Source organism: Pituophis catenifer, unplaced genomic scaffold, assembly GCF_029215685.1.
Source record: "Pituophis catenifer annectens isolate HBS135680 unplaced genomic scaffold, rPitCat1.0.hap2 SCAF_2, whole genome shotgun sequence".
In the NCBI taxonomy this organism is placed as follows: domain Eukaryota; kingdom Metazoa; phylum Chordata; class Lepidosauria; order Squamata; family Colubridae; genus Pituophis; species Pituophis catenifer.
The window spans coordinates 250422141-250566319 of NW_027256882.1; the positions used below are offsets into that span (position 1 = coordinate 250422141).

The 144179-nt window shown below is 35.6% G+C and overlaps 1 protein-coding gene across 3 annotated transcripts; it reads right to left on the reverse strand.

Moving 5' to 3' along the window:
- Nucleotides 1–3506: 3506 nt before the first annotated feature.
- On the reverse strand, nt 3507–111405 carry PAM (peptidylglycine alpha-amidating monooxygenase). Of its 3 annotated transcripts, XM_070938757.1 has the most exons (25): nt 111141–111405; nt 109741–109861; nt 99379–99436; nt 88889–88976; nt 79306–79391; nt 78524–78607; nt 67306–67354; nt 65683–65750; nt 64405–64485; nt 62203–62279; nt 59037–59140; nt 51053–51240; nt 47671–47742; nt 33669–33986; nt 30119–30248; nt 26276–26392; nt 23964–24036; nt 23384–23594; nt 22090–22290; nt 13937–14055; nt 11952–12051; nt 10631–10684; nt 8268–8468; nt 6180–6236; nt 3507–4347 (listed from the first exon to the last, which is right to left on the reverse strand). In XM_070938757.1, the coding sequence occupies exons 1-25, from the start codon at nt 111248–111250 to the stop codon at nt 4166–4168; spliced, it is 2949 nt and encodes a 982-aa protein (XP_070794858.1). In that variant the 5' UTR covers nt 111251–111405; the 3' UTR covers nt 3507–4165. The 3 variants fall into 3 exon arrangements, with proteins under 3 accessions (XP_070794858.1, XP_070794860.1, XP_070794859.1); XM_070938759.1 differs by lacking the exon at nt 33669–33986; XM_070938758.1 differs by lacking the exon at nt 10631–10684.
- Between the last annotated feature and the right edge of the window lie 32774 nt (nt 111406–144179).

Genomic DNA, 144179 nt, shown 5'->3' on the forward strand with positions numbered 1-144179 from the left:
TTTTAATGCAACAAACCAAGAGGAGCAGGGGGTGTGGTGAGTAACATGAAGGTAGTTCTAGGCACATGTAGTGCCAAATTCTAGCTGTAGATTGATTTCAAGGCCTGAAATAATTTCAAGAATTACCTTAATACTGTTGCTGTTTTGTTTCTTACCCAACCTTTTAAATCTGCTATTATTTTTGGCTACAAAAATTTCCCATTTGTAATCTACTTGCTTATGGATCAGTTTTTGAAGGATAAAATCTACATGGATTGCATAATCTTCCAATGGCCACTGTAACTTCTCAGATGGGGAGAGGCTGGGACTATTGATCTGATGAAAAACTGTATTAGACCCTCAAACATAATACAGTATATACTGTATTTTATTGAATTCCTATTTCATTAAATTATCTTTAATCACAACAGAAATAGAGGCTCACTCTCTCCTCCTTCAAATGCTGCTGCTATAATCAGTCAAAAACTACAGTTATAGTAAGAAAGAGGAAACCTGGTTTAATCTTGATGTTGCATTATGAATAGCATCAAACTTGCCCAAGCAATCCTGGATTCAGATGTAAAGTAAAACTTTCATTTGTCTTGCACCTTTTATAAATAGCATGTTTGTCATCCTGATTTGGGGTTACAGGAATTAGTATCAGAAGTGTTAGTTAGACATTATGAATTGAAGGAATACTCATAAATCAAACTAGGAGAGGTAGGATAAGGATAGGGGAACAATATAGACACTATACCATGCTACTCCAATATACCACATTGATCTATAAATTCTGATTAACTACTTTAGTGCTTTGCTTAATTGGAAAACACTACTTAATCAAGATGCCTCCCAGGGAACCAATTTCCACCTAATGATATTTGATGGCAAGGACAGCTGTTTAATTGGGATGGTAATTCCACATAATTAGAACACCTTCAGGTAACTGCATGATGCTTAGGTTGGCATGCGTGTCTGTGGTGCCTTGGGCCTTATCTACTCTTGTGGATAAAGGGTGGGATCCTAGTTAATTTCAAACTCTATTGTATCTATCAGCCTATCAGTAGAATCTGATCAGGTTTCATAACTCCAATATTAGAGAGGATGAAAAGTGTTATACTTCAGCAGTGTGTAAACAATGCATTATTGGTTTACTGCAGCTATAACTCCCTTTCTATAGCAATCTCCACTGCTGACAAGGCTCTTCCTCTTGTTCTGGCCTGATGACTCTACTTTTCCTATTTGTCACTAAAATTCTAGTTAAAGGTGCTTTGTTGTACATAATTTGACATTTATTTTCTTTTTTGGGGATGTGTATGTGTGAAGAGTTAAAATACTATTGCAATATCTTGCACAGCATTACTCATGTGGGGACAAAATAAATGACATTTATTTGGCTTTTGCTAAAAGTATGCAGAATGGCCAAATAAGCTAAACATTTGTGAAAGTAGTATAGACTTTTAAGATTCAGAAAAAAAGAGGTAGGAGAATGGCTGAGACAATTCTAATATTCTGCATATTTTCTCCTCCACTTCAAAGAATTTATTTACTCTCTCTTTCCAATTTTTCTCTTTGCATAATGTTGGTTTTACAAAGATACAAAATAACAATCAACAAATCTCTTTTGTTACAATTTTGTTTTATCAATAAATTTTGATTCCACCTTTGTTTGAATGGCTTCAAGAAACTTATTTTCAAACATCACGAACAATAGATCTGGACGTATGCACACAATTGTTATCCTTTTCTATGACAAATCATCATTTTTCAAACAATATATTTTTAAGCTTTATATGGCTGCTCTTAAAAGTAAATTGATAGTAATACAACCCTCAGTAAAAATAGAAAGGTTTCAGAATTAGGCCTTTTGATCTCCACTCTCTTTGTGAACGATATGAAGAATTTTGCATGGGACCCCTTGTTAAAACAGATGTGGCCAGAATTTCTTGAAAAAGAAGAGGATTTTTAAATATTTAACTTTATTTCTTAAGATTGTGAAATACAAAAGAAGAGTCTACCAGTGTCTCTCAGAGAAACCTGGTGTGGAATATGCAATGGAGCTTGTCCTATAAGATGGATGTAGGACAGTGGCCCCCAACCTTTTGGGTACCAGGGACCAGTTCTGTGGAGAATGGTTTTTCCATGGATCCGAGGGTGTGTGGTTTTGCCTGCTGCCTGCTTCCCATGGATAGGCCTTCGCTTGTTTGCACGGACCAGTTTCTGACATGCCACGGACTGGTGCCAGTGCACGGACCGAGGGTTAGGACCACTGATGTAGAACTATCACTGGAGATTAGATGAAACCACCACCATAGAAAGGGGCCTTGGGGTTCCTAAGCCAAAGAAGCTAAAAGGAAGCATATTGAAGAATAGGGAAGTAGGTTGGAAGTACACCCATTCCAAACTGTTTCCTTGATTTAATTTGCTCTTTTTCAACACGATTGTAACCTCAGGAATATTTTTCTTTTCTTTTTTTTTTTTGAAGATAAATATACCTTTTTAATGTTTGCTATGCTTTTCCTTCTTTTTTAGGTTAGTATTACTACTATTGAAATATCTTTCCATGCAAGCATTTATGTGACTTGGCAAACACAACACTACTTTATAATCACATTGTCACAACACTGATGGAAATCTTTGAATATCTTCAGATGCAGGCTTAATATGGGCTTTCTTCTTTGATCATATCACTGTTCTAGTTCTCAAACTCTGTTATGTAGAAGCATATAGCCTATGTATGATACTCATACATAGCCTATGTATGATGGGTATATAGCATATAGCCTATGTATGATGGGTATATTAATCATGTATCAATGCACCCATATTTTTTTCAGTAGTGAAGAAAACTGGGACTGTTTGAAAAAAATATTATTTCCACACACAGTGAGACTTGCTTCCAAATAGACCTGCCTAAACTTTAATGACCAAATCAGGAAGCCCTACTTCAAATAGTATATTTGCCACAAATTCCCTTTTTGATATTTAATCCATATGCAAATGAACAATATTGGTTGCTGTGTGAACTATTAGAATATATATCAATTAAATATTTTGAGCATTCTAAAGTGCTTTAAAATGCCAAATTTAAAAACAAGCTGACACGATAATCATATGTGATCTCTATGGTATAACTGAAGAACAATACGGGAACAAAAACAGTTCTTATGCAAGTTGACACACATTTCCTGTTCCAGCAATGTTTTATTTTGGCATCTGCCCTGGAGGAAGGATATACAGGCCAGATTTTTTTTTAAAAAAAAAACCACCTCCCTACAACATGAATTTATACAGGTAATGGACTTTTAACTTTTTAATTTGTTTTTTTTTCTCTTTTTTAAAAAACCACTCCTTAACAAAATATCTTCTTTCATACAAAATAACATTTGAGTCATCTTTTCAGTTGCTGTGTTTTTTAAAAAACTGTTTTGCACCTTCTTTGGGGATTGATGGTTTTTTTTAACTGGGCTGTCTCCAAAGGCATTTCCCCTTCACCCCAAATTCAAAAATTCCACTTTGACAGCTGATGCTCTGCGAACACTTTATTACACAAGTTACATTCAGCTTCTGAAAATAGTGTTCTAACAGTATAGCCATCTAAAAATAAGACATCCTGGAAACACACAAAGTCTGAGCAAGAAGAAGGAGGAGGAAAAAAAAGATCCAATTATAAATAGAGACTTTTTAAAATCTTTCCCTTAAAGTAATAGAATACTTGTGATATTTCTTTAAAAAATAGGAGATTTAGTGGCTCTGTTTCATTGTGGCACTGTATTCTCTCTTTTCTGTGATAGATTAAGGGCATCAAAAGTGAAAAGGCACCAAAGAAAAACTGAAAACCAAAGGTATTCTTAAAGCTGAGACTGGGACTTATTTACAAATATAGAGACGGTCCCTAATTGAAATGAGTAAATATTACTATTTTAAAGCATTACTGCAATTAAAATGGGATTGCCCTGCTTTATTAAAAGGTTCACATAAAACAATGGCACTGATAGGAAATGTTCACACTCCAAAACTGAACTGAAGCAAAAGGGGAGGGAACGGAAGAACAAAAACAAAATTAAATCTGTGTACAGCCTCACAAAGGACTAGTACAGTTTACAATTAAATACGTAAAATCTTAAAACGTGCTAAATCTGGCAATCTTTGTAGACTCAGACCATGTAGCAATTAAAGGCCAGTTTCAGGAAGAAGATGAAGGTATCGCTGGAGGCTGAGGGACAGGTTCTTCCTCTTCTGAATCTGTGGCATCCTCTTCTTTTTCCTGGTCACTCCCTTCGGTACTAAGTCTGTCAAACCCTTTTCGACTGTAACCTGCCCGGCTTGCGAAGAAATTCCCCAGATTGAGGCCTCCGCTGCCTTTTCCTGCAATGGAAATCAAGTTTAAGATATGGTTCATGTTATCTTTCAGACATTTTTTATTTATTACTGAACATATTGGCTGCCCATCTTACCACAGGGTAATTCTGGGCGCAAATACTTTGGCCATCTAATGAGAAGGAAGGACTCACTGGATAAGAGCCTAATGGGCGTCCTCCTGGATGCACGGCTGTCTTTAGAAGAGCATATGATGGCCGTGGCCAGGGGGGCTTTTTATCAGGTCCGCCTGATTTGCCAGTTGCGTCCCTTTCTGGATCGGGATTCCTTACGCACAGTCACTCAGGCACTCGTCACTTCCCGCCTGGACTACTGTAATGCTCTCTACATGGGGCTCCCCTTGAGGAGTACCCGGAGGCTCCAACTGGTGCAGAATGCGGCCGCGCGGGGGATTATGGCAGCGAGGGGTCGCTCCCATGTGACACCTCTCCTGCATGAGCTGCATTGGCTTCCAGTGGTCTTCTGGGTGCGCTTCAAGGTGTTGGTTACCACCTTTAAAGCACTCCATGGCATAGGACCTGGGTACTTGCGGGACCGCCTTCTGCCGCCGATAGCCTCCCACCGTCCAGTACGCTCCCACAGAGAGGGACTCCTCAGGGTGCCGTCGGCCAGGCAATGTCGGCTGGCGACTCCCAGGGGGAGGGCCTTCTCTGTGGCAGCTCCCGCCCTCTGGAACGATTTGCCCCCGGAGATAAGAAGGATATCGGATCTTCGGGTCTTTCGCCGAGCCCTGAAAACTCTTCTTTTCCAGCAAGCAGGGCTGGCGTGAACCCCGCCCCCCTTTTTTAGTTTTTAATGGTTATTAATTGTTTAGTTTTAATTTGTTAATGGGTTTTAATTCGCACTGTTTTAATTCGGGCCAAAGTATATAATTCTTTTAATTAATTTTAAATTTTGTATTGTTATGTATTTTAGTTTTGGCTGTGCACCGCCCTGAGTCCACTAGGAGAAGGGCGGTATATAAATTGAATAAATAAATAAATAAATAAATAATGCTGGGAAAGATTGAAGGCAAAAGAAGTATGGGACGACAGAGAATGAGGTGGCTGGATGGAGTCACTGAAGCAGTAGGTGTGAGCTTAAATGGACTCAAGAGGATGGTAGAGGACAGGAAGTCCTAGAGGAACATTGTCCATGGGGTCGCAATGGGCTGGACATGACTTTGCAACTAACATCAACAACAACATAATCTGGACGTCTTACAAAAAGACATATTAGTTACTATACATTATTATTCTGATTTTTCAGGTTTCAACTTTGTTAGCTTATCAGCTCCTTCTGGTCAACATCAAGGAACACCTTAAAAGACATACAGTAGAACTGTCCTCTGATCTTTCAACCAAAGGCAATATGTACCTTTTTCTATTTCCTTTCAAGTGAGACATGACACAGGCACAAAGCAGAGTTTGGACTTCGAGGTGTCAAGCAAAACCTATTGGTTTTGCTTTCTACCCACTACCCCAAAAACCTTTTGCCCCTCCTTGCTTAAAATTAGCTCAGAGATATTTAGAATTTAGGTTGACAGAAACTACTACAGCCAATATTTTTCTTCATTTTAGATAAAGGGCAAGTCTGGGGGGAAAAAAATCAATTTCTTGGTCCTATTATTTGCTTTGCCTGTGTTCCTCTAAGAAATCATCAGTTCCCAAAGGCTTTGTCTGGTATATAAGTAGATGACTCACCAACATCATTACAGCTTTCTCATCATGAGTAACTGCTGGATTCATTATCAGAGGAAAGACAACGCATACAAGGGAACATGCAAGGAAAATATCATTTAACTTTTAGAAAGGCAACGCTAATTCTTTTATTGCACTTACCTCTAAATCTGCCCAGAATTCTACCTGAGCTTGAATCAAGTTTATGATCAGCATCAGCTATAAAATTGAGAGACATATGTAAATTAGAAGCAAGAATTATAAATTGAAATTACATGAAGCAAAACATGGAAGAGAAAGAAAACTAGAGTATTACCATTAAGGCTGTGATTTACAAATGATTTTAGACTGTCACTGATTCCTTGAACTATATTTTACTTCTCAAGCTAAACATAAAACCACCTTGTCTGACTGATACTTTTTCTGATGTCCCTGAAAAATGTCAAAGTCAAATTAAGAAGTTGAAACAATATAAATTGTTTTAATTTCTTTTTATAATAAAGGTAAAAGTTCCCCTTGCACATATGTGCTAGTCGTCCCTGACTCTAGGGGACGGTGCTCATCTCTGTTTCAAAGCCGAAGAGCCAGCGCTGTCTCTGTGGTCATGTGGCCAGCATGACTAAATGCCAAAGGTGCATGGAACGCTGTTACCTTCCCACCAAAGGTGGTGCCTATTTTTCTACTTGCATTTTTTACGTGTTTTCGAACTGCTAGTTTGGATAAGTAACGGGAGCTCACCCCGTTACACAGCACTAGGGATTCGAACCGCTGAGCTACCGACCATTCGATTGACAAGCTCAGCATCTTAGCCACTGAGCCACCACTCAGTGTAATATAAAATAATTATTTAATAATTATTTATTTATTTAATAACATAAAATTATTATTTTATAATAGACACCAGTTAATCGTTAATTGATAATTGATATTTGTCTTTTCTTTCTCTCTCACACACAAACACATAGCCTTTTAAATGTAGCAAAACTAAGTTGGTTTTTGTAATACAGTATTCAAACTCTCTTAAAAATTTAATAACCTTTCATATGACTTCAGATACTTAAAAATATTTTTTTCCTGAAAAATCTTATACTTGGCGAGAAAACTGCATGTAGAATTTGTGAATCCAAGCTCGTAAGGTCTCTCTTAGTTACAAAATGTTTCTTGCATAAAGTATGGCTTTCCTCATAAAAATTACACTTATAGTAATACTCAAAAGATTTTGTATGTTCAATTGGGGGCAATCATTTTCAGTCCAAGGGTAACATATATATACATTATATAGTGTTTTGGAGTAGAAATACACACAAAAAATTGAGCATTAAAAAGTGTGTGTTTCTGGTACTAATCACCCATCCAAATCTGAAATTCAAAGCTTCAAAAATAACATCTCAGGTTAAATTTGGAGATAAACTCTGATGGTGAATTTTGACAACAATGAATGGGGTTTGGTGGCCTACAGGAGAACACAGGAAGAAAAGGCATTTGTGGCCTAATAAAGGTGATGAGAGGAGAGGATTAGACATCTTATGTGCTTTCATCCCTGAAGCTGTCTTTGCTTAACGAACTAGTATGGAGTTTAAAGAGGCATTTGTCCACAAATGCAATTATTTTCTGAAAATAATGCTTAATAATTGGATCGGCACATTTATAGAGTTGGCTAGGGAACAGATTTTAACAGTTTGCCTTTACCTTTGATGCTGCTGTGTGTATTTTTAGAGCACACTGCTCCAAGTTAACTGCTGCTATAATTTTGGAGCATTGCAAGCACTGTTTTACGAGAGGTTAAAATGAAAAGTAGCTGTCTTTGGCTGGCTCAGAGAGAATCAATGCCAGAATAGATTCTAAAGAATACAGGAGAAACATCCGAAGGAATGGGTGTTTCCACTCTGTCTTATTCAGGAAAAGCTAAACAAAGCAGCAAGACCATTTCAACAATCCTTTTTATTCAGTAGACTTATAATTTCCCTTTCCTAATAAGCAATGCTATAAACTCAAAGTATTATCTCATCCCAGAAACCACAAGAACATTCATCCTAATTGAAAACTGAACTGAATGAAACAAGAACATTACAATACATCCTAATTTCTCAGGACAAAGATCCCATGATGTATGTTTTTTGAAGCCGGTTAACATGATCAGAAATTGATTATGCTGCGGCAGTGGAAAATAAACACTTCTGAAGTTCTTCTGTGTTATAAAGGCTTTGATATCAAAAGTACTTGTTACCAGGTTAAACACAGATTAATTACCTCCATAGATTCTTGTCTTTCTCCACCAAATAAACATGGCAATTGCCAAGAGGACAACTACTGGAATAATTAGAAGTGTTGTAATAAGAACAAAAGAAACAGAACTGCTAGCCTGCTGGACAACTTGATGCCTTTCTTCTTTCCTTAAAAATTCTTTTGATGTGGGTTTCTTTGTCAGTATGCCTTCTATAATTGCCTCTGCTTTTTTTGGAGAGAAGAAAAGATTAAACACAGATTAACTCTTTTGATCCAGGCAGAATCTGCTACAATATAACAGTTCATTTCAGAACACATATTGCCACTTTTAAATACCAGTTTTTAGATACTTGAAGAAGGCAAGTATGATAACTTCCTAACAAAAAGACAAAATTATTGACAGTGCAATCAATTGTTTGCAATTCCTCTTACGTGCCTTATGTAATTACTGGAAATTTCTATAATTGTCTTTGGTAAGATACATGATGGATTTGTAATCAAGGCTCGCTAAACAGGAAGAACTTTACTTGTTAAAATCCATTCTTTGTGAATAACATGAAGCACTGCTTATTTATCCTCACAAGCAATTTATAAAGCGTGTTCTTCAACAATCTGTATATATGGTGAGTTCTACAGTTCTATAGGCAGCAATTCGTGATTTTGAATCCTATATGTTTGTGGCCCAAAACAGATGGAAGAGAAAGAGGATGAATATTTACCCACACAATTCTGTACAAATTTTGTTTTTAAGGCTACCTAACAGTATAAAATACTGTTGTTACTTTATACTAGATTTTTTCCAGTGGCCAAATCATATTTTTGCAGCTATTTTTCAAAGAACTATAAATAATACAATATTAAAACAAACTTTATAAGGATTTTAGAAATAAAAGTATTATTCTCTTAATGTTCTTCCTCCTTATAATTCATCACATTCCATTCTGCTACTGTCACAATTTTTGGACCAAGGACACTTAGTTCCTATCAGTGGTTGTAAGTCATTGCCTAAAGAAGCTGATCATACAATTTAATATTTAACAAAACTTGTGCATGTCAAGCTATATCCCTTTATTTCATATGCACAAGTATTTTCCAGACAAGCATCTATATAATCAAAGAATGTCATTTTGCAAGGATAATTCTAGTCTAATCCTCAGCAATATATAGGAAACCAATTAGACTACCAATGAGAGATAGCTGTACAGACTCTTTAATATCTCCCAAAATAGAGAATCTACAATCTCTACAGTTATACTCTTCCATTTTATATAGGTCTAACCATCAGGAAGTTGTTTTTCTTATACTTAAATGAAATGTAAGTAACTGCTATTAATTCTAGCCCTAATTTCTGTAGTTTTAGAAAATAATTATTGATGATCCTTCCTGTAACTTCCTTTAATCTACCTGAACATTATTCTTCCATTTGGTCATTTTTTTCCTCCAGGAGGAACTTTATAAATTCCTTCAATCTGTTCTTCAGTGCAGGACCCTAAGTTCCTGTTTTATTTTCCTTGACCTCATTTAATCTCTCTCTATTTAGTCAATATCCTTCTGGAAATGTGGCACCCAGAATCAACACAGAATACTCTTGCTTTAGTCTCAGTAAAACTGAGAATGGCAGAATAATAACGTCAAACATCTTAGACATGGCGTTTCTTCTAGACGTTTCTTCCTCTTCTAGCCCAGAACTGCACTCACCCTTCATGCAGCTGTCTCCTACTGCTGGCTCGGTTCAATTTGTTGTCAATTAATACACCATTGTCTTCTCAGCTATAGTGTTTCCAAGCCAAACTTCTCTCTTCCAAATTCAGTAGAGATTGCATAATTGCATATTTTAGAAGGGAATTCCTGTGTTGTGTGTTGAGGCTTTTGCTGGCTCTGAGTTTTGCAAGCCAATCCCAAGAATTGTGTAGGCTGTAAGATCAAACCCAATCCACCCTGATTGTTGGAAAATAACAATGGAAAGGCTGGGACAACCAGTCTTCAAACTACACAGCCACACGCGAACTGTTTCTATTGCTCTAAGCTCTACTTCAGGGCGATATGGACCACTTAGGGCGCTGCTCGCAAACTAGAAAGTACAAAACATTCTTGATGCTTTGGGGATGGATATCTTCAAAGAGCATTCATGCATAAGTTAGAAAACAATTGTTGACCACAGTGCTCAGAACAATTGCAACACTCAAAGCAATTCCTCTCGTAACAAATAAGTTCCATTTCATGCTTGGGTTTTGTTCCAATCTTGAAACTAAACTCTCAAAACACAAAATCATGGAAATCAGAGCAGCTTCTTTGTGGTCAGAATGTTTTAAGCTGAAGCACTTTGCACATTCCAACACAGAATCAGCACGTTCCCCTGAGCCTAAATGGCAGAAAAAAAGACCAACCTTTTATTTCCTGTATTTCAATCCCAGCTTTTTTAACAGACCGATGCTCCATTTCTGAAACACAGAAATTGCTTTTGACACACTGTGATGTCTATGATTCATTGAACCAGTAATGGTCACCAGTTGTGATACATAATTGATGTTGCAAGTATAAGAATGCAAGCAGCTCTAGAATAGCAGGGGTTATACTATAAGTAGTATATAGTAAGTAGTACATTTCTTTCAGAATAAATAATGAAAGGTTTTCTACCGAGGAAATCAGAAACATAAACCAAAATGTCAGCACAAAACATTTATTCTTGGCGTGTAATAGGTTGGCAGATGATTTATAACAATCACAAAAATTGTGATCTGGGAATCCTTACAGTTCTTTCATTCTTACCTATTTCTACTTTCAAATTTCTTCACCTTGTTGTTTTATTATGCTTTTTAAAAATATAAAATGAAAAAAAAATATCTACAGTAGAATTATTCCTTGATGACTTTAAGCAGAAAGATACTGATAGAGACACTTTCAGCCAAGAACAAGTGCCAACTTCAATGACCAAATGACAGCAAAATATTCCAGTGGGTACAACTTATTTAGGTTAACAAGATGTGAAAATGGCACAGGAAAATGAAAATCAAACCATTTGCACAGCAGAGTGACTACGATTCTCAGCTGGCCTGTCAATGGACATTGCATGCCAGATGCTAAGGAACAACCTGGGATGAAGAGCTCTCTTTAACAAGATCATAAAGCCACACATGGCAACACAGCATTTAATATTGCAAATCATCTTGGTGAATCTCTAAAAGAGCAAAAGTAACAATCCCCATTGGTCTTGTTTGGATTTCATTACAAGTTTAGACTCTCAGTTAGTCTAGCTCTGATGGTTCAGAGCATTACTTTTCCTTACCAACATTTCTTACTAACAGTTACTGAAAAAAATAGCCGTGTATCAACCACATTTTAATTCACAGTAGTTTTAAAGAGGCTTCTGAGAAATACAGGAAACAAACATTTATTAGCTAAAAAACTGGTCAGTTTAAAACATTATGAATACATAATTTAAAAACATAGTTAAAACATGACTGCATATATAGAACAACAATGATAACTTTTTAAAAATCATCTGAAAAAATCAGTTCACAAACACCTTAACAAAATAGAGCTTTAGGAGCACAGAAATCTTTGGTTAATCCATCAAATAGCATTACAACCTTTTTACAAAAATCTTGCCCCACATACATTGAGACATAATGCACAGTAGCTTTAAGAATATCATCTTTTTATATGGGAATATTAATGCATTGATGATCTAAGGCAACAATATCTTACTTTCTGTGGATGTGAATTTCCACACCGTGTTGGCATGAGCATCGCCAATATACACCAGTCTGTCTTCTGAAGCAACAATGTCATGTGGCATCTCAAAATTCTGTGAAGGTAAATAGCCAACGTATTAAAATAAGGAAGACATTGGAAATTATTCAGTAATTCAAGAGGACGAATTATGAATGCAGAGGCATTTGACAGTGTTTGAACTTTTAATCATAATTTGTATAAATTGTGAAAGATTCTTAGCAGGGATGTGATTGAGGAAACAATAAAATATACTTTGTAACTATAAATGAAAGACTGCAGGGAGTCTTCATTCTCCAAAACTTCCTAGATTACTTCTAAACCATCATTCTTTTAATAAGATACATGTTTGTGGGGTTTGCTTTTTTTTTTTTTTTAACTAAACAATGTTTTTTGTTTCCTATTCTCAATAATCAGAAAAACTCATAGGTGGAAAAATTTGAATTTATTCAAGTGCACTTGACATTTGTTTTAAGTTTTCAAGGCAGACAAAAACCTAGAATACTGATTAATTTTAATCTGATGGCAGGCTGATTCTACATGCATAGTGGCAGCTACAGACAAGCTGAAAATAACAGAAAATACTATTACAATTTACTGTATTGCCCTCAGTGAAATATCTCTTCTCTCCCTACATTAACAAATCAAATTTATTTCTTGGCCTGTACTCTATCTCTTTGTGGCTGTAGCCTAATTAAATAAAAGCCTTTCCATATGAGGCAATAAGCCACTGTGTGCTGCATAAGCTCTGAGCCAGATATTGCATGTAGTATAGTTAAAGCTAAGTAGAAAATGGAGAGAGTTCACTGAAATATATTGGGAGACCATTTCCTCTTTCTTTCTTGAATTATTTTGCAGATTAAAAAAAAAAAAAATCCAAAGAGGACCAATGCATGCCTTTGAACTGTTACAAAGCATCAAGGTGAGGCTATTAATTTCTATTCTTTATTTTCATATTTCTAATTCTGTATTTCATGTAAATCATACCTATAAAACTCAAATCAACAATAAGGCAATCAAGTCAAGTCCAGTAACAGAATATAAAACCCTAATTTCCAAATGTATTCATGCATGCCCTGTTAGGTTTACAATATACTATTAGGATCCAGAAATCAGAATTCCATATAGATAGCTTTTCTCTCTTGGGAAATATTTTTCTCTCAGCTGGCATTCTTGCTTTAAAGTTTTTCTAATAGTGTTTCTTCATTCTTTGGCCACAGGAATTTGCTGATCATCGGTAGATACAGATTAATGAAGCTGTTCCATTAATTAATTTAAATTTACCATCCTTTTGTTCTAATTTTGGAAAATTCAATTACAAAATAAAAAGGGCAATCCAAAAACTGCAAAACCATCTGCTTCCTGTCCAGCAACTAAGCATGCTTTCAGAATTTGAAAAATAAAGTTATTGAATTCACTATTCTCCCCCCCGCCCACATCGAGGAACATCCAAAGTCCTTAGAACTCTAGATGTAATCCAGTCTTCAGTGCATTACATTTAAGGAAGCATCTTATGCAACAATTGATGCAGTCCAATGGACCACTTAGTGCTCATGTAAATCTTTAAAGAGGAAACATATGCTGATTTCTTATTGTCTATTGCCACTTTATTATTAAAATAGTATTGCAGTAGTTTGACTTGCATATTAATTTTTTTGGCTGAACTCTTTTAATAAATAATTCAAAACAGTTTTTCTGAAATATCAAAACCCATGCATTGTTAGGTTAAACATTTTAGGATTAAGTATCAGGTTGCACTGAAATATTATTCAATGATATTGTCTAATATGAGAATTCCATTACATGAATTAGAGGAATAATTCCATAAAACATTATTTTAAAAAGTACCTAGGTGAGATTTTTCATAATGAAATTTGAAATGTGCACAAGATGTAGAAAAGAAAAAAAGAGAGCATTCATGCATTTTTAATAATACCAAGTCAAGTTTCACAATGTGTTACCTTTCTAAGTGGAATGAAAGTGTCAATGATTTCTCCAGTTGAAAAGTTCATCACAAACGCTTGCACTGGCTCCCTGTCTCCAGGGTAAGGCTTTCCATTAACTGCATACAGGAGGCCACCTATAAACACACATTCATATTTTAATACTATGCATATAATGAAAGGTTTATTATTTCTTACAATCCAGTCTAAGCACAACAATACACAAACGAGGAAAGTTACACATCTATATTATTACTATTTTCATTTCTCCAATGCTCAATTGCATGTTGAAAGCCATCTGTGATTGTTTTTAACTATTGCTCACTTGAAATTCTAAGAACAAGGAGAATCCACCCTGACCCACCCTGCAGATTTTGCAGGAACTAAAATCCCATTTTTTAACTACTCCATTTAAGAAAAAGTACAAGACAACAAAAAGACCATGCTTTGCATTTTGGCTGATCTACTATACAGAAGGGGCAAACTGACAAATTTCATATTCATTTTGTTTGGAATGCTGATAAAAATGCTAGGATTTCCCCTTATAGGGACCTGAATATCAGGAGGAATAATGAAACAAGTGTTCTCTCGGTTGGAAAAATCGAACCACAATGCTTCTAAAATCAGTAAGCCAAGTACTGCAGAATGCTTCACTGTTCTTCAACCAAGTTTGGGATTTCAGAACTGCAGAACTCTGAAGTTGTTTCTGTCTGACAGAATCTATTTTGAGGATGTACTCTTAAAAGCAACAAAACTACCAATATATATGAGATTGCTTTTGCAACAGTGAATTAATAGCAACAATCTTGTACCATCACACAAATATTAATCCTTTAAGCTATGACTATTAGGCAATAATTAACACACCTCATGGAGTACAAGTAGTATAATCTTTAAGGAGAAAAATAAACTGGAAAAAGATTAATTGCTGCAACAGGATATTTATTATTAAAAATGTACACATCACACATCTATCACATTGTCTGGGGTCTAACTAGTATGAATAGAGATAAAGGGTAGACGTTCCCACCCTTTTTTGCCTTTCCAGGGGGTTGAAGAGCCTCTTGAATATTAATGAAAAATAGGAATGGAATCTTTTACATTGTCCCAAGAAATGTTACAATTCCATTAGGTTCCCTTTACTTCTTCTCTTTAGGATTCAGGGTATCATTTACATCTTGTAAATGGATAATGTTTGGTTCAGGGATGCTGATAAGACAATGTTGTAATGGCTTTACAGAAACATTTAGTTCTAAAACAGTAGAAGCAAGCACTTTACAAACAATATGCTCCAGTATCAAGGATGAACTGGAACCCAGACTGAGGTAAAACTCATACCCTTCCAAGTCCCCCCTCCCCAACTTTTGAATTTTTAACAGAGTTTATTTTTTCATTAAATTGACTGAAAATTGTAAACAAAACAAAACAGGTTTCCAGTAAAGCACTATCACAAAGAACCTGGTTAGAACCTTAATCAAGATAAGCCCACTGAACATAAGAGGGCAGCCTTGTCACAATGTGTTTTTACAGTAGAGTGAGTGACTGATAAAATTTGTGGCAAGATATTTTCTACAAATAAATACTGTATAATGGCCTAAAATTCTTTGTGGGATTCAATTATTATTCTAAGTTCTCACCACTGCATCCTTTTAAAACTCTTTTAATATCACTTAACAACCTATTAGTCTTAAAGGGATGGTAGGTAGGTAAGGACATAGCTAACAAAATATAATAAATCCAGCCATGTCAGTAAAATATACTTAGGTAAGTAAAATAATGCTTCACTGCATATATTAACACTAAGGTAAGGAATCAAAATTAATATTTAAAATTAGATAAGAAAAACAAACATTAATTTTAAGTGAATTTTAAAATTTTATCCTCAGTGTATTAACCCGCAATATAGTAACAGTGTAAAAATAAATTGTACTGTGCAATCTAATGATCTAAAATATGTTAAATGTATAAATGATATAATTGCTAATTTATTCATATGGGACTAAAGATTGATAGAACAAATATGAAGGCACTTACTTATGTAGATCAGAAGTTGTTTGCACACATTTATAACTTTCTGTGACTTATTAAACACAAGGTCTTTCTTATTTTATATAAGTAAATTAATCCTCAGACTGACTTGGAATATGCAACAACAAAGGAAAACTGAATTTTCTTCAAGTATCGTTATAGAAAGCAAAGTGTAATAGTACATGGAGGATAGGTTGATTCAACTGAAACATCAACACAAGGCCAGGTTCAACCAGGTATGGAAACCAGCTATCAAATCTCTTATTTAAAAATAGAAAGGAAGCTATTCAATCCCAAGAAAAAAATCTTTGTTGAAATGGGGATAATTGATGTCATCAACTGGTTTCTACCGGGAGTTGTTAGATTGTAGTTGCATAAATGCTAGGAGAAGGTTTCTTTCATCTGATATTCAATATCTAGGAGCCTAGATATCTATTCTCTGATAACTCTCTTTAGCCTAAATAAATTTGAGAATGGAGACATATTACATGTTTATAGTATGTCTCACTTGAAAAAATAGCATTCTTGACCTTTGGAGAGAAATCTGTATTTATAGATGATTCTTGCTTCTTTGTCAGATAACTATTAAGACCTATTAAGGAAAGATCTCAAATGAAGAGATAAAATTATCTCTGTCTTTACAGAAAAAAAATCTCCCTAAACTTTAGTTCATAAAACGGTTAAATAATCAGTAAAAGGTAAGGTAAACGAGTCCTTGTGGATTTTACTCTGCTAGTCATAGCTGACTTTACGGAGTGGTACCCATCTCCAGTTAAAGGCCATTTAGGCAGCGCTGTCCAAAAAAAGTTCCATGATCATGTGACCAGCATGACAACACACTGCAGAGTGGAAACATGGACTGCTGTTACCTCCCCATCAAAGTGGTGCCTTTTTATTTATTCACATTTGTATGCTTTTGAACTGATAGGCTGGCAGGAGCAGGGGCAAGTAACCTCATCGTGCAGCACTTGAATCTTGAACCTGAGCTGTCTGCTATCCCACCAGCAAGCCCAGTGTCTTAACCGCTGAGCCATCGCACCACCTAATCAGTAGCTGCATCTTTATGCTTTGTTTTTCATGCAATAGCAATGTGGTATGAATCCTATATATTGATGTTTAAGAATTGGAAAGAAAAAGTATATATCTCTCATTACTATTTTTCTTACAGGCAAACATGACCTACAATTTGCAATTTAGCTTTCTAATATAAAATTAGGAATTAATGAAATGTCTCATTTAGATTAAGTTCCTCCATGGCCCAAGTCCCATTGTCCTACGTTCCACTAGTCAGACCTGCAATTTACATTAGAAAAATAACAGATAGTCCTTGATTTACAGCAGATTGTTTAGTGACCGATTAAAGTTACAATGGCACTAAAAATAGTGACATATGACTGTTTTTCATAGTTACAACCTTTGCAGCATCCCCATGATCAAAATTCAGATGCTTGGCAACTGGTTCACACTTATGACGATTGCTGTATCCCAAGGTCATATGATCCCTTTCTGTGACCCTCTGACAAGCAAAGTCAATGGGGAAGCCAGATTCACTTAACAACCAAATTACTAATTTATCAACTGCAGTGATTCACTTAACAAATGTGGCAAAAAATATCCTAAAATGGGGCAAAACTCACTTACCAAATGTCTCACTTAACAACAGAAATTTTGGGCTCAAGTGTGATTGTAAGTAAAGAACTACCTGTACAAGAATTCCAACCGTCTTGTGCAATTTAGTCTTTCTATCCTGACACATTTCCACAGCAGTATATTTCTACTAAACCAGGGCAACAAAAGATAAGGACGAGGCTAAAAAACTAAATAAATTTGATTTATTTAGGATGAGTTAAAACAGATTACTTGATATATATTTAGTAATTTTCCACTTCTGTCACATTACAATTTATAATTCAGCAGGAGCTTTTGAGGGGCCTCTGAGGGCCACACCTTAGACTGGGGAAGAGAGGCATAGATTATGCGCTTCTACCCAAGTAAGTTTCTCTTTTGGGAAATGCAACATTTAGTATACCTCAAACTAAACTAGAATTATTTTCCAAACATATTGAAGCACTATGTGATTTTGATCAGGAATTTTAAGATACATCTTTATTACTTGTTTGAATTAATATATTTAGCTTTATTTGAAACTCAACATTAAGAAAACTAAGATCATGGCATCCGGCCTTTTCGATTCCTGGCAAATAGATGGGGAAGAAATGGAGGTAGTGTCAGATTTTATTTTCCTGGGCTCCAAGATCACCGCAGATGGGAACTGCAGTCAAGAAATTAAAAAACACCTGATCATGGGGAGGAAAACTATGGCAAATCTAGACAGCATACTAAAAAGCAGAGACATCACCCTGCCAACAAAAGTGTGTATAATCAAGGCTATGGTTTTCCCAGTTGCAATGTATGGTTGTGAAAGTTGGACCATAAGAAAGGCTGAGTGCCAAAGAATTGAGGCCTTTGAACTATGGTGCTGGAGAAGACTCCTGCGAGTCCCTTGGACTGCAAGACGATCAAACCAGTCAGTCCTAGAGGAGATCAATCCTGACTGCTCTTTAGAAGGCCAGGTCCTGAAGATGAAACTCAAATATTTTGGCCACCTAATGTGAAGGAAGGACTCACTGGAGAAGAGCCTTATGCTGGGAAAGATTGAGGGCAAAAGAAGAAGGGGACGACAGAGAATGAGGTGGCTGGATGGAGTCACGGAAGCAGTAGGTGTGAGCTTAAATGGACTCCAGAGAATGGTAGAGGACAGGAAGGCCTGGAGGAACCTTGTCCATGGGGCCATGATGGGTCGGTCACAACTTCGCAACTAACAACAATTTAGCTTTATACTGTTCATCTGTGTACCTGCAAGTATTTTAAGTACTGAATTTAATTAAGGCTGAGTTTGGGAAGAACTGGTCTGGATTTTGTATTAGGAGCAGCATTTTATTCATTAAAACAATCCAACTTTTATAGGTTTCTACATGTTTGAAAAAAAAAATGGGTTGTGGCTTTAAGAAGTTGAAGGAAGGATTCTGCTGAAAGGACAGAATACAACTTTTAAAAAATGAGCTCTCTCCTAGTATATTCTTAGACAAATCCTGTCATTTCTCTTACCAGAGATATTGTCTATTTCTTAATCTTATTCTTTGAAACAAATCATGCATCATAGAGATAATTCAAATCAGGTCAATATCCTGAAATGTGTCTCAGAGAAATGTGTCTACACAAATAATGAAGATAACATGGTATGATCTGAATATGACAAAGATCAAGCAAGCTAAATGACTCTTGCAAGTATTTGTAAAAACCTCAATAGGTGAAGCATATATTCATCTTATTAGAGGCAATAATTAATAGCCAACTGTCTTCAAAAGGGAAACAGCAAGTCAGGGTAGTTAAGATAACATTCTGTGAATGGTGCAGAAGAATAAAGTTTGCTGAAGGAAACATTCTAATTATAATATAATAAAGATATCCTCAAGCAGACTTGACTCCTGGGGACTGCTTCCATGCAGTTTTCTTGGTAACATTACAAAAAAGGGTTGTTTTGTATTTATTTTTTATTTTATTTTTTTTATTCAGCAGTCTACCCTACAGCACTGGAATCTCTAGTGGTCTCCCACGAAGTACTTAGGGCCTTATAGAATCTCTTTTAAGTCTCCCAGAACTCTATGATTACCTCTATTAAAGCAACTCAGGGCACCAGCTCTGAATGCATTGTAGCTTGAAACAATGTGAGAATCAAGCTTCTATCTCCCTTATCTCCATGGTCTTACAGATAACTCCAAATTCCATCATTAGTTAAGTGAAACCAGCATGCTAACTATCACACATCTAGGACAAAACTCAGCCAGACTGCATTCTGCTAGCTAGGAAAATGTAAAGTCAAAGCAGTGACCTGCGTGGATGATGATTAATGTCAGAAACTATGAGAAAAATGACAGCTTTTCATGCTATGACAGAAAAATGAAAATGCTACTCAAATGGTAACTTTAAAAAAAAGACGACAAGCTAGAACTAAAGAACTAAAGGAATGCAATAAATGATGCAAACATACATTCTGTGAAGCACAGCTTTAAAGATATTGAAAATAACAATGACTTCACAAATGAGAAAAGAGAGGAGTGTTTAGACTACTGAATAACAAAGGAAGAATGAGTTTGCAAATAGATTGTTAAAAATATTTGATATGGATTGAGAAAGATCTGCTTAACTTCCTATTTTAGTGTGAACCAAGCAGTCTCTCTTTCAGTTCAAACCTCACATGGCTAGGTTTTTTTAGGGAGAGATAAATAGGAGAGACATTCTGTTTTGCCTTGAGTTAGTAGTGAAAAGGTGGTATATAAAAGCAGAAATGAATACATATCTTTGCAGGTTCATTATACAAGATATGGGACTGATACTGAAAATAGCAGCTCGTTTTCAAATAAAAATATGCGAGGAATTAAGGCTGGTAGTGGTAAAAACCAATTCAGCAATGGTACAACTTTCCATCTTAAAAAAAAAAGGAAAACTGAAGCAAAGTTATACTGTGTGTGTGTGTGTGTGTGTCCAACCCCCAGCTAAAACAAGAGACTCTATACCATTTCAGACAAATGGCTATCCAGTTTTTTTCTTTAAAACCTCCAGTGATGAAGTATCTACAACTTCTAAAGCAAGATGTTCCACTGGTTAATTGTCTTCACTGTTAGGAAGTTTCTCCTTAATTCCAGGTTGCTTCTCTCCTTGATTAGTTTCCACCCATTGTTTTATTGTCTTGCCTTCTGGTGCTTTGGAAAATAAGTTGGCCCCTCAAATAATGGAATATTGCTATCATGTCACCCCTACTCCATCTTTTCTCTAGACTGGCCATACCCAATTCCTGCAACCATTCTTCATATGTTTTTGTCTCCAAGCTCTTAGTCATCTTAGTTGCTCTTCTTTGCATTTTCTCCAAAATCTCAACATTTTTTTTGTAATATGGTGACAAAACTGGTTGCAGTATTCCAGGGTGGTCTCACTAAGGATGTACTAATACTATACTCACTAAGGATGTAGTAATAATGTACTAATTCACATGATTTTGATTCTACGCCTCTGTTTATACAACCAAGGATTGTATTAGCCTTTTTGGCTGTTGCTGCACACTGCTGGCTCATATTTATATAATATACATTATAAATGTAAACATTATTGTGCATTTAATAGAGAAAGTAGTGTTGTGAGAGCAGTTTTTCTTTCTCTAAGATATAATACAGCCAGATGTCAGTAAATGAAGCTTGAAGGAATAAGCAGTTCTCCACTCGGAATTTATTTTAGCGTAGCAGTATATAGTAGTTATGGTAAGCCACTAACTTGGGTGTTAGTAGACAAATTCTTGGAATTTAAGACTTAGCTCACTTAAAATAATTCCCAAAAAGTAGTATCAAGAGGTATAATACCTCTCAATATCAGATGCTAGAATATATAAGTGGAGGATGCTGTAACTGTGACTTTCCGTTGGCATCTATTTAGCCATAAAATGCTGGAAGATTTTATACATTGTATGGTTCTTAAATTTTAAAGTTCCCTAGCTAGAATTGTTCAATCTTTGGGTAGTTCATTGTAAAGAAAAGTCCTCCATCTGGAAAATAATACATAGAAGCAGCAAGCTGGATGGAATGAAAACTGCTATGTTCCTTAGAACTATATAAAAAAAAATAAATCAAAAGGTTTAGGAGAAAAGGTGCAAATTAGGAATGGTATCAAACAGAACATATGACTACAATACTATGAAGCCTTATATACTGTAGCTTAGGAAGAAACATCATCTTAGGAAAAAAGAGTTTGGTTGAAAAGATACAAGCCTTTCCTCTCTGCCCTTTCTCTATGTCTTATTCATAGTCTATTATGTATACATTTAGACTCTGTTTTTCTCTCTAATAAAAGTTCTGGTTTGGAATTCAATTTCTCTCCTTAACAAATGGCTAACATAGTTTTGTTCATATATACAATGAAAGCACCCCCTGCCCACTACAGTTTTCATGAAACTCAAGCACTGAAAAGGAAAGTCTGATTGTGTTGACAATAATTAAAAAAATATTTTTTAAAAAAACTGTAAAGGAAAAAATATTAAAGAGTCACAGAGACCAAGAGAAGAGATGATCAGTGCAACACTTTTTTATATTTACCTGGAGCGTAAGCAACTGCAAAAACTTCTCTTCCAAATGATGGATGTCTGATCTCTCTTACAAATTTGCCTGTATCTGGCTTAAAACACTGAATCCGACCATTCTCTCTGTCTGCTGCACATAGCTGACCAAAGTCAGATGCAAGAGTTAAACTGTGAGGGATGCTGAACTGGCCCGGTTTAGCATGACCTACCGAAGTCTCTGAAAGAAGAGATATTCATTTTAAATATGACAAAACTAAAGTCACTCTTAATGGTTACATTTGAAGAAAAGCAAAGTAAAGAAAAAATGTGAATCTTTTCAACTACTGCAACTTTAAGTCTCTGAACAGATATAATTAAGCATCCTTTCCCCTTGTTCTTGGGTTAGTGACTGAATTTAACAAAAAGCTGTATGTAAAAAAATAAAATATCTGTTATCTTGAAAAAATCCAGATATGTAAATGATTAAAATATGGTTTAATACTTTTCCACCATACACTCAGTTTTTACTGATAAATCCTATTTCTAGAGTTGCATATACTCAGAATGTAGGTGGTATCTCAACAATGGAACTTCTTACCCATTTAAATTACCAATGGTAATTTAAGTTCCTTATAAAATAATAATGTCTTAATATTAGAAATATATTATAAAATACATAACGGTCTACCCTCTGAAAACCTTAAACCAGTATTTATCAGCCTCAGCAACAGTGGTGGGATTCAAATTTTTTTACTATCAGTTCTGTGGGCGTGGTTTGGTGGGCGTGGCATGGCATGGCTTGGTGGGTATGGCTTGGTGGGCATGGTAGGGGAAGGATACTGTAAAATCACCAGTCCCACCCCACTTCCAGGGGAAGGATACTGTAAAATCTCCATTCCCTCCCCACTCCAAGGGAAGGTTACTGCAAAATCCCCATTTCCTCCCGATCAGCTCAGGAGGAAATGGGGTCAGGAAGCAGATAATAGGTGGGGGTGGGGCCAGTCAGAGGTGTTATTTACCGGTTCTCTGAATTACTCAAAATTTCCGCTACTGGTTCTCCAGAACTGGTCAGAACCTGCTGAATACCACCTCTGCTTAGCAACTTTAAGATGTGTGGACTTCAACTCTTCAAATAGGCTAGGAATTTGGGGAGTTGAAGTCTGCATATCTTAAAGTTGCTATAGTTGAGAAACACTGCCTTATACCCACAGATCTTTAATTTCAATCAGACTTAGAGGGAGAGGGGGTGGCAAAATCTGAATTTTATTTTGTATATACATTGTTGTAGCCATTCTCCAAGGGAAAAAAAGAATTAACTTTCTATCCTATACCTTCTCCCCACTGCATGACAAATATTCCATTTGGAGAGAACTGAACAATACGACTATTGCAGTAGCCGTCGGACACATAAATATTCCCAGTTGCTGGATCCACTGCCACATCAGTGGGTTGGCAGAAGTGATAGTTGTCGCTTCCAGGTTGCAAAGCCCTTCCTAAAGTCAGCAAAGGAGATTCTGCACCATTTGATGCCAGTTTGAACACCTAACAACGTAAAAGAATAAAGAGCTTCAGTTAAGTGAGACTAATACAAAAATGCTATAGCTTACAGGAAGATCAAACATTTGACCTGGAGAATATATCTTTCTTTAGAGAACAGCTGTATAGACATTAATATTCATGAGATCATTACACAGATCCATTGTAAGAGCTGGATTCACAGTTTTGGTTTTTGTTTTGTATAAAAGTCAACCCATGGGTTGACTGTGTTTTACCCAAACAGTAAAAAAAATGACAAATATTTTCCTCAAACCACACTAGATTAAAACAAATATTATACCCAAAGTGTTAGTTAGAGGCAGAAAGACAGTAGATTTAGGTTTTCTTGCTAATATAGAAACTATTTCTACATACCTGGTGAAGAGCTACATCTGTCACCCAGTAGTTACCATTATTATCTATACTCAAGCCATGAGGTAAATAAAACCTGAGAATAAACGAAAGTAATGTTAATGAGGAAGAAAGCAGTATTAAAAACAATTGGTTTTGTTTAGTTGTTTAGCTGTTCCAAGAGGTGGAACTAATGTTATCTTATTTTGAGAGAAATGTTATAGCTGCCAAAATTTGCAGCCCTTTTCTTTTTTTTCACTTAGTTCACCTGTCTTTAGTATTGTACCTGTGACAGATGCGAAAGGTCAGGTCCACACATCAAAGTCCAATTAAACCGATCAATTAAACCTATTTATTGTTAATCGTGCCTATGCACAGGAATCCTTTCAAATAACAGTTAGCACCTGCTTAGATTTAAATAAGGGTCAGCAAAATTCAAGTGGGGTTGAATTTAATTTGCTTGTAGCTACATAGAGTTTCTAGTCTGATCTCACTTTTAACTCCGCCCCCAGGTTCTGCCTCTCCTTCTCCTATGACTTGTCATTTGTTCAGAATGGCATAGGGTCTCCTGCTTCAGCAGGGAGTTAATCTAGATGATCTCCAAAGCCTCTTCCATCTCTGTTATTCTGTATTCTGTAATTTGCAAGTAATTGATTTTATTTAGTGTCAACATGATGCTATAATTACTATACTTCAAAACTGATAGTCAGATAAAGATCACTAGGAAAGGAAACATTCCATCCAGGTTACGTTAGAGGAAAGCAGAGATACTTTCTTTCCATACAATTGATGTGTAAAAAGGAACAGCCAAAATTTCAGGGAATTGTATAATCCACAAACACGTTACTGAAACCAACCTAGTAAACTCCCAACTGGAATTGACCAGTCATGCCTCCTGCTCCTAAACCCTGCAGCTGATCTTGAAGCATATTGCATTTGACAATATTGAACTGCTGAATTATGTCAAGAACATTAATTTATAGACAAAAAATATCACTCCGTTTATCTGAAAAGTTTTCTTTCCCTAATCCTGCCAATATATTAGATTAACTAAGAATATGTAAAAGAAGCAGGAAATTTTTCTATGTAAACTAACTGATGGAAGTCATCTTCCCCTTGAATAAACTTGGTATTTGAACCTTTTAATTTGGGTTATTAGAGATACAGTAAACAAATGATTTAAGAAAGTATAATCTTCTGCAGATATTCAACTTGCAAAAGCATTGGTTTAATTATTTTATGAAAATATGCAAAGAGTATGCAAAGAAATCCCAGCCTCAACAATTTCCCAAGACATCTGTATTCCTTCACGTGTTAACAATCAATGTTCCCTGGATAATAAAAGCATGTTCAGTGAAACATGTTTATGGATTTCATTGAAACTGAAAGCCCTGGTAAAATAGGATTCTTGATCATGGGGAAATCTTGTAAATGTATTCAGCTTAAAATTCCCTAATGAATCTTAACTGACAGTGGAGAAAGCTTTGCAAAAATGATGGGCATGCAATAACATTCAGGGTAATTTGCAGGAATAATTTCACTAAAATCTACTTTGAACCCTGATGCATGCAGACTGAAAAGTTATCAAAAGCTAGGAGAGTACATTGCATGTAAAGAAAAGTCAATCTTGTCACAATCTTTATCTCAAAAATTCTATTAGATTTGATGCTGTGACTCAAGTATAAGAATGTTTTGGAATTGCACACTGTTTACAGGATGCATGCAAACAAATACATATCTAGAGGGAATACAGAATACAGAAGAGAAACAATGCCTACTTTGCTTATTAGAGTGATCTAGGATAAAGGATCACACCTATTTCATGCCTAGGAACATGTGAGATATGGTAGAAAAGCGATTTTTGCACCACATTGAAGCAATAAAATAGAATATAGGATGACTTTCAACCCATCCCACAGTACTCAATTGAATGATAGAAGTACATCCACCTCACATAATATTTATAGCCAGGTCAAGTGTAAGCAGACATTTAGCAAGACTTCTGTGTCCCGGCTTTTTTCTCCAAGATAGATATAGCTAGAGATAGATAGCTAGATAAACAGAGAGATAGGCAGGCAGACAAACAGGCAGGCAAGCAGGCAGGCAGACAGATAGTATATTTTTATTTTTGATTGGAGTTGTATTTATATGGATCAGTAAACAGTCAGTGGAGGCAAAAATAAGAATTGTTTCCAAAGACAGTAGCCAAATTGAAGAAATTTCAGCACAAAAATAATTAGTATACACAAAATAAAGCAGAATTAATCAGTTCAAACCAATCAAACATAAAGAATATATCAAAGTTGTGTGTTTTTCTTTTTAAAAAAAGAGCTTACATATTTCTTCCTGTGGAACGAAGAATTGTTGAACTACTAGCTTCTACTACAAGAATGGTATTTTCTTTAATTGGTCCAAGTCCTTTTTGTTGATAAACATAGCTACTGTTGAATGAACTAAAGTTAAAAAAATAAAAGAAATATATATTAGTATACAACTGTCTTCTCAAACATATATTTGTTGGACCACATTTTAGTTAACATGAATTAGAATTCTGGCCTGGAATATTAATTTCTGGCCATTCGCTACCGTGTCTGCAGTAACAAGGTATTTTGTGCCTGGCTATGTTCAAGCATTTTAGAACTATCTAAGTAAATACGGCAGTAAATCTGTGAGCATATTGTAGTACATTGCAATAATTTAAAGTATGCCTATCAGTTCCAATGACCAAAGACTCCCATAAGATCTCAAATTGACCTCACAATCCCTCAGGGTTTTAATGTTTTTCTCTATCTGCTTCTTTTAAACCATGAACTTTCTTTTAAGTACTTTAGATTCTATTAAAACTTTTTTTCCTAGCTCAGACTCTTTCTTTAATAACTATTTCTCACTCAGACAGAGTTTTTTTAAAAGTCTTTGGCTGATTGCTTGCAGACATTTCATTACCCAACTAGGTAACACCATTGGTGCCTGACAATAGCTAGAAAGGTAGGAAGATAGCGAAGGTTGACATCCAGTGTCTGCTTTTTTCAGGAACTCTCCATGTTTCACCCTGCAAGTCTTTCTATTAAAAGCATAATTTCTTCCTGCATTAAAGATCTATACCATCCCCTTCTCACTGATGTGACTCAGAGCTTACATTTTAACAAACGTACACACTTGAACTTTGTATTACAATACTGTCAGCAGAACCTTCACCTTTATGGAAACAGCTGTCTAGTAACAACTTTCTTTGAAGGCTTTTTTCGTGACTTTTCAAATATTATATCAGATATAACAAAAAGTCATGAAAAAGCCTTCAGAGGAGGTTCTTACTAGACACTATATGCATACATAAACACACTTACAGAAAGCAAATATAAATCTTAAAACTGTATGTTCTTTCTTCCTCCTCCTCTAATTTCTACATCAAAGTAATATTTGATTTTAAATGCACTGTAGACACAGTAAGATAACCTTTAAGTATTTCAATCTATTTTAAACTAAAGTATTTTGAAAATTCTACTAGGATCTTTTATGAGTTATAATCTTGATATAACGCACTCATGCCATTATCCTCAGAGAAATTATTAACTATATGTAGCTATATTTCCCTATAATTTCAAATAGTGTTTTGATATAAGCATTAGGCATTGACTGAAGTTCACTATTCTGGGCACTGTATTATTCTTTCTCATATATTTATAATGCTAGAATGCAACACAAAATACAAACAATTAAAATTACATGTAAAGTAATATTGTAAGAATAAAAAACGTATTTTTTACTTTCTCCTTACAGAAACAATCCACAACATAGTAATTAAGAAAAATCCACAGGAGCTGAACAATTACAGTTATTTTACATAAATTAATTGACTTTTAAGTATATTTTTATTATTACATTAATTAGGTCAACGTTCTTATTTATAGAAACCCTTCTGAAGAAATGCTTAAAAGTGACATTAATAAACCCAGGGCACAAATTCCACATAAATTCAAGAGCACCAGATTGACTTAGTTCACTATGAAGTTGTGCGACTAAATAATTTCAGTTTTATTTTTAAACAATGAATGTTTTCTGGAAAGCCACGAAAGGGAGCTGGGAGAGAAGAGCAAAGCAATGTAATGTAAACTGTTAACATAGTGAGAGATAAAAGAAACATATTAATTTAAGTAGCATCAGATGCTATTCCAAGTAAGACTAAGTTTAGATTTAATAACAGCATATTAAATATATTTTATTTATATACAAAAAGTCTTATTATGGGGGAAAACCCAGTATTTTTGAGATATACTATTAATATCAAGATGGATAACGAGGTTACAAACAGAATTTTCAGACTTGAGGCATGTTCCAAAAACATTTGTTTATCTGTTATTTGGCAGGATTCTCTTGAAGTTGCTATCTCATCAGAATAAAGGAAAATGATCAAGAAAAAGAGCATGCAACCCCAAAGGCAGCAATTTAAAGAACAGATTGCTTTGTAAATTTGACAGTGGCTTAACTTGTTTGGGGCAGAACACTGATATAGACACACAGCACCGGATCCTGATCATAGAACTCTATGGATAATACTAAATGAAGTTGCCTAATATTTTCAAGCAGCTGCTACATTTACTTGTAGGGATGCTCAGCTTTTTATGTTCATGTATTATTAATATATTGCTGCCATTTTGTACTTTCCCTGAAGCACTGATAATCTGTTTGCATCTTTCTTGTTGTATGATGGGGAAGCAATCAACCACAAAGAATGAACTGAATTCCTTAGGCTAATAATTGAGTACCTCTATGACTGATAAAGAACAATTAATAACTGTGCATTAATTTTCTGATTATGTGCATATTTTTAGTCAAGGCTGTTAATGAAGGCCAACTCTCAAGGGGGGAAAAGGAAACTATTCCATATGATAATAAACATTATTTCTTCTATGTTATTGCCTTCCTCTTATTAGTAATACGCTCTTATTAAAAATTTTATTTACAAATCTCTGAGGGATTCTCACTGCAGAAATGTGCAAGACTCTTTTATTTTCACTTACTACTATTTTATGCTATGTTGAAAAGGTAACTGAGTTATTTCTAATCTCTTGATCTACCTGAAATAAAAATGCCATCCTTGACAAATATTGACATGCTCATGCCACTGAAGAGTCACATGATCATACTACAAGTCAGGCAAATATAAATCAAAATATTTTGCTTATTTATTTTGGGCTTTGAGATGTTTGAGAGCTACAATAAGGATATTTTAGAATAAAAATAATAAACAGTCAATGAATTACAGGGGTTAAAACGTAAACTAGGAAGAATCAGAATTAAGATATGCTCAGTCCTGAAGCTCACTTAGTAATTTTGAGCCAGTTACACTTTTCTGAACCAATCAAGCAAACTTATTATTGGGGACAATATTCAGCGGAACTTTTTGAGTTTTAAGAGGAGCATAAATGGAAACCAGAAAAAAAGTAAGTACATTGGTAATGAGCATCCATCTATTCTCTTACAACTTATAAATCATTCATTAAAATGATCTATCATGCTTTTTCTACATTTAAGCAGCATTTTGAAATACTGCAAAATCCTGTTTAGTGCCTGTTACTACATGGTTTTACTACATGGATGTAGTCCTTGGTTTAGTATCTTTTCTATATGGTAACTTTTGCATTATTTGCGTAACTTTACTTATTTTTCAAAATGTTATAAAGGATTTGGAATATGTATTCTCAAGAATGTTCGAACTCTGAGGTGCCTTTTATCTGTTGTCACTATCAATCGCTATCATTACTTCCACAGGAACTTGCAACATCTCTCAAATTATGAAAAACCAAAATCCCATTAAAGAAATTAAGAAATAAGAGATGAACATCATGCCTTTTTTTCTAGATGTATTCAAATTAAGAGCCATTGAATTATGAAACCTGATTATGAAAAAATCTTGTTCTTTTATGTATTTCAAATAAAATCACCTGCTTAAGCAGCTGATATAATTTGATCTCACACACAAAGCGCCAAAAGAGTGAGATTTAAGGGTAAACATGAAAGCATAAAGATATGTATATGTATATGTATATGTATATGTATATGTATATATATAGGGAGGGAGGGAGGGAGGGAGGGAGGGAGAGAGAGAGAGAGAGAGAGAGAGAGAGAGAGAGAGAGAGAGAGAGAGAGAGAGAAGGAGAGACTGACTTAGGTTTGCTTACTTTGCATCCCACACATGGTCACCTCTGTGAAAGATGACTAAATTGTTATTAGGATCCAGGGCCAACCCAGAGACTTGGCCTAGTTTGAGGGTTATGCCTGGCCAGTCAGCTACTTCTTCTATCTTTAAACCTGAAAAAAATCAGCAAGGAATATATTTATTCTATACATCATGATAATGTGTGTGCTTCATACAACACTTGTACAGGTAGTCCTTGATTTACAATCACACATTTAACAATGGATCAGGGTTACAAAGGCCTTGAAAAACATAACTTACAATCCATCCTCAAGTTACAATTGCTGCACCAGTCCCAAAGTCACCTGATCATAATTCAGGCTCTTGTCAACTGGCTTGCATTTACAACAGTTGCAGTGGCTTCTGGTCATGTGATAGCAACCAGATTCCAGCTGGCTTCTGACAAACAAAGTCAATGGGGGAAGCTGGATTTGCTTAACTACTGTGTGATTCCCTTACCGATCTTTGATTCACTAAAAAAAAATTGGTAAAAATGGACATAAATCGGGCCCAGTGACATGATGACTTGCTTTATGACCACAGCAACATATGACAGAAATTCAAGTCTCAACTATGATCATTAAGTTGAGGACTACCTGTACTTTTGCATGCAATGTTATAATGCATATAGAGTAATAATTACAACATAGGTAACCTCAAATTTTAAATGATTTTCTGGACAACCATAATGGCCTAATACTCAGACTGGTGACTGGCCAAAACTCTGCAAACCATAATGTTGTTATATAACTGCAATGAATGAACCTGGCCAGTGTTTTTTTATTCTTTAAAAAAAAAACCCCAGTCTCAGCATAGATCCCTCAGGAATGTTCCCCAGCAGTTTCCAAAAGCATGAAAACCATATCTTCTTTTATAAGCGTAATGTAAAATGAACTCATCTCAACCTTCTTACTATATCATCTATGCTGTAAATGCCAATATTTCAATATTCCAATAAGTGAGCTGTCAGTAGCAATATGCCTGCCTACGACAGAGGGAGACAGCAATTGCTCATTCCATCAATTTGGCAGGAATAGCAGCAGCCACAATTTGATGACTCCCCCTCAGACTCATTTCCAAACAAACTGTCTATAACAACTGTATAAAAATTATGCTGAATTTTATTCATGTATCCATTCTCTTCCGACACCCACTCTCAAACAAGAGTTTTTTGTTTGAAACCTTGCATACACAGAATAAAAACAATTCCAAATATGTTTGTGCAAAAAAATGATTTCAGTAGAATACTTCCAAATATGCATGCTTCAATTAGTATTCCCTTGATTAACCTTGTTTGGTTAATGCCGTGTATTTCAGGATTCTGGATTTTTTTTAAGTTACTGAACTTACTATTAGAAAAAGCAGCTTAGCTACAAAAGTAAGAATACAATTTGTTTCCTACTTACAAACCAAAAGAAAAAATAAACTTTCAATAAAAATAAAGCACCAAACAGATAATTTATTTATACTAATTTGAAAATAAGTTCCAAACATTTGAAGGAAATATATCCAAGTAAATCAGCCCATGAATGCAATGAAATTTATTATATTTACAAGTAATTTATTTACAGTATTTCTTAACCAATACAATCAAGTGCAACATAATCATATGATTATGTTATGCTTGATTGCATTGGTTAACAAATGTATATATCAGGGTAGGGTTCCACTTACCTTTACTACCGGTTCGCATGCACAGATCGTCAGTGATGACTTTGGGGCGGGTGGGTGGAGCCTCCCGCTGCCATTACTACCGGTTCACAAGAACCGGACCAAACCAGGAGCAATCCACAGTGGTATATATGTATGTATGTATATGAGCAAACATACATACATACATACAAACAAACAAACACACAGTATATTCATTCCATAAATGAATGTACTAGATATTGGATGTCTGTTAAGTGCAGACAACATGGTAGGTATATCTCAAAAGTTAATAAATTCTTGCAATAATTAAAATTAGTTTAAGTGATAGAAATAATAAGACTAGATTTTTTTTTCATTAGTCATCATGCCATAACAAGGATAGAAGGTTGTGAATATTTATATAACATAAGATATAATATAAGAGTTTCAGGTATTGTATGTAATTTGTGATCTTATTCTTGATAACAGCAAAAAGAAAAAAAAAAAAACCCACAAATTACCATACATACTCCCAATACATGAAACTCTTATGTCATATAAACATTCACAACATTATTTTCCCCAAATAATTACAATTGCTTTTCAATAGAACAGAGATGCCCATCCATTTCTTTTGGGGAAAATTCTTTGAGGTAACAAAAGGCAGTGCTGTTTTAAATCAAGAGTACAAAACACATGGCCTCTGAATTAGATACATCTAAAACAGGAGGCAGGCTATGGCTGCAGGAATTGTAAATAACAGAATAACAGAGTTGGAGGGGACCTTGGAGGTCTTCTAGTCTAACTCCCTGCTCAAGCAGGAGACCCTATATCATTTCAGGCAAATGGCTGTGCAGTCTCTTTTTTAAAGCCTCCAGTAATGGAGCCATCACAATTTTTGAAAGTAAGTTGCTCCACTGGTTTATTGTTCTCAATATCAGGAAATTTCTTCAAAGTTCTAGGTTGATTCTCTCCTTGAGAAACTAAGTAAACTAAGTAAATAAAGCAGAATTTTTTCCTCTCTTTATTTTTGCATTTTTGGTTCAACTGTAGTTCTTAGTCTTCTCCTGGGAAATGGAAGCAAAATCAATACTACTTTTCTAATCAGGAAAAAGAGTTGCTGTTTCGTACATTTCTTTTCTCTGATTTATGCTATTCAGCATCTTGACTTATTTCCATAGATAAGCTGGCACCAGCAACTTATGCACTAGCTCTAGGCTTCTGGGGAAAACAATATTATATACAGAACAATAATGCTTACACTTTTGGAAAAGTAACATATAAATAGAAATGCAGAAAGTACAATCACATATTTCATGTAAGTGTGAAATAAATATCTGTAAGGAAAAAAACAGCATTTGTCAGATATAGCTAGCTTTCTCACTTTTTACCCTTTTTCCTTTTTGTATCCCATTCTTTCCCTTTTTTGTTATTTTGTATTTTATTTTCTCTTGCTCTTTAATTAAATTGTTTTAAAAACAAGCTTCAGCTTGCTTTCATTTAAAAAATATTTTTCTTTCAGTTTGGTTTGCCACTGATATCTCAAAATAGTAAACAATATAGTATTTCTCAATTAGCTGCCCAAGTTATAAAGAAATTATCTAATGATGATTAAATAACTAAATAAAATTGTGACAAGACTATACAGTTTAGATGTCTAGAAAAAAAACATACTAGTCCTCTGGGAAAGAGAAATACAATATGAACATCATTTTAATAATTCCTGATGACAATACTGAACGGAATGCATTTTTCATTTAAACGTTTGGTACAAGGAGTGTCAAACAATATATTTTTAAAACTCAGTCCCAAACACATCAGTTCACATTTCCTCCTCACATTGCACAGAATGGAGCACAGTACTCGATAGTGAAAGATAAAAAATACTCCAAACCACCTACCTCCTGTCTGTTCTTTTTCCCAGCTCCCTACACTGGGTTTATTTTGCTGCAAAACAACATGCCTGTTTTCCGGTGGCCTCAGAGTTGATTCTAATCTGTGAAATTTATGGATTCTGTCTCTGACAAGAATGGTATTAGCCCTTTTGTCATTCTTGGGAAATGCTCTGGCATCAGGCCAGCCAAGATCCTTCTTCTGGACTACATTAGCAATCTCGGCTACAAAATCTGATTCAGCATTTTCTGCAGGGTTATATTTGTGCAGGTGAACCACATCTTCCCTTTCTCCTAGCAGTCTGGAAATGAGGGAATAGAAATCACCTGTGTAGAGAAAGAGAAAGAAAAGGGAGACGGGGAAAGAATGGCAGGCAAGTCAGGCAGGGTGCAAGACGCTGTAGCAAAGCTGACAAAGAACAGATGGAAAAGCAGCAAGAAATGTTTTCTCTAAGTTCAGCAAAGTTCCTCAAAGCTTACTTGGATTACAATTGTTATAACTTTATAAATTTTTGGCATGAACCAGAGATAGATACAATATTTACATTGTCAAAATAAGGCCATGTCATAATCCAGACATGGAAAGACTGTCTGGAAATATTGTCAGTAGAGTGAACGAACCTAGTTACGTTAAACAAGAAATTTTATAAGGAATATTTGGTGTACAGCTACACTTACCTTTGAAACTTGTTTAAACTGAATTAGACCCTGAAATGCAATGACCATTTTTCCCCCATTCTCCAAAAATTAAGTGAAAACAGTTCAAGAGAAACTGTATTTGCTTTCTACTAAATACTGGGGAGAAGTCATGTACAGGTAACTCAGGGGTATCAAACTGGCAGCCTGCGGGCCAGATGTATCACATGCAGGCCACACCTATTCCGGCTCTGATAAGGCAAAAAACATCGCAATATGTCGCAATATGTCACGTGACATGATCAAGTTTGACACCCGTGATGTAACTGATCATATCTTTGTGTATCTCAATTTTGTGGCACTGTGTTTAGCAGATGGTTATTGTTACTATTACTTTACTAATTTGATCTTTCCAACTAATATAAATTCTTTTCTATGTAGTAAAGGTTAAATTTAAATTTAAATTTAAAAGGTTAAATCAGTTAAATTCTTAGTGATTACTAATAGTATTTTGTACTAATTTGTAGATATGGGGTACCTGCAGACTCCCAAATCCATTTTCACATTTTCCTCAATGTTTTTTGGTGGAAAACAAAAAATAAATAAACCTTGGAACACATATATAGTAGAGTATTGCTATTTTTGAACTTTGGTGTTGGAGAGACTCCTGAAAATACCCATTGACAGCAAAGAAATCAAACAAAACGGATCATCAAATATATCAATCCAGAGTTCTAATTTGAAGGATAAATGATGAGGCTCAAATTATCTTATTTCAGACACATTATGCGAGGACCTGTCCCTCTGGAAAAAGCTCTAATGCTGGGAAAAATGCAAGGAAAGAGAAGAGAACGACCAGCAGCAAGGTGGATAGATTGTTATAGTAGCGATGAATGCACCTGAAAGACCAGGTTAAGGATAGATAGTTGTGAGAAAATTGGGGGTTGCTGGGAATCAACAGTGACTTGATGGTGCATAATTTATCTCACGTTATTTACTGAAACTTGGGGGGGGGCAATCTTTCTTGGGGGAAAAAAAATCTGACTATGCCTATTTATTTGTCATAGCCTACTTAATTCATATCACCATCCCTTTCTTATTGTGGACCTCAGTAAAAAAAACAAGTATGATTCCTAGTCTATGAAAGAGTGAGTCCAATTCTGTACATAATATTCTATTTAATTTTGAACAAAACAATTTTGAACAAAAAACCCTTCAAAGGGTTTCTGAAGCCCATTTCAAAAACAGTGTTGTTAGATAGCTTCTCTTTCCTAACCATTATGTTGAGCTTAAGAATTGCAGAAAAAGACATTGCCCATTCTTATCAACCCTGCTTTTACTCAAACTAGTTTCCAATAAACTAATAATAGAAATATTAGCAATAACAGTAATTTAGTCTAAACAGCTTTTTCAATTTATTGCCTTCTCTGCAATAGAAGAGAACTCACTGAAACTTGTAAAATTCAAGCATTGTATGTACTGTATGTATGTGTATATATGTATATAAATGTGTGTGTGTGTGTGTGTGTGTGTGTGTGTCTGTGTGTGTATATATATATATATAATTTCATGATTTATATGTCATTTGAACAGTATCAAATCTGAACAAGGTACCTTTCCCTTGACCAATCTGTACTGTAGTAAAATCTTTCTTATATCAGTAACTATTTGCAAATAAATCACTGTTATTTTACTACCCCAGGAGGAGCATCTGCAGGGATAGATGTAAAAAATAAAAGTTGATCATAGCCATGTAAGCAAAGCTCTGCTACTTTTATGTGTATTACCCCTCCACTCCCACATGTACAATCCTGCAGCATAATGCAGCTCTGGATTTTTTTATCTTTTCATGGAGGATCTAAAACAGTGTTTCTCAACCTTGGTAGCTTGAAGATGGGTGGACTTCAACTCCCAAAAACCCCCAGCCAGCAGCGCTGGATAGGGGATTCTGGGAGTTGAAGTCCACCCATTTTCAAACTTCCAAGGTTGAGAAACACTGATCTAAAAGAAGATAATAAAATGCACTGGAAATAATAAAAATTTAAAAAGAAAATGCTTAAGCACAAACATCAGTTATATTTTGTCCCCTTTAACAGCAAAATTCAAGGCATGTGCATGTCTAGATTTGTCCTAAACTTATTTCTAAGTTTCCTATGTATGAACTAGAATGATCATTATTATCAATGAGCATATGTTTTATTTCTGCTTTGAACCCTAAATCTGAGTAGCGAGGAGGAATACCAACTTCACCATAGCTTCACAAATATGCTGGTTCAAAGGCACTTCCGTAAAATTTAAAGGATAATAAAGGGAAATTTTGAATATTTCTAATAGCCTTTTTTAAAAAACTGTGTTCATGGAATTATGTCATAAAATATGTTAAAAGTTTTGTGCAAAAACAATAAATGCAAATAATAATGAGCTAAGCTCAAGTGTTTTGTAGGAAATCTATTATTAAGAACCAGCAAAGAGGAAAATTAAGTCTTTTTAGAAACAACCCTAAGGAGGGCTTGTCATGTTTATAAACAGTCTTGTCTCAATGCTTTCTACCGAATTTGCAGCTTTACTCTTTTGACAGGGAATATCCCAAGTGAAATCTCCTGTCAAGAAATAATTATCAGTTAATATGGCCAATTTTGATGAAATTAAACAAAGCAAATTGGAACTGAACAAAATGTGTTAAGCCAACCTTGATAATACATTTGATAAAGAAGTCAGTGTTAGCCTGCTTCCCTTCATTAGCTCCTCTTGGAGCTCTGATTTAAAGCATTTCTCACATGGTATTTGGTATTCTATCACACACACACCAGCGGTGGGTTTCAGCAGGTTCTGACAAGTTCTGGAGAAATGGTAGTGGAAATTTTGAGTCGTTCGGAGAACCGGTAGTAAAAATTCTAACTGGCCCCGCCTCCATCTATTCTCTGCCTCCCATGTCCCAGCTGATTGGGAGGAAATGGAGATTTTATAGTATCCTTCCCCTGGAGTGGGGTGGGAATGGAGATTTTACAGTATCCTTCCCCTGCCACACCCACCAAGCCACGCCCACCAAGCCATGCCATGCCCACCAAGCCACTCCTACAGAACCGGTAGTAAACAAATTTGAAACCCACCACTGACACACACACACACACGCAAACAAACACTGAAGTTCTTTTCTTCTTTCCTGTTTCCTACTCTAACTGCAATCAATCTGCTCTGGAATAGCTTAAAATACGTAGTAATCAGGATAAAATAATTAACTGCTTATTCAGCATGTCAGGCCTGAAAATTAGATTGGCTGAAGTCAAGAATATAGGAACATGGTTTCTGATATCAAGCAACGCATGATAGGTGTCATTATTATCTCCCCAACATGGGCAAATTATTTAAGAAAAATAGGATAGTGGCATAAAGCCAGGACTATCAATCTCTTCCCAAACCCTTCTTGTTTCTTTAGAGCAGATCAAATAAGAAATAAATCTAAGTGACAAAGGAAGAAAAATTAAGATCATATTCATCAGAAAATTATATATCCCACAGAGAAAATAGACTTCCCAAGTCTTACTGAATGGAATATGGAACTATTTTCAGTATTTTAATTGCAAGTACTTAGTGTCCTCTAATGCTTCCTGTGTAGAAGCCAAGAAAGTCGGGAAGCTCTCCTGACAAGTGAGATGACTATTTTTGGGTGTAGAGACTCATGTCTGAAATCCTCTGCTTAAATCATTAAGCAAGTCCTCCGATGACTTTAAGAAAAATAGAAATGCTTCCCCTCCCAGTTTTTGCCTTTTTGCTATGTCTTGTACAACTTACTTGCACTTTGTGATATTAGCTACATTTAATTAAAAGATGCAATGCATTTACTTTTAAGTAAAATATTAATTTGACAGTATCATAGAAACCCTATTTGCTTTCCGTATCTTTCTGGCATTATTGCAGTATTTCCTCAGTTACATCCAGGATTTTATATCCATAATGAGCAGTGGTGGTGCAGTGGTTAGAATGCAGTATTGTAGGCAAACTCTGCCCATCGCCTGTAGTTTGATCCTGATGGGGTTCAAAGCTGACTCATCCTTCGAAGATTGGTAAAATAAGGACCCAGATTGCTAGGGGCAATAAACTGACATTGTAAACAATTCAGAGAATGCTATAAAGCACTATGGAATGGCATATAAGTCTAAGTACTATTGCTACATCAATGATTTTGTTTAGGCATAGAACTAGTGTGGGGTGTGTTTTTAATTTTAGTTTTGTCTCATCTCAATAGGCAAATGCATGTTTTGTATAGAGATCACTCTAGTTTTGTATAAGTATTTAATATAGCTGATTCTGCATTGCTTCAAGCCTTAAACAAACTGCCACTGCAGCAAACTCTGTTTCTCGTTGAGCACTATATTTATACACCTCATCTCCTGCACTGAAAGGACAGAATATGAAATCTGACTTAGGAATAATGAAGCAGATGGCTGGAAGATTTCAAAAAAATGTTACAAGGCTTATGTATCAAAAGCTAGAAATTTAACTTTACTGATGGTTTTGTAGGTTTTCATAACCTACAATCCCAAGCCTACTGCATAAATTCATTTCAGTATTTTTCAGATACTGCATACAACAAGGCATGGTGTCACTGGTGTTTTATCTGAAACTGGAAGTGGGTTACATATGTACTAAGGGTACAGTTTACATTCAATCACAGACAGAATTCTGAGAGTGGAATAATTCAGAACACACAGGACAGAACAGATGGATCTGAACTAAATCCATTTTAGATACAAGATTTTTCCAAAGTTCTGGTCTTGACCTGTTTCATTAGCTATATAAAATAATTAATTTTTTTTAATAGTATTTTGTTCATGTATAGGTTTGTGCAGTTTTATCCTTTTAACATCGTAAGCTACCCAGAGTTATTCCGAGGTAAGATAGGCAGCCAATAAATGTAATAAGTAACACATAATAATAATAAAAATAAAGGTGGAAAAAGTGAGGAAAAGTATTGGATTCAGGGACTAAATTATCTGTCCTCAAAAGAGAATGAGGCTTAAAATCAGACTTTACTTTGTGAACAGATCCTCAAAAAGATATTTTTAGTTTTTAATATTCATGGATGCACAATCTCTGTCCTAAACAATTGTGTGATAAAGCTGTGTAAACTGTGATAATTAGTTGACTAGCTTAATGGCTGCTTTATTTCATGAAAAAGAACAGGGAGTTAATCTCTTATTGTTTGTCTCAAACAGCTCTACCATACTGAGAAAGAGCATAATGATTTTATGAGCTATCTTTCCCTCTGAGTAAACCATAAATCTGTCATACTAAATGTAACACAGGTATACCTCACAATCTTACTATATTTTATTCTACGTTTTTTTTAAAGTGCTTTAAAAAGTTTCTTCTGGTGCTTTAACTAGTACATCAAACTGGTTCTCAGTTCCATGTTGGTGTCATACAAAATAGTTACAACCATGTGTATTTCTAAATGCTATTTAGGAACTCTGGAAAAAGATATCTGTCACTTTCCTGTCAATTTACTGCTTGGGAAAGATGTTGCCGGATTATAAAAAAACTGGAAAGAGGGACTGACCAATTTATGGTTCACTTGTGCCATAATTGTTATCCTATAGACAACAAATTATCTGGAGAAATATATCTTTCACTAGAAAAAAAAACTGCAACTCCCTGAATTAGACAATATATTGCCAATAAAACATTCAAAATCAATCCATTAGCTAACGGGGCCTTATCCATGGATATGAATTCTTGAGAGAATTATATTAATTTAATACCTTTGTAATTAGCATTCTAAGTGAATATTGGCTTTATATATTTTTTCTTATATATAAAACTAAAACTATTGCAATAAAATTCCATGGGAAAAGATATTTTATATCAATTATTTAAAAAATTATAGGAACTCATACACAGTCTTAAGAATTTTGAATTCTTTCTTAGCCAATTACAAAGAATGTGTTGCCATATAAGCATGTATACATCTAAAAAGCAGAGATTTTTATTGAATAAAATAATAATGTAGCATCTTCTTAAAATAATGTTTTACAAGAAAAATCCCAGAAGAAACTTTCTAGTGTTTTTTTAATGCAAAATTTTCTATTAATATCAATACCATACTGAGAGTCCATTAACTGCTATATTAAGCAAGAATTCCCAAGCAAGAAAACGCTTTAGAATATCACATTAAAATCTGCAGGATTTACTTCAGAGGAAACCTTGCAAACAAAGGCCTATTGGGTGATACTAAGCCACTTGAGAATAAGAACACACAAGTGTTCAATGCTTATGCATGGTGTCCGTTCTAGTTCAGTGCTAAGTTATAATATAATTTATAGAAACATCTGACTATTTACTCTCCCAGCTTTGAAGCCATATTGTAAAATTTCATTCTATTGCATATTACAAATTGCTGTCTTTCAACAGGTATAAAAAAAGGTCAAGAAGGACTGTCCCAGCGATGAAATCCCTCTGGTTCTATCCGGCTCGCCGAACCGATAGTGCTGGAAGCGGGAGGCTCCGCCTACCCACCAGGACATCATTACGTCCCTTTTTTACCATCTGTGCACGCACAAAAGAGGTGCATGCATGCATAGCACGTTTGTGCTCCCATTCTCAAACCGGTAGCGAAGGTAAGTGGATTTCACTGCTGGACTGTCCCCAAAATTGTTGTGATTTGGAGTGGGGTTGGTGTTTTGCTGAGCATACAGCACAAAGAATATTTTTATATGAATGAGAACAAAGAAATGGGTAGGCAACACAAATAATGAACAACATGCTTGAAAGAGCTGTCAGAGGAGAAAAGAAGCTGCTGCCATTCCTTCAAAGAAGAAAAGTGTGCACATTATCTTTCTCTCACTGGCATGTATATGTATAGCAGTATTTCTAGAGATCATGATCATAACTGAGAATTCTGGCTGTCGATTCATATCTGGAGATTGTCCAGGATGGGAAATTCTAGTAAGGAAAGTGTTTATCTCAGAAAGCCTCCCTAAAGGCTGTCCGAGCTAATAGAGATTCATGAAAATTAGGATCATTAATTACTAGAGACCTTAAAACTGAAAGAAGTGTCTTCCCTCTGGATATGATGGAAAAAAAGGAGGAAAATAAGCCTTAGCCTCCTATAAATATGTTCCTGGAAGGAAGAGCCATTGAACTCCACCTCTCTTTCCCTATGGGAATTACTGTGTTCTTCTATTTACTTATGCAGATGAGTGGACCTGTGGACTTGTATGTACTTATGTGTGTGAAAAGTGATTGTGGGTATATGCAAATAAGTGATTAGATAATTTTACAAATACTTAATTTTCATTAGTAGGCATATAATCAATTAATATAAAATTTTCCTCTTGGCTCTGCTCTATGGGAGGGGGGGTTGACGAACACATATGTAAACATACCCATGTTTTCCTGAAAATATGACCCTGTTTTATATTTTTTTTGAACCCTGAAATAAGCACTTGGCTTTATTTTCGGGGAGGTCTTATTATTTTGGGGCACGTGGAGCAAGATGTGGCTCCTCTTTCCATCTTACCTGATTTCCAGCTCTGCGTTTAAATATTTTTGTGATCTTATTTTTGTGATCTTATTTTGGAGGGGGGTGCAGACCTGACAGGTATTACAGGGACCTGCTGGGCCACGAGGGCGGGGTTCCCTCGTTGAAATGTGCCCACCAGGTTTCTGTGCATTTCACCAGCCAAGGGCTCAGGGGAGGGGTGGGGGAGTGGCGGCCATTATTCGGGAAAGTCTTAGTCCGAGGGAGACCACTGTTCCTCAGATAGCTGGATGTGAGTCCCTCCTCGTGAAGTGGGGCTGTGGGAGGCAGATGGGTTTGCTGACTACGTACCTGGTTCCCTGCCACGTGGCGGCGACCCTGCCCGAGCTGCTCGACATTATTGCCGGGGTGGCGATTGATACCCCCAGACTTATTGTCATGGGGGATTTCAACCTGCCATCTGCAGGTGAGGTGTCAGAAGTGGCTCGGGAGTTCATGGCTTCCATGGCAGCCATGGACCTGACCCAATTAGTTCAAGGCCCTACTCACACAGGGGGACACACTCTGGACTTGATTTTTGTCTCTGGTCAGTGGTTGAATGATCTTGGTAGAGGGAACTTAGACATTAAACCCTTGTCATGGATAGATCATTCTCTTCTTCGCTTGGACTTTCCTGCCGTTTCCCCCCACCGCAGGGAGACGGAACCGGTTAAATGGTTCAGTCCCAGGCGCCTGATGGATCCCGAAAGGTTCCTGATGGAGCTTAGGCCATTTCCTGAGACCTTGGCACACGACTCGACTGAAGACCTGGTTGCCGCCTGGGAGAGTGTGGCCGCCAGGGCTTTGGACCGCGTCGTGCCTTTGCGGCCTCTGACCCGATGCCGACCTCAATTGGCTCCTTGGTTCTCCGAGGAGCTGAGAGAGATGAAGCATCGGAAAAGACGCCTAGAGAGCATTTGGAGGACTAGTCAATCCAATTCCGACCGGACACTGGTGAGGTCTTATATCAAGACCTACCTAGTGGCGATAAAAGCGGCGAAATCTAACTATTTTTCCGCTCTTATCGCATCTGCAGAGAACCACCCAGCCGCTTTGTTTAGGGTGACCCGCTCCCTTCTTCGGGGGGGGGGAGTGCGGGAAGATCCCTTGCAGGGTCGAGCTGAGGATTTTGTGCAATTCCTGCATGATAAAGTTGCTCAGATTAGGGAAGGCTTGGACTCCGACTGGGTGAGTCCAGGGGAGGAGACGAGGGCAGGTCTTGAGAACATTATCTGGGAGGAGTTTGATCCTGTGGCTCCCGAGGATGTGGACAGGGTTCTGGGTAGGATTAGTGCCACCACATGTTTATTGGACCCGTGTCCCTCCTGGTTGGTACTGGCCTCCCGGGAGGTTACACGAGGCTGGCTCCAGGGGATTATAAGTGCTTCTCTGAGTGCGGGTGCCTTTCCCGCTGCCTTGAAAGAGGCGGTGGTGAGGCCCCTCCTCAAGAAGCCTTCCCTGGACCCAGCTGAATTAGCCAACTACCATCCGGTCTCCAACCTTCGTTTTATGGCAAAGGTTGTTGAGAGTGTGGTGGCACGACAACTGCCCGGGCACCTGGATGAAGCTATCTATCTGGACCCGTACCAGTCGGGCTTCAGGCAGGGGTACAGCACAGAAATGGCATTGGTCGCATTGGTGGATGATCTCTGGAGGGCTCGGGACAGGGGCTGCTCCTCTGTCCTGGTCCTGTTAGATCTCTCAGCGGCTTTGATACCATCGACCATGGTATCATGCTGCAGCGGTTGAGGGGGTTAGGAATAGGGGGCACTGTTTTGCGGTGGTTCTCCTCCTTCCTCTATGACCGCTCACAGTTCGTGTTGACAGGGGGGCAGAAGTCGACTTCGAGGCGCCTTGCATGGGGAGTGCCGCAGGGGTCGGTCCTCTCGCCCCTTCTGTTCAACATTTATGTGAAGCCGCTGGGTGAGATCATCCGTGGTTTTGGGGTGAGAGTCCATCTGTACGCTGATGATACTCAGCTGTACATCTCCACTCCAGACCACCCCAACGATGCCCTTGATGTGATGTCTTGCTGCCTGGAGGCCGTGCGGATCTGGATGGGGAGTAATAGGCTCAGACTCAACCCTCCAAGACCGAGTGGCTGTGGTTTCCGGCGCCGTGATATAGTCAGCTGGTACCATCGCTGACTATTGGGGGTGAGTCTTTACCCCCCACAGAGAGGGCCTGCAATCTGGGCGTCCTCCTGGACACACGGCTGTCTTTAGAAGAACATATGACAGCCGTGGCCAGGGGGGCTTTTTATCAGGTTCGCCTGATCCGCCAGTTGCGGCCCTTTCTGGACCGTGACGCCTTGCGCACAGTCACTCATGCCCTTGTCACCTCCCGACTGGACTACTGCAATGCTCGGGGCTCCCCTTGAAAAGCACCCGGAGGCTCCAGCTGGTCCAGAATGCGGCCGCGCGGGTGGTTATGGGCGCAACTTGTTGTGCCCACGTGACACCCCTCCTACACGAGCTGCACTGGCTCCCAGTGGTCTTCCGGGTGCGATTCAAGGGGTTGGTTACCACCTTTAAAGCGCTCCATGTCATTGGACCTGGCTACCTTCGAGACCGTCTTCTGCCACCAGTAGCCTCTCACCGGCCAGTCCGCTCCCACAGAGAGGGTCTCCTCAGGGTGCCATCGGCCAAATTATGTCAGCTGGCGACACCCAGGGGGAGGGCCTTCTCTGTGGGAGCCCTTGCCCTTTGGAATGAACTCCCCCCAGAAATTCGCAAAATCTCTGATCTCCGTGTATTTCGCTGTGCCCTCAAAACCATGTTGTTCCGCCAGGCTGGGCTATCAATATAAAGATTTTAATTGGTTTTAAATTGGGTTTTTAAATTCGGGGTTTTATAAATTGGGCCTACCATTTAATAATTTTAATTATTTTTAAATATTGTCTGTCTTTGTGTTTTTAATTAGGCTGTACACCGCCCCGAGTCCTTCGGGAGAAGGGCGGTATAGAAATAAAATAAATAAATAAATAAAAAATTTTCAAGAAGAGACTTATTTTAGTGCATGCGCTGAAAAGCCCGATTGGGCTTATTATCAGGGGATGTCTTATTTTCGGGAAAACAGGGTACATTTATAGAGGTGAGGTCTAAATGCTAAAGTGGCTGAAGTGGTTAGGATGCTGAGGCAAAAAACCAACAACACTGAGACCAAACTGGGTATAGCCTGGATTGATTATAGGAAGCCTATATCTTAATGCCACACACATGGATCTATGAATGCCTGGCAGTATACACAGTCAACACAACATGAAAAACCTTCCTCAATAACTCAATCAGATTGTGAAAGACAACACTGAAAATCAACTCAAGATAGCTCACACAAATGGCTATCAAGTGTGGAATATACCAAGGTGATGCACTGTCTCCACTGCTGTTCTGAATATGTTTGAAGCCCTTCAGCCTTGGAGTTTAAGGGTTCTACACAATATCTTAGCTGTTCCTAACATTGCACTTTTCTGGACAGAGAGTTCTGATGTTGTTACCAGGATCTGTTGGAGACATGGGTCACAGCCATAAGACCACTTTGGCATTTATTTTTCTACATCCCCTCTAAATCCTCCTTCAGGTCCAGGTACATCTTTAACTTATCATAGTTCTTCTTGATATTGCTGTCATGTGGCATTGCTACATGTATCATATCATGAGGACCCAAATTGAGGAAGACATATACCTCTCACAGGGGTGAGAAGGGAATTTTTAAATTAATTTATGCACTGCTAACTGCCAATGGACTCTGGGAGACTGTGTACACCAACATGAGCTTCTGAATGAAAGGTGGGACATAAATCTGTCTAATGAGTAAATAAATCATGTGCATATAAATATATAACTAGACCATGTGCATGTATCTTGGAGCCTAGTACCTAAATTACTGATTTCACTGGACATTGGAAATTCTGGCTGACAGAGAAGGAACATGGGAAGTCTGTAAGATTTTGTGTCAATTTATAAACCTTTTCACTCTAATTTTCCTTTTTATCTGGGAGAAATGTCTTTTTTCCTTTACCTTCAACTTTGCTTTGAATAGAACTGTACTTTTCCATTTTTTTTATCAGTCCCATTAGCAGTAACACAACTGCTAACACAGAAAAACATTTCAAAATTCTACACTTAGCAAAAGGGCATTCACTGAAAACCAAAAACATTAGACACTCAACTTGTTGAAATGTCTACAAAAGTCGTATTTTGTTTTTTAATTTATAGCAATTTAAACAGCATAGAATTATGGCAAAGAGGAATATCAGGGCAATGAAGTACAGGTAGTCCTCGACTTATGATCACAATTGAGCCCAACATTTTTGTTGTTAAATGAGACATTTGTTAAATCAATGTTGCCCCATTTCATGACCTTCCTGGCAACAGTTGTTAAGAGAATCACTGCAGTTGATAAGTTCACTTAAGACAGATTCACTTAACATAGTTGTTAAGTGAATCTGGCTTCCCCATAGGTTTTGCTTGTCAAAAGATTGCAAAAGGTGATCACATGACTTTGGGGCACAACAACAGTCATAAGTATGAATCAATTGCCAATGATCATGGGGCTGCTACAAAGGTTGTAAGTGTGAAAAATGGTCATAAGTCACTTTTTTCAGTTCCGTTGTAACTTTGAAAGGTCACTAAATAAACTGTTGTAAGTCGAGGACTAACTGTATAAATTTATCCGTTTAAAGACAGTACCACTTATCAGCTAATTATCCCTGATAATCTCTGGAGAAGGATGACCAGCAACCTAGGTTGTTGAAATATGAAAATGCACAATTAATCACTGAATTACAAATATAAAGCAAAGACTTCATCAGAATAATATCAATTTTTTTTCCACTGAAACATTTCACAGACAAATAAAGCATCACAATTAATTATTAGTTGCTGATGCTTTCTCCTAGTACAAACATTTTATATGATTTCAACTAATAGAGACATTTTGCATTTTGTTCTCATAGATAAGAGAGACAAACACCTTCACAAAATAACGATTGCAAACACATTTAAGGTACTGATCGAAAAAATACAAGCAAGGTAATCTTCCCTTTGCATATTGATTGATATTGATTGACTGATTATGTATGCATGAGTAACATTATATATGCTATATAAGGAACCTATAGCTATATTTTTATAAGTAAGTATTATATAAATTTAATTCCATTATCCATTCTTTGGCCTACAGTGAACCACAAGAAATCATACTCCCCCCCCAAGAAAACTTTAATAAAACCCTAAAGATATTAATGTTTGATTTGTTTACTATAAGCCTTGAAAAACATGCAGTTAAACCTATTTCATACATTTACACTGAAATAAAATTAATATTAATATCAAGTATTAAAACACAGAAATATATTTATTTTGTGCAGATTTCAAGTTTATTGCCAAGCTACTCCACATTAGGGCAAACATAACTAAATTTTTTATGTTATAAATATAAGTGTCAAAATGTACTGCTTACATAATATGTATGCATTATTTTTCTGTTATTATTTTTTGTAACCAAAAGCTACAAATTAAGTGTTAACTATTTGGAATATAGTAAAATCTAATAATAGTTTTAGATTATTGGATCAGATTATTGCATTATTACAATTATACAAATTAATTAATTAAATAAATAAATAAATTAACTTTGAAAAATCAAATTAGGTTGTGCTAACGGAGGCATTTGCAAGATTAGAAGTTGGTAATCAATTGCTTTCTCTTAAAAGATTTGGGGCACTACAACAGAGTGGCTTTATGTATTAGCAAAAAAAAAAAAAAGCTTCAATATATTTATAACACTGCAACAGCTTTAACACTAGAATTATAAAACACGGTATGTATTTAAAGGGACAAATGTAATACATACCCTGATCTAAAACCTCCTCCTCTTCTCTTTTTGGCTGTTGTATTATCATACCCGTGCCTTCATTTTTGATTTCTAAAAAAGAAAATGAAAGAAATTTCATCAAAAAATGTCATAATACAAATATGAAATAAATTACTAGAGAAATTCATAGAAATACTTATTCTTCTACCCAATGACATTTATATCAATATCCAATCACCATGAATCTAGATGTAATCAAGCATGCAAGAGGATCACAAACCTGTCCCACCCCCCAAAAAAAGATACTGGCAAATGATTAGGCCTACTGAATTTAAGCTAAAAATTTGGAAGACCAAATTTGCATAGTCTTCCTTGGCTGCATAGCAATTGCTTGGAATTTTGTAAGTCTAACAGGATGCTTATAAAATGAAGGTATTTATACTGGTTTAAAGGAGCCTTTCTTTTGTCTTTAGATGCACAGTTCAACCATTTCTTGACCATAGTCATACAATTTGGGATTTCTGGATATGTCACTATAGGGAAGAGAAATAAAGAATTCTGCTTCTTCTGGCTAATCTATATGCACCTACATTTAGGCTGAATGCCATGAAGAAACAGAGCAACTATTAATTTCTGGAAGAGAATTATTATATTTGAGGATTTGATTTAATTAATTAAAATATACTATTTATAATTGATTTATAAGTATCTGTAACTTGGCTCATTCCTGTCCATAAGTTATTATGCCACTTATTCTTTAATGATTCATAGGTAACCATATGTGAGAATTCAGGCTAACAATGGGTCTTCAATTGAAAGAACACTGCAATGTATCAAATTCTTATCAAATAAATTACTACAGAAAGGGCAGATGTACTAGTCAATGAATATTTTTCTCACAGAAATAAGACTGGATATAAAAATTAGAAAACATTTTCTTTTTGGTTACAATTATTTTGACCTTCACAAGAGATTATTGCAATGTTATCAATTATTTATAATTGTTGTGGCCCGTCAGCAGCTTGTGCAGTTAGTAGCTGATTCCAACAGCGAGGAGGCTGGTGTGGTGCTGCGCCAGCAGCCTGTGCAGCTGGCGCTCGAGTCAGACAATGAGGAGGCTGGAGAAGATGTGGTGCCAGAGGCGGGAATTCAGCCAGGGCCTTCAAAACCTCCAGAAGCTCCCATAAGTGAAGAGGAAGAAGAGGAGGAGCCTCTTCTCGATGCACGAGCGCACAGAGCTGTTAAAAGGCAGGAGTGGCTTCTCAGGAAGCGGTCTCCTCGAGAGTAGGGCTTGGGGCTAATTGGCCATTCCCCTAGCCTATTTAAGGAAGGATAACGACTGATGCAATTTGCAGGAAACAACTTCATTCATATTCCTTCGCATCTTGATTCCAAAAACATTTGATTCGGCTCTTGTTTATCTTTTGTCAGTTTTCCTACAAATTGCTTCTGGGCATTCTGCTGACCACAATAAGATTACGGTTATCTGAAATACTGTGCCTCAGAATTGAGTTATTATTCTTTGGATTCTTGTTGGCTGTTAATGAAGTTAAATTAACAGCCCTTGTTCAGAAAAGACTGATTTAAACTGTACTTGTGTTCGAACAACTACTAAGAAAGCTCATTAGTAGTCCTTAATTAGTAAACTAAGGTTTGTACAGACTTTGTGTGTTCTTTGGGGTCCGTAGCTGGGGCAGAACAATAATATAGATTGTACTCTGGAAGATATTTTGGTTAATTTTATAACCAAGTGATCAGTGGTGGATTGCTCCCAGTTCGATCCGGTTCTTGTGAACAGGTAGTAATGGTGATGGGAGGCTCCTCTCACCCACTCCGACATCATCACTGACGATCTGCACATGCGCAGAAACGCGTGCTCCCATTGCGAACTGGTAGTAAATGTAAGTGGAACCCACCCCTGCAACTGATATGAAATTGTTTGGAATATGGAAACATAGTCATTCTTGCTCTACTCTATCCTGATATATCACCTGATGTTAAAAGGCATTATCTCAGTTTAGATATGGCATTAATGTAATAGTTTCTCTTCTGGAAAGTTTATGAATACAATAGAATGGAATAATAACTTCATTGTCATTTTGAATGTACACTAATTGGCATACATTAAAATGAAATTTCATTGCATACAGCTCTCAAAAGTTCAACATCTCCATTATATACCACATATATACTACCATATTTTTGGACTATAAGACGCACCAGAGTATAAGACGCACCTTAGTTTTTGGGGAGGAAAATAAGAAAAAAGCTGATTCAGGGTGGATCGGCCTCCCGGAATACCCCCAATCAAGTGTTCCCAGAGGTAAGCTTTAGCAATAAGTTTGTTGGTTGTGAGGTCTGTGCCTTGCTTTTTTTTCCACTTCTGAAACCTCCATTTCAGAGGCTTTTTTTTTTCAGCCTCTCAAATGGAGGTTTCAGAGGCTTTTTTTCCAGGCTCTGAAACGGAGGTTTCAGAAGCTGGGTGGGGCTACATTCAGTGTATCACCCAAATTTTCATCCTCTTTTAGAGGGGAAAATGTGCGTCTTATACTCCAAAAAATATGGTACATAAGCATGACTAAATAAATAAATAAATAAATATATACCCACATATATTATATGACCTATTAGTTATTTAATCTTTACTTTAGTTCCTTAAAACTATGGTTTATTTAAATAGACCTAGATTAAAAATATCTTTCAATCTTCAGTACATATTATCTTAAAACTGTAAGTTTGGCCCAGTTTCAATATAACAAATTTCAGTTAGTTTAATCATAGAACTGCTTTTTCCGAAATATTTATGTTTAACAGAGAAGAAAGGGGAAAAGAGAAACATTGGATATATGATAATCAAGCAGGTGTATTTCTATAAAATTAAACTGTATCTTATCTACATATTCAACTGCATTTACTAGTTAAACAGAATGTAAGGAAGCTTCATTTAACTTGAATCTCTGCATTCTTTTAAATTTTTATTTCACTTTTTCACCAATCTGGATAATAAAGAAAGCTAACACAAAAGATACGAAAAAGATAAAAGAACAGAATTAAAATTCAATCAATAAACATTAACACTCTTTTTAATTTTACATAGAATTAGACATATGGGAATAACAGATTCTTATTTGAGTTTGGTCCAATTATTAATATTTATTTCGCATATAGTAAGATGTAGAACCAAGTAATATGACAACTGACTCTTAAACTATTAAATACTACATAATGCCATAACAGCTGAATGTACTGTTCACTACCTGGAGGACTGTGCTGGATTTTTTGGCACATTTTTTTTGGCTGCATATCTAAATATCAGCACATTTACAAAGATATCTCAATCACTTTGGTTGACTTCCTCACAAATACTCAGCCACATAATTCTTTCCCGTAGTGATATTAGCAAAGGAATAAACATTTTTACCTTCATTATGTCCATGGGCCATCATAGTCATATCAGGCTTGACTGGAATAGCGATATTTGCTTCTTGAGGTATGCTTTTGAATATCTCTGGCTTAATGTTCTGTGTACAGGTCATGGATGAAACTGCATATTTGGCTTCCATGTAATACATAATATAGAAATTGCACATTTCATCCCTGGCTGTGCCTCTTCATCAAAATATGTGTAGAGAGAAAAGTTAAAATATAAATTTTAGCTACAGAGGAAACACACTTATAAAAATTAATGTAAAATGTAGAAGAGAGAAGGACATCTTCCAATTACAAAGTCAGATAGCACTATTCTTTAAAAATATTTCACATTAAACATGCATGGGGCTCTTGAAATAAAAGCTGTTATCTCAACTGTTTGCTTAGCATTTATTAAGAACATTGTTTTACATAGTTTTATGAAGTATATTAGATCTTAGTAGAAATAGCACCTTCAGCCTTCAAAGCAAACTTTTTTCCACTGACAGATTCTTAGTTATCACTCAGTCGTATTAAGGCTATGCCTGCTTAACTGTGGCTTCTATACAATTCATTTTTGTTTTATTTTTGCAGATATATTTCACAAGCTTCCATCAAAATGCATCCAGCAGTGCAGATTTCAATCAAGATTACTTATATGGAATGCAACAGTATAAACTATTTATTCTTTCCTGAAGAATTCTCCTCCACCGTCCCACCACCCATCCAGATGATATATTCCATTTACAAAATCATTAATAATTTACTCTTTTAATTTAGGGCTCTTCTATTTAATGCATGCCAGATTCATTGTATTGCCTCTCCCTTGTTCTGCAAGGCCACAAAGTATAGATCCAAGTTAAAAAAACAACAACCCTAGTTTCATTATGTTATTATGGGACACTAATTGTAGCATCTTTTATTTAGATTAAGTGATGCTATAATAGTGATGCTGCAATTTTCCCTCAAGCTTAGATTGCAAGCCTTTTCCTTTTCTTTTAAAGAATTAATGCAAAAGAAAATTAATGAATACAGTATCAGTGTTTTCAACATGACAAATCCATTTATTTATTCATTAGAAGTATTTCCATGCCACCCAGCTCAAAACATACACCTGACAGTTTACTCAAAATATTAAATATAAAAGCCAAAGGAAATTCAAAACAAATACAAATCAGTGCCCACCCAAGTAATAGTCAACCACTAACCCACAAATGACGGCTCCAACAAAATTGTCTGCACTAGACCTAGCTTGCAGAAAGCTAGTAGAGAGGATGCCAAGTGCACCTCTGGGAACAAGGGATTCTGTAATGTCTTCACAGACAAAAGAGGAGGATTACTTAGGATCTGTGTTGATTGTTATTCATACAGAGACAGAAGCATGAACATTATTTCTCTGCCTGTCCAGACATAGCAAATTCCATCTAGAAAAAACAGTCCTTAAGGAACACCAAGCTATAGACGGCTGTATCAGTCAAATTTGTAATTTTAAATTGGAATTTGAGATAACCCATCCAGCGGCCAGATAATAGATATAATATTTACAATGGGAGCACTCACCCACTAATCACCTTAGTTGCCTCCTTTTGTACTAACTGTAATTTCCAAAATAGTGGCATCTGGAAAGTGTTACAGTAATCTAAGTGAGTAAGTAATAAGAACATTGCTAGACTATCTTGGTCCAAAAGAGGCAAAAATCAGTTTATCAATTTCAGCTGGGGAAAGACCATCTAGAGCAAAATTTCCACCTGCTCTTACAACTTTATGGAGAACATAAGAATAGCCTGATTAGATTATACCTAAACTATCTAGCTAGCATTCTGTTTCAAACACTACACCCCCAGATACACCTAGAAGGCAACAAATAGGAGACCAAGGCAGCTGTTCTTTCCCATTGTTGCTCTTGCGTATCTAATAAGTGAAGCCAGATTGCATCTGTATTTGGAGGCAGCATTCAGTAATCAAGGCTAGTAGGAATTTCTCTAATCTCCTTTTCCATCAGGTTAATTACATGCCAATGAAGACACTTTTCTTCTTATCAATTTCAAATCGTCTTATCAGTCACTACATAATTTCTAATTCTTGTCCATATGGTCAATGATAGACAAACATATTCTTTGTTCAATTTACCACGCATAGTTATATCAATCTGAAACATTTCCAAGTACTTTTTTCTAATGTAAAAATCATTGCTGCCTATGCTTACATGGAAGGTGTTCATGCCGTCTGATCGATTGCCTTTTCTGTAGTCCCAGATATATATCTGTATATATTTTTCAATCCGTTGATATCTTTTCTTTAGATCTAATGACCAGAACTGTACCCCAGATACTAGATGTGCCATAATGTTTTATAGAGACATTAACATATTAGTCGACTTATTATGTATTTTCTACTGACCCTTATCAAGGAAGTTGTCTTCTTTACAAATTTGCACATCATGTAAATGATTTCATTTACTCCAATATCTCTTTCTTGATTGACCACTGGCAATTCAATCCTCATTATTTGATTACACAAATATGAATTCCTAGCCCTAATGTGGATTACTTTGTACTTTCTGATATTGAATTGCACTTGCTTTTAATGTCCTGGTTTAATGTCCTAAAGAGAAGCAATTCACAGTCTATTTGTTTCTTCACTCCTTAACTAATTTTTTATCTCGTCAGAATCAAAAACTGAGAGTTGGAAACTGTATAAAGTTAATTAATTAAACAAAGAAACAAACTTTTGCAACTCACAGGATATATTAGATTAATTTGTATATAAACAGGTTGAATAGCACCGGGCCTGAAACAGATCCTAATGATGCTTACTTCTTATATGTTTCCACTGTGAAAACTGCCAATTTATTCCTATTATTTTCTTTTGTCCAATCTGTTACTAATTGCTCAGCTGGCCCAAGAGTTTTTGATCAAGAAATTTATGAGAAGCTTCTCGAAAGTGTAAATATACAATGTTAGTAACCTTATCTAGAACTAACAATGAAGCAGTTGTGAAACCAGAATGTTTGTGAACAAACATAAACTCTGTCTTTTTGGGATTGAGTTGAAGCTTGTTTCTACCTCTCTAGTTCCTCATAAAGTTTCAGATATTAGGCTTAGATCCCCACAGCTCCTCTTACCCTGCTTCACCCTAGATATAATCGTATGTTACTTTACTCTGGAGTGGTGAAGTAGCATACAATTATATCTTACATAAACTAGTGATGATTTCTCCCAACAGATTTATATAGCTGTTGAAAAGCAATGGGAACAAAGCTGAATGTTTACCCTTTACTGTGGCTGTTCCTTATCTATCACTGCTTAGTAATAAGTACCCTTTACTATGGCTGTTCCTTATCTATCACTGATTAGAAGTGTCTACTAAGTTAGGTAGTTTTGAAGAAGCAGGATAAGAAGACAATTGAGTCTTTTGAACTTTGACATAGGGAAATATTCTTGAGAAGACTATAGACCTGGGGTGTCAAATTCGTGGCCCATGGGCCGGATGCATCACGTGCTGGCCACCACCACCACCCCGGTTTAGAGAAGGGGAAAAAAGTCATGATATGTCATGTGACAACAACATGTCGCCATGAGTTTGACACCCAATATGGACAGTCAAGAAAACAAACCAATGAATTACTAAATGACTCAACCCAGAGCTCTCACTTAAGGCTTAAATGACAAACTCAATTATGCTACATTGGACATAGTATTCAAAGATGTAGCTTCTTAGAGAAGGTTCTAATATTGGGGAAGATGAAAGGAAAAAGAACAGGATGACCAGCAGCAGCCTAGATGAAGTTAGTTACTAATGGTGACATTATTGGAAGATTTTAGAGACCAGATTAGAGACAAATCATTCTAGAGAAAATCTTTGTGGTTGCTAGGAGCCAACATTGACTTGATGCCACATAATCAATGAATACAAACTAAGGTAGAGTGTAACCACTATAAAAGGTGTCTCCAATCTTCAATCCCCATAAACCACAGGTATCAAACTCACTGTATCACATTGCGGTCATGTGATGTATCATGACGTTTTTTCTCTTTGTGGGGCTGGGGTGGGTGTGACCTATGTGTGACACATCCGGCCTGTGGGTTGCCAGTTTGACACCCCTACCATAGGTGATCCAGTACCATGGCTGAAATATTGAAAGAGGTCTAAAATGATTGCTGTATCCTGAAAATATTATCTATTAGAACAGCTAGTACTATTTCTATTCTGTGTTAAGGCCTGAACTCAAACTGAAAAAGATCTCATAATTTGTTTCATAAGGAATATTGCTTCTTAAGTAAGAATCAATAGAATATTTAAACATCGTTCTTCAGAAATAAAAAATGTATTCCTGCATACAGAATATTTAACATTTGCTTCAAGAGGTTTATACTGATAATGCACACATTTTGAGATCATTTTGTTAAGAGGGCTCAGTGGAAAGAAAAAATGTATGAAACACAGGAAGATATAGAACGGGGAGTGAAGAACAGTGAAAAGCTTTGTCTATCTCTCCCCCCATCAATTAGTTTTTGCAATCAAATCAGTCAGCCTACGCTAATAGAATGATGTGGGGGTGGACTATGTGCAGCTTCCAAAGACATCAGTGCTTACTCTTATCCTGTGGCATCATGCAGCATTCATTTATTCACCATAGCAACAATAATGACATCTGTCAGGAAGTGAATGAGACCTTCCCAAAAGAGAATTGGTATCCAGCCTTTTTAAAATATGGAACCGTTCCAGAAAGCTGTTTTGCCTCAGCAAGATTAGTGTTAGCCTCCTCCTTTTTATATTCATTTCCTCTCCTTCAAGTTGATTTAGATAGCTGTCAGAAAACTGCCACCTCTTTAAAACATAAATAAAACACTGAAGTGTAATTGAGGAATAAAGCTAACTTTCCTATATGTATTAACAATATCCAAACATTGTCAATATTTTTAACATAGCACATTTGCCATCCTTGGAAGATATAGAAGTAGGCTATTTGTTATAACTTTAGTTATTAATGAGAAACAAGATATCAGTGGCAGACAAAACTGCTTTTTTATATTTGCTGAAAAATAATGAGCAATTAAACACTTGCTCTACAAATATGGATGGGGAATCTTTTTCAACCAAAGGGTTGTTTTTTGAAAGTAACTTTTCAGAAACCGTGTGTCGAGAACAGATGGCAAAAGAAGAGCTGGACATGACAAGCTCTGCCATACAAATATGGCGTCCCCTAAATTTTTGTGAGAATTATTGATGGCAGTGTACCAAAGTTAACTACAAATACAAATCCCAAAGAAAACAACATAATTCATTAAGTCAATTCATACCATAAAATCATCACTAAACTAAAACATCCAACAACTACTCATCAAGACCAAAAATCTGGAAAAAGAGCCAGGATTTGACTACCCTTCTAAAGACCTGCAAGTTCAGGACCAACTATATATTTGGTTAGTGAATAGACTTTGGGGTATGTCATCCTTATGTCTATCCGTCCTCGGGATGGCTAGATACCGAGAGAGCAGGGTGAGTCCTGCAAATAAATCCTTTTTATGTCTATTTATTTAAAATATTTGTTTGAGTATCCATTTTATATATATAATAACTCCAGGAAACTTACAGCCTAGCAATAAAATGTAAAAACAAACAATACCACCAACAAAAATTTATCTCACAGTGTGTGATGGAATCTGGTACAGAGTCACTAGATGGAAGAAGTCTTTCAGGAGGACCAAAGAACAAATCAGCCAGATTTGCCTATGTAGGAAGAGTTGTAGTGTGGACCCTCCTTAAATGTTCACAGGGTATATTTGATAGTTATGTACATTGTGTTTTAGTCCTGCAAGATTCCTTCTATAGGTGAAAGACAATAAAGAAACTACTCTAGTAAAATATCATGTTGTTCTTGGTTTGTTATACCTGACATAGTGCTCCCAGGACATCCCTTCTCCATACTTCCACTGGCCTCCACTCCCATTTTAGCTCAATGCTTAGGAGAACAACCAGGTCTTTATAGTCTTGTGGATGGCCAAAATGGTAGGGGCCCTTTGGATTTCAGAGACGAAGCTGCTCTGAAGGGTAGGGTCAGTTATGGAGAAGGTATGATTCACCAGACAACATTTAAGGGAAGAGAGTGTCTGTCATTTGTGTCTAGATTTTTAGCCGCTTTGTTAGAACAGAATGTTGCCCAGGGTATACCATCTTGGAGGTAGGCAATACTTCATACCTCAGGTATGCAATACTGGCCTAGAATATAGATTGAATATGTCACAAACATTAGAGATAGAATAGAGCCGTGGTAACACAGTGGTTGGGGTGCAGTATTGCAGGCTAATTCTGCCCACTGCCAGGAGTTTGATGCTCACCTTGATGCTCAAGGTTGACTCAGCCTTCAATCCTTCCAAGATTGGTAAAATGAGGACCCAGATTGTTGGGGACAATAGGTTGACATTGTGAACTACTTAGACCCTATCTGTCATTTCATTTCATTTCATTTTGCCATCCTCCCCAGCAGATACTGGGCAGCATATAAAATCTAGTATTAAGTTTAAACAAAATCATAGTCAAAACAAAATAGCTCACACTAAAAACAGCCATTAAAAGATATTCCAAGAAGGCCCCCTTAAAGGGCTTTATAGGTGATAATCAGCACCTTAATTGCTTCTAGAAATTTACTGTGAGGTATCAAAGGTTGACAAAAGGTCATGGAGGGCTAGGATGGATGAGTACCCACATCCAGAGTCCACCACTAGTCAAAAATAAGCACAACCAAAGTACTGATTTGCTTCAAGATCACAGTACAAAGGACATTGTTTGAAGGGTGTGTTAATGTGATGTTTCACTTAACTGTGTTGCTTAGCAATGGAGTTGCCAGTCCCAGGTGCGATTGTTAACCCAGATCTACTATAGAACCAGGTTCTATACATACTGTATATTTTGCATTAAAAAAGCTCTTATATGGGTTTAATAAGGAACTCAAGCAAGAACGCTCTACTCTACTCTACTCTACTCTACTCTACTCTACTCTACTCTACTCTACTCTACTCTACTCTACTCTACCCTACCTTACCCTACCCTACCCTACCCTACCCTACCCTAGAAATTTTACAGTTGGTGAGATAGGAGATGAAGTAATCATTTTTGTGCCATATTATATTAACTCTATGAACGAGGTACAGATACTGTATTTTAGAAACGGCATCTTCATCATGACACATGTTTACTACTAGAACACATTAATTCTTTATTCCTTGCAAATGAATCTATTTCCCATAATCACTATGAATGGTAGCATATAATGCCTTTAAAAATGATCATTTATACATCCAAGTTTAATTGGGATATGTGACATGATATACACAAATTGATCCTAGCTGATTCTACTAAGTTGCAAAATAGATGTCATTGTAAGTGTTTCACACATATACTGTGTGTATTAGATCAAATATGTCAGGCTTCAGAGGGTTCAGCAGCAAATGGTGACTCTGAAGACATATAACCCTTTATTCATTGCTTGGCTAATCTTGGCAGATGACTCTTAGAAACCTCAGCTAGATTAGAGTCTTTATTGGAAAAAGATTAAAGCCTGTAACACAACAGCTGACTGTCATAGCAGAATAAGGAATTCTGACCCTGTTATGTCTACCCTCTAGGATTTAAACACTTGGCTTTTTTTTTTCTTGCTTTTCTCAGCCAATGGAAACTTGGTCAGCCTCTTGATAGCTTTGATATAAATGGAACATGCTTTCACAATACTTCTCGCTAACCCCAGAACTGATGATTCCAGCTTTGTCAGTTACACTATTAGCCACAACAATGATTTGATTAATGTGCAGGTGAAAAAAAAATATCTTTGGGGAGTCTTCACATGTAGTATCAATACCCTAGTCTGTTTTCACTGGCAAAGCATAAAATATTAACAGTTAAGACTTTTCTAGCCATTTTTCTCCCATGTGGAGCAACCATTTTGATTCTCAACTTTTATATAAACATTAATTGAATACAAATATTAACACACATACCCTATATACGTTTCTGAAGATCTGCCTTCACCAGTAAAGACGCATCTTGCTGCCAGAATATCACCATACTTGATTTCTACAGGATTTTCCACAGGATAAAATGCCTGAGAAATGAAACAACAGGAATAATAATTTCAAGCTGTTAGAAAATTGTCTTTCCTCTATTACTTTTCATAACCATAATAACGTATAAAATGTATCACTTGAGTATGCTTTGTATTTCATACTTTGGGTTTCTTTGGTGTATAATTTAAAACACATTTTCTTTTTTATGTTAATATATTATAATATATTATTTTATATCATGAAATAAGCTTAATTCTCTTTATTAATCAAAATTTATTATTTCATGCCTAAAGATGGAAATTCTGCTTTTTTGCCACTTTCATTCCATAACATCCTGTAAAATGAATCATGTTGGGTACTTTAGTAGCATTGGTGTTGGCTGAATTTTGTAAACCTGACTTATTGGCAAGTCAGAGACTCACTGGGTATGGTTTTCACTGTGTCAAATGATCTATTAACGCACAGCATGCAAACACTTTAAAACACACAAACTTTTCCTATGAGACACAAAACAGAATAGAGACTATTTTTTATAAAAAGAGGAGAGAAAGGTAAGCCTCCAGGTTACCTTAAAAAATACTTGATTAACAGGTTAGGATATTCTCTATCTGTATTAATTATGTGGCATTAAATTATATAAATCGTAATTTATTTATTTATTTTATTTCGAATTTATATACCGCACCTTCTCCCAAGGGCGGTGTACAGCCAGATAAAAACATACAATACAAACATTAAAAACAAATTAAAAAGATATATATTAATTTGGCCCCAATTTAAAATAACAAACCAATTAAAAATATTTAAAAAATATATTAAGCCAGCCCGGCTTGCTGAAAAAAGAAAGTTTTAAGGGCATGGCGGAAGGCACCGAAGTCTTGGATTCTCCTTATCTCTGGGGGCAGCTGATTCCAGAGGGTAGGTGCCCCCACAGAGAAGGCCCTCCCCCTGGGGGTCACCAGCCTACATTGTTTGGGAGCGCACAGGTCAGTGGGAGGTCATCGGTAGCAGCAGGTGGTCTCGAAGATAACTAGGTCCTATGCCATGGAGTGCTTTAAAGGTGGTGACCAACACCTTGAAGCGCACTCAGAAGACCACTGGGAGCCAGTGCAGCTCACGCAGGAGCGGTGTTATATGGGAGCGCCAGGTGGCTCCCGTGATTACCCGCGTGGCCGCATTCTGGACTAGTTGGAGCCTCCGGGTGCTCCTCAAAGGGAGCCCCATGTAGAGAGCGTTGAGGTAGGCCAGGCGCGAGGTGATGAGGGCATGAGTGACTGTGCACAGGGAATCCCGATCAAGAAAGGGCCGCAACTGGCGAATCAGGTGAACCTGACAAAAGGTCCCCCTGACAAAAGGTTGATTAGAATCTGATTAGATGATTAGAATCTTACTGATAAAGTTTTATGTAATTCTGTGCCAGTAAATGGGATATTCTATTATGACCAGTTGTCAACAGTGTGCCTAAGTACCATCCTCATTTCCTTTCTATTTTCCAAAAATAGAAACAGTAAAAGAATCAGATGAAACAAATTTAATACCAAAATGAAATACTTGATTTGTACTTAACTATACAGTAATACATACCATTTAGTATCAACTGCAATATTAACGATACCCGACTACATATTAAATAGTCTCTGTATCCCTCCATATTTTTTTCACATGCATATTAAATATACATTAGGTGTCTGTGTGTGTTTGATGTATATATGTATTAAACAAGCTCCCTATTTTCACCAACATTAGAGCAGTTCATAGCATTTTATATTCTATCCTTGAAAATTTGTCTCACTGAACATAATGGTGCTTATTTCTGACTAAAGTGACAAAATAATAGTCTTTCTACATCAAAATTTGGCTACATGAATAAGGGAAAAAAATGGAATATATATATCTATATCTTGGATAGCTTAATCATAAACCCTCTGCAAATATGGAAGTGAGCAAAGCAGAATGAGAGATACAGACGTTTGTCGTATGAAAAGGAAAAAAAAATCTGTAGTGTTTTGTCTCTATTTTTCTTCAGGCATGCTCATCATTTTCCCTTATCTTGGAGCCTGATGTAAGATAAAAGGTCTGCTAAAACATTTGAGAAATTATTAATGAATATTAATAGCTGCCTGTGACATTATTTTTGTCCATGTTTTATATAAGGTTGCAATCAATTCAAACTACTTATCTAATGTGCTGTTTTAATTTTTTTAGGTTTAATCTGCAACTACTGATTTAGTGACATTAGTAATAATAAAAATAGTTTTATTGGGTAATGTGCTTATATTTAATTTTGTCTTTAAGCAAAGCCCTTGGACAAAGAAATTGACTCTGGGATCTAGAAGGTCAATGTCTGCCTCTCCACAAAGCTGAAAGTCTTAAGAGCTGTGGTTACCTTTCTCTCCTATGTGGATGTGAGTCCTGGATACTATACTGATGACACATGACAAATTTCACATGTGCATCCTACATTCCACTCTTGGCAAAATCATGTCTCCAACTTGGAGGTCTTCAATTGCACAGAGTTCACCAGCATTGATTCCCTGATTATCAGAGGCCCGATGCAGTGGTGGAACACATCACTGGAATGGACCACTATGCCTCACCAGTTGCTCTATGGTGGACTGGAGATTGAAGAGACCTCGAGGTCATCCATACAAGTTCTACAAAGATGCTGTGAGGGAAAACCATACACTACTGTGACGGGAATTAGAAGCTGTTGCTGCTGACACAACCTGCTGGCAAGCCCTATGCTATGAAGCCTGGAGTAGCTTCAAAACCAGGGTCCACCAAAAACTGCATCCAGGCTGGGACTGCAGAGCCACCTGCGTGTTGACAAATGAACTATGCAACAGCATATCTTCTTTGAATCCCAAAAAATTATCTATTATATTAACGTATTTTCCCACCACATTTCTGTGAGATGGGTAAGGCTGTGAAAGGAGGTCCGTTTCAAAGTCTTCTAGTGACCTTCCAAAACTGTGTATAGAACCTTATTTTCCCTATTCCTTTTCCAACATTTCAATCATTATATCATGATGGTTCTGCTGTTTACTTTAACAGTGAAGCACATTAACTCAGGATAGCTTTAAAATGCAAGTAAACATACCTGTGGCAGTTGAGGACTTTGGTGGCCAATCGGTGTCCACTGACCATCTCTAACTCGATACCCACTTACTACTTTTCCTGCAACAAAATTAATATGTTTAGCAAAATAAATATGCAGAAATAACAAAAAATACTTTACAAGTTCACCATTTAAATCAATTGACAATGCTAAAAGTTTGGATCATTGATATTTGCTCTATATGATTTACTCCTTAGAAATCCACAGATCATTTTCACATATTTATGTTAATATTTCAGTACATAAGATTTTATTATATAACATTTAATAGATTTAACTTATAAGGAGCTATCAGAATTAATTGGACAAAATGTGTATTATTATGCATCAGTTATATAGTAGTTGTTTATACTTTTATGTTATAATTGTTTCTGAATATGGCAACCTGTCTTCAAAAAATCTGCACTTTCAATAGTTTTAATCACCTAATCACTGTAAAAAAAAAAATCTAAAAGAGTAAAATTGGCATTTGTACCATCTGTCTAAAACTTATACTGGCAGAACTGGATTCATAGAAAAAATCTGGACCAGTCCAAGAAGAGATGGTTTAAGTGTAACACAACAATGAACAATGAGACAATGAACTACCGGGCCTGGTAGCTCAGCAGACTAAAAGCATTGTGATTAACACCAGCTGTCTGCAATTACTGTAAGTTCGGATCTCATCAGGCTCAAGGTTGACTCAGCCTTCCATCCTTTCTAAGGTAGGTTAAATGAGGACCCAGTTTGTGGGGGCAATAAGCTGACTTTGTATAAATATACAAAAGTATGAAGGCTATTGTTTAACACATTGTAAGCTGCCCTGAGTCTCCGGAGAAGGGCGGCATATAAATCAAATTAAAAAAACAAAACAAAACCTCATTATGTAGTGATTTTTGTGGCTGACTCTAACAAAAGTACTATTTCACTTGGAGCGCTTGGCTTCATATACCATATACCATTAGCTTCCTTTGCTTAGGACAATTGGATCTGGTGTAAACATCCACTAAATTCATAATTTGGATTTTCTGTACAGGTACTCCTCACTTAGAGATAGTAATTGGGGGTGAAATGTCTATCATCATTAAGTGATGTGGTCATAAAGCTTAGTGATGGCAGTTCAATCTCCAGTTACCACTGTTAAATGAATCTCTGTGAGTTGTTAAGTGAGGACCTCGCTTAACAAGTCACAGTGATCAGGACTGGCTTTCCCACTGACTTGGCTAACAGAAAGTTGGCAGGGAAGGTCCCAAATTATGATCATGTGACCGTGGAATGCTGTGACATTCAATAATCCAGTCTGGTTACCGAGTGCCTAGAACACAAAACCACAGGCGTGCACAACAGCTGGAACTTTGAGGATTGACTATAAGTAGCACTTGTTCAATCTCATCAAAAATTTGAATGAGCACCTCATTAAATGTGGACTATTATATCTCTTTACTGCTATTTAGTGTTTACCTGGATTTTTGCAGCCCAGATATGGAAACTGCATACTAAGTAATATGAATATCTACCAATCTGGACCAGATACTTAGCACATGTATTTAAGAGGATTCCTGCCCTAACATTCTTCAGTTTAAGTAAAATTAATATGCATGTGTGTATGTCCATGTGTTTGTGTGTATAGTGTGTATGTCCGTGAGTTTGTGTGTATAGTGTAGATTCAGTGTCTTGAAACAAATCTAGCTGAAGCCATATTTTTCTTGCTTTGTTTCTTAGTTGCCATACTTATGGGGGGGGGGGGGAAGGGGACTTATGGAATGTAGGATGACATAAGACATAAGATAAGGCTCTGGAGAACCAAGACCAGATCAACGTGTCCTAGAAACAACAGGAGGGAGTGCTGAGAACCTCATCACCTGTGACACGGGGGGGGGGGGGGTGCAGTATCTATTCTTTAATTATACCAAAAACGTGGCAATTATTCAGTGTTGGTTTCACATTTGACTGTGCTGATATGATGCACCCAATAAACAGGATTTTTGAGGAAACCAAGGCCTCAGAGTCTTGAATTGGTTGGGAGCATTACTCAGAACCATGACATAGATATTATAGAATAATTTACATTACAATTAATAAGCCAATTCCATCTCGTAGCATTCAATAGGCTTTACTATCTCAATCAGGATAACAAAAAGTGAGTATAAGAATTAAGCCTAAACTACTAAGGAAAGGAAATAATCAATTAATGTAAAGACTTACCTAAGTGATGGGTGTGCACTCTATAAGCAAATGGATGCATTGGATATGTTTTATAATGGCAAGCAATATCAGCATTAACCTCTGTTAGAAAACAGATATGAAGGTCATTAAAAATTATGCTTACATATTGAAGACATTTAGAACTATGGTTGCAAAGTTAAATGAAATATATGGCAATATACTAATACCAACAGGGCTGTAGGCATAAAATTTCCTTGCATTTATCCACAAATAACTTTGCACAGTCTTTCATTCATGCAATGATATTAATGGTTATTGTGCTTGATTAACTGAAGAAACATGTATGCGTATATTCATATGCATAATACTGTTCTTACCTTACAGAGTCATGTAATCAATCCACAAATACATGGAATTATATGGTTTGAGGGATAATGTTAAACAGATATTTCCTGGCAAAATATCCTGTTTTGAAGTTTTAAAAACCCTCAGTATTATAGAATTATGAGTCCATAATTAGAAAAAGTAGGGGAAAGACGGGGAAGAGGCTGCAGATTTCAACAAATCTGGAAACAACCAGTGTAACAAAGAGAAGTTTAATTAAAACCTATGAAACTAAATTGATTCAGAAAATCACTGTAAATATTAAGTATAATTTCAAAGTTGGATTCCATGATAAGGTTACTTAATCATGGAAGTGAAAATCTTTGGTCTTTTGCTTGCAGCCAATGAGACAAAGAAGCCTTAAGCTGAGCCATATTAACTGGAAGTTATAGTCTATTGTGAAACTTGGGTAATAATTAAGAGAAATTAAAGTTAGTATATTGCATACTGTATGATTTGTTCCTTGGTTATGCTGAAATATTTAGGATGCTCATTAATTTCTCTGTACATGTATGTGTGGAAATTCATAGAGAATGAATATGATGACTTACAACTAAAATAACTACCTAAAGCATTAGAATTTAGTGATGCAGCCTTTATGTTTGAGTACAAGTGCATCCTTATGTATATTTCCATTATTAATTGGAAAATTGGAAAAAGTACTGATTAAAGGAATACAGCCCCGTAGTCCCTAAGTGGTAATAATAAAAACATGTATTTAGAAGTCAGTAATGATCAGAATTTGATACTTTTTCTTAGATTGCAATGTTGATGTTTTGATATGGCAATCAAAGAAACTAGTATCTTAATTTGTTCTAACATTCTTCTAATAAAGCTTTTAGTATTAAAAGTCCACACCAGTACACTGTTTGAACTGAAAAGAGTGCAAAGGCTGAGGCAGGGCTGGGTGGACAGGAAAACTTATTTATTCACCTTTTTCTCCAGGTGGTATAACAGTATCCACGGACATCATAAGATACATGCCAGCAATCAGAGGCTGCCTTTGAAAGAAAAAGAAGAAACTTGTATCAAATTTACATATATTGCCCTGTTTTATTAATTACTACGTTATATATTACTTTGCTAATAACAAGGTAAGTTTAACTGAATCGACCCAATCGGCTTGCTGTTTTTTTTATAAAAAGAAAACAGCTATTAACAGCTACATATACAGTAGCACCTTTAAAAATTCAAAACCAGTATACATATCTTTATATACTGACACAACAAAGAGTTTATGGACAGTTACTCAAAGTCAGAAAAACTATTAAACAAATATAATGCACTTATAGTAGGGAGGTATGAAGCTTTTACACCTTTTGTGGTGAGACAATCACAAGTGTCATGGCTCTCACACATATGGCATACAATTCTTAATTTGAGACTTACAACTACTTGTAAGCAAATTGTAAATTTACTAATTGTAAAGCAGTCACAACTCACTGGTCTACAAGGCTTACATATCCACTTTTCCCAGATTGATTATAAGCTAGTTTTAAAAGACATTTTGGCATTCACCATGGGGGAAAAGATTAAGAATTAAAATAGTCTTTCAGGGTTCTTTATTGGCCAGTAAGCATTCTCCCTGATAATTAATTGGTCGCATCAATATTTTTTTCCATTTCTGTGTCAATAACCTATGTTATTTTCAAACAGCTCTTGTTCACAGTCAAAGTATCAGCAGATAGATTCCCCCCCAACCTACCTCCTTTCACAACGCATCTGCCCTCTAGAATAGCATACCCCCAGAGGTCAAGGCCCCCCACCCTGCTCTATTTTAGAAAACGTGATCTCTTTCCAGACTTTGGCCTAAGATGACGATGTAAGTGTGTTGGAAGAATGTGGGGTGTTCTCTCTGGGTTAACCATCATCTGTTGCTGATTGGGTAGGTTTCTTTTCTGTTTTATTCTTGTACAATGACAACACTGCTTGGAAGTGGATATGTTAAAGAAATAAATGTTTACATAGACTCCTCTTAACCCCCATCTCAAATGAAAATAAATGAATCCATTAGTTGATGGATTAGTTAACTGCAGGTGAAAAGAAAATTAAAGGACATGTGACGAATGCATATAAAGTCAAATATCCTCTTTGCATGGGGGCAGGAGAGACGGTGGCATAACTGAGGGGTAAAATGAAACAAGCAAGCCATGTTTTATAATTAAAGAAACTGCGGTTAAAGAACAATTCATAATCAAGCAGCAAAAAGTAACTAGATTTGTGCTAAATAAACTTCTTACCACTGAAAGCTAAAGATAAAAAAAGTAGTAGTTGGCAATCCTTTCTAAGGAATATTTACTTTGGCTACATATGAAAAAGTCAAACATTTATTTTTCAAGATAGAAAAGACAACAAATGTACTTTGCTCAAAACAGCCTTTCTACAATTTTAGAAATATATTATCAAGTCACTTTGAAGAATGTATTCATTAAATAATCTGTCTTGTTTACAGGATGTACCTGGACTATCACTAGAATTCTATTCTGTTAAAGCTCATATTAATCTTTGCAAAAGAATTGGAAAAGATATTTAAGAAACTACATGAAATATACTTACTTTTGATTAGTCAACTGTAAAGTCACTCCTGAACAGTCTTTGTGTTTATCTGCAAAAATAAAATATTAGTATTGAGTACAATAATTAAGTATATGACTAGATAATTGCTTATTGGAAATATCAAGTATGAAGACCAAATGTTTATAGTCTAAAAAGACAAGAAGCCAAAAGAGGGGATTAAAAAACCTTTTCTTTAGTCCCCTCCTTTGGGCTTCTTGTCATTTTAAACTATAAACATTTTGGTAGCTCTCCTCATCTTTTAACCATATGGATTGCTTTAAGAGACAATAGTTTCTACACAAAATACTTTAAATAGCTGGAAAATAAACAGTTGCTAGTTAAAGAAAAGCTTAAAAAAACAAATGAGTAAGGAAGATCATTACAGAGGTATGGAAAAATAGAATTCCTTTTAGAAAATACAGATCACATTATAACCATTCTTATTTCATCCTAAAACAATCCTGTGAAGTAGTTTGCTTTCATTTTACTAAGTCAAAGATGTTCCACTGACTGATTACAATTTGCCAAGAGCAACTCATTATCTTTAGCCAAGCAAAGAACTGGATAGTTTTTCTAGATCTAGTCAGGCATTACTGATCCAGAAAGGGCAGATGGTACAAGAAAAACAGAAACTGCATTGGAATAGAGAATGTTCTACATGCATTTACTCCAGATTCAATGGTCTTATACAAAACATTCATATATTTCAATTCTTGATTCATTAAAAAAAATTCAAATCAAATGCAGAAATCGACAGTTTATAAAACAGCATTGCAGGGGATTTCTAAGGAGGTAAAATGATATGTAATTGCTAGAATCTGAAATTTACTTCACCCCAAACTATATAAGATTATAGAATTCACAAGCAACCATTATCACATTTTCATCTGTAGTAAATAAAAACAATATGAGAATAAACATCACAAGCAAAACCCCGGGGAAATAATTGCTCCCTTTAAATCTATACAGCTATATACTGTACTTCAGAAAAATTGCCTGGTGTACTAAAGCAAAATAAAAACTTCAGCTTTGCGTAACAAATAGGTCTCTTTTTTTTGCAAATAACATACTCCTATATTAAATACATATGATGTACAAACTTTCTAACAGAATTCAAACATATGGACCTCTCTTTTTTTGTTCTTATACCTCGATTTTCAAAAATGGAAATGTCTAACCAATTTTGTCTTGAAAAAAAACAAGATCATAAAATTTCCTTTCTTGGCAAGTACTACATACGCTACATGGGTTGCCTGAACACAATGATCCTTATAGAGCGTATGTTCGTCCCCATTTGCCTCTCAGTCTAGGATAACTCCTTTGATTTTTGCATTTCAGTTAGACAGCAAGTATATATTCCTTTAGAACAAATGAATTATTAGCTTCTATTTGCCCTATGGCAATGAGAGGAAAATATATTCAACCTACTCTCGGAAGCAGATTTCTTTCAAACTGATTCTCTAGGCAGCGTTTCCAACAGAGATCAAACAAGAATCTATGCTTACTACTGTGGATTTAATAGCACTTCTGAACTGCAGAGTCTCTATAGCAAAATCCATTGTGATAGGAGTATCAGCTCCAGATTCTTTGATCACTAAAAAAAAAATAAATGGTAACTGCCACTCAAACGATACATTAAAGGTTTATAAAACTAAAAAAATCCTAAAACCTACTTATTGTACCATGGTTATGTTTTTTAAAAAGCCCAGAAGAAATAGAAACCAATTTTCCATTCCTGACTTATTTGTGAAATATTACACATGGAAGTGGTGATAAATGTACCCAATGTTAATAAAAATAATTTGTTATTGACTTCCGGTGGCACCGCAGGCGCCAAAGACGCTCCTTTTGCGAGCGCTAGCCCCGCAATCTCGTAAAGCCGCTAGAACAGCGCAAATCAGCTGTCTAGCAGCTTGAAAACTTTCTCCCCAGGAAAAGGGGAGGAAGAGAGCAGATGGGCGTAGGTAGAGCTCCCCAAGGAGCCCCAGGAACAATTCTGGGGCTCGAAGGGTGAGAGCTCCCTGGAAGCCCGACAGAGCTCCGGATCCGGGACGTTTCTGCTTTAAGCAGAAGAAGACGCTGCGACCATCCCTGCAAACAACGCTTGGAATAAACATCATTCGGAAGCAGGCTGAGCAAACTCAGGAGAGATCAGATTTGCAAGTACTGAACTTTAACTCCAAATGTGTATTACTTCCTTCTGATTCATTAAGGGGAGAAAGTGAAACCAAGATGGCGATTGAGCTTTAATGGGGCGTGAAAGCAAAAGTTAAAAAGGAAAGTTTCGTTTAGCGCTGGTACCTCCTGTTCAAAAATTAGAGATTTTTGCTTTTAAAAAAAAAAGATTAAAAGCTAAAAAGACTACAGCAGTGATTTTTTAAAAAAAGGATTGATATTATTTAAAGACTGAAAATTTTTGGATTTGGTGGATTTGTTGTACTGGCTGCTGAATAAATTCAAATTGGAAACTAAAAATGGCTTCAAAACAAATAAAGGCTATGGTCCCCAAAAGTGCTGGGAGCTCGCCAGCTCAAACATCTAAATTGCAATCTCTCTCTGTTCCAATGGAACCCTCAATATTAACACTTGAAATGTTGCAGGAAGCCCTTAAAATACAAGCCTCTGTTATAGAAAAAAAAATTACTGCGGTGTTTGAGGATAAAATTTGAGATGTTGCTGAGGAGATAGTTCAAATTAAAGAGATTATTCAAAAACGAAATCAAGAAATTAGAGAAGATATTATCATGGCAGTTCAAGGTCTGGCAGGCCATATTGAAGCAATAGGTGAAAAAGTGGAAGAAATCAAGCAGTCTAATGAGAACTTGGAAAATAAAATGGGAGAGGTGCAGAATAAGATGAATAAGATCCTTGGATGAGTACGGACAACAAATTATTAGCTAAACTATTTAGTAGAACTATTTAGTCTAACTATTTAGTAGAATATGACCTGATGGAAGAAGTGGTTAAAGACCTGATGGAAGAAGTGGTTAAAGACCCAATGTTAGCATGGGCCAAAAATATTGGGAAAAATATAAATTTGGAAGAATAGGATCAAATATGGAACAACAATATAAGACTTACTAAGGCAACTACCTACAAGGAGAACCAGTACAAGATGATCTATAGGTGGCACCTAGCACCAGCTAGGATTGCCAAGATTTATCCCAACTTAAATCCAAAGTGCTGGAAGTGCGGACACCAGCAAGGTACTTTCTACCATTGCTGGTGGACCTGCTCTCAAGCAAAAAAATATTGGAAGATGATTGGCAATTGGCTTTCAGAAATAATAGGTGAAACCTTTGAATTAGACCCTAAAATATTTCTCCTGGGAATTCTCAAGACAGAAATGGCAAAAAAAGAAGAAATACTTGGCAGTGCATATAACAACAGCAGCAAGAATCGCCTTCGCTCAACAATGGAAAGAGAAAAAAACACCAACTAAGGAACAAGTAATCGGCAAAATAATGGAATGTGCCGAGATGAACAAATTAACGCTAGAAATTAATGATAGAAAAGATTCTGACTATTATAGCGTGTGGGACAAGTGGTACGGGTGGTTAGAGAAGAGGAAGATGAAATAAAAAATGAAAGAGATCAGAGTGAGTACAAGAAATAGTTAAATGAAATAGAAAGAGAAGATGTACTGTAGATGGTAGAAAATATAACGAGGCAAGGAAAGGTTACATGGGTAAGCAAAAGATATGACTTATGTATTTATTAATTTACCTTTATATATATACACATTAAGAATGTTATAAGAACATATTTTTATACCATGTAACTGTCTAGCATAGATTATCTATATGTACAAACATCTATATTTTTATTTATTTCTTTTTTCTACACTATGTAACCGGATGGATAAAAATTGTATTATTATAATTTCTTAACAATAAAACACTTAAAACCAAAAAAAAAAAAAAAAAGGAAAGACCTGAGGCCTATGTGATAATGATACAATATAGAGATATGGAATTTGCTTTGAGAATAAGAGGCCTCAAAGAAAATAAGCAAGAGAATTTGAGAGAGATCTTTTCAGAAGCATTTACACAGATAATGGGAGATCAAAAAGCAAATCTTGAATGGCAAATTGACAAAATTTACCGTGTCAATTCATGGGTTGCCAGACAGAAACATCTAGCAAGAGACATTGTAGTCTATTTTACAACAAGGAGAATACGCAATGAAATCTTACAAGTCACCTTTAAAAACAAACTTCAAGTGCAGGGACAGGAGGTTTTAATACTGAAAGAAATCCCCCCCCCCAAAATGTTGAGAGCCAGAAGGGATTATGCCTTTCTGGTGGAAGGACTGAGAAACCATCAGATACAGTACAGATGGGAGGTTCCAGATGGACTAGTGGTGAACTATTCAGGAGAAAGATATCGTCTTAACTCAGTGTGGAAGGCAAGAGATTTTTACACCAATGTACTAAAGGCTGGATGCCCACAGTCCCCAGAAGCTAGAAGGAAGACGGAAGCAGAGGGGGCAAGAAAGGGGGAGAAGGAAGAATCGTTGGCACAGGCCCAAAGGGGAGCTTTGATTACTCAAGAAGATTTAATACAACTTTCAACTACTGCTCAAGCTTTGGAGGTGTTCGACAAAATAGAAGAACCTAAGGATCAAAGACAGACCCGAACCGCAGCCAAGCGTCAAGAAGAATTAAGACTGCAGCAACTACAGATGATTCAAGAAACTAAAAAAACAGAAGCAGTGGGAGGAGCAAGACCAAAAAGTAAAATGCATGGAGATTTCCAGCAGATGTTCCAAAAGTTTCAGGCGGCCAAGAATGGCAACTAGATTTCTGACTTGGAATGTTAATGGCCTAAATTCACCACAAAAGAGGAGAAAAATATTTCATTATTTGAAACAGTTTAAAAATGATGTAATCTGTTTACAAGAGACTCATATTAGAAGTAAAGATCAAAAATATTTAATAAATGCAAGGTTAGGTATACATTTTGTTGTATCTGCTCCCGAGAAGAAGAATGGTATAGTTATATACCTAAAAAAAGACTTAATTGCCAAATTAATTGAAGCAGATGATCCAGGAAGATTTTTAGCAATTGAATTTTTAATAAAAGGAGAAAAAATACTTTTAATTGGAGTATATGCACCGAACCAATAGCAGGAAAAATTTTATAAGCTTTTACATTCCAAGTTACTACAATGGGATTACAAATCATGCATTTTATTGGGCGATTGGAATGGAGTGTTGGACACTAAAAAAGATAAGAAGGGGCTCTTGCAAAATATCTCAACGCGTGCTAGATTGCCAAAATCGTTTTTTGAAATGATGGATGATATGGAGTTGAGAGATATCTGGAGAGAGAGGAACTCTGAAGAAAATGACTTTACTTTTTTCTCTGATAGACATCAATCTTTCTCTAGGATTGATTTCATATTAATTATTAATGATCTTTTTTCTAGGGTGAAGAAGATGAAGATCTGCCCAAGAGTTTTAACGGATCATAGTCCAGTTTGGATGGAATTAGAGTATGGAATGGTATTTAAGAGGTCTTGGAGGTTAAATGAAAATCTGTTTAGATATGAGGAAAATGTAAAAGAATGCAAAAAAAATTATGAAAGAATTTTTTATTATAAATATGCATAAGGGTACATCTATGAAAATGGTTTGGGATGCAAGTAAAGCATATATGAGAGGTATTTTGCTATATTTGAATAATAAACATAGATGTAAACAGGAAAAAAAAGGAAGGACTTAGAAGAGGAAATTAAAAAAAACGAACAAGCTTTGATATTGAACCCAGCAGACAAAAAAAAAGAGAGAGGCAATTAACTTACTGCGAGGGCAATTTAATATGCTAATGGCAGATCAGGTCGCAACTAATTTGCAATATGCTAAACATAATACTTTTTGCAATGCTAATAAACCAGGGAGATGGTTAGCATATCTGTTAAGGAAAAAAAATAAAAGTCACGGACCATAGAGAAAATAGAATATAAAGGTAAAGAGATTTATCAGCAAAACATGATTAAAAAAGCATTTTTAGAATTTTACACGAGGTTGTATGCTAGTGATAAAATTCAAAGTATAGATGTAGATAGATACTTACAGAAAGAGAATATTCCTATAATTACAAGACAGCAAAGGGAGGGTTTAAATCAACCAATAACTTCCGAAGAGATCATGCTTGCAATTAAGCAGTTGAAAGTGGGTAAAGCCTCTGGGACGGATAGTTTGACAGCTGCTTATTATAAACACTTGCAGTTAGAAATGGTGGGACCACTCAAAGAGTTATTTATCAACATACAATCTGGAGGAGATGTACCCCCATCCTGGAAGACAGCTTTTATTTCTCTGATTCCAAAGAAGGAGCAAGACCACACTCAGCCAAAAAATTATAGGCCTATACCACTTTTAAGTACAGATTACAAGATTTTTGCTAAAATACTAGCAAATAGGTTAATGACAGTCATGCAACAAATGATTCATAATGATCAAACTGGTTTTTTAAATGGTAGACAAATGAAGAGTAATGTAAGGCAAGTGGTTAACCTATTAGAGTATTTGGGGAAGAACAACCAAAGCCCTGCGGTGCTAATATTTCTTGATGCAGAGAAAGCATTTGATCGATTGAATTGGCATTTCTTATTGAAAACAATAGAAAAGATGCAGTTTGGAGCATATTTTACACAATCTATTAAGGTAATATATCAGAAAGAAACAGCGCAAATAATAATTAATGGTAGTTTAACAGATACTTTTAATATAGAAAAAGGAACAAGACAAGGATGTCCCTTGTCCCCATTATTGTTCATCTTGACTTTGGAATTTTTGTTGAGTAAGATACGTGGGTCGGACAAAATAAATGGAATTAAAATTAGGCAGTATGATTACAGAGTACGAGCATTCGCAGATGATTTGGTTGTTACTTTAACCCAACCATTACAGTCGGTTGTAGGTTTAATGGATATAATTAAGCAATATGGGTAAGTATCTGGATTTAAAATAAATGCAGGGAAAATGAAGATAATAACTAAAAACATGACTACAAATCAAAAAGATGAATTAGAAAGATTAACAGGATTTGAAATAGTAAAAAAAGTTAAGTATTTGGGGGTTTATATTATGACATCAAATGCGAAATTATTCACGCATAACTATGATCCGTTGTGGCAAAAAATACAGAGAGAGATGGAAAACTAGAAAAAATTACAATTATCCTTGTTAGGAAGAATAGCAGCAGTAAAAATGAATGTTTTGCCTAAATTTTTGTTTCTTTTTCAAATGATACCAATACTTAAAAAAGATGAAAATTTGAAGATATGGCAGAAGGGTATTAATAATTTTGTCTGGGCAGGGAAGAGACTGAGAATAAAACAAAAAATAATGCAGGATATACGTGAAAGAGGAGGTCTCAAAATGCCCAATTTAAGACTATATTATGAGGCAACTGCCCTATCAGCAATGAGTGATTGGATGAACTCAACAGAAGAAAGAATATTGAATATTGAGGGATATGATTTGATTTACGGGTGGCATGCTTATTTACTATATGATAAGAAAGTGGATAAGACTTTTAAAAGTCACATATTAAGGAATGCTTTATTGCGTGTCTGGAAAAAGTATAAGTATAAATTAAATGAGAAGTTACCAATGTGGGCAATACCCAGACACGCGATAGAGAATAAAAGTGTAGAGCAAAAACAAGATGTGATTACATACAAAGAGCTTCTTAACAAGGAAAGAGGTATACTACAACTAAAATCTTTAATCAACTAAGAGAAGACAGGATAATTCAAACATGGTTTCAATATGTACAGCTGCAAGCTAGATGGAGAGAAGATCAGAAAATTGGTATTTTGCAAAATGAGAACTTGGTAAAACAGATTAGAGATCAAAGTCAAATGCATATAAAAAGGTTGTATAATGCATTGGTAGAAATAGATTCAGAAACGGAGTTAGTTAAGGACTGTATGATAAAGTGGGCACAAAATATTGAAGAACCAATAATGATGAATAATGATGTAAACGTGGGAAAAAATATGGGTTAGAAATGTGAAGTTTACGCAAGCCCAAAACTTAAGAGAGAATTTTTATAAAATGTTTTATAGATGGCATCTAGATCCTAAAAAGCTAGCCTGTATGTATCCAAGTGTGCAACCCAAGTGTTGGAGATGTGAATATGATGATGCCACGTATTATCATTTATGGTGGACATGTAAAAAAATTAAGGCATTTTGGATAAAAATATGATGGATTATTCAAAATATTCTCAAAAAGAAGATAAAATTTATTCCACAGTTCTTCTTGTTAGGTATAATTACAGATTGTACTGTTATAGAGACTAAGTTGATTTTAAATTTAATAACAGCAACCAGACTTTTGGTGGTGCAGTATTGGAAGAAGGAAGACTTACCAACTATTGAAGAATGGACACTAAATGTAGTGAATTTAGCAGAGATGGCCAAAATTTCAGCGTATTTGAAGGACCATTCAAATGAAAGATATATATCGGAATGGAGAAGATGGATTGACTATATTCAAAACAAATATCGGACTAAAAAGCTTCAATTAGCTTATGAATGAAATCAACTTTTTCTTTTTGAATTATGTTTTGTTAGTTAAAGGGGAGTTAAAGAGCAAGAGAGAATTAAGAGCCTACAAAAAGCTAGCATATTTTGATTTATGTTTGTTAAATGTTATACCCTGTATTTGCTCTGGGAAGTCCGGGGTGGGAGGAGGGGGGTTGGAGGGAGAGGGGGGATGGGGGAAGGGTGGTGGGTGGAGAACAGAAGGGAGGGGAGGAGGGACGGGGAAAAAATTGTTGTAATATTTGATAAAATTTGTTATTGACTGTTCTAAACTAGATAAAAATATAGGGCAAACATAGTCACAAATAAGAAAATGATAAAAACGTTTACTTAAAAGTTTATCTTAAATGTCATCTCTTGCTACATAATGTATGAAGGCATGTGGAGGAATGCTTGTAGATGCACATCTAAGATATATCTATAAATGCACATTTCAAAGATTAGGAAAGAGTCAATATATTTAAATAGGAAATGGCCACTTAAAACAAAATTATCTTTTTAATTAAGTTAATACTTATGATAAGGAATACAATGGATTTTGTTCTTCTTTTGAAGTTTTGCCAATGTAGTTTATGATGAAGACCTAATGAATCTTATGAAGACCAGTTCCTGAATAAAGAAATAGTGTCTTGTGTATCACAAACTTTGTTAAATTAAACAGCTGGAAATACTGACGTGATATCTCTGATGGCAATTATATGGAAATGGTTAAATTTTCCAGTCTAGCCTAGAAGAAATTCCTAGCCGTTTCCCATTCAAATAATAACAGTTTCAACATTGTCTCATTTTTTCAGGAATTATCAAGATCAGCTGTGAAACAAATTTACTAAGAGTGGAAATTAACATAGTTTAAAAACAATGTCTAATTTCTCCAGTCCCTTATAAGCTCTTCATAAGAATGTATTTTTACTATAAACAAATTTGAAGCTGTTTAAATACACAATAAAATATAAACATTAAAATAAACAGAAAAAAGTAATCAGATTACTTTGGAAGAAGAAAATCACATATATGTTAACTAGGTATAATTACATGGATCAGAGAACATGTTGCGAAGAATAATAAAGACTACTATAAACTCCCCAATGCCTTCAATTTAGCCTTCAAGAGAAGATAAGTAAGGGGAAGATAAGTAATCTACAAAATATTATCAAAGTGCAGTTTAAATTAATTTCAACTGAGCTAACAATAGTTACTATGAATTACTGATTTGCTGCGCTTATCAAAAAGAGGTCCTTGGCATTTATAAATCAGAATCCATTTTCACTTGCTAAAACCCACAGACACAAGATACAATCATTACTGGAATGTACTGCAATGGCATGCTGTCACAACTGTGAGATTTACATGAACAAACTACCAAAATGGTCTATAATATTTGAAAAAACTGAAATAGTTTTTTTCTAGACACTAACAGAAATATAGTGAATAAGCATAATCTTTTCTTAATTTAACATCCATTTTATTTTATTCAATTTAATTAGTCTACCACAGGGGTCCTAAAACTTTTTAAACAGGGAGCCAATTCACGGTCCTTCAGGCTGTTGGGGGGCCGGACTGGCTGGGTAGGCTTGACTAAGTGATCATGTGACTGGGTGAGCATGGCCAATTTAGCAGTCCATTAAACAATACACAAATTAAACTTTAATTTATTATGCTTCTGGGGATAGAAAGCAGGTTAGTGAAGGGATGTGGCTGCCTTGGGGGGAGGTATGAGTGACTTCTCTCTCTCTCTCTCTCTCTCTCTCTCTCTCTCTCTCTCTCCCTCTCTCTCTCTCTCTCTCTCTGTGTGTGTGTGTGTGTGTGTGTGTGTGTGTGTGTCTTTCTCTCTCTCTCTCTCTCCCTCCCTCCCTCTTTCTCTTTCTCTACAGAGGCCGAGGAGGCCAAAAATGGGCCCGTTTTTGGCCTCCTTGGCCTCCATTACCACTCTGCCGCCCAAAAATGGTGCTGTTTTTGGCCTCCAGAGGCCTCTGCACATCCCAGTTTTGGCCTCCTTGGCCTACAGAAGGCAAGTGGGAGCCGGCGGGTAGGGTGGGTGATGCGGGCGGAGCAGCTTCTTGGTCCCGCGTGGGCTGGATTAATGGCTTCGGTGGACTGTATCTGGCCTGCGGGCCGTAGTTTGAGGATTCCTAGTCTACCATCATGATTTCAGAAGACTAGTTAAAAAGAAAAGATTGAAAAAAGGAAAGTACTATAATGGGTACTTAAAATTTAATTCTTTCCTTTAAAAAAAAGGTTATTTAAATTTACTGAGTCTAACATGAAATTGATTCATTTTGCCCTAGTTCTAAGGAGATATTCTTGGTATTATCTCTCCTGCCTGCCCAAATCTTAATATGGAGGAGGATAGCAGGAAGAATCTCAAGAACTTCAATGGAAATCCTCAAGGATTATGTGTTTATGGATCTCAAAAGAGGCCATGTTAACTAGTATTCAAAACTGAGACTTGTTCATTCTCAATTATGCAGTGAAATATGAGGACAGAGACTGGAACTATCACCAGTTAGAAAACTTCCATTGTGTTCCACCAAAATAATTTTGGAAATCTATCAGCCTATTGAAAGATTTATTCTAAATTTAATAAAAGAAGCTCTGCCATCTCATAGTAGGCACATTTATTTATCTTACTCATAACAGCAAGAGTAAAGATTTTACATACCTTTGAATGCACCAATATCCCCATAATGGACTTGGAGAACAAAATATTTGCTCCCTGTTTCTCCTCCAACTTTAAACCCAACACCTTCAGAGGGAAGAAAGGGTGAACTCACTTTATCATATTCAAGCATATTCTTAAAGGAAAAAAAAACTAAAATAAAGAGCATATTATTTTAAAGATTTAAGATACAATGCAACATTTTGCATTTATATTCTCTGAAGAAGCTATCCCTAAAGTACGTGCTTCAAGGAAAATAAATATTGCAACAGATAATTCTGCATGATAGTTCTGAATTTGTCTCTAGTTTAAGAAGAACAAAATCAAATAGAAATAGTGAGATATCCTGGTTCATATCTGATTTACTTATTTATTTTTATTTGTTTATAATGTGGAAATATGGAAACTGTTATAAGATTTTGAAAATCACCTTCATTTTGAAAATATTTTTGACATATCCTGCTACAAGCCAAATAGATTTACTAATATTTTATAATGTATTAGCCATAAAAGGTATTGGCAACTGCAGTTAAAATAAAAAAAAATCAGCAGGAAGATGCACTATTTAATGTGTTCAGCTGTACATTAAAAGTATGGGGGGGAGAGAATTCCCAAGCACCCCTTTTTATAGTAAATTGCTAAGTGAGCAATTTAATTCTCTGAAAACCTAATTATTTGAATAAAAATATTCACTACTATTACAGTAATACAGAAATTAGTGCACTAAATGGCTTTTTCTATTATTACATGTTGTGTAGAATACTATATCACAAAAAATCTGATACCTTTTGGCAATCTTGTTGGTGGTGCATTTCTTGCCCAAGCATATAAGATATCACTTGTGTCCGTACATGTTTCTCCATCACAATTCCTAGAAAACATACACACACAAACATAAACATAGAATCTCTTTTAAGTTGTGTCCCCCAACCTCATCAGACCTCTCATTTCACATCTCATTGGAAAAGCTACTTCTATTATTAGGCATCTTCATTTTAAAAAAAATGCTTTTGAACCATGACATATTTTACAACCTATAATCAATTTTTAAATGTTTTTCAAGGTATTGAAGCACTTGTCCTTGTTGTCATCATTGTCATCAGCAGTAGCAACATATCCTGAATGTGGAGTATATTTATTATATTCATAATCTTCCATTCTACCGTTAAATTTAATATAGTTTATATAGCCCTATCCTTTGAAGCAGCTTCTGAAGTAGGTTAAGATAAAACAGAACCTGATATAAGGCTGTCCCAGGAAATGGATTAGAATAGGAAATGGATAAGAATTGGAATCTTTCCAATCAGATCCTCTAACTACTATAGCATATTGGCCCACATCAATCAATCAATCAATCAATCAATCAATCAACCAATCAGTCAATCAGTCATACTTCTTATCACAGTTATATGTGTTTCTTGTTTATATCCATTTAAAGATTAAAGTACTACAATATGGATATCAGAAAGGGATTCAATAAGAGAAAGCAAAAAAGAAAGACAGACTTATGTATCTGTCATAAATTGTGTCATAATTTAGCTGATTCAGCTGATCAAAAACCTGAACGATGCTGATCACATTACTCTGATAACTGAAGGTACGAATAATCTGGGTTGTCTGGTAATAAAAGACAGGGTATGCTGTGAAAAATGGCATTAATATTTAAGATACAGAAAACTAAAGCAATGAGAACAGGTAAAGCAACCAGAATTAAAATTCATACCGATAGCTTCTGTTTTTGAAGACTACTCTGTGAAAAAGTCAAGAACTACACCATAGACTAGTGCTAGGTAGGAATGCAATGAAAGCTTTGAAAAGATATTTAGATCAATTGATGTAAATACTTAGGATAGAAATATATACTTCTATATACTTAGGATAGAAAATATATTGATCTTTTGAAGTTTGGTGTTGGAGAAACCACCTGAAAATACCACGAGTAGCCAAGAATTTAAACTAAAGGATCACTGAACAAATTCTAGAGTTCTAACTGAAGGCACAAATGACTAGGCAGAAATATTGTATTCTGGGCATTTTATGCAAAGATCTGTTCCCTTGAAAAATCCAAAATGTTGTGAAAAATGGAAAGCAGGAGAATAAGAGTTGAATTAGCAGCAAGCTGGATATACTTTTATAGTGGCATTGGGTGCATTTTTTGAAAATCTGAAAAGTCAGGTTAGAGGCAGATCATCCTGGAGAAAGTTTATCTATATAGTTACTTATAGATACTACTGACTTGATGACACATAATCAATTAATTACATATCTAACTGAACTCCTATTCAGTTGACCCCTAAAGAACTTAGTCTTTAGAATCACAAATTTAATTTGAGTGAACATCATATCTTTTCATAAGAAATGACTTAGCTTTCCCCTTGGACTGACACAAGAGCAAATATGCTTTTTTATTCTGAAATTAGTTTCTTACTTACGTGAAAAAAGTATGACATTTTGAGTAGTGCCAGTAGCTACTTCCACATATACATCATTTTAATACTTGAGATATATAAAATGAATAGTTTTGTTAATGTTTAATCAAGGAAATCATATATCTATTTTAGCAATTTAAGAATTTTATTATAGTATCAAGTATCAAGTATCATTATTATAGTATACATCAACCTGTGTAAAAAGAGCTGAAAGGATAAAATGTAGGATAGCTAATTGTAGAATCAACAGTAACCATAATAATAATTACAACAAATAAATTTGAAGATCTAGACTATAATTTAAAATCTTGAATGAACCATCTGCCTTATGTTTTGAAAGCAATTTAAAATGTTTTGTTAATTAATCCAATGCTATTGCACTCATCCATTCATCCATCCATCTATCATCTACCTACCTACCTACCTTCCTACCTAATTTAGATATCTCACTCACAATGTTTTCTGGGCAGTTTATAGATAAAAGTATAGTTTCTGATACATTGCCAATCGTAACTGAAATGATTGAGGTAGCATTTCAAAGACCAGATGGTTTGGTAAAGAGCTATCATAATTCTTTCCATATAATCATGTCTGTCCATTGACATAAGTAGAGGAGGTTCTGGATTATGCTATTTTTTTCCCCAAAAAATTATGTTAGATCAGCAGAATATACTAGGCATATTTCCAATTCTAAGGAGGTCCTTATACTTTTTATAAAGTTGATTATCTTCAGGACTACCATTCTTAAAGACAGAATTATCTCTAGTTTGGTGCAATTTTCCTCCAAATATTAAGCACAGAATAATAACTATGGGAGAAAGATATGCCTCCATTTCCTGCACCTGGTTAGCCGCTATGGTAAACAAAATGCTTAATTAAGATGGCCTTGGCCTTAACTAACAAGAGCCTTGGTAGTACAGGGGTTTAAGGCACCCTGTTATTAAGCTGGTTAAGACCAGCTGCCTGCAATTACTGCAGGGTTCGAATCTCGCCAAGGCTCAAGGTTGACTCAGCCTTCCATCCTTTCTAAGGTAGGTGAAATGAGGACCCAGTTTGTGGGGGCAATAAGCTGACTTTGTATAAATATACAAAAGGATGAAGGCTATTGCTGAGCACATTGTAAGCCGCCCTGAGTCTTCGGAGAAGGGCGGCATATAAATCAAATTAAAAAAAAAAAAAACTAACAAAGCTGTTCTTATGTTCTTTGAAATGTTGCTTGTCCAAGTCCAGGGTTGTTGCTAGTCCAGGCTAAGAACCGCATGTGCACAAAAATATATGAGAAGGTGATTTTTGGAATTGCCCATCCACAATTACATCTGGAAAACAGACTGAGTGAAAATATATTTATCCGGCCACCCCCAGTATGGTGAGATGTAATGAATTATTTAAATTATTATATTTCAAAATTGGATATAATTATCTACAGTAGCATATACATGTTTTATGCTTCTTTTCATTAATAATTTTAATGATACAGCCATGCGATAAAAAAGGACCACATTTGTAATAGAATCCATTTTGTGAGATCCACCTGCTTCTCCCTCACAATATTTTTATTCATGCTCTTTTTATTCTGCCAAATCTTTGACCCAACTCAATTAAGGTTATTTTTTTAATCTGTTTGGTTTTTTAATTAGATAACTACCAAAAAAATGAATTCTCATTTTTTTATTATCACCTTCAGCATCTTTAGAAGATGGAAGACTGTTTTGAGTAATAAATTGTGACTGATAACTAGTAATAAAGTTCCTAATTTTGAATGGTAAATGTTGTATATATAAAAAAGGATCAACTACGTAAGATTTCAATTTACTATATCTGAATAGTTAAATTAAAAATTCAAAGACATTATTTGAACATGACATGTTTTTGTACTTTCTTAACAGCAGAACACAAAACACCCAATAAAAGTAGTAATAATTCAAATTATTTATTTATTGCTGGATTAGCAGATACATTGATTTATTATATTTATAATGACTGAGACAGTATACACTAATAAAATCATAACTAATAATACATAAAATAGGCGTTCAGAAAAGAAAAAATCTATTTATCCTATAAATAGTACCATCTTCTATCCAGTTTAATGCAAGGTCTAGCAAAAGAACGAGGTTTTGAAGGCACTAAACTCTAAAGGTACTCTTCATTGAACAACTACTCATTCAGCAACCAAAGTTACAACAGCACTGAACAAGGGGGATTTATAACAGATTGTCATGGCTGCAGCTATTCACAGCTTCCCCATGGTCAATGAATCAATGATCAATGATCATTGATCATTGAATGAATGAATGAATCAATGGTCAATGAATCAATGGTGATTCAGATGCTTGGCAACCAACTTGCAATTACAATGTTACAACCTCTTGTGGTCACATGATCATCACTTGCAATCTTCACTACCAGCTTTCGATAAACAAAGTTAATGAGGAAGCTGGCAGGAGGTCAGAAATGGTGTTCATATAATAGTAGGATACTGCAATTTGCAGAATTAGCTTGATTATGGCAATTGGGATTGCTAAAACTGTTGTTTTAAGTCACAGCAGTTACATGATGTTGCACTTTATGACTGGTCCATTTAGCACTGGAGCTGTTGGTCCAAATTACCATTGTTAAGCAAGGACTACCTGTACATGAGAAGGATGGCAGCCAGCCAATGTCAGGGGCAAAGCTATTTCAGAGGGCAGGTACTGTGAAACCGAAGACATATGTCTTAGATCCCAACAGATGACACTGGTTAATGGATAGAACATGAAACATCAATGAAGATAGGTAGAAACTATGAAAGATAGATGGTCCTTCAGATAATCAGGATTTATGCACTTATAACAAGCAGCTTGAATTGTACCCATAACCAGTATGTAGGCCATGAAACAGAGGTGCGACATGTCCATAACATGTGACACTGCATTCTGGAACAGCTGCAGCTACCAAATTGTTTTCAAGAAAAATCCCATGTATATTGCAATACTCCATACATGAGGTGACCAAATCATGAGTGACTGTCTGAAAGCCCTCTACTCCAGGTGGGAGCACAGTTCTCCCTAAAGATGGATTTGGTGAAGATTCTTTTAACTACAGCTGCCACCTGCTTCTCAAGCAAATTGCACAGCACTCCTGATATGATTCAAAACTCCACAACTACTCAAATTTGTCAGTGTTGAGTTTGAATGTGTTCCTCTCCATGTGCTCCACCCACCCAGCCTCGAGACAATGGGACAAGGCTTTGACAACAACATCTAATCAGCCTGAAGTTGAGAGTTATAAATGGCTATCATCAACATATTGATGATATTTGATCTAAAAAGAAGTTAACCTTGTCTAACAATCTCATGTAGATGTTAAAAAGGGGGTGGGATAAGACTTCGAAGGGACCACACACATTAGGCATGTGGGACTTCATATCTCCCTCCCCCCAGCAACTAGATTTGACCACAGAGAAAGAAGAAAGTCCACAAAACCATGCCTCCAAACTCCCAATACTGAGATGAGTCAGAAGTATATCATGATTGGCAGTATTGAAAGCATCTGAGACAGTTTCTTAGGTATAATCCATTCTATTCATGTTAAACAAAATATTTTAAAAGCATATATGTTCAAATCCCCTGCAACGCATTAGTCAGAAATGCCCTACTCCAATCTTACCTGTATATGATGGCCTGATGCTATCAGTCTGGATAGACAGAGGCTAGTAGGCAGCAATAGAGGTAGACAAGGGGCATAGCTGAGCGGAGACTTTCCTGATAAGTGCTGGCTAAAAATCATTCAAGGCATTCAAACCATTTCACTGAAACAACCGGAATGGCCTTTTCACTTTAGCAAAACCAAGCAGACTGCTTGAATCATGTTGGCAAAGCCAATCTTAGTCACTTTGCACAGGTCTATGCAATAGAGTTCCATAAGAGGTATACAGTATTATAATTGCAAACATGACTCATTCTATGTAGCATAGCTCCTCTTCAGTATGTCCATGTTGATTTCAAATATTTTATGGATTCAACCACAATGAAATAGAAATTTCATCACTAAAACAATTGTACAAAAAAGACCTTCTCTCTTAAAATCTTCTGTTTCACTGATAGAAATCACTTTCACTTTTGCACAGTCCATGAAGCATTTCATTTAGCCCACTGAGGTGCAAAGGCAACCACAAATAATAAAAAGCAGCTCAACAAGAATAGCATATGAACAAGAGAGGCACAGTAAAGAAGAGATGATGGCAAGTAAAAATTATATCAAATCCAGCCTATCTTAGGAGAAAACCCAAACTATACTTTTACTTTAAGCATTTTGTGATGTATGTCATTAATAAAATTAAGTGAAAAAACTGAAAATACAAAGTAACCCCAATTGTGTGTGTGTGTGTGTGTGTGTGTGTGTGTGTGTGTGGATAGATAGATAGATAGATAGATAGATAGATAGATAGATAGATAGATAGTATAAACTAAGTTTATCAATTATGAATAATAGAAATGTGCATGAAGTATTGAAAACAAAAAGTTGAATAAGTTGAGTATAGCTTTAATAAATATATTTACTGAATATATTTTCAGTGGTATATAAATAGAACACCTTTCCATTTTCAGAACCCTTTGGGGTCTTGCTAGCATTTCTGGTTACTTGCTTTATAAACTGCCCTTTTCAAATATTAATGGCCCAATCAAAATTTAAAAGGCATTTCAAAGTTCTTATTTATTAATAGCAGTATCTTATTGATGAGAAAGAAGGTGCAGATATTTGCACCTGTTTGTATTAGCTGGGAATTTAAAATTGGAGTTGCAACCTTTTATCTATTTAAACATAAAAGCAATTCATTTTAGTTAATTAATTCATACGGTGAATCATAAGTGAGTGACTAACAGTACCGTTTAATGGTTGTTTTCTTTGTTTATTTTTAGCTTCAGTGTATCGCAGTGATGTAACATTTTTAATAAATACAGCTCGAATTTCTGTTCAATAAGTAGCTGAGGTTTATTAAAGTTCTTTCTATGAGATGGTGGCCATATGGATGGATGGATGGATGGATGGATGGATGGATGGAAGGAAGGAAGGAAGGAAGGAAGGAAGGAAGGAAGGAAGGATAAAAATTGTGCATTTTTCCTCCTTACTTCAAAAGAGTAAAAATGATCAGTTTATCAGTTGATTTAGACTCCAACTTGCTGGAGAATTTTGGGAGTTGGAAGTCCACAAGTCTTAAAGCTGTCAAGTTTGAGGACCCCTGATTTAGACTAATCAGCCTGAAATACTAGAGAATGAACACTTTTAAAAACATTGTATTAACAATTCATATATGCCTTAAAACTCAGCATGTTTAGACACAAGCAACTCTGTCTTCTTGCATCATTTTTCTATTAGGGGCCTGGTGGTAATACTTTGGGATAGTTCTGTTCCTATCTCTCCAAATATAATCAGAAGATGGAGGCTCATAAGGTTTTGTCTTCTGTGCCATGCCATTTAACATCCGTATAAAGCCATTGGAAAGAATTGTTCATGGGTTTAGAGAAGGCAATCATCAATGCTGATGGTAATTATATTTTTCTTTTTCTGTGACCTAGAGGTTAGATTTCCTTTAGGCTTCTATGTGCCCAGATTGAAAGGCTCTGAATGGATAAAATGGACTAGAATTCAGGATAAATGACTATTCTCAACAAAGCTGCATTTCCTCTTACTGATCAGGTTCACAGTCTGGAGTTTTTCCTGAATTCAGCATGATGCTGTCAATCATATATCGTCAGTAGCAAAGAGAGCTTTTAGTCTTTGACCAGTTGTGTCACTATCGGAAGAACAAAGGCCTAGCTTGGTGATTTATGCACTGCTAAGTTAAATATGGATTGTACTGCATGAAACAGCCTTGAAAAGGCTCAGAAATTGCACTTAGCTCAGAATATAGCCAAATATGTGAGAATTGGTGCCTCCTAAAATTTTTTCCTAAATCCCATCTACCAACAACTTCACTGGTTCCCAAGACCAACTCACAATTCTCATATGTATAAAATGCTCACAGAGCTTAGAATTGGCTCTTTATAGAATTACCTATTCCTGACCTCTCCCTCAAACACTCTTAGAACATCAATGTAGCCTCTTTTGCAGTTTTATTGTGGATTTATTTGACATCTACACTTAACTCTGTTTACTCTTCGGCAAATCCATGTTGTTAAACAATGTTATTGGAAATCAAGCAATCTCTTAAATTTCCTGTGTCTCCTGATTGCTTCAACTGTCTTAATACTTATGAAATGCATTTTTAATGCTATAAAATTTATGTTTATTGTATTTCTGCTCTTGTAATTCTATTTCTGTAAATGGCCCTGAGCCTTTATGCAAGTGTTCTTGAGAGGAATGCTTCTCAGTTTTTTAGGGAATAATAAAAGCCAGTTTACTTGAGGCCCAGAATCATTAAGGAATTGAGCAGTTTCAAAATTGGATTAAATAAATAAATAAATAAATAAATAAATAAATAAATAAATAAATAAATACAGTAATAGTGAGTTACATGTTGCTCATTACTAGAATTGTAACAAAACATGTATTTCTATTACTTAATCAATGGAAGTGGGATATACAGAATATAGTTGCAGTAAGTAAAACTGGTAGTTTCCCATTAGAAAAAAGAAATAAATACACTACAAAAAACCCTCAGCCATTTTTGTCTTGGGATATGCATAACTGCAGTAAAATGAAGATTAAATTAAGTATGTATTCGAATGCTTTCTCTGTAAATTTGTTGACAATATTGTGCTTGGAAAATCATAAAAACATGGATCAAAAATGTATGTCCATTTTTCTGAAAAAATGTATTTCTAGTTCTTCTGGAATACTTGTTTTTGTATAACTATTTTATTAATGTAATTTGAACTTTTCAATTTTAAAAGGTAACATAACTATAGAGATTGTATAAAAAACAAATGAAACTGAGAAGTTTTGCCTTACTGTGACCTTGCAGTAATGATTAATCACTACCAAATTTCTTATAAGAAATGATGATTTTCTCTTATCTTTATCCTTCACAGTCTCTCTACTAATCCCTCCATCCATAGGTTCACTACATTGTCTGCCTTATATGCAAGCTTCATCTCTTCCTTCTTCACTGAGCAATTGTAAATACTGAATATGGAGGCTAGTAATAAGGACATACAGGTAAGTCCCTGATCTACAACCACAATTGAGCCCAACATTTCTGTTGCTAAGCCAGATAGTTTGTTAAGTGGTGGCACACTATTTACAGGCTAACTCTGCTCATTGCCTGGAGTTTGACCCTGACCAGCTCAAGGTTAACTCAGCCTTCCACCCTTCTGAGGTCAGTAAAATGAGAACCCAGATTGTTGGAGGCAATATGCTTACTCTGTAAACCACTTAAAGGAGTGTGATAAAGCACTATGAAAATATATAAGTCTAAGTGCTATTGCTATTGCTCTATTTTATGACCATTCTTACCACAGTTGTTAAGTGAATCACTGTACTTGTTAAGTTAGTAACATGTGTAACATATAGTAATATTAAGTGGCTTCACCATTGACCAATATGCTTACTCTAGTCAGAAATTGCTAGTCAGAAATTATAAAAGGTGATCACACAAGCCCTGGGCAAATGCAACTGTAATAAATATGAATCAGCTGCCAAGTGTCCGAATTTTGATCACATGACTGTGGGCATGCTGCAACAGTATGAAAAGCGGTCATAAGTCACTTTTTTCAGTGCCATTGTAACTTTAAATGGTAACTAAACGAATTGTTGTAAGTCAAGGACTACCTATACAGAATAGGAAAGCTGGCAACAAGGACAAGAATGGAATGAATTCTAGTAGTAAACTCTGCTTTATAATTAAATATACGCAGGTCTCATTCCATGCTTCACTACTATGTATCACTAGCCCATCTTTAATTTAATACTGTACAAGAAGACTATTTAACTAGTGCAATGGAAGCAATGTCCTTACCAGTAACCGTTATCTGAAGCAGGACTGTTACATCCAAATAGCAACATATGGTGGACAATGTCCATACTGGCCTGAGGTTTAAAGTCAACTGAAAGACAAAAATGATAATAGAAATATAAGTTTGTTTTTTTCTTACTTTAACAAATCATTAAGTTGTATATGAATGCTTTTCTGCAAACACTGCAGAAAGAATAAAACACAATGTCATCTACATTTGGTTGTATCTCTTGCAAGCATCAGGTCACAAAAATGGCTGATCAAGAGTTTTTTTTCAAACAGAATAATATTTGTCAATGGGTATTAGACTCAATACCACAGGACAGCTCTTACCAGAGCAAGATTTCATCAGCTCTATATTGTTAAATACAGACAATTCAGCAAGTGCCACATTCTGAGGGAACATATATTTGTGAAATAGAAGTTGTTGCACATGTCCCATTCAACTATCAATTATATTCCCCAGCAAGGGCTTTGTACGTATAATTACTTGATAGAACCATATATTGAGACTGTAACAAAAGACTTTTTAATTACCTTCATAGCACAAAAACATATGTAGTAATTAGAGCTGTTTAGATTTATAATTACTGATGTCCAATTGAGAATAATTTAATGGAACACATTGAGGTTTAGGCAATAAATTCACCTAAAACAAACTGTTTTACGATCCAATCTGGGTCAGTCACCGGTACCAGAGGTTTAGTCCTCTGAGCTTTCAAACTCGTACTGGATCAACTACTCCATCATCAGGGAACTTCTCTCTCATTGGAATGTGTTATTCTAGAAAGAGAAAGGTTCCCTCAAGATGGGCTCCATCACGAGTCCAAAAGCTCAGAAGACTAAACTTCTGGTCCTAGTGATCAACCGAGAGTGGATCCTGCAAAATTATCCTGGGACACGTATATTTGCCTTCATTGTGACATATTGTTTTAACATTCATTTTATGCATTTGCATTCTGTTTTATCTTATACTATTTTATCTTGCTCTTTTTACTTTATCTACCCTACTATATTTTATCTTACTTTAATCTACTTTATCTTATCTTACTGTATCTTATTGTGACAGGTGCCCATTGCTTTGATATAAACAACTGACTAATCAATAAAGTTATACTGCTATTTATCTGTCTATTCAACTGTCATTCAGAGATACATATTTTGAACACAAACATTTTCTAAAACAAAAAAAAAAGTTGGTATTTTTGTTCTATTATTATGAATTACAGGTAATAAAAAACAAAAGAAAGTAAGAAACAGGACAATAACATGTCATCACAAGTCTATTTAAATTCATAACTGAAGAAAAGCATTACAATTAAGACAATTTTAGTTTCCTTTGATAAAACGCTCACAATTCTCCTTTTCTGTTCTTTTTCTGGGGTAACAGATGACAGACTATAATAGTTTTGTTTTTTTGTCTCTTAAAAATTTGTGAGAGTTCTAAAAACTAGTAGCTCAAATTTTTGAGTTCATTGCGTTATTAGAACCAAAGATGTTTCTTAATGCCGAGCGAAAGAATGCCTTTGAATTCTTATTTTTGAAGTTCAGTGATATAAAAGAGTATTTCTGGGAAGGTGAAATGGAATACATTAATGGAGAAAATTCATTCCTGTGATATCCACTAGAATTTTTGAATCCACTGGGATTGCATATGACTTATGTTAAACAAATGAAAACTTTTGATGTTTCTTTGGGGGCACTTCAAAAATCTATTGATATTATTATAACCAGGACTGACAATTCAGAATGTGGTAATTCCAGATCAGGTAACAGGAAAACAACTTTACTGTAATAACTTTACCAAAAGCAAACATAAGTTTACAACATAAGTGTTACAAACATAATTTATATATTTGGAAGTATAATCAGACAGGAACAACATAAATATTTTTGGAACTGTGTAACATCTTAAATAATCCAATATCCTATTTTCTATTTTCAGATTTTTTTTAACTATTTGAAAACTAATAGGAGAAAGGAAGGAAGGAAGGAAGGAAGGAAGGAAGGAAGGAAGGAAGGAAGGAAGGAAGGAAGGAAGGAAGGAAGGAAGATTTTTCAACTCCTGTAGGAACTATAGTATACTAAATTCATATTTATGACAGCCCTCAACTAAAGGCCTCACTAAACCATTTGTTTAGTGACCATTCAAAGTTCCAATGGGACTAAAAAGGTGATTTACAACTTCTCTTCACACAACTCTTGCAGCATCACCATAATCATGTGATCAGACTCTTGGCAACTGATTCATATTTTTGATGATTGCAGTGTCCTGCAGCCATGAAATCACCTTTTTGTGACTTTCTGATAAGAAAGTCAATGGGGAAGCAAGATTCACTTAACAACTATGTTACTAACTTAACAAATGCAGTGGTTCACTTAATAACTGTGGCAAGAAAGGTTGTAAAATAGGACAAAAGTCACTTAACAGCTGACCTGCTTAGCGACAGCAATTTTTGGCTCAATTGTGGTCAAGGACTACCTAAATTGTCAAGTTCATGAGATTTACAAGTGCACAAAGAATATTGGGTGGTTTCTTTTATAGCAAAAATACAGATAAATAAAAAAACCTTCAATATTATATTATTCCCTCAGTATTTTTGATTTACTACCAAAACAGTTCCCAGAGCCTGAAGACATTGAACAATTATTTGGTTTCATTTTAAATTTTGTTAGAAAATGACATTACAGCACAGTAGAAATAACTTTTTAAAAAAATAATAATTACCACATCAATAATAATTGACTGGGTTCACAGAAGACTTATGAGAAGGGCTTGCTTACAATCATCTGACTGAAAGAAGGGCAGAATTTTGCATAGCGTTTTGAAATCCTGTTTTTTATCATTATAATTTTATAATTATAGATTTCTTACCAATTTGGTTAGAACCGTGATGGGGAACCGATGGCACATGTGCCAGAGGTGGCACACAGAGCCCTCTCTTTGGGCACACGTGCCATTGCAGTGGTGTTCTGGTTTATGGTGCACACAAGCGCACAGGACAGCTGGTCCACGTGTGCTGGACTGCCAGAAAATGACCTGAAAACAGCCTGGAAAACGGCCTGAAAACGGCCAAAAAATGTCCAAAAAACAAGCATGCGCGGGCCAGAAACCCAAAGACCAGCTGACTAGCCTGTGCATGCGCACCAGCCAACTGGTTTTCTGGTTTCCGGTACTCTGGCACATGCATGTGCATGCATGCACATTCCAGTTTGGGCACTTGGTGCCGAAAAGGTTCGCCATCACTGGGTTAGGATAGTTTCTGTCTTTTTTAAAAGACAAATGAAAATTGTTTCCATTACTTTGGAAGCTACACTGATACGTAGTTTAAAAGAGAAAGCAATTTTGCAAATATTGAGCACTGAAAATTGTTCATAAAAATATTTATTCCTTATTCTGAATATTGCCATTTAATATATTATTGTGCATTCTTTGAATTATATATCTAAATAATGCAGCAAGATATTACAACAAGTTCTTATTAACTCTATGTTCACATACATGATTTTTTTAAAACACACTTTGGAAAAGGATATGGATAGTTTATAGAAAGATGTGTAAAATATGTTACACATTTTACAGAAAAAGAAAAAATGGAGTATAGTTTTCTGTCTTCCAAGAAATGCTATATATAAAGGGTTATTGTGATAATTCAGTAATTTGAAAACAAGTCCTGCTTAATATTTATATCCTAGTATTCCTTGTGTATTTTATGATTGTCTAAGCCATATTGCCCTTGAATTCTTCATCATTCAAAATTATAAATAGCACTGAAGAGATTAGTTAATTAACATATGATATTTATGACACAACTGAAAGAGATTATACTGTTCTTTCCTCTTCTCTAAACTACTTGTTAAAAAGCAAAGCTTATATTATTTCAATTTTCTACCTGTCCATCCTTAGAGCTCCACAAATAATTTCAAAATGTAAGTATTAATTAAATGCATTACTTATACTGAGATATAGATTCTACTGATATGCTCCAGTAGAACCTTCAAAAAGTTGGTGAATGATGATGCAAAATGTTGGCCCATTGATTAAAGCAGTCAAAAACTCCAAATGTTATACCAGTGATTCAGGGCAATAATAATATATATGTAACACATGTTTGTTTACAAAGTTACCCCCCCCCCCTTTGTTTTTTACCCAAGAAGCTTCACTTAATTAGAAAAGATCCAAATCTAAATTCATATTTTTAGCTATATTTTCTTTCTTTTTTGCCTATCGGAAACTATCCTTCATGAAACATCTTGGAATTGGCATATTTAAACTCCTATGTTAAGGGGGAACACCTATGTTGTTACGGTTTGAAGTATTTTGGAAAATATGAAACTCCTTATACTTATATATTAGCTAGTAGGGAGATATAACAAGCAATACCATGAGTTCATTTTTACTACTCTTTTTTAAAATAATATAGAATTAAGGTATAATCATCACAGAATTAATTACACAAGTTCATAAAATGTGATCTTGCAGCATAATTGCTGCAATTTTGGACAGAAGTTATTTCAATATTTCATTCTCAAAGTGTCAATGGTTTTTGCAGATATTTTTACTCTTAATTATGTACCAATGGTTTATAAATTAGCATGAGAACAATGGAAATGTATATGATGTGTTTATCACCATAAACAAATAATATACAAAGCTGGAAGAATGCCCGTTGTTTGTTAATCATTTCATGGTCTAAAGAATTTAATTCAGTGGCTCTTTGTAAGCTATACGGAAGCACTGAGGAATTAGGCTACATTATAATTGATCACCTACAATTCCATCTGAGGAATTATATAAAAATTTGGCCTGCAAGTAGTAGTTTATATGTGTAATATCCTACTGTTATATTGCTTAGTAAATTGATTTAAAATTAATAAAATATACAAGACTGCCTGCTGCTACCAATAGCCTCCTACTGGCCAACTTGCTCCCACAGAGAGGAGCTCCTCCAGGTGCCGTTGGCCAAGCAATGTCGGCTGGCGACCCCCTCTAGAACGAATTGCCCCCTGAGATACGGAGGATTCCTGACTTGTGCCCCTTCCACCGGGCCCTCAAGTCGCTCCTATTTCAACAAGCCGGGCTGGCCTAATTTTTTAAATTTTATTCTTTTTAAATTATTTAAAATGGGTTGTTATTTTAATTACGGGCCAAACTATTTAATATTTTTAAACTGTTTTTTAAATTTTATATTTGTGGGTTTTATGCTGGCTGTACACCGCCCTGAGTCCCTTTGGGAGAAGGGCAGTATATAAATTAAGTAAGTAAGTAAGTAAGTAAGTAAGTAAGTAAGTAAGCAAGCAAGTAAGTAAATAAATAAATAAATAAATAAATTAGTTCTGAAACAGAGATACTAGTACAGTAGTTCTGATTATTAAATAAGATATATGTTTTTTGTATTTTTTTCTACTTGGATACAAAATATTAATGATACTAAATTATAGGTGTAAACTTTATGTCTCTCTGTGTCTAACTCCCTACCTATCTACGGTTTGAAAAAAACCTTAAATATTGTGAAACTAGAAAAAAACATTATTAATTTTTTACCTTACTGACCAATGCTGTACCTGTACATTTGCAAGAGGAAATTTTAATCATTTAGATTGGCTGTGAAGCACTATTAAATTACCATATTTTTCAGAGTATAAGATGCACTTCCCCCCCCAAAAAAAGTGGGTGGAATTGTCTGTGCATCTTATACAGTGAATGTTGCCAAAGCCACCCCCATCATCCAGCCCCCACTTGCCGGCCTCTGCCTCCCAGCAATTTGCACGTGCCCCATTTTTGGCCTCTGCACATCCCATTTTCAGCCCATTCCAGGTGGCGGGGATAGGCGGCCGCGGCAGCGATCCCTGCCGCCTGGAATGGGCTGAAAATGGGGCATGCAGAGGCTGAAAATGGGGCACATGGAGGCAGCGATAGATGGCAGTGCTGATGGGCGGTGCCAGCACCGATGGGCAGTGGCAATCTCCGCAGCCTGGAACAGCTGATAGGAGGTATTTCGGGAGGCCAATCCAACCACCAATCACCTGATTGTGCTCAATCAGGCTGTCCTGAAGCTGGCCATGCTGTTTGCTGTTTGCTGAAAGGAGGCAAACTGCTGGGAGGCAGAGGCAGATTTTTTTTTCTTGTTTTCCTCCCCAAAAGCAAGTCCATCTTATACTTTGGAGGTTTCTCATAGTCTGAAAAATATGGTATTTGTGGAGGAGTGGGGCTGATGAAGCAGGAGAAAGGGATGTATCTGATAATGTATGTTTTTTATTACTTTGAAACCATATAAACTAAGACATACCTGCAATTAAAAGGCTGGAAAGCATTCAAGAAATTGTGCTTTCTGTATCTTGCTTAGGAAATACTATGGCTTAGTAAAACTATTTCATTTTCAACTCAGTATTTTGATTGAAAATTAAATAATGTTAGTTTAATGACACAATTTATATATTACCCTCTTTTGCTACTTGTCCTAATACTGGGTTTATGTTAAAAGCTCAAGAAAAGTATTTTAGTTTATCCTTTTGTATCTATAATTTACATATCATTTGTTTCTTATTTACTTTAATAGTGAGGTTTTTTATTCTTTTATGCTTTTAATTCTCTATGTACCTTATTTCTTTTAGGTCTATTTTTTTAGCAAATTAAGAATCGCACATCAGATAACTTCACTCATTTTCACGTTACAAAAGTTATGATAAATTGTTCCCACCAAAGTATGTATGTGTGTTATCTATATGTATGCATGTTTGTGTGTGTGTGTGTGTGTGTACATTTATGTATATATATATATATATATTAAAGACTTATTAAAGTAAATGTATTTGCTCAAAAAAAAAGTAATCTCAGTCTGCAGTAAGATATCTATCGCAACAGTTCTGCAGTTGTAAATCCAAATAAACAAGCAATGCATCTTCTCATCTACTGTATAATACAGTTTATATGGAATTGTTGACAAATGGGGATTACTATCAGCCAACAAGGGAAAAAATACATTATGTACTGTTGGGCATATTCATGAAAATCAGGGATGTAGAATAGCAGATAAATTTTCTAGCTCTGGCAGAATGGCTTGCTTTCAGACATAATACTTCTCAGTGTCAGTAGAATGGCCTTTAGTTATTACCACAGTTCAATAATAAACAACAGATTGTACCAGACCTGCATAGTATAACAAATACATTTTAGCTTTCTGATTTGCCCTTATAAAGTAATTAAATATCAAAATGCTAAATGGAGAAATACTAGTTTTTCACACACACAATTAATTGTATGCAACATCTGCAAAAACTCTGTGGAAAAAAGGCACAAAATACATGTGTTCTCAGCAAAGAATTTATAACCGTGGTTGGTAACTTACCTTTATGTGTAGATTATTTTTATGTTCTTTTTTAAATGCCAGTTTTGCCTTATATGACTTATATGACTTATATTTTTAATAAAATATAAAAAGTTAATTGGCAATTACTGGAAAAATAGATACATATTTTATTAAGATAATAGATATCTTAATAAATATTGGGTAATTTGGTCTACTGGTTAAGGCACAAGAAAGAATATTGGGCAATTTGATATTTTATGTATTTCAGTTTACCTCTATGACTTCTGATGCTCAGTGTAATTATTTACTATTATCTAAAGCAGTTTTATCTTAATTTAAAATTGTAATGGAATTTTGTATGAATATGCTTGTAGAAGTAGAAAACATTTAAAATTCAGCCTAGGCACAACACAGGCAAATAAAATATAATCAGGACCCATTAAAACTCACCACTGTGGTTAAGCAATATATTTCAGTCACTGACATTAACATTCATAGAAATATTCCTGAATTTATTCTTAATGTATTCAAGATTCACTCTATTATTGTCAGGGTTAATAATTTTCAATATAAAACACAAATGCCCCTTAACAGTTTGACAGTCACCATATATCTATCCAAATGAAATGTACTACTTCTTAAGGATTCTCCTGCCAGACTCTGGAGAATATGCAGAGAACACATATTACAAATAAATGAAGCAGGTTTATATTGAATCAGACCCAACTATATCTTTTTCTAATTGGTTTGAGATCTCCAGGGCCTAACCTTTAAATTCTGTACTGAACATGTAGCATTTTGCTCCTTTGCTATGGGGTCTAATCAAAAATATTTGTCTATAATCCCTATTGAGATCACAATGCTTATTCAATGTTTGTATTGTTCTTGTTGCTGTTGTTATTATTTTTCCTTCAAAGAATTATGTGGCAAAATGTGGGGACACAGGGAGTAAATGGTGTCAGATACTCAGCACATGTAACAGAACATTGTCCTCTATGAGTATCATTAAGTGTTGTACCTTATGATTCTTGATGAATGTATCTTGTCCTTTTATGTACACTGAGAGCATATGCACCGAAGACAAATTCCTTGTGTGTCTAATCACACTTGGCCAATAAAGAAATCTATGTCTATGTAATATCACTGCTGTGAGAGTTGCATTTGTTGGCTTTGTGCTGGTTGTCACCATTAAAGCCCTTCATAGTTTGGACCAGGTTACCATTTTATTCCTCTGGTTTTTACTATCCAGTTCTGCTTGGCAAGTGGGGCAAGGAATGTCAGCCTGTGGGTACTAAGAGAGGTGCTTTCTGTACTATAGGTCTTGCCCTCGGCAACATTGTCTCCTCAGGATCATCTGACCCTGTTGGCCTTTCATAAGGCTTTGAAGCTTTGGCCCGGGGCTCCAAGAGTGCGAAGGGTCCTGTTCCCTGGCTATATTGATATCGATGACCATTTTTTCTTGCCAGCCATATATTTTAAATTTGTATTTTATTGTAATTGTTTTCAACTGTTTTATGAATATTTGCCACCCACAATCGCTTGCTTGAGTTGGGTGGATATAGAAACTGAGTAAATAAATAAGTAGTTGAAAATTTCCTGCATTCATCATAACAGGGCTTTTAGACCAGGGGTGAAATCCAGCAGGTTCTAACAGGTTCTGGAGAACCGGTAGCGGAAATTTTGAGTAGTTCGGAGAACCAGCAAATACCACCTCTGGCTGGCCCCAGAGTGGGGTAGGAATGGAGATTTTGCAATATTCTTCTGCTGGAGTGGGGTGGGAATGGAGATTTTGCAATATCCTTTCCCTGCCATGCCCACAGAACCAGCAGGGAAAAATTTTAGATTTGTCTTAGACAAATTATTTTCTGTCTTTCAGTTTATCCTAAATTGACTGATAAAACTCATGGCTAAAAAGAAATTTGAACCTGGAGTTCCAATATGCATATGGATAACCACAACTTTGTGGTAGCTCACTCATTAGGAAGGAAGCAAAACATACCATAAAATATTTCAACCTTAAATCTAAAAGTGCCATATCGATCAAATTATTATCATAGCACAAGCTGCTGGCATTTATTTTTCATAAAAGCATTTTTTTAAAAAAATTAAGCCATCATTCTTTATTGCATTACCAAAACTATGGTACCTGAAGCCCAAATTATATTCTTTAAAGCTTCAATCCACATATAGTTATAATTTAGTAACTATACTATTAAAACTTTTAAAATAATAGATTTGTTTGTTTGTTTGTTTGTTTGTTTATTTATTTATTTATTTATTTATTTATTTATTTATTTATTTATTTATTTATTTATTTATTTATTTATTTATTATTTATTTATTTATTTATTTATTTATTTATTTATTTATTTATTTATTTATTTATTTATCACCTTTCTAGACCACTCATCTCCCTGGTTTTTTTTTTTTAATGTCTTTTACTGGTTATTTGATTTGTTTGTTTGGTAAGTGGATTCTTTTCACTCTATTTTAAAATTTTAGCACTCAACAATACTTTACGTGTGTTAAAAGTTTACCAATACATTTTCAAACTACAAATAGCACTTTCCTGGGTTCAGACTGTCATAAATTTCCATTTTACTATTGAATCTTAGTAGGTGTAAATATTTGCAAGGGGAATGAAATAAAAATTAAGAAGGACTCAACTTGATAAGCAGATGGTGCTTACTTCACTGGTCTAGTTACGTACATTAAACATTGATACAGTGATGTGGTAGGGTTTGTCATTTACCTGTCATTTCATCCTTACCTCAACATAAAGCAAATACGTTTTGCAGATAGGTAAGAACTTACTGTGCCAATGCTTATTGTAAGCGCAAAGAGATTTACAGCCTGAACTAGCAGGTAAATAAACAGCTTGTGCAATGGAGTGGAATTAAATATCCAGCCACAGACAGAAAGCCAATGCTTTACAAATGAGAATGCTTGGGCTCAGCTGCCAACAGCATCTACATGAAACTCCTTAAGTACTATACTCACCGGCCTCTCCAAATGCAGTTCTACCCATCTTAAGTGGTTCCTTCTAGTTTTGCTTCTATATTAGGCATGATGAATGCATTGCAGGAACTCTATGGAAAAGTTTAAGCTATAGAGAAGCCACAGAAACCTTGACTGATTCATATAAAATTGACCATGTTTTTCTGAATCTTAAATACTACTCACCTACATAAGCTTCCTCTTCAACTGGCAAACGCAGCGACATGCAAAGGTAAGTATCAGACTATATGGAAGGACAGAAAAAGTAGAATATATAAAAAGTTAGAGCTTTTTTTCTCCTTGAAAAGTTAAAAATACAAGAGGAAATGATCGTAACTGACTGTTTTGAAGTATAGTCAGAATTCTTTTCTAAATAAAAAAAAAAATCTAGCTGAGAAAATGATAAAACACACCTTTCTTTTATACCCTACCTGATAGTACCTTTGGTTACTTTTTACCTGACCAAGGATCATACATGTTTATATGAAATCCAACTATATTAATCAATGAGAGATAGAACTGATACTTTTTGGCACTATATCATTTTCGTTATGTTCAACCACACTATTAAGGCAGTTTAGAAGCAGGTAATAAGCATGCATCACATATACAATAGTATTCAGCTGTTTAAGCAGGGGTGAAATGCTCCCAGTTCGGACCAGATCGCAGGATCCGGTAGTGATGGAGGCAGGTGGTTTGGAGAACCGGTAGCAAAAATCCCTGCCCCCCCCCCATTGCCCAGCTGAGCCGCACAATCATCAGAGGCTTTTTTAAAAAAAATTTAAAAGCATTTTTTCTACAACCTCTTTGGCCAAAAAAAATGCTTTTAAAAGTAAAATAAAAAAGCCTCTGATGATCGCACGGCTCAGCTGGGATCGTCAGAGGCTTTTAAAGCATTTTTTCTACAACCTCTTCAGCCGAAGAGCTTATAGAAAAAATGTTTTTAAAAGGGAAAAAAGCTTCTGCTGATCAGGCAAGTCAGCTGGGATCGTCAGAGGCTTTAAAAGCATTTTTTTTACAACCTCTTTAGCCGAAGAGATTGTAGAAAAAATGGTTTTAAAAGTAAAAAAAAAAAAAATGGCCACGCCCACCCAGTCACATTACCCCTCCACCAAGCCATGCCCACAGAACTGGTAGTAACAAATTTTAAATTTCACCACTGATTCAGCTGTTTAAGTAAATGTTAAACAACCAGGTGAAGAGATGTTAGATTACACCTGCAGCAGTCAGCACTGTAATTCTGCAAGGAGACTAAGCAAGCAGATATCCTTCTATCATAGTAAGGAAAGGCAGGCATATTGTAAGAGGCGGTAAAGCATATACTGGCATATAAGCAATCAATTCATTTAAAAAAAAACTTTTCCATACAAATATTTGGAAATAAATATTTATTTTACCAAGTCAAAATCATCTGTATTATAAACTAAATATAATTCAAAACCTTTCTGAAGATCTATACTTTATATACCATATTTTTCGGAGTATAAGACGTACCTTTTTCCCCCCTAAAAGGGGGTGAAAATTTAGGTGCGTCTTATACACCAAATGTAGCCCCACCCACCCTCTGGCCGCCACCCTTGGACCTCTGCCTCACAGCAGTTACCTCCTTGCAAGCGAACAGCAAGAAAAAACAGCTCCTTTCAGCACAACCTGATTAGCACAAGTTGATTGGATCGGCCTCCCGACTCTCAGCTGATTTGCTCTCAGCTGTTTTGCGGGAGATTTCTTTTTCTTCTTTTCTTCACCAAAAAAGGTAGGTGCGTCTTATATTCCAGTGCATTTTACATACCGAAAAATACGGTATATCCAAGTCAATAGTGCTTCAACCAAAATACATCTTCTTAACTTATCGTTTTGTACTTATCTCCTTTTCTTACAGTAATAATGATTTCAAACTGTATATTCTAGGTACAGAGAATGTATAAACTGGAAACCACTAATGGTGTCAGGAACCATGAAAATTAATCAATAGAATACTTTCTTTTTAAGTTAGTGCTGGGAAAATTATTCAAACCAGACATGGTTTAGCAACAGCCTCTGTACACTAGAATGTGACAATCCTGAACTGATTATTTCAATTGTCCCAGAAAATATAGCCAGCAGTAATACATTACTACATTAGTTTTCTATAATACAATCAACTTTTACTTCTAAACAAAGAAAATATTCAAGAAAAATAATTGATGAATAGTAATACAACGTTAGCAGCAAGATATTTCACAACGTTAACAGGCTGTTGGTTAAATATTATTGCAACTACCGTATATTCTGTAAGAGCTCTGTTAATATCAAAATAAATGGCAGTTTATAAATCATGTTCATAAAGTCTTATGATTCCTTGCATTAAATATCTTTTAATAAATATTTTCTTTAGCAAAATGAAATATATTTTTATAATTTAATTTCATAATTTTATATTCTCTATTGAACATTTTTAAAATTATCTGAATCTTCAGATATTAAATTCCAATTTTCAAGCTGCTAAACCAAGTTCATTATTTACTTTATATAATATATAGTACATTTCCTTGGTTAAAATAAACTTTTCCTGAGTTTGCTTACTTAAAAATATAAAAATCTAAAAATGTTGATAATATGCAAAAGTACATAATTCCTCTATTACTTTTCCTACGCATACTTTCAGATATAAAAATACATGGACTGATCATATAATTGCAGTTCTTCATTATATTCTATTTCAGAGTGGTAACTCCAAGTAACTTATATGTTGTTTTCTGGTTTCCCAAAATGCATAAATAAACAATTTACTCCAGTATAATTCTCCCTAATTCATCAATTCGAAGTAAATAATTTACACGAAGAGAGAGAACTTTAATGATTATACAAAGGCTCATTGCTCTTTATCTTTCAAACTGTCAGGGGCTGACAGTCATGCATGCTAATGGATACACTCCTATTAATACAAAAATAAATGAGCAATGAAAATGTCAATTGCTCTGCAATCTACTGTCATTATTTCATATCTTAGTCTACAAGCAAACATTAATGGCTTGGGAGTGGTTGCAAATAACATACAAGTTGAATTGCCTAATTTCTTTAAGACACAATCACCTAAATAATTAAAACTGAATAATGAAAATGGAAATTTTTTTCCCTTATATTTTTCCCCTGCATTCAGCATAAAAAGTTGTTTTTAGCATCTGAAGATTGTTTTTAACTTCAAAAGATTAAATCATAGGTAATTCAAAGATGCTAATGTTACAGTTGTTTTAACATATTTTTATATGGTTGCTACAAAGGCAGGCAGTCTGGGTAGAAAGCTCCTCAAAAGGTCTAACAACTAAGAAAAAATAAATTATTGAAAATTCAAGACAAAGAGGCATACTATAGATATCCCAAATTATGGTTATGAATGCCGTATCCCCACCCCCATAAATGATTGTTACAATTTCCTTTGTTCTACATGATGCTATAGATTTGGGAAAGGGGATTTATTTGGGCCTTATCACATCATCATCATCATCATCATCATCATCATCATCATCATCATCATCAATTTAGCTTATATAAACAGCATGTTATTACCAAACTTATGTTTTCTGTGTATCATGAAAACTACATCATGGTCATGTACAATTTAAATTCAAACATCCAATTTCATATATTATCTCCATATAAATCAGTTTCAAAGGGATTCATTTTGCAGTTATATACTGTATATGCCTTAAAATTATATTAGCTCTATACCCTCTAGATCACATCACAGGATAAAGCTGAAATGTAAAATGCAAATCATATGTTCTGAACTGACAGCAAAGAACTGTAATACAATTATAAGGTTGATGCAAGGAAATACTATTCTACCTTTCCTAAACCTACATTAAGATTTTCCTTATTCTTTAAGATATCACAATGGAAGAGACTTCTGTTCTAATTAATTATCCTTTCATTAATGCACCAGCATATTTATCAATCTGAATTCTGTCAACATTGCATAGAATATTATAATAGATGCTGCATTTTTCAGTGTGGTATTACTTCTATTAAACCACAAAAATTAAACAAAGTCTACCTAGAAGGCTAAATAGGATGAAAGTCAGATTAAATCCTTAAAGGTTCATTTACAGAAGTCCCTTAAAGAGGTGTCCACAGAATCTGATGAAATGATAAAACCAAAATGATGATGCAAGCTCCATCCCTTGTAGAGATGTACATAGTTCTGAACATCTAAGTATTGCAGCTTTACAATATCAAGAATATCAATATGCTGCAAAGGCTTCCATATTCTGTTGTCTTCATGCAAGGAAAGAATAGCAACTTTTGGGATGAAGGTTTGCCATAATCAGGATCTTTCTCTTGCTTTAAGTGACAGGATGAGAAAGAAATTTAATAAATTTGTTGAACTTGCTTCTCCTTCCATGTCACTGTGGCTAAAAAGCAGCAGAAAGCATTCAGCATTTATATGTTCGTCTGAAGTATACTTTGAATTAAACTCCAATCTATAATTAACCCCCAGTCTAATATGCTGTGGACCACATGTAAATCACAATGCCATAGACTCCCACTTAATATTTATCAAGGTGATCCACTGGAGAGATGACTGACTTCCCATTTTCAACGGCAGCGGGAAATCAGCCATCCGGCAGCGGGAAATCAGCCATCCGTAGTGGATACTGGGAAGAATTAAAAAGGTTTGTTTTTGTTTCAAAGAAAAACTTTTTTCTTCCTGTAGCCCTCCTTAACAATCACTTTTCCTGAAACCATTAGTATTAGAAAACCATTGCTCTGGAGCAGACTTGCTAGGTGATCAAGGAATTAAACCTCCCAATTTCCTTTCATGCCAGCAGGGCTTTTTATAATCAATGTTTCTTACCGACAAAAAAATGAGAAAGCTTTATTGGTTTTCTCTTTCTCTCTCTCTCCAGGTGGCACTACTCAAGATTGCTTAGGAATGTATTTGTAGGGCAAACGCAGCCATAGCAAATTAAGAGTGAATGCAGGCTTGCAGAATGCTAAAAGATGGGGGCAGGCATGAGGCAGAACGTGAGCGTTTGAGGTACGATCACATAAAACTAAATGACAGTAAGAACAAGAAGTCAACTGAGTGAAAGATAACATTCCAATGACTTTTTTTTTTTTTCTAAGAATATGTCAAAACATAATTATGGTGAGCATTAAATTATGTCACTGCTTTGAAGATCCTTTAATGCTTGAAGACCTTTACAGGTTAGCCTAAACTTAAAACTGATCCCCCCCCCATTTCTGTTGATAAGCAAACAGCGGTTAAGTGAGTTTTGCTCCTTTTATGACCTTTCTTGTCACAGTTGATAAGTGAATCACTGCAGTTGTTAAGTTAGTATAATGGCTGTTAAGTAAATCATTGCTTCCCTATTGATTTTGCTTGTCAGAAGGTCGCAAAAAGGTGATCACATGCATCCAGGGCACTGCAACTGTCATAAATCCACGCCAGTTGCCAAGCCTCCGAATTTTGATCATGTGACTATGGGGATGCTACAAGTCATCAGTGTGAAAAAAGGTCATAAGTAACTTTTTTCAGTGCTGTTGTAATGGTCACTAAATCAATAGTTGTAAATTGAAGACTACCTGTACTTCACTAGCTATTCTTCCTGAAAAATAAGAATGAACTATATGAGAAAGGCAATTCTTTAAAAAAAAATCTTAATTAGTCTCACCTCTCAAAGTATCCACCCAAAAAATAAGATATGTAACAGGAACGGGGAAAACATGATGTATGTTCACTCGTTTCTTGGAAATAAACATGATTAAAAATAACTTCTATTACTAATACTTATTTTGCTGCACAATGCCATCTACCATAGCATATATTTATCATGATCCCTTACTTTATTAAAGGGCTGAGATTAGGCTAAATAATCTAGCAAAGGCTGACATTCCCAGAAAAGTGCAATCTGTTTTGGGGTAATAAAGATGGCCACAACCACACTCTTTCAATCACTGCCTCTTATAAGACGCCTGTAAATCCTTCCACTCCTGAGAGGACCTGCCCTAATTATTTACAAGACTGCAGGATGTTAAAAAGTTAGCTCTAAAAAAAAAAACATCATAAATTGAGATCTCAGCTTTATTAAAATGAGACTTGTTATGTAATTCACATTTCAACTGGGCAGCACATTCATTTAATACACCTGCAAATTCTCTTATGTTTCTATTTCTGGGAGGGAAAAAAATGCGTACAGTAAAGACCATTTTAGCTGAGTATTTGCTTTACATCTTTTTCTAGCCATTAGGTTGAAGCAGCTGGTTCTAATCATAGTTTCCAGGAAATGATTCCCAATAACTAGATCACTTGCCTTTCTTCTGTTTCTGAATGAGCTAACTGCAATGACTCATGTCTTCTATTGCTGAATGTTTTTTGTCACGAATCTAAAGGTCCCCCTTGGGAGGGGGAAAGAGGAAAATAGGAGGAAATAATTTCTATTAAGAGAGTTAAACAAGCACTTCTGCAATGATTCACAATACAGTCCCATGTTACTGCATATAATGCAGAATTTATCTTTAGAACACACTTCTTACATGTGTGTTATTTGAAAGTTCTCTGCACTATAAAGCTCATTGTCCATGACATGGGAGGAAGAGTGAGCTACCCAAGATAAATAAGACTAACCAAGATGTAAAAGGTTTATATATAATATAGATTTTCTAAGCACAGCTTTGAATGTTGAATTATCTTCGCAAACAATTTATTTTATATATAATTAACTCATGAAAGACATGTATGTGGTTAATGATGTTTAAGTCAGTCTTAACTGAATGGTGTACTGGTTCCACTATTTTAGTGTATTGCCTTATGAATATTTAGGAGAGGAAAATCACTGGAATTGGCTCAATAACAGGGAACCAGTTTATACAGCCTGATCTAATAATGATAGCATTTGTACAAAGGCTATAATGTAAAAATATACTGCAAGTAAGTTTCCCAGCTGCTGCCAGATGTTATTGTTAAATCTCAAAATCCAATGATACATGCAATATTCCAGTTATTTCATCAGGATGTCACATGCTGCTAAATATTAGCTGCCAGTTTTGATCATCAGTGGACATCTTGTTTAGAAGACAGAGGACTAGATAAATCCTTGCACTTCCAGCATGTGTATTATATAGCTAAAGCTTACAGCTTCAGCCATCTGTTAAATTCAAGTCCCGAAGACAGAAAAGCTATTTCTATTCTGCTTATTGCTTGCAGAAATCTTTGAAACACAACCATAAAATCTAGTAACAAATTGTCAGTCCACTGGGTAGATCAGACCAGGAAATCAACTCCAAAGGAAAGCTATAACTGTTACTGAGATTGGTTAGCCTGCAATATTTGCAAAAATCTTGCAAGTCTTCTTAAGTTCCTTCTCCCCCTCCCCCTCCCCCTCCTCCTCCTCCTCTATTTAAAAGATTTATATAGCCTCCCATCTTATAACCAACTTTGGTTAGCTTCCAATCAAAGAATAAAACAAAATTATAATAAAACTGTAAAATTAAATGCATTAAGAACAACAAAATCTGGTGCCAAGTCATAGTCACTTATCCCAGTATGGGGGGTGGGGGGAGCTGCTATAGTAAAGGCATGCTTAGTAGTTCAGTGAATTATAGAAGTCTCTCTCTCAGATACTTTGGAATATGACTTTGTCTTAAATTTCAAAAAATATTCCAGCCCTTTTTGTTAGGCAATAGACCTTGCATGCCTCCATCGTGATCATCTTCCTTATTCTCTTCATAAACACAGAGTTTTGTGAAATGTATTCATTAGCACAAACATTTTTTTTTTTTACTGTAGGTTCTTCCACAAAAAATAGTAAATTAAAAAATCACAGCACTGGTTTATGAAATCACATTGTTCAAAATGGATTGGTGATAAACTTCTTGCTTCATAATTTTAAAATTTGCTTTGTATACCTTAACTCTAGAATTTGAGTTCTGTCTTCAAAAGCATACCATAGAAGTCTTTGACCTACCTCAGGTAGGACTCATGTACCCCTGATGAATTTACAAATTAATTGGAACTGGCAGAACAAGGAGTTACAGACAGAACTAAGTTGACTCCATGTATCCTTAGAAATTTCTTTACGTGTTCTAAAGTAAATATTTAAAAAAGGGGATTATTCTAAATATAACTGCCAAGACAGATATTAAATCAACTGGTAGTAAAAACTACCAGTTGGTGCAACAGAGAACTTCTATTCTGTTTTCTGCACTCTAAGCACTAAAATGCTGTGTGAATTTAGAGCTTATGTTGGGTGCACTTCATGTTGGGTGGCCTTTAGAGCTTATGTTGGGTGGCCTTTAAATATTTTTTAATCTGTTCCCACAAAAGAGTTGGCATTTATTTTATCTCACTTTTAGAAATAAAAATAGAATAACAGTTGGAAGGGGACCGTGGAGGTCTTCTAGTCCAACCCCCTGCCCAGGCAGGAAACCCTACATAACTATAAAAATCTATATCTATATCTATATCGAGAGAGAGAGAGAGAGAGAGAGAGAGAGAGAGAGAGAGAGAGAGAGAGAGAGAGGGAGGGAGGGAGAGGGAGGGAGAGAGGGCCAAAGTCACCCAGATAGCCTGGTGCCTTAACTACTAGGCCAAACTGACTTTCAGTTTCAGTTTGGTATAGCCTTCTGCATGAAACTAGCAACTCCTTTACTTTCTATTCTCTACGGAGATCACATTAGTAAAGATATGTGGTGACTGTTAATAAAACATGAGCCTCGGGAAAAAAGGCATAAAAAAGAAACTAAAGATTGCTCAGTTTTGATTTTCTTTGGTATAAGAGAGGAAAAGAGAAAAGTTGTCAAGATTGGTATCAGTCCTTTGGGATAGGCCAGATCAGAAAAATAACCTGATTATTTTTAAATAATGCCTGATTAGCAGGCAACTCAGCTGGGATCATCAGAGCTTGGCTCGTCAGAGCCATTTTAAAGAAAAAAAAGGCTCTGATGATCGCGCGGCTCAGCTGGGCATGGGGAGCGGGGGCAGGGATTTTTGCTACCGGTTCTCCGAACTGTCCACCACCATTGCTACCTACTCGCCCGACCCGGTCCGAACCAGGAGCATTTCACCCCTGATACAGGGTATTATAAAGAATATAATAATTGAAAATTTCTTTCTCACACTTTTTTGTTTTCCTGAGCTGTGGTCATGCTTTACTATCAGTCACCACATATCTTTTCTGTGCTCTACAGTTTGTCCAAATTCATATTACTATTGTGGCACCACACAGATACAAAAAAAAAGGTCACTTATTTCAGGAAATACTATTAGAAGATATAAACATCTAAGGAGCCAATTATGTAGGTTTTTCTAAACATGGCTGTTTATCACAGAAGACAACTTCTGCATTGGTCAGTGAGATCTACAACATTGTATGTCTCCTGTATGTATTCCAATCACTTTCCTAAAATAGTTTACATGTATGTTCACACTTAATTCTCCCTTGTTGTTGGCCCTTGGAGGAAAGCCAGGTCATAAAATAGATACCACAGAGATTGCAGGATTCCTACTTTATTGTGTAGAATACAACAGAATCTTAAAAGTCTAAGATTTTTCTGTCCCATTTCATATTAAGCAAAATTAAGATAGGCTTATCTTGAGTATCTTTGTCCTGTTTCCTTCTATCTCTTTATTATATTTTAAGATGCCCAGAATCATTGTATTAGTAAGATGGGTGGCATAGAAATCAAATCAATCAATCAATCAATCAATCAATCAATCTCTAGTCTGGGTAATTCCTTGTCCACAATGTTTCTCCACAATGGCTTTTTAATAGCTTTCTCTAAATCAGCTCTAAATTCCTTAACATTTGTTTATACGAAATTCTTTTGAACTATATTTTCTTGTTTAAAGTCCTACCTACTCTTCACTATCATCTTTTACTACCAATTCAGTGTCCCTACACTCCCAAGACTGTTCCATTATGGCCAGCCTCTGTCATATTTTTAACAGTCTCCCTTATCCCTTATAACTATCCCATTAGCATAGCAGTATAATAGTTATCTGACATGTCATTGGTTTATCTAGTCAACTTTTCCAAGCTGTAACAAGATGTTTGGTATTCATACATTTATGGGTGGGTTTTTTTTAAGTTTCAATAATATTCACTATTAATATTCCCTTTAAAGAAGTATAAAACACATTTTTGCATCTCTATGCCCAATATTGTTATTTGATATGTGATGGCTGGTTATGTGGGCATGCTCAATTACACAGCTGATGGTAAACATACTGTAACAATTGCCTCAAGCAAATATATCTTGCACAGAACTACTGTACAAAATGTTCAAAGTTTGTTATAAAAGGTTATACAATATAAATGTAGAATTGCTGAGAAATCACCAAAAACAAACCTGTTCTTTTAATTAATATTATCATTTCTCCATTTTCAGTGACCCTAGAAAACAAACCATGAAAGCAGCAACAGCAACTATGACAATAATCAGCTCCCTATGAAATCTGTCTTGAAGTCATTGCAAATGAGATGTACCAAATCATGCAACTCAACTCTTCATGATTTTATTTTCTGTAGATAAATAAGGTATAAGTTAGTATTGTCCATATGTTTTTACCTCTTTAGGAGTCACTCCAGGCATACGAATGTCCAGTGCAAATTCTGATAAACCTAGTGGTACCAGCTGCCTGGTGCTACCAAGACATTCATTGGAATTAGATCTAGTAGCATCCTTATACCTAAAAATTAATAGGAAATTTGAACGTTATAATGACATTTGTTATTTAAATGTATTTTTATTGGCTTATAAGATTTATCAAGGTGTTCTATTAACTCCCGTTACAGTTTTCAAACTTCAAAAGTATCTCTTTTATAGCAAAATGAATTAGTCACCAGTTCACAGATGAAAAGGAGAAAGGTATAATTTGAGAGGATAGATTACCAATTGTTTAAATTCTGATCTGTAAGCTAATCAAGTTAACATTATAAATGTGCTAATAAATAAATTTTATGTTGCAATAATACATTAGCCAATTACAACACATTTATAAATAATACATCAACTTAAATACTAACATCTGTATGTTGCCTTAGTGTAAGGTTTAAAAAGTCTTAGAAAAAGGTCTTGAATTTCAATTCCCTAAATATATTAGTAAACTACTGTTTAATCTCTTGTACTTTTAGCTTTTGTCCAATCAATTTAATCATAATTTTATATGGAATAGTCTAGAGACAGTACATGAAAAATATGTTTTCAAATCAATAATAATAATTTTGATATGATGCAAAATATATACAGACCATACATATATACGTACATTGCACATATAACTATAATGTCTTGCAAGGGAGAAAAAAAAGGCTAATTTTGCTTAAATTAGTATTCATTCTGAAATTTCACCAGATATGTTATTAAGCTGGGAAGTTGATTAAGTTTTTCCAAAGATTAAGCTAAGAAGTTGTAGGTGCTCTGAAACCTTTAAAAGAGCTATTCAAACCCAAGAGAAAGAAGAGTAACCACACATTTCCATAAATAAATTATTCAACTACAGTTCAACTAATGCTATTACTGTGTTTCCCCTGTCTTATATTTTTTTTAACTCTAAAATAAACGCTTGGCCTTATTTTCGGGAGGTCTTTGGGGCACATGGAACAAGACAGGGCTTGTCTTGTCATCTTACCTGATTTCCAGCTCTGTCTCCCTAACCCTAACCAGAGGAAATGGTGGGTACCGGTTGCGCATGTGTTTAAATATTTTCGGGAGGGCTTATTTTCAGGGGAGGTCTTATTTTTGGGGAAACATGGTATAATAATGTACCAAGGAAAAGCAGTGAACATTTCAATGAACATTTCAAGTATCTACTGACTAGCATAAGCAACTAAATCCTTCCAAGTGAGTTTATTGTTGTTCACCATTAGAGGCTATTGTTTAAAACATGTAACACATTTATCAAAATTGATCCTGAAGTGAAGCTGTAAATACTGATAAATAACACAAAATGTGTCTAAATCACTTACCTCTTAAAGACAGAAAGAGGGCTTCTGAAAGCCCAACAGCTGTTTTGAAAAATAAGGAACAATATTAGCAAGTTGTTAACAAGGCCAGCCATGTCCACCCTGCTGTTCATGACCCTATTATGGCAGCAGGGAAAGGGCAACGCAGCTTTATCGGCTGTGATCCTGACAATTAGGCAGTGGCACAACTATCCATTTTCTTCTTCATTATGATGTTCTCTGCAGGCATCCTACAGCATTTGACAGAACATCTGTCTCAGAAGGTGATATTCTTTAAATCAGAAAGATGTGCCAATACTGTCCTGTCTTCATTCGAAGTGGCAGAAATTGGGGAAAAAATTGTAGGTGGTAGTAAAGAGATATTTCCTTTGGAGTACTTTTGCCTAATGAAAAGAAGGCAGGGATCACTGCTCCAGAGTTTTCTTAAGTCTACTGTCAAATCTCCAGACTCTGTTGTCAGTTCATTCCACAGTGACAAAAGCTCCTAGTGGCACGACAGAAAACCTAGGCCACTCATAATTCAAAACCTGTAAAAATAGAAGCAATGGATGACTAACATGTTATGTATTTAGTTCTTAGGAAATTGCTATTAAAGCTTTTTCAGACGTTAGATATTTTACAAGTTTCATCTCAACTCACAAAAAGTTTTACAGCTTTGTTGACCTACTTCTGCATCTTTAAACATTACATAGCAATTTTCACAAGTCTGAGGTGTGAATATGTCTATCTGTTTATGGCTACATCTATATATACAAGTTTATACAAACATATTTTTTGTGAATGCTGTAGGCAAACATAGCAATATTAGTCTATCAAATTCCCCCAAGCATTCAAGTGACAGGATTTATAAAACTAAAGTGCACTCAGTTTTAGCTCTCTTCTTCAGAAAAATCTGTATGCTGAATTTGAAATGAAGCATACCTTCCCAAACCTTTTCTATTTTTGTACAGTTTAGAGCATGAAGATGCTTAGCATCCTACATATAATATTAAAAAAAAAAATAGAATTTAAGAAAAATGTGTGAGGTGTCTATTCTTCCAATCTGGAAACTAAAAAGCAGGCAGCATATAGCTATAATGTTTTACAGATTTTTAGGCTATAATTGTGCAAATGCTTTCAGCAAATTAAGCTGCGGGAGCTGAGCATCTCTAGTTTCTAAATATCCATTATTTTCTTTATATTTCCCTTGGCCCATTTCATTTCAATTTATGATACAGTATATTTATACTTTGCTGTTATTTCTACTGCAGCAATTATTTGGCACTCAAAAAAGCTAACATACATTATTCCAAGAAAAACAGAAATATTCAAAATAGCTAGTATTTAATACCGTCTCAATTTTATGTAAAATATTTTATTAACTGTCCAATTAGAATTATAAACATGATCTTGAAATGTGTTTTCCATGTTCATAGTTATATCTGCTTATGATTATATACTCAATTTTAACTAACAAATAGCATATTAAAAACACAAACATAATGTGCGAAATATTTTTAAAAAACCACACACCAAGGTTAAGTTTCATTAACAGTGTTTTTATTATTTATGAAATGCCTGAATTATATTAAGCAATAGGCTGAACAAGTAATAACAAATAATTTTCAGGAAAACTCTCTGTGAGAAATGGAATTGAAAAGAATAAAAGGAAACAAGAGAAAATAAGGAATATAATCACAAAATTACATGGTGCTTTTGGTTAATTAGATGTGTGCTTTGTCTTTGTCTTGTGCTAAGACATGCTTCTGACAGAAACATCAAATAAAAGAAGAAACAGGAATAAAGTCAAGCAGAAAGTCTAGACAACTATTTTGATTTTTTAGAAGTCAACACTGCACATTAAGGGCTGAGTAAGCACTAAGAGGAAAGACATCTGAAATAGAGCCCCAGGGCTCTGCCAGTCCTTTGAAAAAGGTGCTTCTTAATGTACGGAAGAGTGTACCAAGCATCTCTTATTGAATCATTCAACTGCACTGGAAGCTGCTCTAGGCTGTTTCTGCATACACGTGCATGGCTAGCCATTTTGCTTTGCATCTTTCCCAACAAAACAAAGTGACGTCACTTTTAATATACCTGTGCAGACAATATCTGAGCTTCAGGAATAAAAAAACAATTACCCCTAAATGAATTTTATCAGGTTTTCTTCCATCATTTAACCCCTACGGCAGAGGATCACTAGTATTGTTAGTAGAGATTGTATCTGAGGCAGTAGATGGTGTACTGTCACATGATCTATCTATATTTGTAAAATATACTCCCCTTCTATGTGTATTTTAATTTGGTCTTTGACCGCAATAAAAGCTTACTTACTTACTTACATCATTTGTTTCTGGCTACTGATTTCAGATATGCTTCTGCAACAGTTCATGTTTGGAAGTATATATAGCTAGTCCACATCCTTTCCATTTATATTAATTAGGAAGTCAGTTCCAATAAACTCTACATCAACTTACCATTTTAATAGTAGGCATTTGTTTCTTTAAGGAAGTTTCCTAAATATATGAATTTCTATATGTCACTTTTGAGTCACAAACTGCACTGCAAACCACAAAGCTGGACTCTGTTCCAAACTTCCTTTTAATTTGAGAATTTAACTTGGGAAGTGTGCATTACAGTCCCTCTTTGAAGGAGATGAATGGTATAGAAATGTGAGAAAGAAGGAAGGAAGGAAGGAAGGAAGGAAGGAAGGAAGGAAGGAAGGAAGGAAGGAAGGAAGGAAGGAGGGAAGGAAGTGAGTTTAGAAATGGTCTTCCCTAGGCCTATTTATACACCCCACCTTGAGTATACATTTTTCATCCCTTCTCAATCACTCCAAAATACATGAAATGTTCATTTATGGAGATGAAACTAACACTGACTTTTAAAAGCATATTTCCTGCTTATTGGTGCACTGTAAACCTGTAACCTTTAATTTCTCTTGAGAGAATTCCAGAGTGCGCAAAGAGCCTTTGAATGGTTATGCAGTGTAGCAGACTGCTCATATAGTAAAAGTAATAAAATTACAGTGCTATGTGCAAGTTATATTCCATTGCCCAAACCATACATATTCAAGAACTGATCCATCTAACAAAGAGCACAATACTGATTAACAAGGCAGCAAGACTCTCATGACATATTTTAATTTTAGCAGACCACAATAAAATCACTCAGGTATGACATACATGTCAAAAAGTAATGGAGATATGTTTTGCTTTTCAATATATTGCTAAAGAAACTGTCAAAGTGGCTTTATGAAAGTAATACATTTTAGTTAGTTGATAATATCCTTAAAGAATTATGTAGTTAAAGCTATATAAAATATAATTCCCCATGTTTCCCCAAAAATAAGATCCTGTCTTATATTTTTTTGAACCTTGAAATAAGCACTTGACCTTATTGCCATACACTCAAAAGCCCGATTGGGCTTATTATCAGAGGATGTCTTATTTTTGGGGAAACAGGGTAATAATACTTAAATCATCAACATATGAAATGTTTAGTGCTGTTAGCGTTTAGTACTCTGAAGGCCCAAATATATCTTAGTATTAACAAAACAGTTATGCTACTATTGCCAGAAATAATTTGTAACAAATAGTTTGACTGTTAAATTTCTGCAGAGAATGATGGGAAGGAGTCTAATATATTTTTAAAAATGTATTTCTCTTCTCAGACTGATATTAATATGCATCCCTACTCTGCATGTGTAACCCTTCAATTTGATAAAATTTTGAAAAGAAAATTTAAACAAGAAATTAATTTGTACAAAGAATGTGCATATTTCTGAAGAGTCCAAATGTTGCCTTTCAAAATTCTAAAAATAAGCAGGAAGTATGTAATGACATCTGACATTCTTTTCTCCTTACTTAATAAAGAATTCTCAAGCAGAGAATTGTTCCCTCTTATAAAACCCAGTATATATGAAATTGTAAAAATTCCCAGTGTCATCATCAGCAAAAAGATTTTCTCAATCTATCTCTGTTTCTATTGTTCTTCCTGTGAGTTGAGAGTGAAACCCTTAGTCAGAGCTAGTGCGTAGTTATATTTTGAGGATGTTTATTGGAAAATAGGTTACAAAAAGTTAAAATAGGCTTTTAACTTCCATAGTACAGTATTCTGGAAGCACAAAGCAGGACACAACCATGAAAGCTTAGCACCACATGTACTTTCTAATTATTCATTTGCAACTTACTATTCATTATTCATACATTTTCTTAGAAAATGTCACAGTCATATAGATTCCCCAGTAGGATGAAGATTATGCAGATGAAATCTTGTATCACACAATAAATTTCCACTAGCATAGTGAAACATTCTTCTCCTATGTAGGAGCTCCTATGTAACATACTAAAATCTTGCATGGGTAGAAAGAAGATCTTATTGAGGCTCTGGGGGTCTGGATCCATGCTTTTACATTATGAGGTAAATATGTTTCCTCTGATGAAACATAATGGTAGAATTTCCTCTCAACAAAACCAGCAGTGTTATAACTAGGAGTATAACAGTGTATAAAACAGAGATTGTTACACAATTACAACTCAGACAATAGCCTTGATTATGAACTTTCTAATGGTTGAAATACAGGTAGTCCTCGACTTACGACCACAATTGAGCCCAAAATTTCTGTTGCTAAGCGAGACATTTGCTAAGTGAATTTTGCCCCATTTTACAACTTTTCTTGCCACATTTGTTAAGTGAATCATTGCGGTTGTTAAGTTAGGAACTCGGTTGTTAAGTAAATCTGGCTTTTCCATTGGCTTTACTCTGTCAGAAGGTAGCAAAAGTGGATTGCATGACTCCAGGACACTGCAAAGGTCATAAATATGAGTCAGTTACCAAGTGTCTGAATTTTGATCACATGACCATGGGGATACTGTAAGGGTTATAAGTGTGAAAAATGGTCATAAGTCACTTTTTTCAGTGATGTTGTAACTTTGAATGGTCACTAAATGAACTGTTGTGAATGGGGTTTTATCTGCACTGGTTTCCCTCCATTTCCTACAGGAAATAGGCACACGCTATAAGGGATGAGTTCTGTTTGAAGTAATACCATCTGGAAATTTTATTATGAGAAAAGTTCCAGTTCTGCATAGAAATGCTAGTTCGTTTTAAATGTAGTCTAATTTTAATATTACACAAAAGGCTTTTGCAAAGTACTATAGAAACTGATTGTTTAGAAAACAGTATTGTGAGAAAATGAAGCCTTCATACTATAAAAAAGAGAGAAACACTAATCAAATCAAAGATATGTTACATGAACTTTTTATCTCAAATAATGCAGTGAATGAAGGATTTTAAATGGAAAGTTTCTTTTACCAATCTTCCATAGCACAAAGCAATTACACTGTTGAAAAATCTGAAATATAGCACTCTACTGGCCTAACACACAAGATAAATACCCATGAATGCATCCGTTTGATTGGAAGACAAATGACTGGGGAAATATCACAAATTTAGTTAGTTTACGTAAGAACACAGCTGAAACAATAAAATTGTTCCAAACATACACCACAGTATAGTAAATCTCACTTGCAGCATGGTTTTTTTTTTTAAAAAAGCAGAAATATGTTAAGGAAGAAGATAGCACTACAGCTAATTACCTGGTCTGCAAAACTCCAGATAACCAGTGGATGGCAACAAAAATGTTATACAACATAAAATGTGTGTTGACATCTTATGGTAATAAGATTTTTGCAGGCAAGATATGGTAGACCTACTAAAACAAACATTCTTCTATAACTACTAGAAGTAGAGCACATTAGTTTTCTTAATGCCAGCTCTCTGAATCTGAAAAACTGATTATGATTAGACTAAACATAGGCTATGCAAATATTTGAAAAACAGGGTTAATGTTTTAATTTATCAAATTTTTAAAAAATGATGAGTGATGGAATTAATAATTGAAAAAAGGATGAGCTGAGCTAAAGATATTTCTGGAATAAAGGGACAGGAGATTATGGGTTTGTTAATATCTGTTGAAAAGAAGGCCAGAAATCATCTACTTTAGTTTCTTTCTTTCTTTCTTTCTTTCTTTCTTTCTTTCTTTCTTTCTTTCTTTCTTTCTTTCTTTCTTTCTTGTTTTGTTTTCTTTTGCACTTGATTATATTTTACTTTCTTTTCTCTTTCCTTTTTTTTATTAGATTTGCTTTGTACTAATGAAAAAAATATTTAATAAAAAGAATTATGATATTAGAAAGTCTTACTGTTCTAGCTTTCTATTGTCAGATTTTATTATGAGGAGATCATTCTGACTGATTTATAAAGCAAGACAATGATACATTAGGAAAAATTCAGATGTTCGGATGACTAAATAAGAAGAGTTGAATAAATAGTCTCTGGATACTCTGGGTCAACAACGGGAAGATTAAACTGTTTTCCCACATGCTAGTAATTGTAGTATAATGGGGAACAGAAAAACTTTTTCATGCATGCCCATCAAGATAGTAGAACATGCCAAATAGCCTGAACTTAGTGGATAGATGGTCTCCAAGATAAGTCACTCTCTTTGTTTGCTTTCTTCTGTGCAGAAACTAGCCCAAGATCCTTACTATTTATGCAATGGTTTCTCTGAAGGTAAGTCACTTTTAATATTACATATTGCAAGGTTTAAAGAATGCCCACTAATTTATACTGAGAAAGTGACTGTACCATACAAAGTCTGAAAAAATCTAGACAGTTACTAGATGGCAGCAGTGAATCAGAGTCCCTAACCCAGATATATAATAAATATTGACTATTGAAACTCTATAAAACACTATCCATCAACAACGAAAAAGAGCATAATGTAACTTCCCAGAACAAGACGACACTGAAATTATTGTACCTGGCTAGGGACATTGTACTCTCAATAGCTTATTCTGTGTACTTAGATAATGGTATTTAATGGTGCTTGAAAACAATGCTGAAATTTAACTCGATGCACACAGAAAAAAAAAGTCTATAACATTTCAGAAACATTTTGCACTTAGTTATGAATTTTTATTGAAGCTACAGAACTTTGCATTAGCATTACCTTGTGCTTTTGTGTATTTTACAGAACTTCATAATTCATATACAAGTAGTCCTCAACTTACAACAGTTCATTCAGTGACTGTTCGAAGTTACAGCAGCACTGAAAAAATGACTTATGACTATTTTTCACTCTTATAACCATGACAGCAACCCCATGGTCACGTAAGTTACATTTGGATGCTTGGCAACTAGTTCATATTTATGACGGTGTCCCGGGGTCATGTGATCATCTTTTGTGACCTTTTGACAAGCAAAGTCAATGGGAAAGCCAGATTCACTTAACAACCATGTTATTAATTTAACAACTTCAGTGATTCACTTAACAAATATGGCAAGAAAAGTCGTAAAATAGGACAAAACTCACTTAATTTTGAGCTCAATTATGGTCGTAAGTTGAGGACTACTTGTAAATGTATTTACATTCTGATAATGAGATCAAAGCTTTCTTTGACATTTGGATCAAAAATACAACAGATTCTATTTTTAAATATTCAGAGCTGCTTCTATAACCAAATTAAGGCCTATTTCCTCTTCAAGACCATGCTTCTTCTATCCATCCCACATATCAAAACTCCTTTGAAAAAGGTAATCATAATTATATTATATGGAGTAGAAAGAAAATCTAAAAGTCATAAATTTGGGGATGCTTGAAGATAGGCTAAGGTTGCTTACAACCTTGTAACTACCCTAATAAGTATTTATACAAGAGGAATGGTTTGGCACGGATGTACCTGTGGCCTGGCCATTGTGTAGGTGGGTAGAGAGGTGGTCCAGGACAGAGTTTTTCAGGAAATGCTGGATCCACAAGTTGATAAGTGCTTGGGATTTGCTGCTGTCTGGATTACAGGATCAGTGGATCACTATCAGAACTTGTTCTTGCTTTTTTGTGGTTGCTGAGTACAGAGTGAAAATGTGACAGAGTAATGATATTGGATATCACACAGGTATAGGAGATATGTCAGGGTTGAATTAGCATATTCTTCCCAGAGAGCGGCATGCTTTTCAATTTGATTATCTTGCTGTTGGCTAAAAATGTTTTGTTTTGTAATCTTTCAAGATTTTATTATTGGTTTGTTTTTGTATGTATACTAAAAAATTTATTGACAGTATTTGGTATGTTTATTTCTTGATAATACATAGCCGAAAGAAATAACTGGTTTTGTTAAATGAGGATTGTATGATATTTTTATTTTTTGGGTGGAGGAGTGTCACAGCACCCAGAAGTCTGAGAAAACTGGAGTTTGGTATTCAGAAACACAGAATCCAAGGAGCACAAATTCAGTAGGGATAGTGCTGTTCTCATTTATAACATTGTGGGTGCTTTTCCTATAAAGAAGAAAGAAGGAAGGCAAGAAGGAAGAAACAAACTAATTTAGGACTTGGTCATTTCTAACATTTATGACAAAAAGAGAATCAGCAATGTTAATAGCAGGCAAGACTGCTACCAAGCTGATTTGGACCTTTGTGCAAGTCATTTTTCTGAAAATCTGAAAGCAAAGGGTATGCATATTAAGTTCTAGAGGAAATATGGAATATACAAATAACAATGTATTTTGTTTCCTCTTCCAGTGGACTCTTTATGCTACTAATTTTAAAAATCATAATATAACCCTTAGACATCAGAATACCTTAATGTCATATTAATTTTATTATCTTTAATCATTGACTTTTGCAAAATTACATTACCCATGATTTTATCACTCAAACTGTGATATTTCAAAAGTATAAAGAACACATATAAAGACAGTTCCATCTGATTCACAATATTAATAATTTAATAATTTGTTAAACTTGTATGCTGCCCTACATTCTGGGTGAATAAATAATACCTTTTTATAGATGATTACTGAAACAATGTAACAAGACTGCAATTCACATAAATAGTTTGATGGCCTGTTAATAATTTATGCAAGGCTTTGCCTAAATAAAACATTTCCATACATGACCTGTTACACATGGTTTTTGCCAATAGGAACAAGGGGAAATGAGAAACCAGAGTCTACAGCAAGGGTGTCAAACTGGCGGTTCGTGGGCCAGATGCATCAATGCATCCCAGCTCCACGAATGGGAAAAATGTTCTACCCCAGCTCCACAGATGGGTAAACTGGCCACACCCACCTCAACTCCACAAATGGGAAAAACATTGCGAAACATCACATGAAGGCAATGTGATGTGGCGAGTTTGACACCCGTGGTCTACAGAGTATCACTGCTTTACACACACTTTGTTTATAATCCTTTTTATAACCTAAATATTCAGATCAAGAAACCTTTCCCAAACCTGGTGTCTTACAGACATGCAGGACTTCATTATTTTCTAATGAAATAGCATCCAGAAATAATGTAGACTCACATATTTGGAGGATACCAATTTTGGGGGGAAAAATGGGCCTTCATGTCAGTCTTGAGTCCTTGCATTTAGACAGACAAACGCATGCAGTTTTCTTGGCATCATTTTTCAGAAGTGCTTCACCATTGCTTTTTTCTAAGAGATGAGAGAAAATGACTGGCCCAAAATCATCTAGTTGACTCCATGCCAAAGGCAGAACTGGAACTCATGGCTCCTGGAGTTCTGCCCAGTGCTTTTAACTTTTAAACTTTTTTAAATCTCTGTATTCTTAAATGGGAATAAATCCTATTAAACTCAGTGAGACTTCTGTCTGAGTATTTATGCCTCCGATTCCACTATAAGGCAGACAAAGACGGTCTCTACCTTCTAGGTTTATTACTTTGCAGTTCATGCATGTTATTAATATTTTTATTAAACAAACTGGTTTCCTCAGCATGCTTAGTAATCAGTAAAGCTGTTTTATGCCATGGTTCGGCCTGCTGGTACAATTAATATATTTTGCTTCTACGACAATGCTTTTATACACACATAAATATGGTATAAATGAAATTCATGGTTATTGTACAAGGACATTTTCTAAGAATTAGCAACAATAGCAACAATATGGTGCCAATAAAATCAATAAATCAGGTATCCTAGACCAATGAAGTCAATTACAGCAAATCTGTACAAAATCCTGAACAGAAGAGCGTTAAAGACTATTAAAAGCAGTTTATTAAAATGAATCTGACACATTTGGGGTTTGAAATGCTTTGTTGTGATTTCTAACTGCTTCTCCTGCAATCTCTTAGACTGTGAATCCAACTCACAGAAAAATCAGCAGTTACCATATTATTGTTAAATGGAAGTATTTGCATCAGGGGAAAAAGACTGTGTAGCCTTTGTCACAGCAAATGATTAAGCACTATATCTAGTAGTTGCATATTTTCTTCTTGATATATTGTTAATTCTTAGAATACTTTTTAGAACATTTTCAACGGAAATGGGACAAAAGCATGCTACATATTTGATTAACTAAACTGGACAGTGTGCCGTGTCCAGTTAAACATAGAACTCAAACTGCTTTTTTCTAAGATACCATGTTCATAATTCTTCTGGGAACTACTCAAGTCCACAGAGCCTAAACATCCAAATCTGAGAGTAGAATGCTATTTACACTACAGCCAGAGCAGTAGGAGTTCCATTTGCATTGCCGTTCGCGCTCAGCCCATTTAACATTTGAAGCGAAGAGGGAAACATTTTTCATGGTTGTAAATGAAGAATCACTAAGGGCTTTATTTTTGCATAAATTTTCATGCAGACATGAACACGGTGTCTCAAACAATTGGAAGATGAAGCCCATTGTAAAGTTTTGTAGCACTTTCATTTTTTTAACCAAAACATATAAAAGACCAGTGCTGAGTAATTTTCAATAATACCCCTTTCTAAAAGAACTAATTTATACCAGCCAAGCCACTTAACCAAATGCTCCAATGTAAGTAAAGTGTTTCATTGCATCCGAGTCTACAAAATGTTGGCCTGTGGTTTGTAGTATAGCATCAATGGAGTCCTGTTGTACCCACAGACATTCTTTTCTATTTACCAGAGGCAGAATCTCTGATTTTTCTTAGAAGCTACATAACCCAGAAATTCATTGTATATTATATATTTATTATATGTAAGTATATTTTCCATTATATCATTTTAGTTTATTTTTATTCATTTTAAATACACAACATGTCACAGTCAAAATAAAACAACAGGCTGCCGTGTACAACAGCAGCCTTATGTTTCATCTTAGTATTTGCCACAATACCTAGAAAACATAAAAGGTAAGCTAGCTAGAAGGTGACTGGTAACACTGCAGGGTTAAATGTGGCTGGAAGCTAGAGATTATGGGTATGAAATCCTGTGTCTGCTGTATGCTCAGTTTCTGTAGCAAAGTCTTTTACTTTCATCAGTTGCCACCTGGGAAATGAGTGTTTTAACGGTTGATTGCACTCAGGACAGATTCAGAATTCCAATGGGTCAACTTCTCTCCAAAGATTATGGACTTCAGGGTCAACTAAACAGCTAAGCATTCATACAGAAATAATGTATTGGCAAGTATGCTTTATAGACGTTTAAGCACAATAACATTTCAGCTCTCTCGAAGTAAAGTTACATATACATCTTCACAAGGCATGAAAGCTTTGCAGTCTTTTTCTCTCATTCGCTACTCATGCAGAAAGTGAATTCAAAGAACAATTTAACAAGTGGTAGATAGCATATGGTACCATGGCATTATTTGGAAAGCCAACCATTTGCATAATTTTGTGCTAAGCAGTTTACTTCAATGTTAAATGAGCACAGAAAACCAGAAAATGCAGTAAAATGCACCATCCCTTCTTGATAAATGATAATCTATATTTATCTTTTTTGCCACATTTGTGATTTGAGACTTCCTGACTGATGCCTTTTCTGAACCCACCTTACTGAAAAACAAAATAAAACAACCCCCCCTCCCCTTTCATTAGATAAGACTCCCAAGAGAAAATAAATCAAATTTATCTTTGTACCCTGAATAAAGCTCTGGGTGACTTTGGGCCAATCACTCTTGTGGAAACAAAATTAGGAGAGATGTTATTCATGCTTGCTAAGTTCTCACAGAAAATATGGGATATAAATTCAGTGAAGAAATAAACTATGAAAACATCCTGGGCCAATTATCCTCTTGCTGTTGCCTATCAGTGGTAGAATTTCTTCCAATGGTACTGAAAAAACAAAAGCATTTTTTAAAAAATACTTGGGCTACCAAGTCTTTTATGTTTCCATGTCAATGGCATGTAAAAACTTTGTGGTACCCTTAGAAGCACGCAGCCTGGATTGTTAAAAAAATGAATTGTGTAAGAGGCCTTCAGCTTTGCAAGTTATTCTGTAACAAACTATCAGATTTTTAGAAAGCTGCTAGCATATGCAGCCAACCAAAGTTAATGTTCTTGCTATATATAATTTATCCAAACATAGAGCTTTGAATAGGCTGGGAGTACAGAATGCTCATCATCTTCCATTTGTCCTTTTAAAAATGCCTGAAAAAGAGTAAAACAAAAATGCACTACATATGTTCTCCTCAAGATCCGTCTCTATAGGTAACTACTAAAATATTCTTCAGGGAAGAATGAGCACAAAGCTATTTACTTGAAGTGGCTTCACTGAACTGTATGCTTTTTATATGGGGGGAGAGAACCCCTCCTTAAAACGGATCCAAAACTAATGTGGTCACCACAATGAGATCAATGTACATTATTCTAAGAAACACTTAAACCAACTTGTCTGATGCAGAGTCAGCCATCCCCCCCACCCTCAGGTTGCTAGCGCCCCACAATAAAAGCTAAGAAAAGAAATAGGAAACAAAGCCACAGTGTGTTATTGAAAGTGTATTGAAACAGTTGGCATCTTCTCGGAATTTGCTCAGGAAAGCTTCAAGTTCATAGTAGAGAAGGGAATAAGGAACTGATATCTACCCTGTTCAATGATTGGTGAGAAATGATGTCCCAATGGGCATCTAAAAGCATTAACCATCCAGGTGCTCACATAAAATCTTATAGTAGAAAGGAGAAACTGCTATTCTAGTGTTATCAACCCCTTGTTGTACTATCAATATTTTCAGAAAAGAGGTTGCTTCTCTAAATTGCATAAAATACATTAATTTTGCTTGCTGCCAACAAATACATTTAATAATAGTTTCATAAAAATAAGTTAATTCCAACTGTGGTGAAATCCAAATTTTTTTACTACCGATTCTGTGGGCATGGCTTGGTGGGCATGGTGTGGCTTGGTGGGCATGGCAGGGAAAGGATACTGCAAAATCCCCATTCCCTCCCCATTCCTGGGGGAAGGATATTGCAAAATCTCCATTCCCACCCCACTCTGAGCAAGCCAGAGATGGTATTTGCTGGTTCTCCAAACTGTTCAAAATTTCTACTACCAGTTCTCCAGAACCTGTCAGAACTTGCTAGATTTCACCCCTGACTTCCATTCATTTTATTAAAATCTATCAAGAATCACATATAAAACGTAAATACACCTACAGTACACAACAGCTCTCTGAGGGAGAAGGGAAGTTCAGAAATGTGACAAACAAACAAACTTATATAAGCAATAATGTAGCAAATAACACAAGCAGCCAAATAGCAGCAAGACTGAAAGATATTAAATAAAGCTAAGCTTTATACCTTAAAAGCCTATAAAAGTGAAAATACATAGTGCTACCACTCTGGAGTTTTCATTTTAATGGCAGCACAAATCTCACATCTGAACTTTCAGGAACAAAAGCAAAATATTTGTTCATAAATCTCCTTGATAATCTGCTTATGCCTTCACGGTTATTTCGCACTAACTATATGTATGATTAAAATAATGTGGGATGCAGCTATATTTGTATCTCCAAAAACAGGGCAAGATACCTATGAATGCAGTTCATTGGAAGGCTTTGTTCAGATCTTCATTAGGGTCAGCTATCAAACTTTTATTCAAAGAAGCAGGATTGCTGCATTTAAATTCTAATCCCTGTGGGTTCTCCAGGTCACAAAATCTCTCTCAGTCAACAATATTGCCTTTATTTAACAGGCAGGTTTTTGAGTGGGCTGAAAAACAAATGCTTTTTGGGTTTTAGATTCCTGACAATCCCCTTTTCAATCAATAGCAAAAAAAAATTGCTTTCTTCCTGTTTTCCACAATAAAAAAGTGTCGATGTAAAATACAAATGGAGTACACAGGCACAGCTTTCAAACTTTTTTTTTACAACAGAGCATTAAGCTGGCACACTACTGTCTACTACACTGTGCATTTAACATTACATATAATATTCTTGTTGAGGTCCAGCTTTAAATGCTGGAAATCAGTTAAACAATACAGTTCATTTGGCAACATGTCTTTCCAACCAAACATTCTAAAAATGTTTGTCTGCAGAAAGGACTGTCCTTGAGGGCTGTGCAAATCCTTCATAACATGCTTCAAAATGTGGGGCTGTAAGAACAAAGCACTTCTTTTCAAATTGTTAAAGAAGCCAATCTTTTCTTTTAGCTGCTTCAGAAGCTGCTTCCAGCTGTCTTTTCTTACATCTTCAGGCACCCATATGGAGAAGCAACTTTCAAAGCTGCCCTGTAAGTCTGGAAAAAGTTGTGATAGTTTAACCATTAAATTGCTGTTAGTTTATTTGTTAGAATAAATATGTTCATGTAACGTCTATTTAATTTTGTCATTCTTATTCCCCAAATGAAATTATCTAATTTTCTTACATTAAGTAAATCTTGAGGACAGAATTATTAACAACTTCTGCAAAAATGAAGGCTGTAATTCATTCTGGGACCAAGGAAGGAACAAAGCAAAATGTAAATCAAGAAATTAAGCAACATGAGCCCAGAAATACTTGCATTCATCAGTGTGGTGCAACATATCGGACTGACATATTACAAACATGTAATTTCCAATCCTTATCAAATGATGCAGCTAGCCCTCAACATCCTCATCTGACAAATGAAAGGCAACCATTTATGAAAGTCAATAGGATGTATGTGCATCCTATCTACTAAAAGAGTTATTTCTTGCAGCAGCAATTTTTTTGTGTCCACACACTCCAAAATACATAAACTTCCTGCTCTGCAATCTTCATTAACCACAAAGATATTGGTTTATAAATAATACACAATATCTCAAACAACTGCTATGGCATTTACAATGAGAAAGCAAAAACATAAATTAAAAAATGAAAAATAAATTGGAAGGGATTGACCACTGTTACCACTCTTATGGAAACCAATTTATTTTATTTTATATATTGATACCTCGCTTTAGTTTAAGACATGGAATAAGATGCTTCATGATATTTCCCAACACTTGACTGATTTACTGATACTCAATAAATACAGCATGTTTTGTTTCAGGAAGATTTTAGGTCTAGATAGCCTTGAACTACGTGTCTATGTTCCGACCTATGCTTAGGTCATAAGATTATTTACCAAAACATCTTACCTGTAAATGAGTACTTTAATTTCAACCGTAATAACACAAAGCTATCAATAGATTCAAACTCAATGTAATTCGCTCTAATCTTGATTGTAGGAAATATGACTTCTGCAGTAGGGTAGTAAATGTCTGAAACACTCTACCTGATCCTGTTGTTAGTCTCTCTAATCCCCATACCTTTTACCTTAAACTGTCTACTGTGGATCTTTCATTTTAAGAGACCTCTTAAGAGGTTCCTAAGGGCGTGTGCATAAGTGCACCAGCATGCCTACCATCCGGTCCTACTGTCCCCATTTATATGTACTCTTTTATGTGTTTATGGCTTTGTTTTCCCTATTTATATCTTTTTACTTGTGCCAAATTTTTTCATGTGTCCATGTCTATGTCTATACTGTTACTTGTTTCCTTGTACTTGTTGATAGATAGATAGATAGATAGATAGATAGATAGATAGATAGAGATAGATAGATAGATAGATAGATAGATAGATAGATAGATAGATAGAATGGCTGTAATGTATGACATCGAAAAATGATCCAGGACTATGTGATTATGCAATAACCCATTATGAAGCTGAAGAATGATGGTTCCCAATATAGTGCTTATGTGTTTCAATATGCAATTTCTTGGCAATCAAAAATCTTTTGCTCCTTTGGATTTTGGGAAGAAGAAAAGCAGCCAATTTGTGAATGGGCAAACACATCCATTCACTTTGGGAATTGCTCTCACTATTCTCTCAAAATTCGAAATATGCTTTCAACTAAAAAAGATTGGAAAACTTTGAAATAAACTGCAGGTTTTTTTTTTTTTTAAAATTACTATTTCAAAACAGTGCTATTTACTATTTTTTTCCTTTGATATAATGAAATCATGGTTTAAAAGACATGGGGTTGGAATGGTGGAAAGGAGTGTCCATTGTAGCTGAACATCTATTAACACTGAAAGTGGAAAAAGAAAGGAAAATAAAATTGGTGGGGATGGGGTACAAAATAGTGAGAGAAAGAGATAACATTTTCTCCCTCTCTGGTTTGAATTAAATCAAATGGGAATGATGAAAGTAATACTTCTTAGCACACATTAGAAAATATTCAGAGAAATTTGGAAACTGACAATGAAGAGGTAGAGAACACACATGCATAATAAAAGATTTACACAATAAACTATATGTAATAAAATAATTAATGTCCAGGATTATGGAATTATCCTTGGCATGCCTAACATGCAAAATAATGGGAAAAAATGATTCACCATTTGCAAATTTATTTATAACATTTTTACTTCAAATATGTATTGGAAGAATTTTAGATTCAAGAATAATTTTATTGATGAACTCTCTGTGAACTCCTTTAATCATCAACATGACCTACCCCTAACCGAAAGAAACTATGTTGCAAACAAAGATAATACAATGTTGCAAAAAACACTTAAAGTGTTCAGACATTTAGACTGAAACAGATAAAACTGCATGTCTCTCAAAAGAATAAGAAAACAGGTAAAATCCCTTCAAGATACAGAGCTTTGCTGAACACACAAATGTGGCACCTAAAGTCAGCACAGAGGGAAATGATCTACAAACTCAGCAAAGTAAGAGCAGGACATTTCCACTGGGACTGCGTGTCCACCAAAATAAACATTTCAAAGGGCACATTCAAACACCTCTCAAAGAACTACTTTTCCTATAAATATCACCAGCTCAAAACCCCAAATTGTACCTACCTTAAGTGCTGTTGCTATGCTCTCAAATAAACTCTCTCTTTTTCAAGCGCATGTCCAGTGTCATTCTCACACAACCCTGGATCATAACAAGACATCATTTTCTTCTAATTATTTGGTGACTCTTGTGGGATTCTGAGACTAACCTGGGCAGCAGAGCCTGCCCAGGTAACAACTTCAATCAATTGCCACCAGGTCATTTGTCTGGAGGGTGGTGCTTCTCCTGAACTCTGCCCAATTTGGCACAGGGAGTAAAGGGAGTTTGGGGCTTTAAACCAAATCGCTACTTGAACAGGAGGATAATAGGTTACAGAATTTTTGTGTTTGTGCCCAGGAGGTGAGTGTGAGTGCATCTCTCTTTACCTCTTTCCTCCCTGTTTCATTTTCAAGCAGTGTATCCAGGGTCATTTTTATGCAACCCTGGCTTGGGACCAGATCTTATTTTCTTTTAACATCTGTTTGTTTAGATGCTAAATTGAAGCTATTTCAGAAAGGAACAATTGTAAATTAAAGTAATTTTAAATGAGCTTATTTAATCTCTTATCTAGTAATATAAATCCAGCAGTACAAATGTATATCGGTTCCCTAGACTTTAGCATCTAGAATGCCAATGAGACAAGCAGCTAGTACTCTAAAGTATTGATTTTTAACTACTTATCATGGAGTAGCTTCAATTAGAAGATTGTCACCTGCAATAAAGCAGATGAATTCTGGTGCCTTAAGAGTATCTAGCACTAGGTCCTTATACTAGAAAAGCCAATTATGAACCCTGTTAGTTTTGTTTTCAATGCATTATGGAATGAATAACATTGAGTTTGAAGCTAACAAGGTAACTGAAAAATGACTGCCAAATATTGTTTTAGACATATTGTTTAAGCTAGAAAAATATTAGATAAGATTGCTCTTTTTTCTCAAAACAAAACTTACAAACCAAACCAAAGGCAAGCATCTTAAAATGAAAATATTTGAAAAAAAAAACCCTCGATATTTGACTGAACAATAAACATTTCCAATAAAATCAGATGAACCTTCAAATTATTATTGCTGATCCTGATTTCAGGTGGCTGGATGGAGTCACTGAAGCAGAAGGCGTGAGCATAAATGGACTCCAGAGGATGGTAGAGGACAGGAAAGCCTGGAGGAACATTGTCCACGGGGTCGCGATGGGTCAGACATGACTTCACAACTAACAACAACAACAACATCCTGATTTCTTTCCTTTATTTTTTTTATACTACTGTCACTTCCAAGTGAACTAGAAGAACAGTATAAACATCACTTGAGGATTGGTGGTCATTTACTGTTTTTTAATTGAAAACATATTAGAGAAAGAATTGAGAGATAAAAAAGAAAATAAAGATTGTGAAACATAAAGATTTTTTAATTTTTTTTTTAAAAATTGGCCATTAGCTTTATTTTTTTAAAGAAAATATTCCGTGTTTTATAGATATCTAATTATATTCATAATTTAACCTGTAAAGAACTATACTAAGTGCTCCAAAAATGAGATTGGCTAGCAAGATTGCTAGGTTTTTTTTGTTTTTTGTTTTTGTAATACAATTTATATCCAGTTTGGAATGCCTAATTCTGGGCAGAGCATTGTATAATATTAAAAGCAAATAAAAACAACTATTGATGTAAACTGATAATGACACAAAAGAAGCAAACTACCTCCACCTATGCAAAAAAAAAAAAAAAAAAAACCCACGTGTTAAAGGCTTTTTAAAATAAGGCAAAACAGGGTATTATTGAATATAGATGATAGCTGAGTGCAGTGATGTTTCTGCAACAGAAAGTAAGAATTGTTAATACCACAATGATTAAGTAAATTGAACCTTATAGATGAGGGGAGGAAAGTTTATATCAATGTTAGAAATGTTAATGAGCATAAGGTTGCTTAAGCTGTACAATTAATACTTTGTATAACACTGATAAATAGTTGCAAAATATATTGAACTGTTTTATGAGAAAGATTTCGATCTTTGGAATTAATAGCCTCTACTGTTTTGTTATTTGTTGTTATTTCTTTATAAATGTTAGAAAAGGGGGAGAAAGGGGAAAGAAGAAAAAAAGGAGCTGCTTGGAATTTAATTTTTAACTTACCCCTTCTTTATACTCTGACCAATTTACAATGTTTATAAATATTTAGACCCCCTTTAATACATATAGAGAACCTGTTTCATATAGTGGTTAATGAATCAGGCAAGAAACTGGAACACTGTAAGTCCCAGTTCACCTTGGGCACAAAGCCAGATGGGTTACCCTGACCCAGCCCTAGGACAGAGGCAATGACACTTATGAAAAATCTTGCCAAAAAAACTTCAGGAACTTGCCCAGGCTGTTTCCAAGAAGAGGACACAAGTAAACAGAAGGGGAAAAAATGTAACTACTGTATTTCTATTAGCCTTGCTGAGCAATGTATTGTACCCAGTTTGTTAAGTTGCTTTTAATGTAAAGCTTGAGTTACTGTAAACTTTGCACTGTTCTTAAATAAACATCTAAGAAACTGGGCTCTGATTCTAAATACATTTCTAAATATACATTTGTTGTTAATCGTTTAACAAATGTCTTCTAGAGATAAATATTAAGCGCTGGGAAAAAAGGTTGCTAATGTGTCCAGCTTCAACTTTCCAGACAAAAAAAGCCAGTTCTACAAAAGCGGCAGACAGAAATAGGCCTTGAAATACATCATCACAATTTTTTGTAGTTGTACTCATCTTCTTGGAAGATCTAATTATAGCAGCATGGTTAAAAAGACTCAGAAAGCCCCCCCAGGACTCTAGATTTTATCCAAGTAAATTTTTTAAAAAATGTGTCCAATGAAATTATTATTTTAATAAGGTACAGTAATTATCTTCTCTTTAGAGAGAAATCAGCTTTGATTCAGACTCTACATTTTGATATGGTGGAATGTTTGCAAAGTTGTTAAGATGTATTTTACTATTCTGAGCTTAAAATCTTCAGTGAAGTTGTTCCTTTCTCTATATCTTTATTCTGCCAAGTAGTATATGTGATATATCAAGTATTGCATTTTCCTTTATTCTTTTTGTCTCTCTATGCTCATCATTTCACAGAGCCAATTATGTGTCTCATAAAGGAGATTCTAACCATGGAAATATATTTGATCATGTTTAAGAGAGTGGCCACAATTCATGTTGGTGACATCCCTTAATGCTGCAATTTTTTAATGTGCAATCTTGACATCTCTATTTTTGTCTGACTCAGGCATCTGCCTGAGAAGACCAAGGTCAGATGGAAGACTAACATTAAATAATGCAATAATCATACTTCCAAGATCACTTTTTAAAACCAAAATGAAATTAATACTTCCTGTGTATTTGGCAACGCTATCCTCAATGTCTCTCTCAATCAAATACTTGGAGTGATGGGTTCCTTCTACATTTAATTCCATTTAAATTAGCTACCATTGCTTCACATTTTTATAAATTGATAGAAAGTTTCCCATCTCTTAGAATATGTGTCTTATTAAACTGATACATATATTTGTGAATCTTAAGTGCTATCTGCTTCAAAACACACAGATAAATCAAAGCAAGTTTTAAATAGAAGCAACAATGGAAGAGGCTGTCATTTTATTCTGTAAACTGTCTACCATTATGATTTCATTAAATTAAATATTTCATCTGACACAACATAATACATATTTCTATGTCTAATACGCATTGAGCGCAAATAAAAGTATTTGGACAGTGCTGAACATATGCGGCAACTAAAACAATGTTTACAAAAATCAGTTAGGCAATTTAATTCTCAACAGAAAAAATATAGTATTTTATATGAAAAGTAATGCAAAGTGGGATGTGCAAGAATGTAACAGATGTGCTTCGAAACATGCACTGACACAAACAAAACATCCCTCTTTAAATAATTAAAACAACTGCATTTTTGGCAAGACTAGCATAATTGCTTTGATGCCCTTCTTTGCAAAAGACACAGCTGCTTTAACCACTTAAAATGAAGTACTTTGTTTACATCCCTGTGTATTGCAAAGTATTTATTTTCAATGCTCCACTATTTTTCTTTATATCTGAAAGAGGACAGAAATATATATATAGTTATATATTATATTTATTAGATTAATAAATTAAACCATACTTATTTGACACAATATTTGTTATAAATATAAGGAAGAACAAATATAAAAAAAATGAGTTACCAAAATTCATAAAGGTTAACATGATGTGGAGTTCACAGCAAAAATTTCTTCGACTACACTGCGAGCAGGCTTTGCACCTAAAATGACAGATGTGCAGATCAAGAAATTGAACAGTGTCTCAGCTGTCAGCAGTGCTCCTCCTACAAATCTTCCATGGAGCTATCTGCCTTTTAAACATTAAAAACGCCAGATGAGATGTTTTCAAATTCGTAATATTTAGTCTTTTTTAAAAAAAAGAAAGCCAAGGGTGGCTTGCTTTTGATTTTGTCTTTTAGAAAAGAAATGATAACAATGGCTGCATATTAGCAAAAGAGAAAGAGAAAGGGAGGGAACGAGAGGGCAAGTGTTATGTCCAATAACTATTTAAATATAGTTATAGACTTATGCCCAGTTCTTCTCCTAAACTTTACTGTGAAGTGAATACATGCATTTCAATGAAACAGGAGGCTTTTAAAAATATATAAGTACAGTATGTTCAACCAAATGGATCCAGAAAATACTAGGCAAAATAATTCTGGTAGATTCTGATATTCTACATACCTGGAAAAAAAGGTCACTCAAGTTCTTTAAAAATTCATATATGCTGCATAGCATTAGAGCTAGAAAAACAATAAGTATGTCATCATACTCTCATCACATTTTAGAAATAAGAAAGGGACAGAATATAATTTTCATGTGACACATACATAATAACGTTGTGGTACTTTTTCCTGTAAGAAAAACCCCATTTCCAACAAAATCTACTTTTTCAACTAGAGGCCAAACAAATAAACCACATGCAGATAAATTTTGCTGCATTCAATTACAGTCAAAGGCTCTTTCAGGGATTTAGCCTGCATGATCAGTGAACAAAGAAAACGAACAGGGGGTGGTATTTCCCCCATGTATTTTCATCCAATATCTGGATCATACAAAGGTAAGCATGGAGTTTACCTAAATGGGATATGAGATTCTCAATCACATGGGCTGGGTCCTCCATGAACACCTTGTACCCATGGTCAGGCAGCATTTATGTGGTATATTAACATGCCAGAAAGACTAAAAACAAAGCTCATCTCACTATATTGTATAGAAGAATTTCCACTTATTTTGCTAGTATGATTATATTTATTTCATTTCTATAATTTCCTATCTCAACAAATGACGTACATCATAAAACAGTAAAAACAACATACAAACAATACAAACAATACAAAATAAACATATATGGTCACCGAGTAGAACCTTTGCCACGAATGTTAATACAGCCAAGAAATGGGATCCTTAACATATTTGGCACCCCAAGTTCGGGCACACAACCAAGTCTTCATGGTCTTCATGAAAGCACAGCTCCTGGTTTGGGCTACCAACATTCCTTCACAAATAGGACGCATGACATGCTCAACCTGTGGGATAAAATTGAATGAGTAGAAATAACTGGCAGATGATGGTCCCTTATGTAACCTATTCCCAAGCCATGAAGGGCTTTAAAGGTCATGGCCAGAATGTTGAATTGCACCCAAAAGAACACTGACAGCCAATGCAATTCACACAGTAGTGGTTTTATATGTTGAAGCTTCTGAATGCTCTTCAAGGGCAGCTCCCTGTGGAGCATGTTGAAGTAATCCATATGAGAGAATACAAAGGCATGTGTAAATACAAGCAAAACCTCCCAATCCAAGGACTGGTGCAACTGACACCCAACCTGACCATGGCTGTGAACTGCTCTTCTAGCAGGAGCAGTGCTAAGAAGATCCCTATCTACACACTGGCTCCATCTGGGAAAGTTCTCCCCAATTTCAGAATTGTATGAAATATGACCTAAACTATTAGGTGACTTCTTTTTGGTTTTGGAAGCAGACCTTCAGAAGTGTATCATTTGGTATCAGGGACATACAACTTTATTTCAGAACGAGTACTACATTTGATCTTACAGTGACAAGCCAGGAGCCACACTCCAAAATCATGGAGAAGAAGACAAAAAAAAAATGTAAAAGAAGTAATTTCACTTAACTGACAAATGTACTGTATATATCGTGTTTCCCCAAAAACACGATATCTATTCTATTTTTTTTTGCCACCAAAAAAGGCACCAGTTCTTATTTTTAGGGGGTGTCATCCAGTGATTGTGTGTGTCACCCCCAGCCTTCTTTTCGCTATCAGAGGCCTTCAGGAACTTATTTAGGGCTTATTTTGGGGTAGGGCCTATATTGGGCGCACATGTAAAAATCAAACTAGGACTTACTTTCAGAGCAGGTCGTATTTTCAGGGAAACAGGGTTCAAATGCATCTAATATAATTACTAATTTCCTTTTTCTGTCACCTTATAAATTACGATTTGATAGCAATACCTGGAGAAGCTTGAGGACTCTTTGCAGCCTGAAGATTCAGAGTCTGTATCTCTGGTTTATGCAACAGAAAATTGAAATGATAAAGCATTATGCTTTCAATGCCAAAGCTGTCATAGCATTATATAAAGATGTGACAAATGAAAGAAGCAGCATTTATTTCCTCTATGCCTAAATAATATAGTTGACATTATTCTAATCATCAGCCAACTAACCATCACAATTGTTTTAAGGTTGGAGTTCACAGAGTATATAGGGATTCATAGAGATTGTATTCCTAGGTATTATATTATGATAAGAGAGAGCCAGTTTGGTGTAGAGGTTAAGGCACCAGGCGAGAAACCGGGAATCGGTGAGTTCAAGTCCTGCCTTAGTCATAAAATGACTTTGGACTAGTCATTTTCTCTCAACCCAACCCAACTCACCTCACAGGGCTGTTGTTGTGGGGAAAATAGGTGGAGGAAGGTGTACTACTGTATTTCCCTGAAAATAAGACCCTGTCTTATATTTTTTGAACCCCGAAATAAGCACTTGGCCTTATTTTCGGGGAGGTCTTATTATTTAGGGGCGCATGGAGCAAGACAGGGCTCCTCTTGCTGTCTTACCTGATTTCCAGCTGTCTCCCTAATCCTAACCAGAGGAAATGGTGGGGACCGGTTGCGCATGTGTTTAAATATTTTCCGGGAGGGCTTATTTTCAGGGGAGGATTTATTCTGGGGGGAGAGTTTATTATCAGTATATATATATAGGAGAGTTTATTATCAGTGTATATATATATATATATATATATATATATATATATATATATATATATATATATATATATATATATATGTTTTCTCAGGTTTTCGCGGGTGTTTGTATGTAGGTCTTTGGTTATTCGGGTCTTCTCCCACGTAAAATTGGAAGTGTCTTGGCGACGTTTCGACGAAGTCTCATTCGTCATCTTCAGGCTGGTGTTCTCGGCTTCGTGCTTCCAGGAGCAAGAGGCTTCGTGCTTCTTCTTGCTCCTGGAAGCACGAAGCCGAGAACACCAGCCTGAAGATGACGAATGAGACTTCGTCGAAACGTCGCCAAGACACTTCCAATTTTACGTGGGAGAAGACCCGAATAACCAAAGACCTACATATATATATATATATATATATATATATATATATATATATATATATATATATACATACACACACACACACACACACACACACATATATATATATATTTATATTTATATACCGCCCTTCTTCCGAAGGACTCGGGGCGGTGAACAGCCAACAGATAAAACACAAGAAATACAAAATTTAAAAACAGTATTAAAATCCAAGTAAATTAATTTGGCCCACAATTAAAATACCCCTATATTAAGACCGATAATTAACAATTTAAGAATTAAAACAATTTAAAAGAGTTAGGCCAGCCCAGCTTGCTGGAATAAAAACTTCTTTAGGGAATGGCGAAAGGTGCGAAGATCCGGGATCTGCCGTATCTCCGGGGGCAGCTCATTCCAGAGGGTAGGTGCCCCCACAGAGAAGGCTCTCCCCCTGGGGGCCACCAGTCGACATTGTTTGACCGACGGCACCCTGAGGAGCCCCTCTCTGTGGGAGCGTACTGGTCGGTGGGAGGCTATCAGTGGCAGAAGGCGGTCTCGTAAATACCCGGGTCCTAAGCCATGGAGCGCTCTAAAGGTGGTAATCAATACCAAATGATAAATATAAGATTTTTCTATCTAAAGGCCTGCCTTTACAGGTAGTCCTTGACTTACAACAGTTCACAGTGACCGTTCAAAGTTAAAACGGCACTGGAAAAAGTGACTTATGACCATGTTTCACACTTACAACCATTGCAGCATCCCCATGATCATATGATCAAAATTCAGATGCTTGACAACTGCTTCATATTATGACTGTTGTAGTGTCCCAAGAGTCATGTGAGCCCCTTTTGCAAACTTCTGACAAGTAAAGTCAAATTCACTTAACAACCATGTTACTAATTTAACAATCACAATGCTTCACTTAATAACAGTGGCAAGAAAAGTCGTAAAATAGGGCAAAACTCACATAACAAATGTTTCCCTTAGCAACATACATTTTGGGCTCAATTGTGGTTGTAAATACTAAACTGACCCATTTTCAGAGTTTCCATACCTCATTCTAAACATCTGCAATACAACACATTCAGCAGTACTGTAAGAGCCAGAATTGTTGAAATTTAATATTTAAAAAGGATAGTGTGTGTGTGTGTGTGTATTGTGAACTGCACTGAGATATGAAAGAGTAACATCTATATTTTAATAAGTAAAGTGCAAAATATTTGGGCACAGCATCCCTTTTAAATGAATACAATTCTTCATATACATTCAAAGTTTAAAGTTTTTGAAGATAAAAATTAATTCCTTCTTTCTAGGATAATCTTACAAAGGTCTGTTTCCACAAGAGTTAAAAATCAGCAGGTGAGTAAGCAAAGAATTTCAATTGATTTCAAAGACTAAGCCTCTACTTCTAAGTAATAAATCTATAGGAAATAAGACAGATGCTGTGAAGGATTTTTTTAATGAGCCAGTAGAAGTTTTAATCTATGTTTGTACTAACAAGCTTTAGAAAAAAAACAACAACCCTAGCTCATTTATCCATGTCACTTCAAAGCATGAAACACCTTAAAGTGAAGGTAAAGCTGAAGTATTTAAACTAGCAAGCTAACCCCATTTCTGAATTTTCTAATACCATATAACGTGATTTTTTTAAAAAAACTATTGAGGTATCAGAAATTTTAAATATAAAATGTCTGCCATCTATGCTTTATTTATTTATTCTAAAGAAACTTGAATAGTTTTAGAACCATGATGAAATACAAGTTTCTGAAGTATTTTGACAATTTATGACAATTTGCTGTTTCCCAGTCTGGTATCTACCAAGCTTTTAAGTTAAAATTCACATCATTCTCAGACACATCAAACACACTACTGAGAGTGATATTAGCTCTATACATCTGGCAAAACCAGATTGAAAAAGCTACCTTAAAAATCAACAAACACTGATACATTTTCATATTAAATGCTTAATATGAACCATTTTTATTTCTTTCCATTAGCCTTATAGGAGCACATATAAGGAACACAGTATGAAACACGTACATGAGAACAAAAAGAGACAAACGTTACTTATATTCATTTATTTCAAAGAAATATGACCCTAAATTTAAGACAACCCCTTGTGCAAACAAGAGACATTTTTTGAAACAGCTTTCAAGGGAATACTGCCTCTATAACGCTTTAAGAAGGATGTTCCACTGTCACACACTTTGCAAACTTTCCCTTTCAAATGCTAAACAGTCTAAAGTTAAACATTAATGTTAAATATATGTAAGCTACATAGAGATGTTTTCTATCACCAAAAGAAACAAGACAGCACCCATTAAAGTGTAGATTTCAGTCCTCTAGCCATTTCTAATCCACATGGCAACCTATGAACTTCAAGCCTTGATTCCTTTATACCTGGACAGTATTTTCATGATATACAACCATGATTTTTCAGAAAACCTACAGAAACAGAAAATATATCCTGCTCCATATGTTCAATCCAAACACATACAGGCCAGGGGTAGGTTCCACTTATCTTTACTACCAGTTTGCAGCGGGAACGCATGCGCAGAAGCTTCTGCATATGCGCAAATCACCCATGATGTCATCATGGCAAGTGGGCGGAGCATCTCACCTGTTTTACTACCGGTTCTATAGAACTGGACAGAACCGGGAGCAACCCACCATGATATAGGCCTACACCAAGGCCTAAGGAGCCTTGGTGGCGCAGCGGACTAAACTGCTGTTAAAGTAGCACTTAGCTGCCAGCTGCCTACAATTACTGCAAGTTCAATTCTCACCAGGCTCAAGGTTGACTCAGCCTTCCATCCTTCCAGGTAGGTAAAATGAGGACCCGGTTTGTGGGGGCAATAAGCTGACTTTGTATAAAATAGAACACGGCTTAGGGGGCCCCAAAAAGCCCTTCTAAGCAGGTATATAAAAAGTATGAAGGCTATTGCTTAATGCATTGTAAGCCACCCTGAGTCTCCGGAGAAGGGCTGCATATAAATCGAACTAATAAATAAATAAATAAATAAATAATAAATAAATAAATAAATAAATAAATAAATAAATAAATAATAGTTTGATTATATTGTCTCCCTCAATATAATGACAAAAGGACAAACAGAAAATAGGGGAGGCCTATCTTTTTGAGTTAAGAAACTTCATCGTGAAGCAAAAACAATTTTCATTAGAATAGCAGTACATTTTTCATACTGAGATTATAAATAGGACTAAGGGAATTAGTTCGGCATTGCTTTCTAAATTTCTGGGATTTACATGGTTCAGTAATCATCTCAATTTACCCAGCACTTTCTGTTTTCTTTTTAATAGTTTTAAAAGTGCAATCCTAAAGCTAGGCTTTGTTTTCCTCACTGGTACTCACACTAATAGTTCTAAGAATTCTCATGCGTTTTCATTCATCACTGTAAGCCATGAGCACTTGAAAACCAGGACTTACTGGTTTTAATAAACAGTTTCAAAAAAGGCATGAAAGAGCCAAATTGAGACGCCAAAAAATAGTAAACATACTCTGAATGGGGTTGGGAATAGACAGTAACTCAAATTCAAGTTAACAAAATACTACTGCCGTATTCATGTAACATGATATGTCCAAACAACAAATAACCCTACAGTAGGTTAACATGATGGTATGATTCACATAATTTGCTAAGACAAGCTGATGTTATTATAACACAACACTGTTTTACAAACAGAATTAAAGAATATAATTTGTCCAGGGCATTTGCACATGAATTTATAAGAGAATTTTACAAACATACTATACAGGAATATAAAAAAATAGCCATTCTTTAAATACAATAAGAAATGAAAGGTGATTGAAAAACAGGTGTTTAAATTGTATGATATAACAAGCTATAGCTCTCGTGACGCTATTTTATGAAGAGTAGGATAAAAATATGTTAAACATTACCATGAAGTATAATGATAAGGTATCTATTATATTTTATTACTTAGCTACTAGATTTATATCCCATCTTACATTCAGGAGATCTAGGCAACATATATAGCACTCCATCTATTTTTGCTTCTAAGAACAATCTTTATGAATTGATATACTATTGAAGAAACTCAAGTTCTGTAGTTATTGAAAGTTGGAACCTGAAAAGGAAAGACGCTTCATGCAATCTCTCTCCTGCTCAAGATTGAAAAACAAAGTTTAATTTTGCTTCTGTTGTTTCCAAGTCAACCCACTACCTATACAAATGACCAAGATCAAATTATTCTACTTCGAATACATTATGCAAAGATGTATCTCTCTAGGAAAGGTAGAAAGATAGAAAGGGAAAAAAGGAAGAGGATAAGCAGCAGCAAAGTGGATGGATTCAATGGTAATGAATGTGCCATTAGGAAACCTAAAAGACCAGGTCAGGGACAGATCATCATGGAGTAAATATATGAATGCTAAGAGTAGCAGAAACATGATGGCACATAATCAGTCATTCAGATCCCAGACATCCAGAGGCTCCATTGTTTTTGTCAAAATAGAAAACAGTGTCATACATGAAGTTATAATGCGTATATAAAAGGGGTAGAGCCTGTATTGCATTGTATGATCCTGCTTTCATCATTTGTCTCTCTACTTCCCCCCTGCAGATTATGATGCTCCAGATGAAGAATTATCTGATACATGAGGTGTACACCATGATAATACAAGCAACATAACAATGTCATAATCTCCCCCCACCCTTAGTCCACCTTTCTCACAGGGTTGCTGTTGCAAAAAATGGGAGAAGTTGTGTTGTGTTGTGTCCTGCCCTGAGCTCTTGAAATGAAAGGTGAGATGTAAACATAACAAAAAAATTGCTATGTCAACAAGCACTTGTCTTATTTTTGATGAGAACAAACTTTCCAGAACATATCAATAATTATGTATTTGTCAGGAATGGGAATGTGATAGATACAAATACACAAGAGAAAGAGCGAAGAATCAACTATTGTATTCTTATGTCATTAACTTGTTTATTATGTAATCCAATTTTTAAACAAGTTAGGATGACTTCTTATGACACCAACAAATCACAGAAAGCTTCATGTTATTGTTTTTTCCTTCTTTCTGGAAAAGCTGAGAGAACAGAAAGGATGGCTTCCATTTTTGTTAATGCCCCAAAGCTAGGCTGCTGTTAAACATTGTTAGACATAACACACAATAGAAATCATAAAGGTAAAGGTAAAGGTTCCCCCGCACATGTGTGCTAGTTGTTTCCAGCTCTAGGGGTGGTGCTCATCTTTATTTCTAAGCCAAAGAGCCAGCGCTGTCTGAAGATGTCTCCATGGTCATGTGGCCGGCATGAGTAAACGCTGGAGGCGCACAGAGCGCTGTTACCTTCCCACCAAAGTGGTCCTTATTTTTTTATTTGTATTTTTAATGTGCTTTCAAACTGCTATATTTGCAGAAGCTGGGACAAGTAACGGGAACGGCGCTAGAGATTCGAACCGCTGAACTGCTAACCTTCTGATCAACAAGCTTAGCCACTGAGCCACCACATCCCCATAGACACCATACTGACCACGAAAAAATGCATACAATAACATTATTAAACCAAACATATTTTAGTAGATGTATTTGAATGTACTAAAATTCTTTAAAATTTTAAGTCTCAAAAAAAGATGGCTGTGGAGACATATGATAGTTTTCTTCAAATATCTGATGTTACCATCTGTTTATCTGACACTATCTGTTCTACAATAAGGGATTAGTCAGACCATTATCTAGTTCCTTCAATGCTTAGAATGCAAATTACCAGGCCCTGAAAATTTAAATTTATTCCAAGTAATTTTAGTTATCATGTTTCTACTGGTAGTAATCTTGGCCTTTTCTTCCCACTTACTACCACTTCCTAGAGAAAAATAAAATTCTTGTTCAAGAAGACTGAATAAAAGAGGAGTTTAAATAGGTTTGCTAGTGTTTTGCTTCAATGAGCATACTACTTTTCCCATTTCCGTTTATTTTGAACATGCCTAAAGAAGCCCTTGATGTTATTCTTACAACCTTTTATAAGATCAGTCCAAATTTTCCCTTTCTTAACATGATCTCTACAGTTCTGGAATACCACTTTGCATAGTTCTTTGGTAACATGGCCATCTTCCTTCTCCTATATGTGCTGTTTCTCACTTTCAGATCTTTGCTCACTGTGGCCATATTTGCTTTTGATATACTCTTTTAAATTAGCTTTTATCCATCAGACTAAATAGTTAAAGCACAGGAGAAAGGAGGTGAAAATGGACGTTGTCCTACCTGAACGTCCCTTTTATGCTCGATGCGCCACCAATCCTACTTCTGGGTTACTTGATTGATGATTGGGTGTACTGAGTGCCTATCAAAATTTCTGCAGCCTTGGTACCGCCCCTTGTGACGTTAACCCTTCAGTCTTTTTCACGAAGCAGATAACGAGGATGACACCGACCCATGGTCAGAACAATCCAAAAGCAGGATCACAGAACTACGCTGCAGAAAAAGGAAACAAAAGAAAAAACACACACCACCCACAGCAGCCATGGTCGACAATCGGGCGTGCCGGATTGGCGGCGCATCGAGCATAAAAGGGACATTCAGGTAGGACAACGTCCATTTTCCTGACTCAATGCGCCGCCAATCCTACTTCTGGGACATGCCCAAGTTTACTCATTATCTGGGAGGGGTCGAGCCACTAGCTGTCCCTGGGTGGAAATTACAGATTATAAAACTCATCTGCCAAAAGCAGCATCGGCAGAAGCAAACGAGTCTAAACGATAATGGCGAACAAATGAAGACAAAGACGACCACGTCGCCGCCTTACAAATGTCATCCACCAACGCTTGGGATGCCCAAGCCGCCGAGGTAGTGGCACTTCGAGTGGAATGGGGGACAACGCCACCAGGCACAGCCCTGCCTTGTAAATGGTAAGCAGTTGAGATACAGGCCTTTAGCCACCTACCTACAGTATGAGCAGAGACCTTCTGTCCCATGGAAGCTGATAAAAAGGACACCAGCAAGGCCTCTGTTTTTCTAAAGGAAGCCGTGCGCTTAATATAACGTCGTAAGGCCCTACGGACATCTAAGGTATGCCACTGTCTCTCTAAAGGATGGCGGGGGTCAGGGCAGAAATTAGGGAACGTAATTTCCTGACTTCTATAAAATTTGGAGTTCACTTTGGGTATGAAGGCCGGATCCAATCTAAGAACAACCCTATCTGGGAAAAATACACAGAGATCGGGGCGAATCGATAGTGCAGCTATCTCTGAAACCCTCCTAGCAGAAGTTATTGCCAGAAGAAAAGCTATTTTTAGGGTCAAATAACGTAATGAGGCAGAGGCCAGGGGCTCAAATGGATCAGATGTGAGGGCCTGCAGAACTAATGTCAAATTCCAAGTCGGGAAACGGTGGATCACCGGAGGTGATAAATTGGAAGCTCCTCTTAAAAAGGCCTTAATCTTGGAATTTTGAGAGAGAGATTGACGACCTTCACCAGGTAAAACAGTGGCCAAGGCCGCCACTTGACGTCGAAGCGTAGAAGGGGCTAGCCCCTTGTCTAGACCTGATTGAAGAAACTGCAAAATTTCCGAAATTGTTGGTGAAGTAGGGTCTACCAAGTAGGGTCTACCAGCTTGGTAGAACACCATCTGACAAAGGAGGACCAAGATGCGTTATAAATACGAATAGTTGAAGGTCGCCTGGCTGCCTGAATAGTTGAAATGATATTTGATGGTATATTGTCCTTCTTTAGGATGATGCTTTCAAGTGCCAGATGGTCAACTTTAAGATGTCTGGGTCTGGATGCTGAATCACGCCCTATAGAAGTATTAACTGGTCCCCGGGTATTCTCCAAGGCGGTCTGACCGACAGGTCCTTCAGGTCGGCGAACCACGGTCTCCTTGGCCAGTAAGGCGCCACCAGAAGAATCTCGGCCTTTTCTGATAGAATCTTCCGGATGAGCCGTGGTAAGACAGGTATCGGAGGGAAGGCATACATTAGACCATCCGGCCATGGGTGGCGGAGAGCGTCGTGGCCTTCTGCGGTTGGAGACGGGAACCTGGTGAAAAATCTGGGAAGCTGAGCATTCCGAGGAGCCGCAAAGAGGTCCACAATCGGATTGCCGAACCTGAGAGTGAGATCGTGAAAGAGGCGGGGATGGAGCTGCCACTCTGAAGGATCCAGATGTTCCCTGCTGAGGTAATCAGCCTGAAGATTGCTGGTGCCGGAAATGTGTTCCGCCTTTATTGACAGAATATTGGCCTCTGCCCAAACCATCAGCCGTTCTGTCTCCGCCATCAGGATCTTGGATCACGTGCCCCCCTGTCTGTTGACATGCGCCTTCGTGGTGATATTGTATGTCAGAATTAAGACGTGTTTGTTGTAGACATGATGCTGGAAAGACAGAAGTGCGAGTCGAACAGCTCGGAGTTCCAGGAAGTTGATGCTGTG

Bases quoted from the DNA above. Each gene is read 5' to 3' on its own strand.
- PAM (XM_070938757.1), bottom strand. From the start codon at position 111,250: ATGAACAGCAGGGTGGACATGGCTGGCCTTGTTAACAACTTGCTAATA. The intron at 62,280-64,404 runs GTAAGTCTTTAC...ATTTTGTTGCAG, and splicing joins AGTGCACACCCATCACTTAG to GAAAAGTAGTAAGTGGGTAT. The intron at 24,037-26,275 runs GTAAGCTCTTTT...GTTTATTCTCAG, and splicing joins CGTTCCACAGGAAGAAATAT to GTTTTATTTACCTCATGGCT.